The sequence below is a fragment of the Miniopterus schreibersii genome, assembly GCF_964146895.1.
Source record: "Miniopterus schreibersii genome assembly, chromosome: 2".
Lineage (NCBI taxonomy): Eukaryota > Metazoa > Chordata > Mammalia > Chiroptera > Miniopteridae > Miniopterus > Miniopterus schreibersii.
The window spans coordinates 73,573,335-73,695,230 of NC_138102.1; the positions used below are offsets into that span (position 1 = coordinate 73,573,335).

The window sequence follows — 121,896 nt, forward strand, 5'->3', positions numbered from 1 at the left end:
AACTGAAAATCTGGTTCAATCGTGCCTAATCCCTCATCATCTCAATGTCCTGCTTACATTGTATGTGTGGTAATTATGATAATGATGGTACTAAGTATTGGAAATTGACAGCATTGCTAAATTTTGGTGTTAAATGTATATTCTTCAAACTTCTCTAAAATATGTACCTTCTAGCATAGGCAGAAAGTAAAACTTCTTTTTATACTAAGGCTGAATGTTTATTGGAACAACTCATGCTAAAAGCAGGGACTAGAGTCTAAAAAAAGATACTTGTTTTTAAACCCTTTTTTCCCCCTGCATTCATGACATCGCAGTCCAAATGGTCCCATCTCTACCTTGAGTGACCCAAGACAAAGGTCTCTGGGATGACTGAGATGGGCTCATGAGATTCACTTTATATGTCTGGGGCCTCAGTTTTATCTTCAAAATGAACATAAATAACTTAGAGATTAATGTCAGCTCACTGGTAAGTAGACTCTAGGATCTACTTTCTCTCTGTCTTTGTAAATCATCGTAACTTCTGCCTCTGTATGTGGCATACCTACCATTCTCCGTAATTTCACAGAAATTCCCACTGACAAGTATAATGGTCAATGTTCAGCTATTTATTCATTGTCTGGACCGTCAATGGGGATACCATGATGGACAGGATGGCCATGGTCTCTGCCTTCAAGAAGCTAAGTCTAGTGGGGAACAGATATTGAGCAAGTAATTTCTAGAGTAAGTGTCATGCAGGAGAAATTTGGGTCCCTTTGGAAACAGCCATCTCAATGTCCAGGTCTGATCTTGGAAAACTCAACTCTTCTTGAAGGACTCATTCATCTTGAGAAATCTGAAGGTTGTTTTGTTTCATGATGCATTAAAGAAAATACAGGAGGACCTAGTTTTCCTTTCTATCCCCTGCCTGGGTTACATTATCTCCCTAAGCATGGCCTTGCCCCATCTTTCTTTAAATACACTTCTAAGGAATGTAACAAAGTGATGTGGTGTGGTGGAAAGGGCCAGAATTTGGCCTGAGATGATCTAGGCTTAAATCCCAGCTTTGCCTCTGAGAAGTCCCCACACACTCTGAGGATAATAACTGTTCCACCTCCCCCAGGATTATTGTGAGCACTCATATGATCATTTACATGAAAATGCTTTGCAAACTATGGAGCATTATTCTCACGTCAGCTGCCATTTCACAAGTCTTTGCATATTCTGGACTTCAGTTTTTCCTGACACTAATGTACAGATTCCTGCTATTCTTTTGTGACACCCTTCATTAGTGCCCCTCCTTCCATCTTTGATTTGTGTTCATTTAAAATCAGGGCTCTGTCAGCTTTCCCTCACCATCATGCAGGTTCCTCTAACTGCCTCTCTCTTTTTCTTCCTTGTGACTTGATTCAGATAGGACGGCATTTAAAGCTTTGTAAGCTTCCCAGGTCCTTTCAGAGTCGTCCTCAATTCCAAACCCCAGACAGCCCCTATTCCATTTTACCAACTTGGAAAATCAGATCCAAATTAATCTAGATCCAAATGATGTCACAGCCTAATGTCAAGTAAGGATTAATGTAACTCTTAGCTTTCTCATAAACTCTATCCCATTTGGCGGTGACCCTGGAGGAAGCCCATGGGGGTCATAATTTCCTTGAGGATCTGATATTGGTGACTCAGAGAACCTAATGGGACTCCTAGACACACCCCAAACCTTTCGTAAGCCTCCCAGACTCTCCCCACTCCCTGCAGGCCTTATCAAACCAAGAAGCTAGGTCTTTGTTCACTGGTACATGACCACAGAACATGACTTCAGCCTCCCAGGCAGTTCATGGCAGGTTGGAGGCAAGCTGGGAACCAACTCACACCTGGTGTGGGAGGCAGGCCATTTCTCCCAGGACCCTCCAGAAGCAGCTGAAGCATGAGCTGCTCTTCTTCATCCAGACAGGCCACCACTGATCCTGGTGGCAACCAGCCAGTAGTGCTATTGCCCTGGCTGCCCCTAACAACCGCAGAGGGCTTTGCAAGAGTGTCATAATCCTCCTCTCAGGAAGTTCCAGCAGTTGCCAGGTGACATCAGAGGCTGGAACTGGGGAGAACTCCTGAGGAAGGTGAGCAAGGAGAGGCTGTGGGTTAATCTGGAGTGTAAGGACACATAGGTTGAAAGCACACCCACGGAAAGGAAATTAACATCACTTTTTCCCCCACTTCAGTGAAAGAGGTCACTGGGTAACTGCAGCACAGATGCTACTTCTTCATTGGAAGTGTCTTGCTGCCAAAGACAAGGAACAGGGAAGCAAATGGGAAGGATGACAAAACCCGGGGATGTTACCATGAGAGGCAGGGGCAGCCTGGTGAAATTGACTGCACACTACTCTTTCCACACTGTGGGCACCTCAGCCAGGGTCCTCATCTTGCTTCCCTGGCCAAGGCAGTGTGATCCCTGGAAACGCATAAAGAAACATACACAAAGGGATTCCATTAAAAAGGGTTGCAGCCCTTGAACAAAGAACCAAAGCATGCAGAGGCTGAGGCTGCACCCCAGCTCTCAGCCTCTGGCCTCCCCTTTACCAGGTGGTAGTGCCTTTTTCCCGAGTAACTTACGAGGAATCCCAGGAGCATATGCCTGCATCTTCAAACAAAGACACCAGAACCCTTTGGTTACTACACAGGACCAAGTCTTTCTTCTTTCTTTTTTTAACCTCCTTAAATCAATCTACCCATCTTCCATAGTCATTACCAAATGTCACCAAATCTCCTGTGTCAGGTAGAGACAACTACTGTTTGCTTGAAACACAGGTTCGTTTATATGCTGGAATATGACACATCTTAGAAATGGCAAATCAAGAAACATTCTGAAAAATAAGCAATAGCAAAAACAAAAAGTAACTTTATATTGTCCAAAACACTCAACCGGGAAATACCATAATTTTCCCCTTCTGCAATCAGAGCCATTAATGGACCTCATCTTTCTAATTCTTAGTACTTTTTAAAAATGTGTGCCCCTTTAGGTTCTGGCAATTAAAGCCTGAAGTTTTTGTTGTTATTGTGGTGGATGATTTCAGAATTGTTTAAGGGTTTCTTGGAGTTGCTTAAGAAAGTGTGCCCTTTTTCACCCCCTCTCTTTCTTTTTTTGTTTTGTTTTGTTTTGTGGAAATATTGACCCATGAGGATTTACTTAAATCCTCCTTGGTTATAGGCCTCCAAAGACAAAGCCATATCCATGGTAACCACAGGCCGCCCAGCAGAAGAGAGAACACATCAGACACAAGGCATAATAGCTCTGTTTACTGATGACTCAGATCTGAAAGCACTACTGTACATTCCAACTCCCAGCTCAGGGCAGGAGTCCAGGCATCCCAGTCCTCCAGACCCAGCAATCTGTAATCACAGAAAGGAAGAGAAGCCCTTTCCCAGCCCTTGGGTGTTCCTCCTCCCTGGGGGGAGGGATGCAGCACTTCTTCCAAGGCTCTGGAAGATCCTGCAGAAAAGGAAATCATAGGACAACATGAAAAGGAGGCAAGAACAGAGCTCTGGCAGGCTTGGAGTTTAAATAAAAGCACTTTGGGTCAGAGCCCAAACAGAGGGATAGGGCAAGTTATGTGGGGTGGGGTGGGGTGGGATAGAGATACACCTGCTGAAGCCCTCGTGGTCACGGGGAGTTTCCACGAGGCGTCCTGCAGGAACAGGCTCATGTTGAGGCCACCTCCAGATAAAGGCACACAAAGCAAGAGCAGACCCTAACAGAGCCCAGTTCACAGCCAAGAGTTTTATGATTTACCCTGTAACCCCTGCTTGTACCAGGATGCCTCATTCTATCAGTCTTTCCCATATGCCAATAAAAATCTGGTAAGCAGCCCTGGCTGGTGTGGCTCAGTTGGTTGGAGCATTGTTCTATACACCAAAAGGTCATGGGTTCAATTCCTGGTCAGGGCACATACCTATGTTGTGGGTTCAATCCCTGGTAGAGTCAAATACAGGAGACAACCAATCGATGTTTCTCTCTCTTTCTTTCTCTCTCCCTCTCCCTTCCTCTTGCTCTAAAATCAATTTTTAAAAACCTGGTCAGCACACAAACCTGAGTAAAGGACTGTGCACACCAAGCCCCTCCCTCCCACTTTGTGATACGTGGGCGCAGAACAAGGATTCACAGAGTTCTCATCCAACTGCTGAACAGGAGCAATCAAGAGGCCTCAGGCAGCTCGCCCTACCGTCCTTCCAGAAAGTGAGCTCATCACAGCAAACACCAGAATGGAAAGAGCTCTGGCCCAAAGTGCTTTTATTTAAACCCCAAGCCCACCGAGCCCTCCATGGGAAGATTTCAGTTGCCTGGATCTGGGAGCGGACAGGGAAGCAATGGAAGGTAGGGAGCAGTTCAGGGGCCAACAATCCAATTGATGTGTGGATGGGCCTGCATACCCCAGGGTCTCCCAGAAAATGAGCAAAGCCATCCAAAAGTGCTTAAATTTCAGGAAGCTTCCATCCACCAAAAAGAAGGAGAGGGAATGGAGAGGGAGGGAAAGATAAGAATCTTGGAGTGACTATTGGGCACCTTGCACTGTAGTTCATTCAGTCGTTCTCACATTGACCTTAACACGCAGGCATTGCGTTTTCTATTGTTTTTTTAGATGAAGAACTGGGACTTAAAGACAATACAGAATTTTCCCCAAGATCGCATGTGGGCAGAATCAATGCCATGTTGTGTGTCAAAGTTGAAGCCACGCCCCAGGGTTAGATAGATTCTCCCTCAGTTTTATTTCTCTGTAAAACTAGTAGATATTTGCAAATGATTATAGATGACAAAATAAAGAAAGGTTACACAGTCTAGAATAGCTTTGCCAAGAAATTCAAAATATTGCCCAGCGGGTGTGGCTCAGCAGTTGAGCGTCGACCTAGGATCCAGGCGATCAGGGTCCGATTTCCGGTCAGGGCACATGCCCGGGTTGCGGGCTGCAGCCGATCAGTGACTCTCTCATCATTGATGTTTCTATCTCTCTCTCTCCCTCTCCTTTCCACTCTCTAAAATCAATAAAGATATATTAAAAAAAAAAAAAAAGAAATTCAAAATATTTGGGGACCCGCTAATGTCCCAACAGGCCCCAAGTTGACCAAACCTTCCAAGTCAGATTGATTCTAAATTCTACAAGCTCCATGCTGAAAAGTGGGGTTCTGTTTCTTGTCATCAGCACCCAGAGTGTTCTTTGTTTTAGATGCCAGTGCTTTGGAGAGGTTTGGGTTGCTCCAATTTTACCATCACAGAGAGAAAACTTCGTAGAATTGCTAGGAAATGGAGCCAGCACTCTATGTTTAGGGAATTTTCCACAGTGTCCTTGCCAGAAAAGGAGCATCAGCTCAGCTTATGAGGCAAAGTGAAAAGAATCTGCAAAGGGCTTCATTCAGAGCTGTGAGCTGGGCAACCACTGACTGCATGGAATCAGCTTTTGTGCTCAAAAAAGGCTTGTGAAAGTAGCCAATGTTCTCTGACCAGAACTGCTGGTGGTTTAAATTTTTCTGCTGCTTGGAAATCTCCCCAGAAGGGGTTGGGTCGAGCTTCAGCATCCAAGAATGTAACCAGTGAAGTAACACTGCCCCGTGTCCAACGCCTTCTGCTCAGTACCAGGTCATTGAGATCATTTTACTCGCCAATGGCTTGTGGCTCAAACAGAAGTTGGAGAATGAATCTGTGACATGAACCTAAAAAAGAATCTTATATTGGCTGCACACTTGATCCCTCAGAACATTCCCCGAAATTGTTGAACTTGTTTGACCCAACTCAGCACTGGGTGGAACAAGCAAGAAGTGAGTGGTAAGGAAAGGAACTGGGGATCTTTCTGGTGTCTGCAGTGGAATCCAACTGCAATGTCAGGAACATGCATTTACACCTAGTCATCCAAAACTAAACAACAAAAAAGCCCACACAACAAACTAGCACTGCCCCTATTCCCCACTCCAACTCCCCAAAAATATTCAAGGAAATACAACTGTTGCTTCTTCTGTCTGGAGGAAGAACAGTAGAACCCTACGTTTTCTCTTCTAGTCTCCCTGCATCTCTACTCAGCCCCAAGCCAATTGCCCTCCATTCGCCAACATCCAACTTTACCTTTATGCCACAATGGTGGCAAACTGCTGTAGTCAATACATTCAGTCTGCATAGTCCTTAGGTTCCTTATGTTTATCATTCTCACTTCTTTTAATTTTTGTATTTTGAAATAATTATAGACTCACTAGAAGATGCAAAACATTTAAATGCGTTCATTTACCTGAGAGAACTATAGTCTTACTTGCTATGCCCCACTCCCCATAGGTCTCTTTGAGGGATACAACTTGAGAAAAATTGAGCAGTAAACTGGAAATTTACCAACTCTTGGAGGTCTAACTTTCTGGGAAGTGGAATGATTTTCTATGACATATGTGTATGTATATAGATATGTTTATGTCATGTCCTCAGAAGATTGTGTTCAAAAGGTTAAGCACTCTACATATCTAAGCTCTTTATTTTGTTTTTATTATTACTGAGGCTAACATGGCATGAATTTTATTTTCCCTCTTATTATTTTGTCATATCTGACACTGGCCTCTTTCCAGCTTATGAAAATGCTAGTTGTTTCTGCTAACCCTCAAATAAGAACTCACATTTCTTTGATTCTCGATAAAGAAATTCATTTTGACAAATCCCAGGGCCTTTTACACCTGGCTAATGAGTAGTGAATCCAAACTCCACTTGAAAATATTTTTAAAAACCAAAAACACTAATTTTCATTTGCAAAAGAGCATTAAGGCAAGGCAGCGCTCTGACAAGAGAAAGTTAGCAGATAAGTAAGCCTAACAGGATCCACACTGTGCACTTAAGAAGTTTCTAAACACTAAAATAAAGCTCTTAGTCTTTTGGGGTCTTTTGTTCTATTTTGTTTTGTTCTGTTTTTCCTATATAGCTAAAATGGCATTTCCTGTGCAAGGCCCAAGGCGTTTAGGTTTTGTTTCCAGATAGGAAGATAGACTGCCCACACCACCCTGGGTGAGAGCAGGAAGGCTGATACAGTGGGCCTGAAGCCTTGTCTCTTCATTGCTCCCTCCTGTCCGTGGCAGTGGTCAGCCCAAAAACCTGAGTCGAAAAGGTGACAGCAGCAAATAAAGACCCACAGAAGGTTGGACAGCTCTGAAATACCTTTGTGCTGGGGGTGGGGTACTGAAAGCACACTATAAGACATTTCAGACACACTGTATTCAACATACTCAATACAGTCTTCTGAGTTAGTTATATGAATTTATTTCAGGGAAATACATTGCTGACTATGAAAGCAATTACATACTCATTTCAAAAAATTTAGAAAACTGAAATAAGTATAAGGAAAAAAATAAAGTCACTTGTCATTCTACCATCCAGATGTAGCTACTGTTAACTTCTTGGTGTATTTCCTTCCTGTTTTTATGTACGTTTGTGTTTCCTTCTATAAACAAACTAATGTATAATACAAAGTTGGACTCAAACTATACATGAAGTTTGGAATACTGCTTTTTGCTTTTTTTCAATATGTTTCTTATTGATTTCAGAGAGAGGAAGAGGGATAGAGAGAAACATCAACGATGGGATCGGCTGCCTCCTGCAATCTCCACACTGGGAATCAAGCCCACAATCCAGGCACATGCCCTGACTGGGAATCGAACCGTGACCTCCTGGTTCATAGTCCAATGTTCAACCACTGAGCAACACCAGCTGGGCATAGGATACTGCTTTTTTCTGTGTCATTAAGTAACTTTGGCTGTATATAATACTGCTGTACAATATTCCATCACACGGATGGACTGTTTGTTCATTCATTCTCCTATTGCAGGATCTTTTTTTCCATCTCAGTAATTCTTAATGATAGATGATGCTGTAAGGAAAAACATTCCTGTTCATAAATCTCACTCTTTGTCCTTCTCTGACTCTTGCCTTGATGTAGATTTCTAAAAGTGAAATTAACAGATAAAAAGGGAGGAGATCCAAGATGGCAGCGGACTGAGTGGAAGCTACACTGACACTCTTCCGGGACTAATCTGGATTTACAACTAAAACAAAGAAAAAACATCCTGAAAAACAACTGAAGATGAGCTGGAGAGCACCCTCATAACCAAAGAGGAAAAGTGGAGACTGCAAGGATACTGGTAGGAAGTACGGACGTGAGAGGGCTGGCTGGGAGCAGCTGAAGGCCCAGAGGGGTATCTCAGCTGTGGAGGTTCCCACTGGGGACTCTGGGGCCTAAACCCCAGGCTGGGCTTCCCAGCCAAGAGCACCAGAACTGAGAAAGGTGCCCACATAACATCTGGCTGTGAAAAGCAGTGGGGTTTCTGTCTGCCAGGGAGAGGCAGCTGGAACTGCAGGCACCCACTTAAAGAGCCATTGCACAACATTTCATGTGCAGCCACTCACCTTGGGCTCCGGCAGAGGGGGAGTGGAGTGGACTGGAGCTGTGTGGGGAGAGTCTGGGGAGAGTCATTCCCCCAGACTGTGGGGAACATCTTTCTTGGGAGGCGAACTTTCTGCTTTTGCCTGAGGGGGAAAGCAATTGCCCCACTCTGCTGGAGAGCCTCTTGCCCTGCCCAGAGGAGTTTCTACAGCCTGAGGCTTGTTAAGACACAGATAACAACTAGCCGCCCCACCCTGTGGAGCTTCTACAGCCTGAGGCTCAGTAAGAGGATCAGATTAACAAGTCTGCAGACTGAGGCAGACCTCAGGGAGCTTTGAGTTTTTGCCTGATCTGTTTTGGGACCCAGGCCTTAGAAAAGCAGACTTTGGTGTGCATCTCAGTGCTATCCAAACACATCCAGCCCCAGCAGTGGAGACCTCAAGCCTGGGGTTGTTGATAGCCCCAAACAGGGTACTCAGGGCCAGGCACAAACTGCGTATGACACTGGCCTGTACCAGAGACCCGCCAAAAAACACTGAGAATCCTAGCAGATCTACTTAACAGTTAGCCAAAATGGGGAGACCAAATAACAAGCCTCAAAGGAAAGAACAAGAGAAGTCTCCAGAAAAAGAGCCAAATGAAACAGAGATAAACAACCTCTCAGATATAGAGTTTAAAATACTGATTGTAAGGATGCTCAACAGCATGAAAAAAGATTTGGAAACTATGAAAAATGACCAGGCGGAAATGAAGAATGACAGAGCAGAAATAAAGACTACATTAGAAGGAATAAACGGCAGATTAGAAGAAGCTGAGGATCGGATCAGTGAATTAGAAGACAGGTAGAAAAAATCACTCAATCAGAGACCCAAAAACAAAAAACAATTAAAAAACAGGAGGGCAGTCTAAGGGAGCTGTGGGACAACATAAAACGTAACAATATTTGTATTATAGGAGTGTCAGAGGAGGTTGAAAGTAAGCAAGGGTTAGAGATGAAATAATGGCAGAAAACTTCCCTAACCTGGTCAAGGAAAAAGGCACACAGGTTCTGGAGGCACAAAAAGTCCCAAGCAAGAAGAATCCAAAGAGGCTCATGCCCAGACATATCATAATTAAAATGTCAAAAATCCAAGACAAAGAGAGAATCTTAAAGGAAGCTAGAGAAAAGCAAACCTACAAAGGAGCTCCCATAAGGCTGTCATCTGACTTCTCATTAGAAACTCTACAGGCCAGAAGGGAATGGCATGAAGTATTCAAGGTAATGCAAAAGAAGGATCTGAAACCAAGACTACTCTATCCAGCAAGATTATCAATCAAGCTGGATGGTGAAACAAAGAGCTTCCAAGACAAAAAAAAGGTTAAAAGACTTTATTACTATAAAACCAGCATTACAGGAAACGTTAAAGGGACTGCTATAATTAGGCGTAAAAATAAAGAGAATGGGAAACAGCTATGAAGAAACAAAATGTCAGTAGATAAGTATCTTTCAATAATAACCTTAAATGTAAATGGATTAAATGCCCCATTAAAGAGATATAGGGTGGCTGAATGGATAACAAAACATCACCCAACTATATGCTGTCTACACGAGACCCAACTCAGAACAAAAGACTCATACAGGATGAGAGTGAAGGGATGGAAAAAAATTTCCATGCAAATGGAAATGGAAAAAGAGCTGGGGTAGCAATACTCATATCAGACAAAATAGACTTCAAAATGAAGACCATAATGAGAGACAAGAAAGGTTATTACATAATACTAAAGGGATCAATCCAGCAAGAGGATATAAGCCTGATAAACATATATGCACCCAATATAGAAGCACCTAAATTTATTTCAAAAACTTCTAGAGGATTTTAAGGGAGAGATCAACAGCAATACAGTCATACTTGGGGACTTTAACACCCCACTGACTTTACTGGATAGGTCTTCCAGACAAAAGGTCAACAACGACCCTAAATGAAACACTAGATCAGATGGATCTAGTCAACATTTACAGAACATTCTACCCCAAAGCTGCAGAATATACATTCTTCTCAAGTGCACACAGATCATTCTCAAAGATAGACCACATGTTAGGACACAAAACAAGTCTCTATAAGTTCAAGAAGATTGAAACCATATCAAGCATCTTCTCAGATCACTATGGCATGAAACTAGAAATCAACTACAATAAAAACACTAAAAGACATTTAAACAAATGGAGACTGAAAGGTATGCTTTTAAACAATGAATGGGTTGCCAAAGAGATCAAGAAAGAAATAAAAAACTTCCTGGACACAAATGAAAATGCACACACAACAACTCCAAATCTATGGAACACAATGAAAGCAGTCCTGAGAGGGAAGTTGATAGCACTACAAGCCTACCTCAAAAAACAACAAAAACTTCTGATAGACTTTTTAACCCTACAACTCAAAAACTTAGAAAGGGAACAACAAGAAAAGCCCAGAGTAAGTAGAAGGAAAGAAATAATAAAGATTAGAGCAGAAATAAATGACATAGAGACTAAAAAAACAATATGAAATATTAATGAAACCAAGAGCTGGTTCTTTGAAAAGATCAACAAGATTGATGAACCTTTAGCCAGGCTCATCAAGAAACAAAGAGAGAGGACCCAAATAAACAAAATCAGAGACAAAAAAGGTGAAATAACAAATGACCCAACAGAAATACAGAGGATTGTAAGAAAGTACTATGAACAACTATATGCCACCAAGCTGGACAACCTGGATGAAATGGATGAATTCCTAGAAAAATACAACCTTTCAAAACTCAATCAGGAAGAGTCAGAAAGTCTAAATAGACCAATAACTGCTGATGAAGTTGAAGCAGTAATCCAAGGGCTCCCTGCACAAAAAAGCCCTGTCCCGGATGGCTTCACAGGAGGGTTTTACCAAACATTCAAAGAAGAATTAACACCTATCCTCCTCAAACTATTTCAAAAAATCCAAGAGGAAGGAACACTTCCAAATTCTTTTTGCGAGGCCAGCATTAGCCTAATTCCAAAGCCAGATAAAGATACTACAAAGAAAGAGAATTACAGGCCAATATCTCTGATGAATATAGACACTAAAATCCTCAACAAAATATTAGCAAATCAGATCCAGCAATATATTAAAAAGATCATACACCATGACCAAGTGGGATTTATTCTGGGGATGCAAGGCTGGTACAATATTCACAGATCAATAAACGTGATACATCACATAAACAAACTGAAAGATAAAAATCACATGATCTTATCAATAGATGCAGAAAAAGCATTCAATAAAATCCAACACCCATTTTTGATAAAAACTCTCAGCAAAGTGAGAATAGAGGGATCATACCCCAATATAATAAAAGCCATATATGGCAAACCTACAGCCAACATTATACTCAGTGGGCAAAAACTAAAACCATTTCCCCTAAGAACAGGAACAAGACAGGGGTGTCTGCTTTCACCACTCTTATTCAACATAGTACTGGATGTCCTTGCCACAGCAGTCAGACAAGAAGAAAACATAAAAGGCATCCAAATTGGAAAGGAGGAAACAAAATTGTCATTATTTGCAGATGACATGATATTGTACATAGAGAATCCTAAAGACTCCACCAGAAAACTACTAGATTTAATAAATGAATTCAGCAAGGTAGCAGGATATAAAATTAACACCCAGAAATTGATGGCATTTTTATACACCAATAATGAACTCTCAGAAACAGAAACTAAAAAAAAATTCCATTTACCATTGCAACTAAAAAAATAAGATACCTAGGAATAAACTTAACCAAAGATATAAAAGACTTTTACTCAGAAAACTATAGGACACTGAAAAAAGAAATAGAGGAAGTTATAAGCAAATGGAAAAATATACCATGTTCATGGATTGGAAGAATTAACATCATTGAAATGTCCATATCACCCAAAGCAATCTATAAATTCAAAGCAATCCCTATTAAAATACCAACAGCATATTTCACAGATCTAGAAAAAACACTTCAAAAATTTATCTGGAACCAAAAAAACACCCCAAATAGTCACGGCAATCTTGAGAAAGAAGAACAAAGTTGGAGGGATCACAATACAAGATATCAAGTTATACTACAAACCCACTGTAATCAAAACAGCCAATATGTCTGGCAGAAGAACAGACATATTGATCAGTAGAACAGAACAGAGAACCCAGAAATTGACCCATGTCATTATGGTAAATTAATATTTGACAAAGGAGGCAATAACATACAATGGAATAAAGACAGTCTTTTCAATAAATGGTGTTGGAAAAATTGGACAGATACATGCAAAAAAATGAAACTGGACCACCAACTTACACCATACACAAAAGTAAATTCAAAATGGATAAAAGACTTAAATGTAAGACATATAACCATAAAAATCCTAGAGGAAAATATAGGCGGTAAAATCTCAGACATCTCTCATAGCAATATGCTTGCTGATACATCTCCTAGGGCAAGAGTAACTAAGGAGAAAATAAGCAAATGGGACTGCATCAAAATAAAAAGCTTCTGCACAGCAAAGGAAACCATTAACAAAATGAAAAGGGAGCCCACTGTGTGGGAGAACATATTTGCCAATGACACATCTGATAAAGGGTTAATATCCAAAATATATAAGGAACTTATACAACTTAATAAAAGGAAGATAAACAATCCAATTAAAAAATGGGCAGTGGACCTAAATAGACACTTCTCCAAAAAGGACATGCAAATGGCTACGAGACTCTCATGCTGGTGAGAGTGTGTAGAAAAGGGAACCCTAGTACACTGCTGGAATGCAGACTGGTGCAGCCAATATGGAAAGCAGTATGGAGTTTCCTCAAAAGATTAAAAATTGACCTGCCATTTGACCCAGTGATCCCATTTCTAGGAATATATCCTAAGGAACCCGAAACACCAATCTCAAAGAACTTATGCACCCCTATGTTCATAGCAGTGCAATTCACTATAGCTAAGATTTAGAAACAACCCAAGTGCCCATCAGTAGATGAGTGGATAAAAAAGCTGTGGCACATTCACACTATGGAGTACTATGGGGCTGTGAAGAGGAAGGACCTTTTGGCCTTTGGCACAGCATGGAGGGAACTAGAGAGTATTCTGCTAAGTGAAATGAGCCAGTCTGAGAAGGACAAGTACCAAATGATCTCACTTATATGTGGAATATAATAAACAAAATAAACTGATGAACAAAGTGGATCCAGTAACATAGAAGCTTGGAACAAACTGAGGGATCTCAGAGGGAAGGCAGGGAGGGGGGTGTGGGTGGGAAGAGATTAATCAGGGAACTTGTATGTTTATGGGCATGGCCCATGGACGTGGACATTGTTGTGGGAAGGGCTTGGGGGTGGGGTGGATGTGGGGTGGAGGGGATCAGTAGGGTTAAAAGGGGGACATCTGTAATGGTCTCAACAATAAAGATAAAGTGGAAAAAAAAAAAAACAGATAAAAGGAAGGAACACGTGTATGGCTCTTGATATGCAATATACAGTAAATGGTTTCCATGAAATTTGTAGCAACTCCCTTTTTCAGTGTGTCCCAGAATCACACACAAAGCATATGCAAGAAGCTAGGTGCCAACATTAAAACACCCAATCTACAAAATAATTAGTAGCTCAGGGTCTTTGACTGATTCTTCACATAATGTAGCAAGATCAGAAGAGACTAGAAAATTTGCAGGCTTCATTAACCAAGACTTATTTTTAAAAATAGCCTAACAAGCACCCCAGAGCCTCTGCTAGCTTATATAGTACCTTTGCACAAATCAGAAAAAGTCACACCTTCCTCAAGACACTTTGCTGCCATCTACCAGAAAATTATCATAATAAATATCAAATCTACGATAACTGCAATGGGACTGGGGGCCCTTGGAGCTGTTCAGTGCATGGCTGGTGCTCTTGAGATGCCTGTCACTGCAGGTTTAGAGGTTTACATACAAAATTTTGTTCCTGCCCTAGCTGGTTTTGCTCAGTGGTTAGAGCATCAGCCTGTAGCCTGATGGGTCCTGGGTTCAATTCCGGCCAAGGGCACGTATCGCAGTTGCTCCATTTCCCATGTAGGCAACCAATTGATGTGTCTCTCTCACATTGATGTTTCTCTCTCTCCCTTCCACTCTCTCTGAAAAGCAATAAAATATATATCCTTAGGTGAGGACCTAAAAAAAAAAAAAATTTGTTTCTGTCACTGTAGGCCAGGTACACAACAGAACCTCTCTCACATGCTCATCACGCTCCTTTCTTTTCCTCATCTACTGCTTGAAACAGCCAGGCACTGTTCAGTTAGAAAACTGCTAAGCCTCCTATTTACCTGAAAATGACAACTGCCCTTGTAGGTGTCTACTTTCACAGGTGTTCCAGCCTGGATTTCCTGTGTTCTTAGGTTGTTCCATTTAGATGTCCCAACAGTGCCTCAAATTTGTCAGAAGAGACAATCTAATTCTCTCTGCCCCACTTCTCCGTCTCTCTGGGGACGCTTATCATCTTGGGGTTGTCAACAAATCATCCCTTCCCTTAACACCTCACCGCTGAGCTGTTGCCAAATTCTGATTATTCCTACTTCACTCCCCTTAGTGCACTGTTCTCTCCACCTCCTTTGAATCCATTAACCCCAATCAGGACATTAATGAGCACGGGTTATGGAAAATTACTCCAGCTTCTGATAACTGTCACTGTACTGTTCCCACCTTGACTCAGTGAACACATCTGATGCTTATAAGATCTCCTGCCTTCCTCTACATGACTCCACCACCACCACCACCAATTCCTATATTAGAGCTTAAAATAGAAAACAGCACTGGATTGAGAGGCACCCAGGGGCAAGAAATAAATGGTGGAGATTGCTGCCTTTGGCAAATGGACTTGCTAAGTTTATACACAATCAGAGAGTCAGGGTAAACGGTGATGCACCCAGACTGTGGCAGGTGTTGGGCCAATGTAACTAAAACCCACTGGGTGGGGTGGAGGTCCCTGATAAAATGGTGAACTCCCCAGATCCACTGTCAAATCCTGCAAGATCTGGACTAAATCCTGACAGGCATCCATCTTCTGCCATTCCATAACTTAGCTTTGGACCTTCCAGTGGAAATCCTAATGCAGGTGACATCCTTCAAACTAACCTGCTGTTCTGATGAGGCAGAAATCCCCAGCATCAGACATACCCCAAGGGCCTTTCATTTTTGTTTTAAGATCGGAAGGTGGTGACATGAGGCAGCCAGCCAGAGTGTGGGCCTCAGAGAGAACCTGCTGTTCCCCACAGCCACTCCTCACCCCTTTCTGGAACTTCCTCTTACAAAGTCTGGAGAATAAAAATGGCAGAGAGACCAGAGCCAGCACGAGCCTATGTTTTAGCAAACAGCTTGTGTCAATAACCAATCCTGTCTCCTCCAACTCCTTTGAGAAGAAAACTAGGAAAAAATGACCTATAGTCAAGATTATGAGCTGCTCAAAGAGAGATCTGGTTTTTGCCCTTGGATTCTGGGAATAAGCTATGTCATATCTGATGGGAGTATCTTTGTTTAGGGCAGGGGCTGGCCACACCTGACAGTTTAAGAGTGGTTGCTGGCCCAGCCAAAGACCAACCATGTGACTTAGGATGGGATCTCTGAGTCACTTGTTATCAATCAACCTAGAGTTTGAGTTGAACTACGTGGGCAATCAATCAATCATTCAATCAATCATGCCTACATAATGAAAACCCAATAAAAATTTAGATGAGCTTCTCTGGTTGGCAATGTTCCATGCATATTGTCACACGTCACTACTAGGTGGGTAATGTAATCTGACTCCACAGGGAGAAAGGACAACAGAAGCTTGGTGTTCAGAACCCTCTCAGGCTCTGCCTTATGCATCTCTTCCTCTCACTGATTTTGATCCGTATCCTCTCAGTGAGTTCCCGGGGTCCTCTTAGCACATCATCCAACCTGAAGGTGACTGGGGAACCCACACCCCAACTTGCAGTTGCTGTCAGAAGTGAGGAATGTGCTCTCAAACTTTGCAATTTGGCTCACTCTGGGCAAATGGGCTGAAAGTAAAGTATAATGTGATGTAGGTTTGTCCACAAGGAACCTTTATTTTATGACAAAGTTTCCAAATTCTGAAAATGAAGTTATGAAAGTCACCTCAAGAGATCTGTGAACATATTCTCATCTTGCTATGAAAGTGTGGGTGGTGCTCACCACAAGCAGAGGACCAGACCGGAAGCCTTTCAAAGTCTCTCCAATCCAGGGTCTCCTGGGGGTGGGCTTCTCTCTGTGCTTAAATCTCCAGAGGTTTTCTATCACAAGTAGAATGAAATTCAAACTCCTTACCTTATTTCTGTGTGTGTGTGTGTGTGTGTGTGCGTGTGTGTGCGTGTGTGATTCCCCAACTAAACTATAAATCTAGATAAGTGCTGGCACACAGTAGGCACACTATAAATTATTGTAGAATAAATGAATAACTCAGATAAAAAGAATATAAAAATGCTTATTTTGCCAGTAAGACCTTCTCTCTGGCTTAATTTTTTTCATTTCTTTATTGAGATATAATTCATATACCATAACATTTAGCCTTTTACAATTTGGGGTTTTTTTAGTATATTCACAAAGTTGTGCCACCATCATTTCATTCCTCTGGCTCAGTTTTAATCCCTGTTCCTCCCTCCTCTCCACCACATGGTTCTAATGAGGGCTGCCAATCATAACACCCTACATGCTTCAACCATAAGAGAGCACAGGGCCCAGGCGAGGCAACATTCCTCCCCAGCACTTTCCAACAGAAACTAAGAAACGCCTTTCCTCTCGGGTGGGGAGGCTGTGAGGAATAAGCCTGGAGCTGGTGGTGCCCAGATCCCCTGCCATGTGGAAGTAACTGGTGCATAATAGGGGAGAATAAATCTGACACACACACAGAGGGAACACTGGTTCTGGTTGTCCCTGAAGCCAGCCACACCACTCCACTTCCCACAGCTTAGTTATATAAGCCCAATGAGTCTCTACTGGGCCTGAACTGGTTGCAGTGGTTTTCTATAACTTGGAAGTTAAGGTGTTCCTTGGGGCAATACAATCCTTGTCTGGCTCATACATTCCCTCAACACATGTTTTTTAAGTACTTACTGTGCGCATGGCCCTGGCCCTGGAGCGTACAGTCTAGTGGGGCCACAGCAGTGTAGTAAATTCAATGAGAGGGAAACTCAGAGCGAACCACCTCACCCACTGTCAGTGGGACAGGAGAGACTTTCAGAGGAAAATAACACCTAAGCTAAGACCTGAAGTTAGAGAAGAGTTTGTATCAGGAGAGAAGTTCACAGGATGCTAAGGAGAATCAGTAGAGGTTCCCATTGGCAGGAGAGGTAAGGGAAGCTACATGAAGGATGTAACATTTGAGTTCAGCTTTAAAGCATGGGGATAAGATGCAGATACTTAGAGAAAGGGCATAAGAGCATTTCAGTGGGAGGAAAAAAACTGAGAAAGGGCCAGATACAAGACACAACGAGAAGTTAACTGGACTCTGGAGTTCATGGAGGGAAGAGGAAAGAATCTGGCTGCAAAGGTAGGTTTGAAGCGTGTGGCTGCCCAAAGTCCTGAGGGTTTAGGTGCAGGGGAGCAGCATGCTCAGCTCCAAGCTGTGAGAGGCAGCAGAATGGGACATGGAAAAGATGGGTGAGATGGAAGACAAAGAAACCAGTTTGGTTCCTATTGCAATAGTCCAAGGAACAAAACACTCTGACCCAGCACAGTGGCAGGAGAAATAGATATGAACATATATGTTGACTGAGACTTGACTTGGTGTGAACACACAATGCAATACACAGACGATGTAGTATAGAACTGTACATCTGAAACCTATGCAATTTTATGAACACCTATACAATTTTATATGTCACCCCGATAAATGCAATAAAAAAGAAAAAGAACATATGTGGGTGCCATGGAAGAGGTAGAAATGACCAGGTTTAACACCGTGATTAGAAGTCAAGGAAAAAGAGGGACTAAACATGATAATAATGATGGTGGTGGTGGTGATGGCAACCAGAGTTAATTGGCCCAAAACTGAGCCAAACACTTTATAAGCATTATCTTCTCTAATATTCACCACCCTATGAGGTATGTCCTATTATTACCCCCATTTTAGAGTTGAGGAAACTGAGGAACTGAGAGATGAAGTAATTTGTGCAAAGAGAACCTGAATACTTTAAAAAATAAGGAATCCAGGTAAAAGAGACTCAGAAGGAGGATGAGGTCATTTTTGCACAGAGTATAAGTTGCTTATCTGGGTGAAGCTGAGCCCCGAACTTCAGTTTAAATGTGTTACTGCCAGAGGGCAATAGCCTTGCCTACATTTTCTTCATGAGTACACAACAAAGTAGAAAATCTCAAGCTTTCTTAAATCAGGATAGATAATCTTGACTGCCCACCCCCCACCCACCATGTCGGTCACTCTGTGACAAAAGGAAATTAGATTCATCTGATAAGCTTTGTTTTTCACAAAGCTATGTGGGCTGATTACCCAGTACCCTGTGGTCTTCTAGATGTTTGCAAATTGATTTTTTTGATTATTTGTTCCAGTGATTTTCCAAGTATTCAGTGTTTTTCCAAGTTCTTTCAGCTTTTCAATATGAGTGGGTTAAAATTCATATTTGCCTTCCCTGTCTTGTATTAATATGAAGTTTTAAGGTTGCAATTATTTAGAATATTTTTTACATAAAGTATATATCTCTGAGGGAACATACAAGTATATACAACTATAAAAACATATGTGGATGGGTATAAGTTGATCTTCATGCAGAATCACTCAGAGTTTATGACCATATGCAGAAATGGGAACATATTGGGAACATATGGCTATTTCAAATATCCCAAATAAATTAAGATTATCACTTTCTAGAAATGTTTATATGGTGAATAAAAACAAAACAACCCTCAAAACCTCAAAAAGGAAAATTGTTCTATGTTCATGTAGCTATTCTGTGAACACTAACCAAAAACAAGACACAACTGAATTTTTAAAATTTATCTTCTCTCTTCCCAATCCCCTTCCCTGAAACCAGGATTTGGAGGGAGTGGTATCTGGCTAGGACGCCATGTAGAGATTCCAGTTTTTGGTGGATACACTCTAAAGTCCAATGCCAGGGAACCAGAGAAATAAAATTCCAGACCCAATGCTCCATGAGGGGCTCTATTAAATTACTGTGAAGGGCCTTTGCAGCTCAAATAGTCCATGCAGCTAAAGGCTGATTATGAGGATAATTAATAAAAATTATGGCAAAATGTTCTGCAAAAATGCAAGACTAAAAATACCAAATATAACTCAAGCAATCATCTCCCCACAAAGTTAAAGTTTTTATTAAGTATGTGTCTTTAGATCTACTATGCTCTGAGTCTCTTAAGTTTCATAGGCATCCAAAGTAAGCTTTAGTCAAATCCATGAAGCCAAAAATCTATTTTATGAAAATGAATCATTAATAGGATAAATAGATTTGACAGCCTTCATTTGAATGACATTCTCCTGCCATATGAAAGCAAAAGCAAGTTTTAAAACAACAAAAAACACAGCTCCTCACTAACAGCCCTCTTCATCAGCTCCCCTCTCTTTCTCCCCATTTAGGCCCAGGAGCCCTGAGGGCTGCATTAATTATCGCTGCTTCCCTAAACACTAAATAAACCCTCAATAGTCCCTTTGTTGAACTCTCTGCTAAGAACGTGTCATCAGTTTCCCTACGAGGCCAATGGTTAATACAGGCATAATAATATCACCTAATAACAAAATAAAGATGAAATTGGAAAAAAAAAAAAAATGTGTAAAGCATTTAGCCTGGTTCATAGTACATGCTCACTAAATATTACCTATTATTATTACTGGGCTTTTTATTTGCTTATCAATTCTGTCCTATTTGATTGGATAAATACAGATAACCAGCTGATGATCAATTTCTCCTCCAAGCTCTTTATTAGGAATTTTGAATGAGCATATATTAGCCTAGTATTTGTCTCATGAAGATGACATTTGTTTTTGTGTCTCTTAAAATTCCAAAGGACTAAAACATAGCAAATTTCAAACAAAGTTACATGACACCAAGTCTTTTCATTTCTCGGTGGTATTAGCAGTCTAGGAAGAAACTGAGGAACCTTCAAAGAATTCAACACCAGTGGGAAAGAAGGGTGGCTTCCAAACACCTTAAGGTTTTTCCTAATAGCAGCTGTTTGGAGGGGTAAGCAAGATGAACCATTATGGCACAGGCTGCAACAGTTTGAAACTGACTGGTCACATCAATGCTAAGATTTCTAATGCTAACTGAGTATATCATGAATTCTCGCCACTCCTCAATATTTGTAGTAACCTAATTTTCTTTTTTCTCCCCCCACCCCCTCCCCACTTAACTGGTTTAGCGAGCTCTTTGAATCGCAAACACATAGACTGCACACTGAACTACTTAATCTGCCCTTAACAATGGGGCGTTTTTGTGTGTGTGTGTTTCTGGAAACCTTACTGTCCTTCTCAAAGGAATGGCTTTAGGCAACTGAAAAAGCCCTGCAATATCCTAAAACGTGTCTTGTTCTTTCAAAGAAGCGCACTTTTTGATCATTTGCTCCATAGCCACAGCACAAGGAAAAATTAGGGCAGAAAAACCAACTGGAACATACATTTCAGCACGGGACTGGCGGTTTCCCCGTTTTTTCACCTCAGATTTGATTCCTCATTTCAAAAGCGAGCTTCACCCTGTTCAGAGTCACTGCCCTTCCGTCGGCTTTGCAGGCAGGGCGGCTCCGGAGGTAGACTGAGGCCCTGCAGCTCCCTCGCCCCGCCCCGCCCTCCCCCCGCGCGCGGGGCTCTGAAACGGGGTTTGAGCGTTTTCTAAGACCAGTCTTGGCCTTGCTAAGCCTAAATTGGTGCTTTTATAAAAAAAAAAAAAAAAAAAGTTATGGCGTTCCCACACCGGGAGTCGAACCCGGGCCGCCTGGGTGAAAACCAGGAATCCTAACCGCTAGACCATGTGGGAGACGACGAAGGTGTGCTCGGCCTTAGACAAATTGAGTCTTGTGCAACTGCTTCCGGCCGCCTCGCCGCGCCGGTCCTCGGGTTTCAGACTCGCTTCTGCGCCTGCGGGGAGCCCGCCGCGGTGCAACCTCCGCCTCTCCGCTCGCGCTCGCCGGGCCCGCGGTGCTCTTTCTGCTCCGCGCAGTCTCCGATTCTAGGCTCTAGCTCGGATGAGTGAGTAGTCGGGATTCCTCACGGAAAAGCCTTCCGAGCCAGAAGGACTGGTGTTCGCGTTTTAGACTCACTAATAAGAAACAAGAGCTGTGTGAAGTCCCGAAAGCGCCGCCGCTGAGCCCCAAATGCAGCTGCGCTCCGGCCCCGGCGGCCGGCAGCCCCGCGCGCTCAGTCCCGGGCTCCCGCCCCGCCCGCAGCCGAGCGAACCCCCGTGTGCCCCGCGCTTGGTGAAACGCCCCGGGCCGGTGCCCCTGCGCCCTGGGCCACAACCCCCACGGTGCCCGTAACGCCCGGGGCCGGGCGCAGGCCCCATCCCGCCCCCTTGAAGTTTCCCTTTCCAGACGCGGGGACGAGGCTGCGGGAAGCCTGGAGCCTTGCAGGCTCGGAGGACGCGGCGGCCACAGGCAGGGTTTGTGTCGCTGAAAGCAGGCAGCGGTGGTGTGTGAATGGAGCTTATGAAACTGGGCAGCCCCCCACTGCAAGCGGTCTTGACTCAGATGGGGGTCCTTGTGGTTTCCACACCCGTTCTCCATTTGAAGCAGCAGTTCTGTGGGAGCAGTTTATGCGGCAGTAATACACTGTTTGGTCAGGAAGGTCCTTACAAAAAGTCCGTTATTCGGGAAGCCAGCGTGGGAGAGCTGTGGGCCTGCTGTCCTCGTGGTGGCTTAAGCTACACAGAAGTTGTTTTTACTAGCGGTGGGCACTTTGGAGCCCATTTAAAAGCTGATTCTGGTCCTCGTTTCTCCCTCCTCGCTCCCCACCTGCCAAAGGCTTAGAAGGTCCTGGCTCTCTCCCCGACTGAGGCTCCCTGAGGCTGCAGTTGTGACATCTGTCAGCAAGAGGCGAGGGAAGAAGAGACCCGCGAGAGCAACTATTCTATTAATTCTATCTTGCATTTATTAACACGGATGAAACTCCCTAACAGGAAGCGAGCATGATCCACATTATTGAAACAATTAAGCTCTGAAGAAAAACTAGATCCTACAGCTTATAAACCTACTGTGTGTGTTAGACAGGTTCAAATTTGTTTGCTCATTGAATCCTCACAGTATACCTGTGAGGTCTAAGTCAGTATAACTGTCTTATCCGCATCTTTGGTGGTTCTTCCTATGCTATCTTAGCATCTTTAAACAGTTTCATTTGTTTTTAATCACTGAGACAGCTGCCTTCATTTGGGGGACATCTGTTTTGGAACACTAAGGAAAATTCTCCAAAACAAACCTCATCAACTGCAGAACACCCTACATCTGTGGTTCTCAATTTGGGGCTGAGATTTCACATGTACCTTTCAGTTTTGTATTTCCACTTGATGATATTTGTTTTTAGAAGTATCTTAACAGTTACATTTTGCCAATGTAACCTGTACATTAGACAGGCACCATCCTTAGGATATTGTTAAAATGCAACTTTACTTTTGTCTCTTATTATCCCCAAACTGAAATTTGTTCACTTTTTCTCTTGCCACTGGATGAAAACTTAACAGGAAGCCCTATGGTTACTTTAAATAATAAAGCACAGTCACAGACAATATACTCTTCAACAACTCAATTTTTATTCTGGTTCTTTTCCACCACTCCACTTTGGGCATGATTTCAGGCTAGGGGCAATGGTGAGGAGGATGGGGTTCCCATGGTTCACAGTTGTGGGCATCTCTTCCCAACTTCGTGTTCAGTGACAACACATTGGTAGCCTGAGGTAGCCATGCTGGGAGTATTTACACCACAGAAATAGGCAAATACTCCAAGACAGTGCTTTTTTACCTTGGAGAGTTGGTGTGCTGGTTTAAAAATAGTGATGTCCTGGTTAAATATTTACTAGCACAACACAGCCAGGGTCTGCTGTCCAGGAAAGAGGGTGTGTTCCACTTCTCATTTCTTTCTTCTCATTTTCTCCCTTCAAGGCTCCAAGGCCCTCCAAGGTTGGAGTATAGAGAAAAGGGAACCAACAGTTCCTAGTGGACTGGTACTATCAAAAGTCAGTTTCCTGCCCTAGCTGGGTTTGCTCAGTGGTTAGAGCATAGACCATGGATTCAATTCCACTCAAGGATACATTCCTCTGTTGTAGGCTCAATCTTGGCCTGGTTGGGACATGTGCGGGAGGCAACCAATGTGTCTTTCTTTACACATCAGTGTTTCTCTCTCTCTCTCCCCCCTCCCTTCATTCTCTCTGAAAAGCAATGGAAAAAAAATATCCTTGGGTGAGGATTTTTAAAAAAAAAGTCGGCTTCCTGCTTTCTGGGCCTGAACATATTTTAGGGCTGACTCTTTCCCAGTGGGTTCATCAGAGGCTTCCCTGCTTGGACCCCTTGAACAGTGCCTTCCAGAAGGCCAACAGTGTTCTCCCAGTGTGGGTCTCACACTAGTAGTACCAGGATCAACAATGGCTTTGTGGCTTTGTTTAACTGCAGATTCACTCAGTTTTAATTGCAGGTTCTGCAAATGAGAACTTCTGGGAACAGGCCTGGGAATCTGAATTTTAACAAGCCCTTTCCCCCCCAAAATTATTCTGATGCCATTAGAATTTGAGAAACACTGAACTACATGGCAATAAGTTCCCTTCAATCTCTAAAAGATAATGATCCCTGAAGCACCATTTCTATCATTTCCCTTTCCTGCTCAAAAACTGGAAAAAAATACCTTCTGGTCACCTGTTGAGTAAAATCTAAACTCCCTGGGCAAACCTTCCAGGCTTTCCAAATCCAGCCCTCACATTACCTGCTAATATTATCCCCTCTCAGAGCCCACATTCCAGATCACCCCACTTTCTCTGTCCCATTTGTCCCTCGTGCTTTCCTGCTCTGATCCCTTTGTTCTGCCTCTTTCGGTACTGCCTTCCCCACTCTTCTTTCCACATCTGATCCCAACCCCAGTGCCAGTTCAGCCCCATGAAGCCACCTAGGGCTCTCCTGGTCACAGGTTACTCCGTTTCCTCTGAATCCCAAAGCACAGGCCTTTTAAAAATGTGATGAGGCTTATGCCTTGCCACTCTTACTACTTAAGTTATTTAATAAGAAAGTACATGAATAAAAATCAGATTCCATAATCCCCCTGGGAACCCAGTCCTGCATTCTGCCAAGTAGTCCTTCCTTTTATCTAACGTAAATACTTCCTGCTGTAGTTCTATGAGAAAGCTGCCCCCTTTTAACCACCAGCATGAACAAAATGTTCCTAGGAGGAGGGGAAAAAAACACACAAATTGTTGAAGTTTAGCCAGACCAGTAAGTGAGCTGCGTGTCTTTAGTTCTGCACACACAAAGAAAGCCTCCTTGTTGACACAAGGAACAGCTATTCCTTTCCCATGCATCTGAGGCTGACTCTCACGGGGCAGCTCTCCCATTTCATCCACCATTTGATACTGGAGTAAAGCCCCAAACATATTGTACTTGCCTGGCATCTACATTAGCTGAAGTGGTGGGTGCGATTCAGCTCCTTGCCTGCCAGTCATTTAGGAGTTAGATGGTTTCCATTTCAGCGGGCTCAGGAATCACCCTTTACAAGGGCACCAAAAATAAGCACCAATTAAATTCCACTCTCTCAAGGAGAGCTCTGGGAGCACAGCCCCAGCCTATGGTACAAAGTTAACCTCAAAGCTCTTCTGGGTAACAGCACCTGCCCCAGTTGGGGTGAGTTAATCTTCATGGCCTAACACTAGGCTCAGTTTCTAAAATTGGATCTGAGCTCAGGAGGCCACTGGGATGACAGAGCTTCCTCAGGGCTTGTTTAGATTTTATAACTCTGTCCTTCACCTCTCCCCCAAGTCTAGCAACTCCTACTTATCCTATAACTCAGGGCAAATACCCTTGAATTCACTCACAAAACTGGGTTAGGTTTTGTGGGCCTGCTCATCAATCTTTGGGCTAGATGAATTTCCCAGCTTCCCTCCCCTGTAAACTCCTGATGGCAGAGTCTGGGTCTTATTTTGTTGTATCCCAGCATCTAGCACAGTGCTTGGCACACATAATCATTTTCTAAATGAATCAATCTCTTAAAATATCTTCATTTCTTTGAGGACTATCCTATAAAAGTTACTTCCCCCCTTAAATCAGCAACTAACAAGAAAATATTTCTCAGCCATGTAAAAATATCTCCAAAGCATGATATCTTTCCTGACACATCAGCAGTACTCAGTAAATGTTTGAGTGATTGCTTACTCAACTCATTCAGTCAGTCAGTAATCAATCATCTCAGAGGAATAGTCTTGGTTTCCACTTGGCACCTGAATGGCAACACAACTGAGTCTCACTAAGCCATAATTTTATTTTAATTCAGTTTTCTTTAAATTTATCTTTACTGTTGAAAGTATTACAAATGTCTCCCTTTTCCCCTCATTGATCCTCTCCACTCTGCACACCCCCTCCAGGCCTTCACCAAACTATTATCTGCGTCCATGGGTTATGTGTGTACGCATAGAAGTTCTTAGGTTAATCTCTCCCCCACCCCCACACTCCTGCCTTTCATGCTTCTATGTCTCTGGATCTATTTTGTTCGTTGGCTTCTTTTGTTCATTAGGTTCCACATATGAGTAGGATCATGTGATACTTGTCTTTCTCTGACTGGCTTATTTCACTTAGCATAATACTCTCCAGGTCCCTCCATGCTGTCTCAAAGGGTAAGGGATCCTTCTTTTTCACAGCTGCACAGTATTTGAAGGGGTAAATGTCTAAGAAGATGCTTAATATGATTTCAATCTTCTTGAACTTGTAGAAACTTGTTTTGTGTCCTAACATGTGGTCTGTCTTTGAGAATGTCCCACGTGCACTTGAGGAGAATGTATATTCTGCAGCTTTGGGGTGAAATGTTCTGTAAATGTCAATTAAATCCATCTGATCTAGTGTGCCATTTAGAGTCACTGTCTCCTTGTTGGTTTTTTGTCTGGAAGATTTATCCGGTAAAGTCAGTGGGGTGTTAAAGTCCAATTGGCCATAATTTTAATATCTGAGTAACTATAATACAGGATAAGAAACTACAGTGTCTCCTAATATCCTTCCACATCTCATAGACATTCTTTTTCCCTCATCCCTTCCTTTTATCTGCTCTGATCACACAGGACAGGAAGAGCTTTGGCAGATCATCCTCATATTCATCTCTCTCTGTTGGCACCTACCAGGGCTCAGCCCTGGGGCAGAGACAAGCTTTTCTCATTTTTCTAAAGGACACACTTTGGAGTTGTGTGAGTCCAGATGCTCCAAGGTCTGGCATCTAGACAACGTGCCCAGCATTATAGCTTCCTATTCCATGTGGCAGTTGTTGAAATATTAAAATTATGGCCCTCTGAGATCCTCAGTTAGTTTGCTTTGCCACTTAAGTGCTAGGTGGAAATCAAGTTAGACCTTGTATGGGAGGTTAAAACTGTTTCTGGTTCATTTCCAGACTTCCCACCAGCAGTTCTGAGTTCAGTGAGCTTTCTAAATTTATTTTCTTTTTTCCTTGTGAGATAATGTCTCATTTATCACCAATAGATTTATAGCCATCAATAGAATCACAGTCATTAGGGAATTATGTCAAATACAGTGTTGATCATGGCACCCATTATATATTTGACAGTGCTTGATATAAAAATAGTAGTCATCACATATGAGATTCACTTTGTGCCAGACAATTCTGAACACTAATATATTAATTTATTCTCACAAAGACCTAATGGAATAGGTACTAATATTATTCCTATTTTACAGAACAGAAAACTGAAACACAGGAAGGTTAAGTAATTTGCAAAAAAGTCTTACAACTTATTGATAATAGAAGCAGTATTCATACCCAGGCATTTTGTCTGGAATTCAAACTATTAATATGAAACTAGCTCTACTGTTATACATATTGCATAAAATAGGTGACTGTTTTGATGATAAAAATGATCATGCCTTTAGCAGCAATGACAACATACATCCTGAGGCACGATGGCATCTTCAGGGGAGAGTGAAGGTATTAGACTCTTCTTAAATCAATGAAAATAACATTTCATGATCTAAGACTTCATAGATGCTGACACTGGCACAGAGAAGACACCCTTGGCCCTTTTTCCTCATCATCTACCAATTTTCAAAAATATTATCTCTTTCATGATTGTCCAAAAATACATAAATGTTTTTTCCTCTCTCAACCCAGTCTAGGGTTAGAAATCTCATAACTCCACCCCCCCCCCCCCCCCCAGCCTCCACTCAGAAATGTCTTCATTATTGTTTACTGGTTGGTTGGTTGATTGAGGCAATCAACAAACCAGGCGTGAAGATTCATAAGGCATAAGACATTCCGCCTTCCAAAGCCACAACCTACTTTCCATCAGCATGTGGGTGACTAATGAATGTCTCAGACTTAACACATGTAAAACTGAGCTCTTGAGAGTCCACCACCTCACTCCCCCAAACCGGATCCTTCTGGAGTCTCCCCCATTTCCATTAATTGCAGCTCCATTCTACCAGTTGCTTCAGCTACAAATTCTGGAATCAACCACAATTCCATTCTCTCCTTCATTCGACATCCAATAATTGAGGAAATCCTACTGACTCTATCATGAAAATATACCCAGAATTTGATCACTTCTCCCTATTCCTCTTGTCCAAGTCAATATCGCCTCTTACCTGGATTACTAAACTCGTCTTACTCCTGCTTCTGCCTACAAGCCCTATTCTCAGCACTGCAGCTAGAGGGATTCTTTTAAAACAAATCGGATCTTGTCTCTTCTGTCTTCAAAACCCTCCAATGGTTTCCATCTTACTCGGAATAAAGGTCCAATCCTGACTATGATCTACAAGGCCCTACATGACAACCACCCCCTCCAATTAATTATCCCAAACCATTAGACACTCTAGAACAATAGCAATATTTTTCTTTGGAGTCACTCTCAGGATAATAAAACTTTTATAAAGAGAACTAGGATGTAATACTGAGTACAGGGTAAGTCAACCACTCATTAGTGATCCAATAGGAGCTGAATATACTCTTAGCAATATCCCCTTAAAATTAAAAAGCTATTCAGACTACATCAAAATAGCACTCTCTCATTGCCTCTTCTATTGAAACTCATGTTCTTTGCACTCTACCTAAAAGGAAACACTCAGAAGCATTTCCTAGTGACCCTCAAAAAAACAGACACCCATCAGCACTGCCGTTAATCTCTTTTTCTGATATGTCCCTGGGCAAAGTGCCGAGCAAAGAACAAATAATGCTTGTTAAAGTAGAAACAGAAATGCAAGGGGGAAGCTAGAGGAATCAGAGCTGGCAGCAGCAACATCCCGGTGGAAATAAATGAAGACCAACCAAAGGAGAAAAGCAAAAGCTATTTGTTCAGAGCTTGCTAGAGCAAGGGAGTCAGCCACTGTCACTTGTGTTTTGGCAGAGACTTAAAGGCAGGCAGTGGAGAGGGAAAGCTTTCTGGTGGAAAAGGGGAAATCTTCAGGTGTGCCCCGACTGGAGGCTCCTGGCATGGGGAAGCTGTAGGTGTGCTAACTAGAAGCTGGATGTCCTACCTGATTGGTTAAGGGTACATATTTGTTTTTCTCTGGTTGGTCCCAAGGTGGAAATTGGGACAAAATAGGGACGTTATCAGTTATGAATCACGTCCTGGCCATTTGGGGGTGATGGTTACAGAAGTTATTGTTTAGCTTCCTGCACTATCACTAGAGATAGCTGTCTGACTTCCTACAAACCTGACTCCCAGCAGGCTGGCTTGCTGGGTCGTTTAGCGCAGATCATGGTTGGGTCTCCTGGGCAGGCTGCTGCCAGCTGTGGGTCAGAGTTCTGTGCTTATGTACAGTCTGGCCATTGCCTGTTTGTATATTCAGCCTCTAGTTCCCAAGACGATTAGCAGTCTCTCAGAGTTTCAGAGCTCCCCTTCAGACCAAGACACACAATCCAGCCTCTCCTCACTCCTTCCTTCTGCTTTCAGACTGGCCCCTCACCAAAGGCCCACCGAGGTGAAGTCTTCCCTTTGTTCTTCCCAGAACATCTCTCCTACCTTGTCTACTTGAGCAAGAGCTCTCCTTTGCACTCAGAATCACTTTGAATTCACCCCTGTGCAGTCTCTAGGGACAGGCCTCCCAGATGCTCCAGGTCCCCTTCACTTTCCGCAGTGTTTTATGTCATTTATTTATTTACAGCACACATACTTATCATTTGGTATTAACATAAACAGCAGTGACTGTGTCCATTTTCAGACTGTCTGGGCCTGCAATAGTGCCACACCCAGAGAGGTGTTCAGTACATGGTTCTGACCAATGACTCCAGCTATATCTTAGCCAAGTGGAGAGCAGGTCCAGTCACCCAGTCAGAAGCCTTTCAGCTGACCTGTTTAACCTCCGGCAGTATCTTTCTCTCCTTGGGCCCTCTTTCTTTTTAAATTTAAAGTGGGTATACCCACTGTTTGGGAAAAAAAGTTTCTCAGCTTTGTTTGAGCAGCAGTAAAATTACTATATATGCATATCTTATCGATATACTGATTTAATTAAATGTTTGCTTATGATAACTATTAAACTAAAAGCTACCCAGCAATAATTAAAATAAAACAGGCCTTCCAAGTTCACAACCAGAACTACAAAACAAACTGGGTAAGTGTAGTAAAGGCTGATTTAACAGTACCCCATATGACAGCACCCCTCACCTAGATTCAGACTGATGCCTGGAACGCCTCAGACCTTATCCACCATGAAAGCCTAATGTGGCATGAACTTTTGTCCGATTCCCAATTCCAGGCTGTAAATAAATTCCATTCAATTAAACTGATTTTGGAGGGGGAAAAAGCCCATTAAAAAACTTTCAAATACTTAAATGGTCAAAGTCAGCAATAATACATGGACTAGTGCTTTCTATAGAGATACTTGTCCAATTTATCTGGGTCCAAATTCTGGCCTCCATAGGAATGGTCAGGAGGGCCATTATTTATAAACACCAGTCTTAAAAGTATGAAACTTCTCTGTTAATTTTGTAAGCTCTGAGCCTTTGATCTCTGTTCTTTCTCTCCTCTGAAGTCCTCCCTTGGGTACAGAAACTCATCACCTCCCTGGACCTCAGCCAAGGACCAGAAAGGATACAAATAATAAATAATACTTCTCATTGGCGTCATGTTTTACAGTTTACAAATCAGCTCATATACAGTGAAGTCATGTGAACCACAAATTGTGGGTGAGATATAATCAAATATCAGTGGTGTTCTATCCCTTAAAAGATATCAGTCATTATCAGTGTGTGGGACAGACACAGGAATTTTCACAAGCTCTGTGAGAAGCCCATAACAGTGTATGCAATCTAGTAAAGCTGCCAATGGGCCTATCTCCCTGGATTGTATGAACTTGTTTTTTCCTGCATCCATCCAGCATATCCCACAAAATAGGGCAGACAACTGCCCCTAATACATGATTTCCAAGTCAGCTGCCATGGCTACTCTTTTCCCTGACCCAAAGAAAGATACTAAGTTCAAGCTAATGCTGGAGACTCAGGCAATTGCCAACTGCCTCCAGGTAATGAATTGTTCCCTCCTCCCACTTTCTAACCTTTAGTAAAACAGGCTTTTCAAAATCCTAAACTGGTTATTTCTATCCTCAGCATGTTCCCTTCACCCGTTTGGCTCTGCCAATAGGGGGCACCAGAAAGACACTGGGAGGCTGTTTGCTTTCAGTTCCCAAGAGTGTCACCATGACCACACACACACTTCAAGGTAGCAGCAGCAATTGCTTCCACCACTTCCAGAAATAGACTGATCACCACCTCCTCTCCCTGCTCAGAGACACCAGCGCTAACTGGCCAGCATCTCCCCATCAGAGGTCTGCATGCCAGCTCCACAGTCTCCCCATTAAGTTCCTGAGGAACCAAGACCAGCAGAGCAGGATCTCCTCCAGCCCAGAGGTCTGAGTCCCGGCTCTGCAGGGCCCTGCTCCACGCTTCAACATTTCAAAAAATCCCAGCCTCTTACCTTTGTTCCCCCACCGTAGGGGTGATCACTGTTTCTTATAGTTCTAAGACACCTCTGTGACACCTCAGCACCCTCTTTGCCTTTTCTCTTCCCTAATTCCTGGCTAACGATCTTATATTAAGTTCCCTGTTAAAATGCATGTGTGGTTTCTGTCTCCAGATTGGACACTGACTGATAAAAGTCCAGTTTGGGAATGCCTACCCTGCCCTTCCCACTCTTTTCATAAAATGTGACCCTATTCCCTGCCATTCATTCAATTACTATGTGCCAGGCATAGTGCTTATGGCTGGAACAGGACAGAAACCACAAAATAATAAGCGTTTTTACACTGTAAATCCCAGAGCTTACAGTCTAGTGGAGAGAGACAAATTATCACACCAGTAAATATAAAACTGCAACTGTGACAATGCTGAGGAAGCAGGTACATGGGGCTGAGTGTGCAAAAAAGGAGGACCTGACTTAGGGGGGTCAGGAAAGCCTTTCCTGAGGAAGTGATGACTGATGATGATCCAAGCTTTGCCAAGTAGTCACTAACAAGACACTGGGGGAAACGGAAGAGCTTTCCAGGCACAGACAAGAGCAAGGCCTCTTGGCAGGAGGCAGCATGGCAAGGAACCATGGCTGGGGCTCCATGGCTAGAGAGTAGAAAGATTAGGCAACCTGCACAAGATCACAAAGCCAGGGTCAAAGAATGGGGCGGTCGCCTAGATCTACACACTGCTGGGCCATTCTCACATACTACCAAGCCACCCTCGCTAGCGGCTGTGGTCTTCTTTCCACTCAAAACTTTCCAGATGGGCAGAGATCCATCAATTCATGCTCACTCCAAAGGAAGAAAATCAAAGTAGAACATGAAAAAGAAGTGCAAAGGCTTGAGCCACAGAAACTAAAGACCTTGTCATGGAATTCAGTTTGTTTCTTTGTTGAGTGTGCCCAGTCTGGGTCTGTGGGGTCTTGGAGATGGTCTGTTGTCAATAGTACTCAGTGTGGACCAGCAGCAGCAGCATCTCCTAGGAATGAATTGAAAATTCTCAGGCCCGCCCAAGACCTATGAGTGAGAAAGTTGGGAGGTAGGGCCTGGTAGTCTGTATTTTAACAAGCGTAAGAGTTTCTATTGTTTATATTCTGGTCTATACCAATGGTTCCCAAACTGTCTGACCATCCTAACCACTGGTGGAAATAGTTAAAATATTCCAGTGCCACACCCAATAGCTACAAAAATCAGAATCTCAGGATAGGAACCTATATTCAGATGATCAGCCTGGTTTGGGAGCCACTGATCTATATCAGAGTAATACAGTGTCTGACACACGAGCAATTTTCAAATACCATTCTTTCCTTGCCAGGTAATTAAGAGTAATAAGTACCACAGGTTCTACAAGCCAGAATCAGTACATAATTTGATTGATAACTTCTATCTTCTCAGCTCTTCAATTTTAAAACATTGTCTTTTACAGATTTATTTTGATGTTTTTTGGTGAATGTCTCCAGCCAGAAAGATTAAGCATATCATATCCACCAAAAACCTGTATGAAATCTAGTAAGTGCTTATCAAATTCAAACCTGTTATTTTAGTTGCCTTCTAAATAACCTGCTCTTGAAAATGTCCTCAAGTTTCAAAATAGAAAAGCGCCTAGCCTTGTAATACAAATATGCATCTAATTCAGAATTTTTCTTTTTCTTGCTTTTGCAAGTAAATAAATTTTCTATCATAGTGATTCAGCATTGTTTTAAGTAGGCATACAAATAAATATGGGAGGAATTAAGACAATATTATGTCTAAAAACAAAAAACAGGAAATACTTCCAGAGCTGAAAGAATAGATATTATCTTAGGTTCATCTTCAAACAACAGCATTTTCAAGAATTTTTCCATCTTAGAATTTTCCCAAATCCTGGGATTTATGCAGCTCATATGCAAATAATATCGACTGGTCTACTGCAGGTAAAGCAAGATAAGGATGTATGACTTATGTCCCTCAAAGGTCACAGTCTCAGTGAGAAGGGTCAAAAAAATGAGTGGTTGCTGTAACATAAAAAAAAAAAGACCCCAATTATTGGTTATCTTCAGACAGTTTAGCAATTGGACCAGCAATCTTTGATTGTGTAAAAGCAGAATTAGTGAAGTGGCTGCTGCTACCACGCCAATAAAACAAGGAAGCAATTTGAGTAGTTTTAAGAAATGGAAAAGAGCATAGGGAAAGCAGGAAAAGGTAGCCTCGATTATATAACTCTGCTTCTGAAGGTATTAAAAAGAAACCACTAACTGTGGAATTGCATAATAATGGAGAAATCTTTTCTAGAGCACAAAACCTAGAAGGCATTATCAAGAAAGTAAACTGCCCTGGCCGGTGCGCTCAATGGTTAGAGCATCGGCTGTGCACCACAGGGCCCAGGGTTTGATTCCCCGTTAAGGGCACATACCTGAGCTGCCCCTTCCCTCCCGGCCCAGCTGGGGCACGTGCGGGAGGCAACCAATCAATGTGTCTCTCTCATATCAATGTTTCTCTCTCTGTGTTTCCCCTCCCTCCCTTCCACTCTCTAAAAAAAAAAAATCAATGGAAAAATATCCTCAGGTGAGGATTAACAACAAAAAAAGAAGGTAAACCATTTTACCTGAAAAAAATAAAGAAATTAGAGAAAAAGTCTAAGGTCCTTGTCTATAGTTCTACAGAATAGGGAATTTTTTTAAAAAAGGTAACAGATCCTTACACCATATGCAAAATAGATTAACACTAAAATTTGGTATCACTTAAGTATTAGAAGAAAAAATATATATACATATATATATGAATGGCACAAAGCCCTAAAACTATCAAAGAAAAAGTCATAGATACAACCTCCCCAAAAGTTAAAATATTAGCAAGAGATCAAAATATTTAACAAGCCCTAGCCAGTTTTGCCCAGTGGTTAGAGTGTCAGCCTGCAGACTGAAGGGTCCTGGGTTCGATTCTGGTCAAGGACAAGTACCTTAGTTGTAGGCTCAAACCCTGGCCCTGGTTGGGGTGCATGTGAGAGGCAATCAATCGATGTGTCTGACATCGATGTTTCTCTCTCTCTCTCTCTCTCTCTCTCTCTCTCTCTCTCTCTCTCTTCCCCTTGACTCTCTGAAAAGCAATGGAAAAAATGTCCTTAGGTGAGGATTAAAAAATAAAAATAAAATTTAACAAAAGGTTGAGATTCATAACAAGGTGTTTGTACAAATCAAAGGGAAAAAGACAAGCAAACAACAGGAAAATAAAGGATCAGAACAGACAATTCACAGAATATAATGGCAAAAAAGAAAGACCCGACACCCCCCCCACGGAAAAAAGCTTAGTACCAGGAAACTGAAGAGAAAAAAGCCATTCTTTTACCAGACCAAGAAACAAAATTACTGTATTTGCTATTATCAGATGTTCTTGTCTCTCAACAATGTCATCTAAATATAATCTGTTACGTTTGAAAGGTCCAACACTGGGGATCCCTCTACCATTGCTCTGGACCGGGGGCTGCTGACTGGCACAGCTCATGGGGCCACAGGTATTCTAAGGCAAGGCACACCTTCCTAACCACCAACGCGGTGTGGGCTATGGAAAGTGAAGCCTGGCCACCACCTAGTTCTTACCGTCTCACATCTTCCTCAGGCACTTGAATGGTAAGCCCCAACTGAATTCTGAGGAAATGTTTATTTATTTATTTTTTTACTTTAAGCCTTATACACTGACACATTTCATGCATCAGCAAAACCAGTAAAAATATTTGTAATACATTGGTAGGAGCACAGGTAAAAAGAAATGCTCATGTACCTGTCGAAGAATGATTTTCAAAAAGTTGGAAATATAACATAGTAAGCACAGGTCAAAAGATTTATTTAACTTGTTAACAAAGGACCCCAAAAGATGACAAAAGAAGATACCAAAAAAGAATGCTGAAGTAAGATTACACAGTCAGGCCTGGCTGGGTGTGGCTCAGCAGTTGAGAGTCGACCTGGGATCCAGGCGATCAGGGTTCGATTCCTGGTCAGGGCACATGCCTGGGTTGCGGGCTCGATCAATGACTCTCTCATCATTGATGTTTCTATCTCTCTATCCCTCTCCTTTCCTCTCTCTGAAATCAATAAAGATATATTAAAAATAAAAAACAAAAAGATAACACAATCAGATGCTAAAGTAGTTAATATCCTACAAGTCTAAACAACTGTAACCCTCTTTCTACTGGAAAAAAATAATGTCACTCTACCAAATAAAAATCATTTGCAGTTTATCAATGTTGTAAAAGTTAGCATCTGGCTTTACAGAGTCTGGGCCCCAATCAATTACAAACAAAAAGTGTCTGTTAACCATTAGATAGGTTTGTTAGACAATGCTCTAGTACAGTGGTTTCCCTAATATGTTGGTCTCAGGACTCCTTCATACTCTTAAAAATTAAGGATCTCCAAGAGCTTTTGTTGATATGGGTTATATCTATTCATATTTACAGTATTAGAAATTAAAATAAAATTTAAACATCAATTCACTTAAAAACAATAAACCTGTTTACATATTAACATAACATTTTTTAAAACTTCTATTTTCTAATACATAAAAAATTAGTGAGCTCAGTGGCATCATTTTAAAGTTTTGTAAATCATTAGGATTTCAAAATAATTTATTGATGATAATTAGAGAGGTTACAGAGTCTATAGCAAGGATAACCAAAGATAGCTAGTAAGAGTACAGCAAAAGTACTGAGAACAACCTGAGTTAATCTCTAAAAACTCATACATGTATATCCTCAACCTACCACCTTGGAAAATTCTAGAAAACACAATAGCCAAGCACACTTCCCATTAGCTGTTAAAGTAATGACAGCATCACACATCATGTAGCCTCTGGAAAACTCCACTGTATAGTCCTAAGAGAAAGAAAAGTAAAAAAGGCAAATAATATCTTATAAATTACAAAAATAGTTTCAATTTCACAAATTCCACAAAAGGATCTTGGACACACACAGAGGTTCCTGGACCACACTTTGAGAACCACCACTCTAAAGGGCTCACAGTAATCCACTTTCCCAATTTCAAGTCTCAATACATTTTTAAAAATATATATTTTAAATAAGAATGTAATTTGATATAGTCTTTTAAAGGCCGTTTGACCTTTGAACCTGAGGCTCTTTCCTACAGAAACATTCATAGGTGCACACAGACACACAGAGTGTGTATCACTTTAAATTCAGCAGTGTTCATTGTAGTATCATTAACATTAGAGAGAAATTGGAAACAGATTTCCCCATAGATGAATGATTTAAAAGTGTATGATAAAAGCATGCATGCATACAAATATATTTATATACATATGTACAAATATTCATGACATATTGTCAAGTGAAAAAATTTGCAAAGCAATATCTATGATTTTTCTACTTAAAAGCCAAAATTCAACCCTGGCTGGTATGGCTCAGCTGGTTGAACTTTTTTTCATGAGAGTTCGCCGGTTCGATTCCTGGTCAGAGCACATGCTCAGGTTGTGGGCTTGATCTCCAGTAGAGAGCGTGCAGGAGGCAGCAAATGGATGCTTCTCTCTCACTGATGTTTCTCTGGCACTCTCCCTTCCTCTCTTTAAAATCAATAAAAACATTTAAAAAAATAAAACAAAAACAACATTCATATAAGCATATTTACATATTTGTAAATATATATATTTTAAAAGTCTGGAAATACAAGCCAAACTATTAACAGTGGTGTATCTGGGGAATATGATGAGAAGGAAATAGAGCAGAACAGACATAAACTTTTTGTATTTTATACACTACTCGACTGTTTGAACAATGAGCATATTACTTTTGTCATTAAAAATAAAAAACGAAAAACAAGGTAACTTAGAGACATAGCAACTAAAAGCAATGTGGTATCCTAGATTAAATCATCAAAAAGGACATTTGTAAAAAACACTGGTGAAATCCAAATAAAGCCTACAGTTTAGATTTACAAATTAAATAAAAACATTTAAAAAATCAGAAAAACATGTAGACACAAAACCACACAACTTGGCCCAGGAAATGGTGGCATTATTCACTAGTAACCAGAGATGAAGGCTGCCAGGAACTGGAATGTAGAAACCTTCATACAACCTTGGAAAAGTCCTAAAGTGGAGACATTTTTACTGAGTGTGTACAACTCATTTAAGTTGCCTGGGTACAGAAGATCAATAGAAGACATTTGTCACTCTCATTATGAGAAGACCCAGAAAGTGTTCCAAACAGCCACAACTGGTGTGTAAGAGTATGTAATGCACTGCAGGGTACAATCTATGGCAAGAGCTACAAAGAACAGAATTTCAGTTTGGGGTACATTCTGACTATGTCTTATTACTCCATTCATTCACGTTTACTGATTTTCTTCTATCCCAATTTTGAGGAAGAAACAATAATTTGTTCCCAATGCCACTCTCAAGAAGCCTCCATTTATGCTAACAGGAGAACCAGTCTGGAACCAGTCTGCCCTCTAAGCTCCTGCTTCCACCAGTTGAAATGGCTCCTCTTCTCCAAGTGGCCATTCAGTCCACTTTAGCCTAGACAAAGTTACTGGACAAAGGACATGAACAGGCAACTTTCAAATGCTAATTCAGCATGTGGGCTGTGGAGGTTAGAAACCATCACAAGAAAAACTGCCCTTGCCGTGATCCATTGCCAGGGCTGTCTCCCCTCTCCCCCGACTGCGTTCTGACCACCTAGCAGCAGCAGTGAGCTTTATGGCACTTGGCACCACCATTTTCACTTTTAAATTAAAATACATTGTCCATTTCAGAACTTAAATGTCTATTTTTTAATGGGAAAAATGATAATACTAGTAAATATAATAAATGGGTTGAGCTTTTATTTATGTCCAAAATACAATTTTCCAGTATGACACTTTTGATATACAAAACAAGGCACAAATGGAATATACAGAATGATCTTATTAACTATGTTATCTTAAAAAGTTACAGAAACTTAATTTGTCTGATTGGATTGTTGATGGCCTTAAGGGAATTAATTTTTAAAGATATGGTGTTTTCTCACAAAGTCCTTATCTTCTAGAGATATGTACTGAACTATATAGGGCTAAAGCGATGACTGGGTATTTGCTTCAAAATAATCTCAGGTGGGTGGGGTAGGGTTAGGAGGAATGGGTGAGTCATACATGAAGACAAGAATGGCCACAGATGGATGAAGTATTGAAGCTGCATGATGGTTGGGAAGGGAGTGTTATTACATTACTCTCTATATTTCTGCATATGTTTGAAATTTTCCAAAATAAAGTTCTTATTTAAAAAGTCACAAAAAGGAGCAAAAAATTTAAAGATGCTTACTTAAAAAACTAAGGAATATAATGAGCGAAGAGACTGTTATGAGTCCAGATTAAAACAGTATATTACCTCTCTCCTTTGCTCCAAATTCCTTGAAATGATATATTTTACAAGAACTGAAGAATTACAACGGTGAAGGAATACAAGATTAAAGGTGATGTTAGGATACCAGTGGTTTTCACAGACTCCTCTTAAGTTCCTCAAAGTGATTCTCTGAAAGTGGTCCCTCAGATAAACATCATGAACATCACCTGGAAACCTGTTAGAAATGCAAATTCTCAAGCCACATCCCAACCTCCTTTGGGATAAGGTCATGCAATCTGGGTGGTAACAAGTACTCCATGTGATTCTAATGCACAATGAAGTCTCAGGACCACTGTAAAGCTGACGAGACGGACAAGAAACAAGAGGGGAAAGCCTTAGCCCAAACCAGCCCCAGAGACAACAATCAGAAAGGAAAAGCAATGACAAGGATACTCTAAGCTCAGGGTCAACACATGGAGGATAGTTCGCGGCCTGCCGCTGCAATAGTTGAGTCCTAACCTTGCCCACCTCTTAACCCAAGTGGTTGGTGGGAGTGGGAGATAGATAGTTCTGTCCAGGGAAGAAGATCTGCATCCTCTGAATAAAGTGCTTAGTGTTTTGGCAAAGAGATGGGAGTGAGGATGGGACAAGAGCCTAGCTCTTCTGCCCACTCCCCATCTGTGTATCCTAAAAGGCCCGTGTGAACAAGGCCCCTTTTCTCACAGTAAACGTCTTTTGGAGAAAGGAAGGCTTATACAAATGTGGGAAAAGTCCACACCAACTACCAATACATTAATCAAGTGAATCTCTCACATGTAAGAATGATCCTTTAAGAACAACAAATAGTGATACAGATAATTAGTAAAGTGAACAAACAAAAGATTGACAACCAACGGGGGGGAAAAACAACTAATAATTCAAGAGACAGAAAAGAATGTGAAAATCCTAATTGGTATCCTCAGAAATGTTAGGGTGCATCTATGGAACAAAGTAATTAGAAGAAGAAAGCAATCTTGAATATTTAAAAACAAATCACTGAACTTAAAAACTAAATAGAAAAGCTAAATAATGATGTAATGGACACATCTGAGAAGGATTAGTGATCTGGAAGATAATATTTGAAGAAATCTTTTGGAGCAGAGGATACGGACCAAGACAGAAAATAAAGGTGAACTGACAGATGATCAAGGCAGGAGGTCCCATATTCACTTAATAAGAGTTCCAGAAAAACAAAGCAGATAGAACAGAAGGAAAATAAAGAAATGATTTCCAAAACTGCCCTTAATCCAAGAATGATACAATTCTTTAGTTAAAAAACCATGGGGTAAAGTAGCTTTTATTTATTTAAAACATTTAAAAAGGATTCAATTACTATCTTCATAGGAGGAATTTTAACTAAACCTAAAACTGAGGTAACTCACAGACTGTTTCTGCTATAAGAAATTAGTTGAACCTCATCAAGTACTATACTTTACATACTTTATCATGAGGAAACTACAAAAGGTCTAATTCTGAACCACACCAAAAACAAGCACTTTTAATTGAATCTAAACATACACAGAGGCTGTATCAATATTAATATTTCAAACATTCAATAATTAAGCTACTTAAGTAGTAGCCATAGGTGAATTTCAAAATGTTCTTTGAAATAAACAGAAAATTTAAATCTCAGGACCTTCTAATTATATTAATTTAACCTGATTTTTAAGCTATTTCCTCCTCCTACAGTTAAAGAATGATGCTTCCTCTCCTGCATTAAGAACAAAATAACTATTTTTCTCTCTAACCTACAGCTTTGCTCAGCTGAATTAAACATTTTAAAGCTTTATTCTTTACTACTAAACCAGTATCTTGAATTCTTAACTGGCCCAAGAGCAGACATCCTTACAGGGCAGCAATACAATATATACAAATAAAAAGAATTCAGCCAGCAAATATTATGTTCAATAACAATACAGACAAAGTATTAAAAATCAGTGAGCATTTATTTGCATAGATTCAAAGGAAAGATTTGAAAATCCAACATAGTATCATATGAAGCCCACAATTTAATTACTAATCCAGTTTAAAAATAAGTTTTCCTCCACTAACTTGAACATGGCACTATTTCAAATGCTTCGGTTATTAGTGCTGGAACATCAGACAACTACGCATCTTCAGTTTTTGTAGAATTACTATTAAGTCCAAAAAAGTCTTTTTTGATGATGTACCGAACACACTGCAAAATCACATTTCTTTCATGTCGAATGTCTGGAGCTAAAAGCTAAAACACAATAAATACAGAGATTAGCTAGTAAATAAAATATATCCAAGAAATACAATCTAAAATATTATGTGCGCCTTCCCCATATGAAAACACAGAACAACAAAGATATATATTATATTTACTAACTATTTTGCTAAAAAATAATACAAGAATACTTCCTTTTAATTTATAGAAGACTATCTAGCTTTTTAAACAGCACAAATGTTAACATTTGGGGTCCTCTCTAGGAGTATCTAACAAGGGACAAGAAAAATAGGTTTGAAAGTCTGCAATTCTTTAATATAAAAGTCATATCAAAGAGGATCCCACCAAACCCAAATCTATAAACAGTATAGAAATTGATAAGTAGATATAGTAAAGACAGTAATAAAACTAGCAGTTAAAAATCCCAATATTCTGCCCGGCAGGGCGTGGCTCAGCGGTTGAGCGCCAACCTAGGATCCAAGCGATCAGGGTTCGATTCCCGGTCAGGGCACATGCCCGGGTTGTGGGCTGCAGCGATCAATGACTCTCTCATCGTTGATGTTTCTATCTCTCTCTCTCCCTTCCTCTCTCTGAAATCAATAAAGATATATTAAAAAAAAAAAAAAGTCCCAATATTCTGCCCTAGCTGGTTTGTCTCAGTGGTTAGAGCGTCGGCTGGCAGACTGAAGGATTCCGGGCTTGATTCCGGCCAAGGGCACATACCTCAGTTGCAGGCTTGTGGTATGTGCCGGAGGCAACCAATCAATGTGTCTCTCTCACATCCATGTTTCTCTCTCTTTCTTTCCTGCCCCCCTCCCTTTCACTCTCTCTGAAAAGCAATGGAAAAATATCCTCAGGTGAGGATTTAAAACAAAAAAAAAATCCCAATATTCCTGGACTTTTATAACTTCCCATTTTTGTGCTTATTGTAATGAAAAGAAAGCTAAAAATCCCTGTTATTTAAAATAAGTACATAACCAAGGAGTCATATGTAATTTGTCAAAAAGATAAAAGTGACCTCAACTTATTTTCTGATGTCATTAATGTAGTCTGGAAACATCACATAGGAACTCTCAGTTGAAAAATGAATTTGCCCCTATTAGGCAAACATTTTTAAAATGCAACTTACTTTATATAGCACTGAAATTTATAAAACAGAGAACACATTTCAGATCAACTGAATCAGAAGCAACTGTGTCTACATGTAACCCTCATAGAGTGTAGTCACAGAACACTTTAGCTACAGCACAAGCACTTATCTGATAAGGCAAAACCAAACAGAATTTTCGCAGAATGTTAAATTTTACAACTTCACTAAAAAATTAGGAATATTTCCACTTCTATCACTCTTATACGCGAAAGCCGTGGATCTCTGAACAGCTTCGTGTCCATTACTTAGAATCAAAAGATGCATTGCTTCCTCTTTATAATTTGAAGAAAGATAATAGATTTTTTAGCACACCACACTGAGAATAAAGCCAATAATGCACAAAACAAACACACAAAATCTTTTTCTCATTCTGGCCGGGTGGCTCAGTTGGTTGGAGAGTCATCCTGTACACCAAAAGGTTGCAAGTTTAATTCCCAGTCAGAGCACATACCTAGGTTGCAGGTTCGATCCCTGGTTAGGGCGCCTGCAGGAGGCAACCAATAGATGTTTCTCTCTCCCTCCCTCTCTCCCTCTCTCTCTCTCTCTCTTTCTCTCAAATCAGTGGAAACATATCCTTGGGTGAGGATGCAAACAACCAAAAAAAAACCCCTTTCTTCTTTCAGCCTGCCAGTGTATTTAGCTGTGCTTTCAATGAAAACTTTGTCATTATACCGCGACACACATTTCATAACCAATCAGTTAAACCTAGATTCTTTTATTTTAAGCAGTTTTGAAAACTGTAGAGGGATTAAGCAAAAAAAGGGGGGGAATAACTCACAGACATGGACAACAGTGTGGTGATTGGGGGGGTATGGGGTGGGTAGAAGTGGAAGAGGGTATAGGGGGGATAAACGGTGATGAGAAAAAAAACCTTAAAAATATAAAATAAAGAAAAAAAATGCAAATAAAAAAGAATATTGTAATTATTCCATATTTACTGAACAAATGAACATAAGCTATATGCCAAATGCAGCTTCATAATTAAGATATACAGATGAGTCTTCAAGGAGCTTACGTCTTTGGTAACCTTAAAATCACACACCCACAAACGCACAAACCCAGTGACTCTACCTTCATGATGTGAGAAGAATAAAAAGATTAGAATGGAAAGAAAAATCATTTACCATTTCCAGGAGATATGGATGATGTGTTCTTGGTTCAAATAATGAATGATAGTTGTGATAATCTTTTTTCCTCTTAGGGTTTGTCTTTTTGAAACTTTTCTTTTGGCTCTTATCCTTGGCTTCTGAGAAATTTCTAACAGTCGCTTTAACATCTTGACTTGGTCTCTTAGGAGTATCACTATGAAGAACCTGGTCTTCCGCCAGAAAGTCTGCTTCAGTCTTAATGGGAGTTTCTAAATGTGATAAAAAACAAACACAAAAATTAAAAACAAAAGAACAGGTTACCCTCCTAAAAAATAACAACAACAAAAAACATAATAATTTCTCCAAGCCATAATACTGGCTACTTATTAAAATGAGGCATTTAGAAAGTATTACAATATTTTTTTTAATTGGGAGTTATAATTGCCAAAACTTGAGATTACCATAAAGAAAGTGATCTTTATGAAAAAAATAATACCAGATGGGAACTTGGACCTATAACAAATGAAGAACGAAGAGTGCCAGAAATAGTCAATATGTATGGACAATACAAGAGATATTGTTTTCCTGTTTGAAAATTCTTTTATAGATAATGACGATATAAAGCAAAAATAATAACAATGTATGGGGGTTTCTAACATCTGTAGAAATAAAATCTATGATAACAACAGCACAAAGGAAGGGAAGAGAAAAATGTAAATATATTGCTATAAAATTCTTAAATTATATGTGAAGTGCTACAGCATCATTTGAAAGTTTACTGTGACAAGTTAAAGTTGTATACTATAAACTCTAGATGAAGTCCTATAAAATAAACGAAGAGATATAACTAATAAACCAATATTTGCATTATCCTAAAAACACAGAATGACTCCAAAGGCAAGAAAAGAAAAATAGAAAAACAGATGAGACAAAAAGAAATAAACCTATCAATAATTACAATATATGGAAATAGTTTAAACACCCTATTTAAAAGGAACTACATGTCTATAAAAAAAACTTCAAATTATAGGCAGACCTTGCTTTATACAATTTGAACTGAGATTAAATCTCAGTTACCAAGAACAGTGCAAAGAGAGGACGCCTATATAAAGTCACAGGTTAAAAGTAAAAGGATAGAAGGAGATACCAGGCATACACCAATCATAAGAAAACTAGATGGCTATATCAATATCAGACAAAGGAGAGTTCAAAACAGGGATAAAGAGAGACAGTTCATAATGATAAAGAAATAAATTTATCAAGAATACAGAACAGTACAGCTAATTACAGAGTGTCAATATACATGCAGCAAAATCTCACAAAACTGAAGGAAAAATCCATTATTAAGGTTGGAGGTTTGAACACTATGCTCTCAGAAACTGAAGAACAATTAGACAGAAAATGAACAAGGATAAAGAAAACCTGAGTACTACTAACAATCAACTCAAACTGACAGAGGATACTCAACCCAATATATGTTCTTGTCAAGTTCACACAAACATTCAGCTTGTATTGGGCTATAAATTGAAAAAACCTAAAAGCATATAGAGGATGTTCTATGACCATAACAGAGTTAAAGTAAAATCAATACCAGGAAACTATCTAGAAAACCTTCAAATATTTGGAAACTAAACCACATGCTTCTAAATAACCCACAAGAGAAATTAGAGCCTGGCCAGGCAAGGCTCAGCGGTTGAGCATTGACCTGGGATCCAGGAGATTGCAGTTCGATTCCCGGTCAGGGCACATGCTGATTGCAGGCTTGATCCCCAGTCAGGGCGTGCAGGAGGCAGCCGATCAGTGATGACTCTCTCATCACTGATGTTTCAGCTCTCTTTCTCCTTCTCTCTCCCTCTCTCTGAAATCAATAAAGATATATTTTTAAAAAAAGAGAAATTGGAAAATATTTTGAAATAAATAAGGATATAAACATAATATGTGAAATTTATGGAATGCAGCTAAAGCAAAGCATGAAAGCAAATTTATAGCTTTGAATATTCATATTAGAAATAAAAAAAAATCTAAATTCAATTATCTATGTAATGAGGTAGACAGTGAGAAGAGAAGAAATAACAGTGGCCTTACCAGCGTGGCTCAGTGGGTAGAGCACTGGCCCACGCACCAAAGGGTTGCAGGTTCGATTCCACAGCCCTGGTCAGGGTGACCAATGTGTCTCGATCACACTGATGTTTCTCCCCCCCCCTTCCCCTCCCTCCCTTCTATTCTCTCTCTTAAAAAAAAAAAAAATGGAAAAAATATCCTCAGGTGAGGATTAACAAAAAAGAAATAACAGAGTGAAAAAATCAATGAATTAGAAATACACAACAGAGAAAAATCAACAAAGCCAGAAGTTGTTTCCTTGAAAAAATTAATAAAATTAATAAGCACCTAGCAAGACTGATCAAGGAAAAAAGGAAAAAGATACCAATTAATAATATGAGGAATCAAAGAAGGGACATCACTGTGTATCCTACAGATATCACAAGAAAATATTATGAATAACTTTATGTCAATAAATCAGACAACTTAGAGGAAACAGAAGAGTTCTTTTGAAAGACACAATTCAGCAAAAATGATTCAAGAAAAAATTGAAAATCTCAATAATTTCCTAATTAAGGAAATTTAATTCGTAATTTAAAATCTTCCCCAAAAGAAAATGCCAAGTACGGCTAGATGACTTCACTACTGAAATCTACAAACAAGAAAAAATGGTAGCAATTCTACACAAACCCTTAAAAAAGAAGTAGAGGAAACAGGTCCCAACTCATACCAAATCCAGACAAAGCTATTACAAGGAAAAAACACACAGGCCAATAACCCCCATGAACATGAATATAAAAATCCACATTAAGATATAAGCAAAACAAATCCAGCAATGTATTAAAAAGGTAATACACCATGACCAAGTAGGTTTTATCCCAGAAATACAAGGTTGATTTGATATTTAAAAAGCAATCAATGTTAATAAAGAAGAAAAACCATATGATAAATTGAAAGTTTGAAAGTTTTAAGATAGGGAAAAAATTTTAAAAAATAAAAGTTTTAACATAGGAATCTCCTCCTCTCACCCCCTAAATGGTTATTCTATATTTTTGATGACCATGAATTACAGGTTGATATGATATAAAGAGTTCTATTCTAGATTCAATGACATGGAAGCATGGATCAGACTGATGAATCTCAGAGGGATGGAGGAGGGCGGGTGGGTGAAGGGGGAGAGATTGACCAAAGAATTTATACGTATATATGCACAACCCAAGGACATGGACAATGGTGTGGAGAGGGACTGAGGAGGGGAGTGGGAAGGAGTGGAATGGGTCATTGGGGAGAAAAAGGGACATCTTTAATATTTTAAACAAAAATAAACACATCAAAAAAAGTAATAATAAAATAAAATACTATGCTTTGAAAAAAAAAGAGTTCTATTCTAGAAGTTGGGAGACTGGGTTCAATTGCCTGGACAAGAGCGTGGGAATCTAATCAGCTCCCTCAAAACCTTCAATACTCAAGCATTACAAAGGAAATTACATTTGAAAGGGCATGTAGGGTAAGTGATAAAAGCAGACTGACTCTGGTCCCAAGCTGTTATGTTCAAGTTCTAATTTTAGCACTTATTATGTGATCAAGTTATTTATCTCTGCCTAAATTTCCTCATAAACAATGGCATCTACTTCAGGAGGTTATGGTAATAATTAAATGAGTAAAGCACATAAACAGGGCCTGACAAAGAATAAGCACTATAAGAGAATCTGTCATGATGATAAAGTTTTGATGTGCCTTCAAAGTGACTGAAGGAGAAAAAGGAGAAATATAACCATAAAAGAATGGAACTAAGAATTCAAAATGGTTCATAGAGTTCAAAATTATGGGAATAATAATTAAAGGCAAAAAGAAAAACCAGGGCACTACGTTCTATTACTCCCTTCCCCTTCAGATACTGATCTCCCAAACCAGGAATACAAAAGTCAAATGAATCAGAGCTTATATACTGTCAATTTGCTGCTAAGGAATGAGGAATTGGAACCATTTCTATTTTTCTCAAGATTCACATTTCCCAGTTTAGTATCAGATATTAATGTAATGTTTATCAATCCAAATAAATTTAAAATATAGCCATTGAGTTTTTTCAATTCTAAATCACTCTTTTTTGGTTCATGGCCTTTTGAATGAGTTAATTTAAAGGTCTCCAATCATATCCAAACCAATTTGAAGAAACAACAATTTGGGGGAGCTATAAAACTGCACTTAATTTCTAATATGGCAAAAACAAAACAAAAAACTAACAGATAAAAACAAATAAAAAACCCCATCCGGAACAGACATCATACTAAACCATTTGAAAATAATTCTCATTGAAATTTTCTTTCCTATATACAAGGTGAAGCATAGCCTCCTCTTTTATTTCAATCTTTCCTTGTTTAAAATTCTTTCCAGAAAAGCATTACTCATGTTTAAGATCCACTGTAATTTTTATGTTAATCCCTAAACTGAGACAGATCTTATCTATAAAGATACACAGACAATTATGCAGTGAAGGCCTAGAGTGGGGCAGGAGCAGGGTGGAGGGCGCCAATGGGGGGAAAATAAGGGGGAACATCTGTAATACTCTCAACAATAAAGATTTTAAAAAATTATATATCATTGTAAATGCTTAGGGAGTGCCTATGTTAGCCTGGGTAATCACATTCTGTGCAGTTCTTTAACTTTTTTATGAGGGTATGTATGAAGGCCTGGGGGTGGGGTTGATGTGGGGTGGAGGGGATCAATGGGAGTAAAAAAACACAATAAAATTGTCACTTTAAAATATTTTACAAAAAGTAAATTACTTAAATAAAATTTAAAAAGATACAATTGTTAACATCTGTGAGAATCAGACTGCTCCTCTCCATTTAGAATCTACTTAAGCCTAGCCAGTGTGGCTCAGTGGCTGAGTGTTGACCCATGCACCAGGAAGTCACCAGTTCTATTCCCAGTCAGGGTTGCGGGCTCAATCCCCAGTGGGAGCTGTGCAGGAGGCAGCCAATTGATGTTGATGTTTCTATCTGCCTCTCCCTTCCTCTCTCTCCAAAATCAATAAAAATAGATAAGTTTTAAAAAAGAATCCACTTAAATAAGCAGCCTTCCAAATTCTATTTCATGGCTCAGAGAAGGCCCACTTTATGTCCTTGGTTTATTTATTCCGAAGTCCCTGTGTGTCAATACCCTATCCTATAGCCCAGAATTAACACTGAAAGCTAGAAATTTGCTAGTGACCTGGATGGCTTAATAAAGCTGAATTCAAACTACATAAAATAATTCTTAAGGTTTGGGAATGTGTAACAAGGGCTTTTCCTTAAGGTAGGGCATTTTAGACAATTAGTCAAAATGAATTCACGGAAAATCAAACACATCTTTTAACAGATAGTATCCTTTGTTACCTTAAGAAAAGAAAAAGCAAAACTACGAGTAAGGTCACTAAAAAACTTATAGCATAAATAGGGATAATTTGTGACAACAAAAACATAAAAGGGAAGGGGAAAGGGTCAGAATTTTCAAAAGAGGATGGAGTCAGACACATTCAAAAGAAAATGGACTACTGCATATATGAAAGTTTCTTTTTCATATACCTAATGGTAACCACACACAAAAAAACAAACAAGCTGAGACACATAACTTTAAAAAAAGGGAAAGAAGTATGGAATATCGCCAAACAAAAACAACAGACAGAAACACAAAGAATCAATGGAGGCACAGAGCTAACAGGAAACAAAAGATAAAATGGCTATAGAAAATACTCATACATCAATAATTACTCTAAATATAAAGGGACTAAATTAACCAATAAAAAGGCACAGAGTAGCAGATTGGCTCAAAAAACAAAACCCAACCATATGCTGCCTTCAGGAGACACATTTAAGCTGCAAAGACAAAGATAGACTCAAAGTGAAAGAGTGGAAAATGATTCTCCAAGCAAATAGCATCCACAGAAAAGCAGGTGTAACCAGATATAATAAAACATATCACAAGATAACAAAGGTAACAACAGACAAAGATGGACATTTTATAATGATAAAGGGGACACTACATCAAGAAGACACAACACTTTTCAATATATATGCACCCAATTAGGGAGCACCAAAATACAAAAAGCAACTACCAACAGAACTAGAGGGAGAAACGGACAAAAACACCATCATAGTTGGAGACCTAAATACTCCATTGACAGCCCTAAACAGGTCATCCAAACATAAAATCAATAAAAAATAGGCCTTAAATGACACATTAGGCCAAATGGACATAATTGACATTTATAAAGCCTTTCATCCCAGAACATCAGATTATACATTCTTCTCCAGTGCACATGGACCATTCTCAAGGATAGACCACATGTTGGGTCACAGAACTAGCCTCAACAAATTCAAGAAGACTGAAATTATACCAAGCATATTCTCTGACCACAATGCCTTGAAATTAGAAATTGACTGGAAAAAGGAAATCCACAAATATGTGGAGATTAAACAACATACTATTTAAAAACGTATGGGTCAAAGAAGAAATAAAAGGTGAGATCAAAAGATATATATAGACAAATGAGAATGACAACACATCAAAACTTCTGGGATGCAGGAAAAGCATCCCAGACGGAAGTTTTTATCATTACAGGCCTATCTCAAGAAACAAGAGAAATCGCAAGTAAACAACCTAACATCACATCTTAAAAGAACTAGAAAAAGAACAAAAGTAACCCAAAGTCAGAAGAAAGAAAATAATAAAAATTAGAGCAGAATCTAACAGAGAACAAAAAGACTATATAAAAAATTAAGACAACAAAGAGCTGTTTATTTAAAAAGATTAATAAAATTGACAACCCCCTGGTTAAACTCACTAACGAAAAAAAAGAGGAGACTCATATAAACAAAATCAGAAATGAGAGAGGAGGCGTCACCACAGACATCAAAGAAATACAAAGGATCAGACTAGAATACCATGAAAAACTATATGCCACCAAATTCAATGACCTAGGAGAAAAGGTAAGTTCCTAGAAATATAACCTTCCCAGACTGAATCACGAAGAAGTAGAAAATCTAAATAGACTGATGGAGAGTGAAAACTGAAACAACCACTAAAAGCCTCCCAAAAAATAAGTCCAGGACCAGATGGCTTCACCAATGAATTCTACCAAACATTCAAAGATTTAATACCTATCCTTCTCAAATTCTTCCAAAAGCTGAGTTAGAGGCAACACTTCCTAAAACATTTTATGAGGCCAACATAACCCTGATACCAAAACCTGGCAAGAATAACATAAAACTAAAGACTGATATCTCTGATGAATACAGATGCAAAAACCCTAAACAAAATACTAGCAAATCGAATACAGCAGTACATCAAAAAAAAAAATAATACATCACGATCAAGTGGGATTCATTACAGGGGCACAAAAATGGTTCAACATACGAAAATTGGTAAAAGTAATGTACCACATTAACGAAACAAAGGATAAGCATCATATGATCCTATCAATAGATGCAGAAAAAGCACCTGATAAGATACAACATCCACACTAAATAAAATGGGTACAGAAAAAAATGGCCTCAACATAAAAAGGCCATTTATGACAAACCTTCAGCTAATATCATATCCAATGGTGAAAAACTGAAAGCTTTCCTCTAAAACCAGGGAAAAAAAAACAAGGATGCCCACTCTCACCACTCTTATTCAGCATAGTTCTGGAAGTCCTAGCCAGAGCAATCAGGCAAGAGAAAGAAATAAAAGGAGTCGAAACAGGGGATGAAGAAGTAAAAATATCACTTTCTGCAGATGGCATGATTCTGTATATAGAAAACCCTAAAGACTCCACAAAAAAACTATCAAAAACAATAAACAAATACAGTAAAGTTTGCATGACACAAAATCAATGTACAAAAATCCAGTTTTCCTGTATACTAACAATGAAATTTCAGAAAAAGAAAAGAAGACCCAGAATAGCCACGGCAATCTTGAGAAAGAAGAACAAATTTGGAGGGATCACAATACCAGATATCAAGTTATACTACGAAGCCATTGTAATCAAAACAGCCTGGAACTGGCACAAGAACAGACATGTAGATAAGTGGAACAGAACAGAGAACCCAGAAACTAACCCATGCCTTTACGCTCAATTAATATTTGACAAAGGAGGCAAGAGAGGACAATGGAGTAAAGACAGTCTCTTCAACAAATGATGTTGGGAAAATTGGAGAGGTGAATGCAAAAAAATGAAGCTAGACCACCTACTTACACCATACACAAGAATAAACTCAAAATGGATAAAAGACTTAAATGTAAGTCGTGAAACCATAAAAATCCTAGAAGAAACCATAGGTAGAAAAATCTCAAGCATCTCCCGTAGTAGCATGTTTGCTGATACATCTCCTAGGGCAAGGGAAACAAAGGAAAAAATAAACAAATGGGACTGCATCAAAATAAAAAGCTTCTGCACAGCAAAAGAAACCATCAACAAAATGAAAAGGGAGTCCACTGTACGGGAGAACATATTTGCCAATGATACAATTGATAAGGGGTTAATTTCAAAAATATATAAGGAACTCATACAACTTAACAAAAGGAAGACAAACAATTCAATTAAAAAATGGGCAAAGGACGTAAATAAACACTTCTCCAAAGTGGACATATGCAGTTGGCCAGGAAACATATGAAAAAGTCACTAATCATCAGAGAGGTCAGAATGGCTACCATCAGTACAACAACAAATGACAAGTGCTGATGAGGATGTGGAGAAAGGGGAACCCTAGTGCACTGCTGGTGGGAATGCAGACTGGTGCAGCCGCTATGGAAAACCGTATGGAGTTTCCTGAAAAAATTAAATATTAAACTGTCATTTGAGCCAGCGATCCCATATCTAGGAATATATCCTAAGAAATCCAAAACACCAATCAGAAAGAATATTTGCACCCCTCTGTTCATAGCAGTGCAATTTACAATAGCTAAGATCTGGAAGCAGCCCAAGTGCCCATCAGTAGATGAGTGGATAAAAAAGCTGTGGTACGTTTATACCATGGAATGCTATGCAGCTGTAAAAAGAATAATCTCTTACCCTTTAAGACAGCATGGTGGAACCTAGAGGGTATTATTTATGCTAAGCAAAATAAGTCAGTCAGAGAAAGACAAGTACCACATGATCTCACTCATATGTGGAATCTAATGAACAAAATAAATGGGTGAACAAAACAGATCCAGAGACATATTAGCATGGAACAGACTGACAAATCTCAGAGGGAAGGCAGGGTAGGGAGAGATTAACCTGGGAATTTATATGCATATATGCATACCTAACCCAGGGACACAGACAATAGTGTGATGAAAGCCTGGGTCTGGGGGGGCTCAATGCGGGGAGTGGGGAAGGGAAGGGGATATCTGTAATACTTTCAACAATAAAGATAAATAATAATAATAATACAAGAGAGAGAGAAAAAACCAACAACAAAACCAAACAATTCCTTTTAAAGGAATTGCAACAAAAAGAATAAAATACCTAGGAATAAACTTAACAAAAGGATGTGAAGGACCTAGATACTGAAAACTACAAAGCATTATTAAAAGAGATCGAAAAGGACACAATGAAATGGAAAGATACTCTGTGTTCATGGGTTGGAAGAATCAACATAGTTAAAATGGCCATATTTCATATAGCAATGGGGATTTAATGTAATCCCCATCAAAATCCCAGTGTCATTTTTTTAGAGAAATCGAACCAAAAAAATCATTAGATTTGTATGAAACCACAAGAGATCCAGAAAAACCAATATAATCCTGAGAAAAACAGAACAAAGCAGGAGGTATCACACTACCTGACTTCAAATTATACTACAGACCTACAATAATCAAAACAGCATGGTATTGGCAGAAAAACAGACACACAGACCAATGGAACAAAATTGAGAGCCCAGAAATAAAACCACATGTATATGGGCAAATAATTTTTGACAAAGGAACCAAAGCAAACAATGGAGAAAAGAAAGTCTCTTCAATAAATGGTGCTGGAAAGCCACATGCAATTAGATTACAGTCTGTACCCATGTACAATAATTAATTCAAAATAGACCCAATGACCTAAATATAAGATCTCAATCAATAAATTACATAGAAGAAAATATAGGTGCTAAATTTATGGACCTTGGTGGTAGAGAACATTTTATGAATTTGACCCCAAAGGCAATGGAAGTAGCTGCAAAAATAAATGAATGGATGGGACTATAAGAAGCTAAAAAGTTTCTACACAGCAAAACAAAAGGGCAACCAACCAATCGAATGGAAGATGATACAGTAAAACCTCGATATAATGGACTAATTCGGGCATAGGGGTGTCCGTTAAAACTAAAGTCTGTTATAAATTAAGTATGTATGAAAAGCTGAATTTCACAGAAAAGTTTTCTATATGTATTACAGTAATTTTAAATTTATACTGAATAGGTCTAGTAAACGTGTGCACTCACCAGTCACTGTGAGTAAACAAATGCAGACGGCTGGGGCATGGCTTAGCACACGGAACATTGGCAGATAAAACTGCTACAGAAAGTCATGCCACGAGACAACAGAACCAACTGCCGTGTGGTCACGCACTAATCATTCACCAAGCATTGTTTTCGAGTAGTGACTCTTGGACTTAAATATGTAGATTATAGTTGTAGATATGTAATATTTATTTATGTTGGTGAAATAACTGTTTTTCCCCAACATATGGCCTGTTTGCTGAAATTTGTTAAAAATAACAGTGAATTGATAACAAAAAAATAACATGTTAAGTTAATTATAAAGAAATCTTGGTTAAAAACATTTTAAAATTGACAGGGTATTAATTTTCACATATCACATACAGACTAGATATTTTATCAGTTAAACTGAAGTCCAAAAAATCGAGGGTTTACTGTATTTGCAAGCAACAGCTCCGACAAGGGATTAATATCCAAAATATATAAAGAGCTCAAACAGCTCAACACTAAACAAACAATCCAATTAAAAAATGGGCAGAAGACCTGAACAGACACTTCTCCCAAGAAGACATACAAATGTCAACAGATATATAAAAAGATGTTCAACTTCACTAGCTATTAGGAAAATGCAAATCAAAACTACACTCAGATACCACCTCACACCTGTTAGATGGCTATATCAACAAGACAGGTAATAGCAAGTGTTGGAGAGGCTGTGGAGAAAAAGGAACCCTCATTCACTGCTGGTGGGAATGTAAACTGGTAGAGCCACTATGGAAAACAGTATGGCTGTTCCTCAAAAAATTACAAAGAGACTCACCATATGACCCAGCAATCCCTCTTCTAGGTATCTACCCCAAAAACTCAAAAACGTTTATTCACAAAGATATATGCACCACTATGTTCATTGCAGCTTTATTCACGGTGGCCAAGGCATGGAAATAACTAAAGTGTCCTGCGATAGAGGACTGGATAAAGAAGCTGTGGTACATATATACTATGGAATCCTACTCAGCCATAAGAAAGGATGAAATACTGCCATTTGCAACAACATGGATGGACCTTGAGAATGTTATCCTAAGTGAAATAAGTCAGGCAAAAAGCTAAGAACCATACGATTTTACTCGTATGTGGTATATAAAACTGAAACTCATAGACACAGACAACAGTATGGTGGTTATCAGAGGGAAGGGGGTGGGAGTAGTAAAGGGTAAAGGGGGCCAACTATATGGTAAGAAAAGATTATTTGACTTTGGGGGGGTGGGCACACAATGCAATATACAGATCATGTATCACAGAAATGTACCCTTGAAACCCATATGATCATATTAACCAATGTCATCCCAATAAACTTAATTTTTAAAAAGCAGGCTAAAAAAAGAAAAGAAAAGGTTATGCATTACTGTGCTGGAAGACAACAAATACCACACAGAGGAAGATTATAATGGAAGGCAATATAGCTGGCTTCTTTAGACTTTTAAGTCCCTAAACCTAGGCTTTGTATCAGCTCAGCCCCATACTAGCTTTGGAAACTTATCCTCTCTAAGCTTAAGGTTCTATCAAATGAAGGGGTGGGACCTCAAAGATCCCTTCCAGTTTCTTTTCTTCCCTCTAATTAAAAAAAAAAAGGTAGCAGCCTCAAAATAAAGACATGAGTATAAAAGTATTAAATGTTTTATCTTGAAAGAGAAGAAAGCATTCACACAGCTTATATTTACTGGATTCAGTAATCTGGTAATAGCTTTCTTTGCTATCACCTGTCATAAATACAACTGATAAGCAGGAAATGTAATATGTGTTTAAAGAATAACTCCATCTTCATATCAGTGTATTGGAAACAAGAGTAAAGAAATAAATACTGCTTTTAAAAAAACAAGAGGCGGCCATCCAATAAAGTCAAAGTAGTTTATATTTCAAATTTGAAGTAGCTTTTAACCAGCTACCATAGTAAGTCAGAGCCCATTTCAAAAAGAAAGAAAATTCCTATGTTACAGAAAGATCTAAACATTATCTTTCATATTAAAACCCAACTCTTTCTTCTTTAATATCTTCCAACTACACAAACATTGATTATCTCTAACCTAGTCAACATTAAAGTGCTGCCATCCTCCCTCATCAATTACATTCAAATCTTCCCTTCATTCTACATATTCACTGTTAGACTCTATATTCTGATCTTCAGTACAGTTCCTATTGCGATTACTCATCTTGTCCTGAGATATATACACGTGGATTCTCTCATGGTTGGTAAAGCCTAAATAAAATTACCATGCAGAGTCAGATTTCCACAAGAGCAGGACACAGACTTTTCACTAAGCATATGCTGAATCACTGGTATGAACACTGGGTTAAGAATTACGAACAATACTGCAACAGATCAATGGCCTACTCACAATTCTTTTTAAAAAAATGTTTTTATTGATTCTAGAAAAAGAGGGAAAGGGAGAAGGGGAGAGAGAGAAACAGAAACATCGATGAGAGAAACAATGATCAGCTGAATCCTGCATGCCTCCCACTGGGGATCGAGCCCACGACCCTGGAATGTGCCCTGACTGGGAATTGAAGCGGTGACCTCTTGGGGCACAGGGTGACCCTCAACCAACTGAACCACACTGGCTAGGGCAACTCACAGCTCTTTTAAGTGGACCTAAAAGAGATGCTAGAGATTAAGCTGGCTCATCATCATCTTTAAGGGTAAGACATGTCTTCTGAATATTGCTAACTTCTCAGAAAGACTCTTGAAAAGATTCATTTCTTCCAACCTTTAAAACTAATGCAACCACAAGTACAGGGTTGCTGTGTCCCCCAAATGAGATAATTTATGTAAACCTGCTCTTTGAAGAGCAATGCCCTATATACATTTAAGAAAGTCTACCATCATCTCTGTCATAAAGGACCTCTATTCACCTACCAAAGGTGCTAAACATGGAGAGCAGAGCCAAAAAATTAACTTTCTTTGCTATATCTTTTAGGATTTTCTTCAAGTAGTCGATATTCTCTCTTCTATACAGCAATACATTTCCCCATTTCTTTCCTTCAATCCCATGTTAACTTTACTTCTGAATCAAATGAAACAGGAATTTCAATATCAAATAAAGAACGTGCATGACACACCTTTCCTGGGATATATACACATGAATGGACGCTACTGATGCATAGTATATATCAAAGGCAAAAGCAACAAAACAAAACAAACCCAATTGCAACAACTGAGGCCATGACTTACCTTCTGGCTCACTATCTGACCCGGAGAGACTACCATAGCTGTTCATCAGTGAGCACAGGGCTGGTGTTACTTCCTTGGGTATGACAGTACTTTGTGGTTTCTCCTCTTTATCAGACTCTGAAACAGAAAGGAAAAGCACTAAGAGTAAAACAGTATACCAAAAACATCTACCACCATAAAAAGAAAGCTGACAGCTCCCCACTCCCTCATGTGTTATTAAAAAGAAAGTAATTTCTGATCATTTCCCAAATCTTCCCAAAGAACAAAACCCAGGAGGCCTGAAAAATTTCCCCTTGGTTTAAATCTTCATGTTCAGAGAAACAATTTGCCCCAAAGAGAAGACACAGGGGCAAATGGAAGCTATACACAGCGCTGTTACTTACCATACTTCACAGGTTATGGAATTTGGGCCTTCTTTAAATTAATTTAATTATACAGTCTTTGCTATTAATTTATTTTATTTACTTTATTTATGCTATTAATATTATTAAGATAGTAGAAAGACCAGAAATTTATTTAACTTCACTTGATTAGGATCACTGACTCTGAAAATTAGATTTAGGAATAAAATATAAAAATATCCACCCGTGCTGTTTTTAAGACTGGTTTTAAGGACAGAAATAATATTTATGTCATTCTATAGATAAAGGCTTAATCAAAGAGTTTGCTGAAATTAATCTGCCCAAAGTTTTTATTATTTGGAACTTCTAAGAACTTAAGTAAACAAGCCAAGCATGAGAACTGAGCAAGTACTCAAGAGCCTGCCAAAGGTAAATTGTTTGATCAGAGCCCAACAAGCCTAGCTGTAGCCCCAGGACACCACCTATTACATTTGTTTTTGGCAGCTCTAAAAATATATTAAATCTATTCAAAACAACCAATAAAAATAAAGCCCGACCGAAGAATGAAGACAATAAGTAACTTGTCTATGTAATGAACTAACTCAACCCCAACCACTATGAAATGTTTCAAGACAGCACTTAATGTTCACTAAATCAGTGTAGGGGAAAGCAAAACATGCCAATAGGAAATGGGAGTACTTTCTGTGAATGTGGAACTACCACCTTCTAGTGGTTGAAATTGAATCCTCTCTCTTCTACCCATCCACGATATCCAGCACCACATCCTCCAAAACCTGCTTCTTGTCAATTTTAAGCTAACTAACCACCTTTTCTCCTGGGCTAATAAAGGGAAAGGAAACTATGTACTGTATTTATCTAGATAGATGATGACAGATAGATAGATAGATGATAGATGATGATAGATAGATAGATAGATAGATAGATAGATAGATAGATAGATAGATAGATAGATAGATAGATAGATGATAGATAGATAGATAGATGATAGATAGATGATAGATGACAGATGATGATAGATAGATAGATAGATAGATGATAGATAGATAGATAGATAGATAGATAGATAGATAGATAGATAGATAGATATAGATAGATGATAGATAGAATTAGTATAGAAATACATTATTAGTGGATTTTTTAAAATCTACAATATTAATAAGGAGACTGTTCATCCCATTGTTTGAATGATAGGCCAAACTGTATTATTTCCTTCTAAGATCCAAAAAGAGATATCAAAAAGTACAATCCATGTTCTTTAAGAGCATGAGCACATTTCATCCTTATGGAGTATCACTTTCAATATTAATTACAGGTGATGAAACCAAATTCAGGGAATGTGAGTAGCTCTCCCTCCAGGTAACAAAATTATACAACAGTTGGGTCAAATTTAAGTCCTGGCCATGTGACTCCAAATCCCAATTCTTAACTAGTGGGCTAGAATATCTCCTACAGATATAAAGTCCTCTTAATAAAATGAAGCCATCCTAACAAAATGTCTCACTCATCTGGGCCTGGTATTTCCTACAGCTGTCTGACCCACTTCAGAATCTAGTACAATTTGTCTTTCAGGCCCAGCACACCAGTGAAGCTTTCCCTGACAAGTTGACCTGCTTCCTCTGTGTTGCCAAACCTAGAAGTCATTTCTTGGTTCTCATCTTACTTAACTTAGTGACAACATTTGATAGTAATCATGTTTTACTTTTTTTTTTTTAAACCCTCACCCAAGGATTCCCCCCGCCATTGATTCTAGAGAGGGAGGGAGAGGGAGAGAGAAACATCCATCTGTTGCCTCCCATATGCACCCCGACCAGGAATTGAACCTGTGATCCTTCAGTGCACGGGGCAACGTTCTAACCAACTGAGCCACACCAGCCAGGGCTCATTTTTTACTTTTAAAAACATTTTCTTCATTGGGCTTCCAGACTCCCATCACTTGGCTCTCCTTTCCCAGTCTCCCTACTGAATTCTCATTCACCAACTTTCAAAATTTTCAAGCGCCCCTGGTTCCAATCTTCAACAAGTTTTTCTCTTTATGCCTCCTCCTCTTATGATTTCATTTCATCCCAAATCTTAAAATACTATCTAGATGCTGGTGAATAATAAATTTATAGCTCCAGCCTTCAATTCTCCCCTAAATTCCAGAATAATCTAACTGCGTATTCAACACCACTACCTAATATTTGGGGGAGACATTTTAATGCTATATAAATACCCTATTTTACCTTGAAGTGCTGCCACCAATTTTACCATTCATCAGTGGCTCTTGCCTGAAACAATTATTACTGTGTTCTAATGGTGACTTTCTATTTTTCCCTAACCCTTCTACAATTATTATTTGAAATTCTTGTATAAAAAAGATTTGTCCCTCCTCTCCCATATTTATTTATACTACTATGGACTCATGGACATTTACTTTATTCTTTGGGTTATAATCTATTATTATTTATTTTGTGGCTCAAAACTGTTCCAGCTTTAGCCATTGGGAGCACTTCCAGTTGGTCCCTATATCCTTGTGATATGCCCACATCCTAATGTTTTTTTAGCACTTTCTTACTGTCTGGCACTGTATTAAATGCTCTAGGCTCACCTTATATTTTCCCTGTCCCAAACTTCAATCATTTCTCCAAAAGGCTCTAGTCCAATCTCTTTAATTGGAGAATGGTAAAACCACAATCTGGGTGATTGGTGTACTCATTAGTAGGACTGTCACAAAGCTCACTATACTTGACTGCCTTCCCAAAGGTTAAGAGTTAGGAGTTCACACAAATGAACAACTCCTTCCCTACTTTATTCCCCCTCAACTGTATTTCAGAGATCCACCACACATAGTAACACTTTGAAAAAGGGCACTGTCCTTTTGACTTGATCAAAACATCCTCCACAGTGACTTTTCATCTCAAAAGAGAAAGCTGTTCCCAAAATCCCCTAGATCCACCTAGCAGCTCTAACGTGGGCATTTTTAGCAGCTATCCTGGAAAGACTATGCCGAAGGCACTGTACTAGCCGACAGAATAATACTCAACAAACTTCACTCACTTTTTAATAAAAATGGTCAAAACATTTCTCTAAACTAAAAACATCGGTATAAAAACAGTAGCAATAAAGATGATAAAATCAAACTTTAAAATGATTATGAAATACCAGCTCAAATAATTTATCTTAAAGTTAAAACACCAGTGATATTTTTCTTATGGTAAATCTCACCTCTAGTATATACATATCGTATTCCAACTAACCAAAAATATAATACAATAATCCAAAATTTATCACTAGACTATGAGTTTCTTGAAGTCAGGGAGAGACTTCTCTGAATTATAGTGCTAGGCAAGCAAAAAGTAGGACCTCAGTAAATCCCTCTTAAAATAAATATTTTTAAAAATTGCTTTCTGAATGTCTTGCCCAACTCTAAACACTAGTTGTAAAAGCTTCGCATCTGGCTTCTTTCTACAACTTACTTTTTTCTTGTCTCTCTCCCTTCCTCCTCCTACCATTTCCTATTGCCCTTATGAAACAAAACACAGCTACATGCTCAAGAACATTTACAATTTAAGTCTCGTAAAGAAAATGCTATCTATTGAAAAAAAATCACCCTTAAAAAATGAGAACTTTGCTTTATGGTTTCCAACTCTCAAAAATAGATATTTAAAATGGGCATTCGTGACAGCGGATGTGTTAGGCCTGCGTATTTTCTTACTTTAGCTTCCACCTTCAATGATGAGAATCATCGATCGGCTGCCTCCTGCATACCCCCTACTGGGGATCAAGCCTGAAACCTGGTCATGTGCCCTGACCAGAACTGAACCGTGACCTCCTGGTTCACAGGTGACCACTCAACTGCAACTGCTGAGCTATACCACTTGGGCAACATCTACCCTTTAAACAACAGAAGCCCATTTGGCTTATGCCAATGCATACTTAGACTGATGTTCTAGTTAGTGTTCTATGATAATAGCTATATTATAACAAATGACTGAAAAATTGGATCCTTTTTGTTTTGTGGATGCTGAGGTGCTTAAGTCAGTGATGCTCAAGGATACATCACTGACCGGCTCCTTTCTTCCTAGCTCAGTTAAAACTTATTAAAACCACATGCCAGGAAAGCCATAAAACATGTTGTACGTATATTTAAAGAACAGCAACAAATTAAATGTGGTCCTAAAAAATTAGATACCAAAAAGATTAAAAGAAAATCTACTGACAACAGACCATACTCAAAACTGACAAACGGGGAGACTCCAAATGACATGCTTCTCTTTGAAACAATGTCAACCCCACATTTAAAGCATCTGCGCAATCAGTGAGTGTTAACAAACTACCAAGTATCACAAAAACGAGAGCTCAGTATATGAGGTTTATAAAGGTTGAGAACTGTTGTCTTATCTAAAATGTGAATGCTGATGTCTGGATAAGATTCTGAGCCAAAAAAAAGGGCAAAAAATGTAAGAACTGCAAGATCTCCATTTTGAAAGAGAGCTTAGTGCTGAAAAGTGTTAAGTGCCATGTGAGAGCACGAACAGGGCTCCAGTATCACTATGCTGCCCTTGGACCTGCAACTTGAAGAATAAGCACATACTGGGTTTGACTGGCCCAAGGTGAAGGAAGCTGCCTCCAAACAAGTATAAGACTGATCTACAGGAGAACATTTAGGCCATGTGAAAAAAATGGTACATGTGGTTTTCTGCAGCTCTACCTGGAAAGAAAAGTTGAAGAACCAATGGTCTAAACACTGATTTGGAAAATGTAAACATCCAGAAGTAATCTGAGGTAAAGGATAACATGAATTTACATGGAATTTTTCCCACAAAATGAGGAAGCAAAGTATTTACTAGTGTTGCTCATATCTAATGTGTCTCTTAAAGACTTAACTACAGGTTTAAGTAAAAGCAAAATATATATCATCTTTTTGTTAGTATTTCACCAGATTAACACATACTGATATGAGAAAACAGCCCTTGCTCAGTGGCTCAGCTGGTTGGAGAGTCGTCCTGTACACCAAAAGGTTGCGGGTTTGGTTCCCAGTCAGGGCACATACCTAGGTTGCAGGTTCTACCCCCAGTGGGCATGCACTCTTTCCCTTTTCCGCTCTCTTTAAAAATCAATGAACATATCCTCAGGTGAAGATTTTAAAAAATTCTTTATAAAATGGGAAAACAGAATTACTCATCTACCAAAGGTAACAAAACAAAACAAAAAGAACAAAGACCACTCAATGCTACAGAGTTCTTCAAATGTTCACTTAGAGAACTGCAACAAGTGAAGAATTACATAATTTTCAAATTAGTAACTTGTTGATAATAAAAATTATAATTTTTTTAGACAAATAAGACTTCACATTTAGAGGAAGTATGGTGCGCCAGTGGAGTCAGACTCCTAAGTTCAAACTCTGGCTCTGCCGCTAACTAGCAGTAAGACAAAGGTAAATCACTTAGCCTGTGTTCCTCAATTCTAAAATGGAAGTAGCAACAGTACGTATGTAAAAGGTTTGTTATAAGGAAACAAGTTAACATATACAAAGCATTTAGAGCACAGTAAATACCTTATTCAATAAGTGTTAGTTGATGTGAAATGTTATCTTATTTTTGGCCCAACATTCTCTTATGCCAAGATTGTTTTCCATCCTAGTTCAGTCAGTGAATTAGATATCCCAATTCTTGCTGGCCATAAGTTCATTAATTTGTCATGTGAAGCCACTGTCTTCCAGGCTGAACAGAGCCTGCTAGCAAACCTACAATGTAATCTCAATCCACTCACTAATACTACTCCTTTGCAAATGAGGATACACATGCAATTAGATAAAGCCTCCCCATACTATTAGAAGGAAAGATGGTGGAAATATTACATATACATTTTCACTTTTCAGAAGAAAAAATGGAGTCTCAAGGCTGAATGAGATCTGCACAGGATAGCAGCATTTTGGTTCTTTAATTCTTCAACTTATAAGCAAGAGTAAACTTGCCCCAGAAGTTCTAGAGTGAATTCAATAAACATATAAATATATTCTATGCCCTGAGAAAGAAGAGTATTACTCAGATACAATGAATTAATATTATTTACCCAAAGAGATATGTTTATGCTCAGTAGCATAAATACTAGCTTCCATTAGGATCACTACTTGATAGGTGGGGGGGGAAAAATCATATAATTGAGCAAATTTGAATCTATAGCATCAATACTCTCAGGACAATCTTAAGAACAGTTCCAAGATTACATCATACTATGGAAATTATCCAACATATATTATCTTCCATATCCTGCCTACCTCATATGCCCACCCCCAAGGTTCAGAAAAGATGTCCTGAAATAAGGTTTTTGACAAGGAATCCCTGTTAAAAAATAAAAACAAAAGCATCATTCTACATTTTTACATATTTGCTATTAAACTCTCCACAAACAATGCTGTGAAGAATCAACTTCAGCTTCACCGCCTATACTTATAAACACAGTTTTCCTGTTTAACTTACCAGAATCAGTATTTACCAAAACACTCAGAGGGTCTGTATTTGCCTCGGGTGGACCTTCGGGCTTCGAATCACACAAGCCATTGCCTAATCCAATGGCTGCTCTCTGTCCAGCACGGTCATTTTTCCATTTGTGATGTCTGCCAGGACTTCTGATCTTTGCCATCTGTGAATGTCTGGACATTCCCTTCATCTTACTGTAATGAAAAAAAAAAATGCAATTCTTAATATAAAAGACACTGACCTTTCAAAAAATATTTGAAAAAAGTCTACTGAATGCAAAAGAAATCTAGCTGTCAATCACTTGTAGCTTAGTTCATTAAAGAGACCCGAATAAAATAAATTCAGTGGTTTCCAAAGACAGAGAACTCTATGGAAGAACTTTAAAAGAATAACACGCCACAATATACCATATTTTATCCATTCCAAGACGCACATTTCCTCTGAAATTGGGCTATGTTTTACAATCAACAGCAGGTGATTTTAACCGGCAGTTTCCTTCCTATTGTACATAAAAGTGTTTCTTAGACTTTATAAAGTGTGTTAACTTTTGTCTACTCACTGCTAAGGAGCCTTCAAGGTCTGAAGCATTTACAAACATACTGCCTTGTTTGATTTTCGTAACAACTCTTTGAAATTGATTAGACAGGCACTATTTACTTTACAGGAGGATAGAGTTATAGATTGAGCGTAATTTCACAGCACCTCAAACCAAGTGCCCTCTCAACCACTACAATTACTCCTCTTAGAAGGAAAACAAATACTTACGTGAGCATATTCTAATATAAACTACGTGTAGAAAAAAGGCCATTTTATTTATTTTTAAAAATACTTTATTGACTTTTTTAGAGAGGAAGGAAGAAGAGAAAAATATCTATGTGAGAGCAAAGCACTGCCTCCTGGGCACCCCCTCCCAGGGACTGGGAATCAATGTGCCCTGACTGGGAATCAAACCAGCGACCTCTCCGTGCACGGGATGACGCCCAACCAACTGAGCCACACTGGCCAGGGCAAAAAAGGGCCATTTTTAAAAAAGGTTTATGCCCTTGCTGGTATGGTTCAGTGGAAAGAGCATCAGCCTGAACACTGAAGGGTTGTGGGTTCAATTCCTGGTCAAGGGTTGCAGGCTCAATCCTGTTTGGGGTGTGCGTGGAGGTAACCAATTGATGTCTCTCTCTCACACAGATGTTTCTCTCTCCCTCTCCCCCCACCTCTCCTTCTCCCTCCCTCCCACTCTCTCTAAAAATCAATGGAAAAAATACCCTTGGGTGAAGATTAACAACAACAAAAAATGTTTACTATCTACATTCCCAGTAGACTATAATACAAGGTATACTTTGGTGGGGCTGAGTTTTCACAAAGATACATATATTTATCCTAGTCATTTATCAGGCAAAATTCATTTCTCCATTAATAATGGAGGCTGCAGTTAGGAGTATAGAAATTAGAAATCTGGGTTCAAATCCTAATTTTGCCACTTTCTGGTTATGTCTCTTGGACAGTATTAAGACCACCGAGTCCATTTACTCCCTCATCTGTAGAATGGGAATCATAGAGACATACAGAGAATTACTATAAAGTGCTTTGCATCTAGAACAAGGTAACACACTGGGCCCTTAATAAATGGTAATTATCATAACATTTTCTAAATGATTTGCTAAACCAACATATTCAGTTAATATCTCTGCAATACAGAAGTTCTTAATACTTTTAGACTCACCATAATCTTTACAGAGTCTCATCCAAAAAATCATATATATGCTCCAAATTTTGCAGAGAACCATGGATCAGTTTCCAGTTTCCATCCAGAAATGTTGGGCTAATACCTCAACAAAGTCATCACAGCTAGCAAACAGAGTTGCTGCCTCTGGCCCACCATCACCCTGAGGATAATGAGGAGAGGCCACTTTCCTCAGGCTCCCACTCCCAGATGCCTTCCTGTATCCACGCAGAGGTGCTGCCTGCACCTGACCACAGCTCGCTTTTGAATGATCATCTTTAAGGTAATCACTAATAAGTAATGAGTTACGATAACCCTTAACTGATGAGATCAATAAAAGGCTTAACTGAAAAAGTAGTATATTTAGTATTTGCATTACACCACTGTTTGACAATCATTTAAAGGGAAAGTTTATTTAATCAACACTTAATGTAAGTAAAAATGTAGATGCACTTGAAATGGAGAGATTAGGAATAATTATAACTAAAAAGCGAATAGAGAGGAAAATATATTAAAAATTATTCAATTAACCCAAAAGAAGAAAGGAAACAAAAAATTGGAAAAAATGTAAAAACTAATAGGACAATGGTAGGCTGAAACCCAACTATATTAGTAATTACATTAAATGTAAATAAACTAAACCCTAGCTAAAAGAGAGAGATTTTCATCCTGGACTATAAAAAAATAAGGTCAAATTATATATTCAATAAAGAAATATACTTTTAAATACACAGGCATAAAAGTTTAAAAGGAAAAGGTTAAAACACACTATCCTTGCCCTGGCCAGTGTGGCTAAGTGGTTAGAGCATCAGCCAGTGCACCAAGGGTCACTAGTTTGCCCCGGGTGGGGAGAGTGCAGGAGGCAACCAATTGATGTGTCTCTCTCACATCGACGTCTCTCTCCCCCTTCACCACTCCCTTCTACCCTAAAAAATCCTCAAGTGAGGATTAACAAAAACAAAACAAACAAAAAAAACCCACTACCCTTTTTCCACTGTATCATATTGCACCTTTGTCATAGTCAGGTGATTGTCTATCAGTAGATCTGATATTGTGGTATTAGCCAACACTACACTATCTTCATCACTCTAACTTTCTTAGCTACTTTAGAACATTTGCATTTTCATATAAATTTTAAAGTTTAGCAATACTGCCCTCCTCCACCATTCATTCTACCACACCCCTGCAAAAACAAAACAAAACAAAAAACTTGCTAGGATTTTGATTAGGACCAATTTGAGAACTGATATAAACATATTGCATCTTCCAGTCCATGAACATTATATATCCACCCATTTATTTAGCGCTTTAATGTTTCTGAGCAATGTTTTATAGTTTTCAGTATAGAGGTTTGGCAAATCTCTTGTTAGATGTAGTCCTAGATATATGATATTTTGATGCTATTGTAAGTAGTATCTTCTAAAAATGCATTTTCTAATTTTTGTTGCTAATATACAGAAATTAAACTGATTTCAAAAATATTAATCTTACATGTATTTGGCACTCTTGCTAAAGTCACTTATTAACTCTAATTGCAGATTTGTTTGGGGTTTTTACATATATAATCGTGTCAACTCTAAAAATTGACCGTTTTACTTCTTTCTTTTCAAACTTTATATGTTCTATTTTTTTCCTGCTTTATTAATTACACTGCCTAGGATCTCCAATATAATGTTGAATATAAGTGGTAGTAGTGGTTATCCTTGCCTTGTTCCCAACCTCAGGGGGAAAATGATCAGTATTTCACTATTATGATTTGGCTGTAGGTTGTTTGGAGATGTCCTTTATTAGACTCAGAAAATTATCTTTTATTCCTAGTTTTTTGAGTTTCTTCCCCCCCCCCCCCCCCAATGGAGATTTTAAAAGTTTCTTATTAAGGTAATCCTATCACTTTACTCCCTCACTCTGTTAATGTGATAACATTTGATTTTCAAACACCAAACCTAATCTTGCTCTTGGAATAAATCCCATTTGGCAATGATGTATATCCTTTTTTCATATTGCCAGATTGATTTGCTAACTGTTTTAAAGGATTTTTGTGCCTCTGCTCGAAAGATATTTGCTTGTGATTTGCCTTTATTATATCAGGTTTGGATATCAAGATTATACTGGCCTCTTTACAAGCTGTAAAGTGTTCCTTCATATTCTAGTTGCTGGGAGATTTTTGTAAGAATAGTATTTGTTTTATAAATGTTTTAAAGAATTAAACAGTAAAGCTAATGGTAACTATTTAGGCATCCCAGCCATCAGCCAGGCTAGATAAGCCATCAGCTAATCAACACCCATCTGTGACTGAGCCATGTCAAGATCAGCAGATATGTCTAACTGTACCCCAGCTATCCCCAGATGTCTGAACAACTGACTGATGTATTTTTTTTTTAAAAGACACCCATTAAGAGCGCAAAATGGCAAGACACAAACTGTGAGACTACATCTGCAATACATATACTCTACTCAAATAAGAATTGTATCTAAGTAAATAATCCCTACAAACCAAGACAAGTAATCCAATTAAAAATGGATAAAGACTTGAAATAGTGTATCACAAGAGAATATAAAAATGGCCAATAAGCACTAATGATGTCAGAAGGCGTTGGACATCATTAATCATGAGGAAATGGTAATACATGAAAAGGTTTAACAATACCAAGCATTGACCAGGATACAGAGCAATTAGATGCCGTCAGTAGGAATGTAAATTGGTACAACCATTTTGGAAAACTGTTTGGCTGTATCTATCAAAGCTATACACATGGATGCCTTATGACCCAGTATACATATACATATATGTGTGTGTGTGTGTGTGTGGGTACTGTGTCAGTACTCACACACACACACACACACACACACACACGGTATATGTATATATGCGCATATATATGTATATATATGTGTGTGTGTTTGTATACATAAAATGAGTACTTACATCAACAAAAAACATGTAAAAGAATGTTCATAGCAGCTTTATTCATAACAGCCCAAACTGAAAACAACCCAAATGTCCAACAGTGAGAAGATATTCTCATAATAGTTTTACATAGCTATAAGAATAAATGATTTATAGCTACATGCAATATAAATGAATCTCACAAAATAATTTTGAAATTACACACCAAAGAATACATAATGTATGATTCCACTTATATAACGTTCCAAGAACAGGTAAAATAAATATATGATGACAGAAATCAGATAAGAGATTAACTTTGTGAGGAGGCACTGAACTAGGGAGGGCATAAGAGAACTTTGTGAGGTGAAGACTTTCTATACATAGTCATGCACTGCGTAACACCATTTCAGTCAATGACGCCATATACGACAAGGGTCCCACGAGGTTATAATGGAGCTGAAAAATCCCTATCATTGGAGCCATCTAACGTCATAGCACAGTGCATCACTCACGTTTGTGGTGATGCTGGTATAAACAAAATTACTGTGTTGCCAGTCTTATGGAATTACATACACATACAATTATATACTGTACATAATACTTGATGATTGTAAAAAATGGTACTGGCTTTTTTTACTATACTACATATTTACTATACTCTACTTTTTATTGTTATTTTAGAACATACATTCTACTTATAAAAAAAAAATTGGCTGTAAAACAGTATACTATGTTTTGTTAGAGCCTCATACATATTATGTTTACTGCATCTGTTGATTGATCAATTTCTCTTGTGCTTTATTTAATCTCATGCTGTTTTATAAACTTTGTTTTATAAATGCTATAAATTTATAAAGTATACAGTTATTGTACAGTAATGTCCTAGGTTTTCCTTCACCCATGACTCACTCACTGACTCAAACAGAGCAATTTCCAGTCCAGCAAGCTCCATTCATAATAAGTGCTCTATACAGGTGTACTACTTTTTATCTTTTATAGTGTATTTTTCTGTACTATTTCTATGTTTAGACAAAAAAAATACTTACCATTGTGTTAACAATTGCCTACAGTATTCAGTCCAGGATTACAGCCTATCAGCAATATGTAGTAGGCAATACTATACATCCAACTTTGCATAAATACACTCTATAATGTTCGCACAACAAAAGAATTGCCTAACACACTTCTCAGAACATATCCCATAGTTAGGCAGCACATGATTGTATTATTAATCTGTATGGAAGTTACATAGGTATGCAGGTGTATACTTGTATGTGTGTATGTGTGTGCATAAATTCATCAAGTTTACATGTAAGATTTGTATATTTTACTTATATTAAAAATATATTTCTCTAAAAAATAAAATGGAAAAAATCTGAAAAAAATCTATGAAGGTGATAGTGAAAAGAGGGTGTCTCATACATTGCTGGTAGAAGAGTAAACTAGAACAGCTTCTATGATAGATATTTGGCAGTTATCAGTATTACAAATACACACATATCTTTCGACTCAGCAAATCCAATTCTAGAAATCCATCCTCAGAAATACCTGCACACATGTAAAATGTATGTATAGAGCAATAATGGCAACTTTTTATTAGTAAAAGATTGTTAAGAATTTAACTGTCAATAGTTACCAAAAAAAGGCCCTGTGGGATATCCCTAAGCTTCCATCCTTAAAGAATGAGGAGACCTGTTATGTATTAATATGGGACAATCTACAAGTATTTTATTTGGCTAAAAACCAAGGTGTAAAATAGCATCAAAAAGGGGGGGGGGGGGGAGATGATTATCTATGTGCTACATACACATGGAATATCTCTGAAGGATAAAATGGCTTGTCTTTGGGAAGGAGAGCTGTTTAGCTGGGAGACAAAGATAGAAAAGACTTAATAATTATAAATCACCTTGAAAGCCATACAAATATAGCATTAATTATTTAAAATTTTTTTAAGTAAGAGTTACAAAGCAAAGATTTTAGAATTGGGAGTGTAGAGATTTTAAGAGTTTGGTGTATGCTCTTTTTTTATTTATAAGTATACTTGTTTAAATAAGTAGTGAGAATGCAAGCAATTTTAAGGAACTTACCCATACTGTGTCGTTGTCAATACTGCCCCTCTCTTTTCCTTTTCAAGTTTTAACTTCTTCTTCCTTTCAATATTGGCCAGAGTTGGATAGTTTCTACAAAATAAAGTTAAATTTTGCTACCAGTCTGCAAGTAGGTAAGGAGCTTTACACTAGAATTTAAATCAAATATATCATACAGTGCCTCAAACTGGTCTAATTCATTTATTTGGTGTGTATGTACCTATAGAAAAAAGGTAAATCTATGCAATTACTTATGCAAATACATAGCAGGTCCATCCAAAGTTACCATGATGAGGAAGAGACTGTTCTCAAAAAAGGTAGTCTACCAGGAAGGATAAGAAAAGCACACAGGCAGCTTTAACAAAGGGCAAAATGTAGTAATTACCCCGAAGAATATATAGCTTGGAGGGTAGGAGAAAAGATTAAATCGAGCTGGAGAAAAACAGAAACAAAAAAGATACTGGTCTTAAATGGTGTTAATAGACAGAAATCAGAAAGAAAAGCTTTTGAGTGTTCTAAGCAGAGCAAACAATGCAGACAAACCAAGGCCTCAGAAAGTGAGATCCAGGGAATGACAAGTGGTTCATTTTGTATAAAACATAGTTACAGGCAATCAGATGAGAAAGGGAGGCTGAGGCCAAAATGTGCCTTAAATGGAAGACTAGAAAGTTTATATTTAATTCAGTGGAGATGGGGAGCCACTCCAAGTTATGAACAGGGAGAGATACGTACAGGCAGTGATTAAGATTTAAGTTAGACCGCAGTGTTCAAGATAAAATGCTCTGACAAAGCTTTCTTTGTTCCTTGGCATAATTGTGTAGAGATGCAGGCACCAAACTCTGGTGGTGAGGGGAGTAGATTTCAGAAGTATAAAAAGGAGGAAAACACAAACAGATCCCTACCACTCAGCCAGCCTGTTCATTAGAGTCAATTTTAAGAAACATAAACAAATCTTGTTCTGCCATTGTTTCTTTTTTTTTTTTTTTTTTTAACACAGACAATATGAAACCCATTTGTCGGCCACATTGAAAGATAAGAATTGAAATGATATTAAGTGGTGAAGTAATCAGAAAAAAGGCAATGAATTTCAATGAGGACAGTGCAAAGCAACCTATTCAGCCAAGAAAAATAAACTCCATAAATAAAAGATGATGAATACACAAGCTATAAATAAACATAAGAGGAAAAGATCAAGGTCATATGGAGATAAAAATCTGACAGCCAGTCAGTACCATAAGACTACACTTCTGGAAAGCAAACATAATCTAAAGTTATGTGAAATGGACTCTGGCACATGTTCAAGTGTGAAATCTTCCTCTCACGAAACTCAGAAGTGGTCAGAAACTCTCAGCACTGTGTCGTTTTGTACTTCTAAACTGAAAAGGAGGGTTGAGGAAAAGTAAAACTTGGAAGGGATTCAGAAGAGACTCAAAGATGATTAGCAGGATGAAAACTAAAACCTCTGAAGAAAGATGAAAAGAACTTAAGTTATTTGCAGCCTTTAAAAGAGGAAGAGACGTGACAATAAACAATCTCACAGAGAGGATGGTAGCCAGCTGTTCTCAATCTGAAGACAATATACAAAAGGCGAAATGATGAGAAAAAAGGTGATGACTTTCACAGGCCCCAGTGTCGAGGCATGCAACTCACAGCTACTCAATACCCTTTACATCTCTGAAATTCACTTATTCATACTACTTGTTTCCTCAACATTTTTCTTCTGCGTACTGCAGACCCTTAACATGTTAGGCCATATGCCAAACAATAAGATTTGGTAGTATAATGTACGATGTAGGTGCCACTTAAGTGCTTCTCAATAATGAAGAATGTACATGTTTGTTATAGCAAATGGTTTAGGTGAGATGTGAAAAGAATTCCTATACAAGACATCAAGAAAGTTGTGGAAACGCCTTTAAAAAGGCTCACTTTCTCCTCCTGGCAGATTCAAGTATCACTTTCCTAAAGGTAAGGGATCTTTCAATAACCCTTGCAAAGCTATAAGATTCTATTGTTCAGTGCTTAAATTAATAAAATCTTGGCCCAAAATTTTTACCATTTTTATTTACACAGAATCTAGAGATTAAAAACTAAGGAAAACAAGGGTAATAGAAGAAAATTATTCCAAAACAGGGATACCAGAAATACAAGACAGTTACACACACAACAATCAAGAAGACCCTCCCACAACATAAAACTGAGGTACAAAAATAAGGAAAAATCTGGAGCTTTGATAAAGGTCACAGGTCAGGTTCCTAAGTGCAACTGAAATAACCAATTCAAAGACTGTTGAAAAAAATCACAAATTGTCTTATATTGCACAATTATAAACAGATAAAACTTGGCCCAATATCTCCTGGTAGACAATGGATGTTACGAAGTTATAAAGACTGGGATAAGTGATATTTTCAATTGGTTTCTCTATTTTTATTTGCTAAAATCACTTTTCTTCCTGTACTCCCATCTTTCCCCAATACCCCAAGAGGAAATGGCCCTGAAACAAACCATAAGCCCTTTTTCTTTCTTCTTCCTGTTTCATTTCATCCCAACTCTTTACCTTCCCTTTACCTACGCTTTAAATCTCCTGTGACAATCTGTAAGCACTAAAGTCAATAAATGGGCAAAACTGTCCCAACCATGATCTTAGCACATGTCATTCTGGTTACATTATACTCTCTAACTCTCTTCCTTAACCCCAAATCACCACCCACTTAGTGCTTCTCCCCTAAGTCTGTTCTCTATAAAAACACAATCCCTCTTTACTCTCACTGACTGACCCACAACTACTTCAACACAAGCCCTACCACTATATTTTTATTTCAGAGTCTTTCTGAAATTCAAAATATGTAGCATTCTTTAGGAGCAGACCCTCTCTGTTGGAATTCTGAAGTAACTGGGGACACAATTTCAAAGGATTTCCTAACCTACAGCAACTGCTGAAATAAATGCCACAAAATTACGCCACCTAGTGGACTCCCATCTGCCATAAAACATCTCAATGTTTCTAAAATAAGAGGTTTTGAAGACAAGCCTCTACCACTCATTGTCTCTAATACCAAGTCACACAGCATTTCTACCTCATAGGTCAGTAATTAAGAATCGCTTTGTTTATTTTGGTGGAACTTTTTTTATGCAGGTTATTAGTGAAAGCCGTAAAGTTTTTAATAAAATACAGTGGGGACCTGAGTTTGGCTAATCTGAAAAAAATAAAGATGAAGGAATAAAGGCAAAAATGTACTTTCTTTAAAGGAGCAACACACTAAGCAAATCTTTAGCATTTTCTTCCAGCTCTAAAATTCTCACTCCATGAATAATCTTTTACAAGATTTTCTAACATAGCAATTACAAAGTCTTTCTTTCCTGTCAAAAAATAGTGGCTTCCTCAGAAAAAATGTAGCTCTCACAAGAACTTCAGATGAATTCAGCAAGCAGCAAAAGACAATTTCAGAACACTCTGTTAACAAGGCAATATCAGAGGTGAAAGTAAACTTCATCCAAAATTGTCATCCTCACCCAATTTCCACATTCTCCTTAAGCATTTCATAACTTCACAATCTGTAACCTCACTTACTCCACAGATGTTGCTCAGTCTTCTTCCAAGTTACTCTGTCCACTGTCATAGTGATACCCTCAACCTACATTCTAGAAACTACAACTAGACTCTCCCCTCTCTGCCCCCACCTATCCTATAGGAAAAGAATCACCAATAAGCATATTAAACACTTGCTCATCTATCCTTTATTCAGGATAGAGCTTCTTTCAAGTATCACTTAGAGTTTTAAAATTCAACAATCTTTAAACTTTCCCACCAAGCATTGAGGCAAATGTTACTACCCTGTTGTCCCCTTTCCTTAACAATTTTGTTTGGGGATATTTCATCAACTCTGTGGTCACTAACGGTGGCCAAGCAACCTATTTCAATGAGAGCTACTTGGAAGTCTCCTGGTTGGAGCTAAAAACAAAGTGATTGTTTTCCTAATAAAAAGGGGCAAACTTGGCTATGGGTGCCTTTGGCCTTTTTCTCTTCTTCCTGCCTAGAATGTGGGCTTAATATTTGGATATGCGGGAAACTTCTGGTGGACATGAAAATGAAACCACCTACTAAAGAGTAATAAGAGAAAGCCTATGCCTAATGGTGCTGCTGAGCAGCAACAGTAGCTCTGGAATTTTTCTACCTGGGAAAAATAAACCTCTTTGTGCTAAGCCACAGTAGTAAGGTTGCTGTTCCATTTACTGGAGCACAATCTTAACTGATGAAAGCACCACTGCATCCTAGCCATCCTCTTTAATCCGAATGCTTTCCCTACCCAACTAGGCATATCTTGATTTTAAAACTCGCCTCCTAAAAGCTTTGGCAGTTTCTTATAAAGTTAAACATGCTTATCATATGACCGATACCACTCCTAGGTGTTAACCCAAGTCAAATAAAAACACATGTTCTAAACAAAAACCTGTACATCAATGTTTATGAAAGCTTTATTCATAATCATCAAATACAGGAAACACTCCAAAATGTCCCACAACTGGGAAATGGATGAACAAACTGTGGCATATTCATATATGGGACATTCATATGGGACAGAATAATAGCGATAGAAAGGAATGAACTACTGCTACATGCAACAACAGAAATCAATCTCAAATGCAGTGCACTAAGTGAAAAAGACAGATTCAAAAGCTAAAGACTGTATGATTCCATTCAGATAATGCTCTGCAAAAATGCAAATATAAGAACAGAAAACAGATCAGTGGTAGCCAGGGATTGAAGGTTGGGAGAGAAGTTGACCACAAAGGGCATAAGGGAATGTTTTGGGGTGATAGAATACTATTCTATATCTTGACTGTGGTGATTACGCAACTATATACATTTGTCAGAACTATGCATTAAAGGGGTGAATTTCACTGTATGTATAACATACATTAAAATAAATAAGGAGGGGCAGACTCTAGACCTCTTACAAGAAGCCTTGCAAAACGAATTGATGGCCCTGCCTACCAAAGATTCCAAGTATCCCTTGACCAGATATTATCATCTCTACATGATTAAACTTAATGCTTCAGTTGCCTATGGTCTCATGGCCACATCACATATATTTATCCTATATCTCATGAGTGAGAATATTCAAGGCAAGAGTCTATTCCTATCTGCTTTCTGTGACCTTGGCCAGATATAGCAAAATCTTTGCCTTTTCAAATACTGAATGTTTACCTCTAATTTTCAAGATAAACTATTGTCAAGAAATTATTCAAAGATATCATAATGTAAATTAACAGAAATGCAAGGGTTGCTGAGATTTCTCACTAACATTGGAAAATCAAATTAGTCTTCTGCCAGGGACTTTATATTAACACATGCTACCTAAGCTAGTTTGCATCTTCAAATTTCTTAAGTTTCTCTAGTGACTAGTCAGTAGATTTTTTTTCCCATTAAAGCACTAGTTGCACAAATCCACCAGGGGGCATAGTTCACACACCTATGGGGAAAGCTACTTTAGAAAGTATTGCATTCAAATACAATCAGTTTGGTTTGTCTCAGTGATTGTCCAATGTAGTGAGAAATTTCATTATCAAAACCATAGCAGTTTAATTAGTATTACCTATGTTACTAATTTACAACCATAATTATTCATCCTTGGGTGAGGATTAACAAACAAAAAAATGAGTCTCACAAGATTTCTCCAACCACTTACTTGGATGTACCAAAATAGAATTACACACATAATAAAAGTATTTCCAAGCTCCATTTATATACATAAACATTTATAAGATCCCTTAGATCTATGGCAACATGGGGTATAAACGGCCACATAAAAGATGGTTCTTACCTTTGTAAAGCCTTAAGTCACTTTTTAAAAAGATACATATGCAAAGTTCATCAATAAGACCATAACAAGAGACATCTACACTAAGAGGCAGAGCAGATACCAGATACCGCATTCAAAGAAGGGCAAGATATTCCTGTAGGCAGATGAGGAAAAATATCCCCAACATGGCAGGATTTCAGCTGGGCTAAAGCAATGAGCAGAACTTTAAAGAGAGAGGAAGTACAATTTACTAGAAGCAGCAGCTTGAGCAAAGTCATTATTTTGAAGCCCTGCCATAGTAAAAGAAAGTTATTTCACTAGTTCTAAACTCTTTACTCACTTTCTTCTTTCTTCTCTCCATCTTGCAATCTCCTCTGGAGTATCTAACTTGATCTTCTTCATGCCAGGAGCATGCATCTAGGGGGAAAAAGCCTGCTGAACATCAGGAAGCTTATATATGCTTTTGACTAAATCTCAAGCATTATGGGGGATAATGGAGACTCTATACCCAAAAGTTTAAAACTAAGTATGCTGGTTTTATCCATCCTTATTATAACTTTTCCTTTAAAGAAGAATAATGTCCTGTGTATTTAGGTAAGTGCTAATGATAAGAAAAAAAAGGAGTAACATAATTTTGGCTACAAAGTAAATGTCATCCACTTTTCAACTGACATTAACTTCCTAAACTAATGACCTAACAACCAAAATTGAGGGAGGTAGCTAAAGAAATAACAAATACACAAAACAATATGAAGCAACATGGTGCAGGAAAACCACCAGAGAATTTGGAATTTTAAAAAATGCAGGAATCAGTTCTGAGGACCTGGGCAAACAACTACTTTATCTGTTAAACAGGGCCAATATTTATCTATTTTACATAGATGTTTATGAGAATAAAATAGATGTAAAATTCCCTTACAAAGTACAAAGTACTGCAGGAATGTTGAAGATAACAGATCAATGAAATGGAAAGAGCATGTATCAGAAAAAAACACACACACACAAGAACTTACATTTCTCCAATGGAACTGGACGATCTTCTCATGTGCGCTAAAAGAGCAATCTATTTCCGGACACTATAAGAGTAAACAAGAAAAGACTATTCATTGTTTTCCGTATTAAGTATATCCTATTACTACATATACAGATGTGTTCTAGTCATATTACATAGTTATCCCATCTATGTGGTGTTATCACTGCACAGTTATGTCAATAGCAAAACAAAGCTCACTCCAAAACAGAGTTGAATGTAAAAAGAAATGACGTTTTCAAAATATATAGTATAGTAATACATATTATTTACTTTTATTCCTAAAAGTGAGGGGCATTTCTATAACCTGAAAGAGAAGCTTTTTCAAACTAAGAACTTTCTCTTTAACTTCTCAAATATTCTGGTTAAAAAAATTTTTAAGTACTTAATAAGGTCCAGACCATCCTTAGAGTGTGATGGGCCATGGCAAATTACAGTGTGGTTAAATGGTCAAGGGCAGCCTTAAAAGGAAAAGAATTTACAAAGGTGCACAAAGCAACTGGAGGGGAGAACGGACCCTCTTACAAAGCAGAGGAGGCCCACACATACTGACAGCTGCCAGACCTTCCTTCTTTGCTGCCACCTAATCTCTTTCTGAAGCAGTGGGCTCCCCACCCTCAAACTGCAAATTCCAGGGTCACTGTCCCAATTTGTCAGGTTATCAAACATTTCTATGAACTATAAACTTTTAAGGAAAAGCAGCACAGAATTTTTATCAAATAATACCCATTTTGCTAAATAAATTTCAGGACAACCAAGAATACCTACCTTTGTATGCTCAGACATGTGCTTATCATACTTTTCTTGATTTTTAAAACCACGATCACAGGTATCACAAAAATAGTGAAAAACTGGTTCTTTTCTTTTCTGCAAACAAAATGAAGAGGCATTAGATTTTTGGTGAAAAATCTTTAATCAATAATAAAAATATAACTGTCCTTCTAGTAACACATACTTTGATTTTTCACATAACCTTTCACAGAAACTCCTGAAGATATTACTAATGAAGAGATAATTCTGTTTCTTTCTTTTTATTTTAAGCAAAGATATTAGGAAGAGGCAGACACAACAAAAAATTTTAAATCTGAGCAGAACTGATATAAACAGTGAACAGCTTGCAAAGTGGTATCTAATTAGACTTTTTACACTAAATATTTCTTCTTTTAGAAAAAAAACAATTATATATATTTAAACCTACAGAAGGGGAAAAAAGAATTATTTAGGTAAAGATTAGTTATTTTTTTATCCCAATTTGCTACTGTATGCTTAAACATAAAACTAGAGAGATTATTACAATGGTAAACTCTATAGGAAATATTTAATGTTGAGATGTTAATAAATATAGTAGTTTTTCACAATATTTTGTTAATATTAGCTACATATTCTCTAAACTAATAACATGATTTACACACTTTAAAAGCTGGAAGACCAGACTGTAAATACTAGAGTAAAGGAAGCCCATTTTAAGACTTGGTTTCTGAACATAACCAAGAGTTGTTCCTCCTTAAAAAAAATGCAAAAGACTTTTAATTCCACCCCCCCCACCAATCTTCTAGTAATATACATATATAATTTTTATCTATTTTTTACTTCGTTGAGTTTTAATAACATTTACATTTATCTGTAATCATAATTCTCAATAACATTTACTCCTGATACTATACTGAAATGAATTCAGTGTTCCCTTTTTCTATAACTTTTCCTTTTATTTCTCAAAAAGATTTCGCTTGAATTTTTTACTTAAGCTAACATTCTTAAAGATCCTATTATAGCAAGACTCCACTGTGTCAATAATGGATGCAAAACACTGAGAGTTATGACAGAAGCACAAAATATGAGAGTAACATAGGGACCACGTGTTACATTCAAGAACATCTTCAAAAATACCTTTTTTTTATGTTTTCTACTGGGAGGGAAGTTGAAGTCAGTAAACTTTGCATCATATTTTTGTGGAAAATAAGAATGATTAACTGAAAAACAAAAAGAGATCCATAAATGTTTGCAACTAAACAATTATTTCAAAATTTTATTTGCTATAGTATGTAACAAATACTTGAGTAAAAGAGTGGTAAACTGCCCCATCTAAGAAGAATAGTAATTTGAACAAATTATCAAAGATTAAGACTAGTCTACCAAATAAACATTTTTCAAATGGTGGTAAGATTAAGTGTCCATAGATGCTTTAGGCATCAAAGCAATGGACAAGCTAATCTGATAAAATTCCTTGTACTTATTTCAAACATTAGAAATGTAAACAGTAAAACCCCTAATACAGCTCCTTCATCATCAATTTTACACCAGAAAACAACCTTGTGAAATACATTTTTTTCTCAAATTCTTTTCCTTTCCTATTGCCATCACCCAACTCTGAAGCCCTGATCTTTCTTTCACCTAGATTACTGTGACAGTCTCCCAAATTGTTTTCCAGTTTCTAAGTCCTCTCTTCCAACAGACTGGGCACACTGACACCAAAAAAATAATCCTTCAGTCATCACAACCCTGCAAATAGCTTCCTAGAGTCCTTCAATGAGATCCTGGTTTATTTTCTCTTTCCCCATACCTTCCACATACTCTGCTTCAGTCATATAAAACGCTGCAATCTTCAGAACTCACTTTGTACTGACACCTCTTTGCCTCTACCTAAAAAGTATCTCTTCCTAAACATCTCCCAAGACATTTCTTCCAAAAGCTGTTCCCAACTCCTCAACATTCTGAAATCACCTTTTATATACCTCTATCATCAATCACACTGTACTGTGACTTACATTTACACAACCCATTTCACCTGACGCACTGCCATAAGTACATTCGTATTCCCAGCATTTGGCACAGAGTAAACACTGATTTAGATTCAATTTAATGTAAATGGAATCTTATGCAGAGTTGGAGAATAGTGAACACTATCATGGCTTTAAATATTATCTATATGCTGATGGCACCCAAATTTACAACTCCAGCTACAAATCTCCCCTGAAAGGAGTTTGGAATACTGTGTTAAGTAGAGATGTTACTAAATAGCTAACAGCCTATTCAACATCTCTACTTAACACACATATTCCAAACTCACTCCTGGTCTTCTTTCCAAATCTGCTCCATCCACACCCTTCCACTTGTTTGGCAAAAACCTTTTAAGTTATTCTTATCTCTTTACTTCACACCCTGTATCTGACCCTTCAGCAAATCATTTTGGCTTTACCCTCCCTTCAAAATATATCTAGAATCCAACTATTTCTCATCACCTCCTGAGCTCCATCCTGGTCCCAAGTCTCCAATCTCTCACCTGGAAAGCTGCAGTAACTTCCTAACTGCTGGCCTCCCTTTCATTCAATTCTCATTGGTAGTCACATTAACCCTTTAAAAAACAGATCAAATGTGACTCCCCTACAACTATCCATATCACAACAGTAAAAATCAAAGTCCCATCAACTAAAAGGCCCTCACAGGTCTGCCCTCTTCCCCAAATTTTCTACAATTTTACCCCAGGCTCAGTCCTTTTGAGCCACACTGATCTACAGTTCCAGCCTCATGGCCTTTGCAGTTGCTGTTTCTTCTGCCTGTATCCCCACTCCCCGATATATCCACGGATCTGATCCCTCACCTCCTTGAAGTCTTTGCCCAAATGTCACCTTCCTTATGACTGACACTGACATTTAAAACTGTACTATCATTCTTCTTTGCTTTATCTCCCTCCATAGCACTCACTGCCTTCTAATACACACTGCTGCATTTTGTTTATTGTCTGTTTTCCTACACCAGATGTTAAGCTCCATAAAGATAAGGATTTTCCTATGTTTTGTTCACTACTGCATTCCCAGTTCCTATAGTTGGAATTCAATACTTAACTGCTAAATTGAATGAAAGGGCAAGGAAAACATTCCCGTCCGACAAATTGTGAGACATTAACGGCCACACTCCAAGAGAGCAGGGCAAAATCAGAAGTGGAGAGGCGAGAAAAAGAAAACTGGAGAGGGAAGAGGAGTCAATTGGAGGGGGGCGGGGTACGGAGAGGAGTAACAGCCTACCCGGAGTGTTGTGGGGTTGCTGATGCTGAGGGAAACTGCCAGGAGACTGTCCCCAGTGCCATGATGTCGAAGCCTGGAAACTCCAGGAAGGCTGGCCGTTGATCTGAGGCTGAGAATCAAGGCGGGACTGGGTGTCGAAAAGGGTCTGGGCGCCGGGAAGAACCTGGGCATCGAAGCGCGGAGGCGCCTTGGGGAGCCCCTGGGTCTCCATCGAGGGCAGCGCCTCGGAGGACCGCTCTGACCCCGCTGCGGACGGCGACGACGAAGGTGGCGGCGGCGGCGGCAGCATTGCCCAGAGCATCCATTTGGGCGGCAGAGGAGCCGTGTCGCTCAGAGGCCCCAACGTGGGGATCCGCTCGGGGGCTGAAAACCACCCCGCGGGAGTCACGAAACCACCAGCCGGCTCAGCCATGCCACCAGCCAGGTGGGGAACCCAGCGTGCGAATGTGGAGCCGGCTTTACGCGTCACTTCCGTGCTCGTGAATTACGTGGATCAGCCAACCACGGGCAGAAACGTCATTGGTCAGCGCCGGAAAAACTTCCAGCGTCTGCGAAGGATCGCGGGCTGATTGGGGGTAGGGTTGACTCTGTGGGTGGCCTCGCCTGCCTGCTCAGCGTCGGCCGCCGCGCATGGCGAGGGATCTGATCGGGCCGGCGCTGCCGCCGGGCTTCAAGGCCCTCGGGACAGCGGAGGACGAGGAGCGGGACCCCAGCCCCGGTAAGCTGCGGCGCGTCCCCGCCGGCCTGGCCCTGCTCTCTGAGTGGACGGCGGAGGACTGGAGGGCGGGGAACTGGGGTGTGGGCGCGTGCGACCCAAACCAACTTTCCTTCCCAAGCCCTAGCGGTAGGAGGAGGTGGCTGTGGGGCCTCAGAAACAAGTCTCGTCCTGGTAATTATTTAATGATGTGTTCCCATTTAGCGTTAAATGGACTGGACGCTGTGCGAAACTGTCAATACACATTCAGTCAGGTAATCGTCCTAGGAACTGTGGAAGGTAGAGATTGTTCTTGCTGTCGAGGAAAGAACGTCCAAACCTATAGAAAAGTTTTGCGAGACTTTATTTAAGCCAAATTTTTGTGGACACGCCCCGAATCAAGATATCAGCGGATTTAGAAAATGCTCCGGAGAATGGCAGTGTTACAGTTCTTTTTATGTATTTAGGATCAAAGGAGAAAAGTAAGGAAGGTAGATGAAGTCCACTGGTGGTAGATTAAGGGGGAGTGGGAAGCAAAAAGGGGAAATCTCCAGGATTGGATAAAAAGCAAAGCGAAGAAACACTTTTACATTGCTGGGTACAGGATAGTTAATTAACATTTACAGTATATAAAGCTGGTATGCAAAGAACAAGATATAAATGAGTGGTTCTGTGGTCTCTGGTGGTGCTGTGCTCTGGTGCCTGCAATTGTGCCTTTGAGGAGTCTAGAAAAGAAAATTACTCTGACATTTCAAAGGTATGTTATCCTAGGTGCATAAGAACAAAGGACAGGGCTCACTTAAGGTAGACATTGACCTTGCTAAGGAAGCTGTAGGCCTGCAGTGTGACTACCCTCTATGACCTGCCCAATGGGAATATGTGATCAGACCATCCTGTGTGGTTACTTTTGGTCACTGAGGTTGTCAGACCTGCCACCTGGCCTCAGTGACTTTGTCAATGTTATTACATAGCCCCCTTTTTGTTCACATTTCCATGTTATAATTGGGGACACTTAAGACCCAGGCTGCTACCCAGATCACACAGCTAGTAAGTGGTGGAGCCCCTTTTAGAATGAAGCCAGTATTCTATGTCTTTTTGCCTTCTGATGTACAATGTCCCTGGCTCTTGGAGAAGATGCTTTGCTCTATAGCCTGACCTGTTGTCCTAGCTTCTAGTTCTGTCATTGCATCTGACACACACAGCGCAGTGCTCAAACCAGTTAAAATTTCTGGCAGTTCCTCAGTTCTCTAAGCTCCTTCTGGCTTCACTCTGCACTTAACATACCTGACAAACTCCTACCCCGCCCTTGGAAGCCCAACTTAAGTGTCACCTCAGTGAAGCCTTTCCCAAATTCTCCCAAACATTGTCACCCTTTCCTCTTTACCCACAGGTTTTCCCTACTTAATTACATCATGTATTTAATACACTGTTTTTGAATAACTGGTTGGCTTATCTGTCTTCACCATTGCAGTATGGTCTTCTGGCCTTAATACGTAGTACGTACTTGGTATTTGCCAAATAAATGCTTCTCAGACTACTCCATGCATATCTATCTTCTTTAATGGTTGTTCTAATTCGTAGGCTGGGGACTTGACACTAAAGTTGGAAAAGAATAAAGCTGAAAGAGCAACTCTTCCATTTCTCAATCTAATTTTCGTTCTTTGCCTACCTGGAGGCCATGTTTCCACCTAGAGAAGCAGTTTTCAACCTTTTTCATCTCATGACACTAATTACTAAAATTCTGCAGCACACCAAAAAATATAATTTTTGCAGATCTGAGAAAAAAATAGGTATAACTTTGATTCACTCACACCAAATGACTGTTGTCTTTTTATTATGATTTGCTTCCATTAATTTACCAACAGTTACTTCAGTTAGTCCTTTCTCTGTCCACTCTCTTCTGTTTGAGTATGTTCTGTGTGCACTCTCTCCCACCCCCGTCCCTCAGCACTTAACACTGTGTAGGTGTGTATCCACCTGTACCTTGCCCCAATCTGCCTGGCACATAAAAGATCTATGGTAATATTTGTTGAATAATTTCACCTCATCAAACACAATATTTTGTGCATAGCATTGTCATTTTTAACACATAATCCCCTTATTATAATTTTGTTCCCTTAATAACCTCCTAGATGGCTGATCCTAAAACAGCTGCCAAAAAATCTTGAGATGCCATTTTTTATCTCATTATTATTCATCTGGACTTTTTAAAAGTTTAGCAATACCAGTATCCTTGAAATTCACTATATCACAGCGTAGAAGTTCCCCTTGGGCCATCTTCCAGTCACTACCTGCCTTTTCATCCCTCTTTCAACCAACAGGTAACCACCATCCTGGCTTATGACATCATGGATAAATTTTGCATGCTTTTGTGCTTTATTTAAATAGAAAAACACAGTAGGAACTCTTGAAACTGGCTTCATATTTGACACATTATTTTGTAAGATCAGCATATTGATGAATTGTTGATGTTATAAATTTATAGGCATTGCTATCTAGTAGTCCATTGTGTGAATGTTCTGCAATTTATCCATTTACCGTTGGTGGATATTTGAGTAGTTTTGCCTTGTTCATGCTTAAAAAAGTGCAGGTATACGTTCTAGTACATGTCTTTGGTGAGTACATGTTGCTTTTTTTTTTTTTTATTGTTGGGGTCATTGGATACACATATATTCATTCAGCTTTAGTAGATACTACCAGTTTCCAAAGTCGTACCAATTTACACTCCCCCCAACATAGATGAGAATCCTCATTCCATGTTCTCACTAATACTTTTATCTGTATTTTATATCTGATGATTTGTAGCACTATCTGATGGTAGCTTTAATTTGTATTTTTCTGATGACAAGTAAAGTAGACTACCTTTTCATGGGTTTGGGTTTTTGGGATTTTTTTTTGTTATTTTGTTGTTGTTTGTTGTTTTGCCATTTGGATGTGTGTCAGGTCTTTTGCTCATTTTTTCTTTGAGTTGTCCCTTTTGTTACTGGTTTGTAGAGTTCTTTATGTAGTCCGGACACAAGTCATTTTTCAGCATGAATCAGTTTTCAGAGATATGTGTTGCAAATGTTTTCTCTAAATCTGAATGACTTTTGATCTCTTATTAGTATATTATGAACAGAAGTTCTTAGTCTTTATATATTCTGGTTTTTAATTTAATTTTTATTGAATTTATTGGGGTGATACTGGTTAACTAAATATTACAGATGTCAGGTGCACAATTCTGTGACACATCGTCTGTACACTCTATTGTGTGTTCACCACCCCACATCTCTTTCCATCACCATTTATCCTTCCTGTGCCTTCCTCCACCTTCCCCCAGCAATCATCACACTGTTGTTCCTGCCCATGAGTTTTTTTCTTTTTCTTTTTTGCTCAATCCCTCTACCCCTCCACCCAGCCCTGCAAACCACTCCCCCTTCCCCCTGCAGATGTCAGCCTGCTCTCTATCTTTGACTCTGTCACTATTTTGCTTGTTAGTTAATTTTGTTCATTAAATTCCACATATGAGTGAAATCATATGGTACCTGTCTTTCTCTGACTGTTTTATTTCACTTAGCACAGTGTTCTCCAGGTGCGTCCATGCTGTCTCAAAGGATAAGATTTCCTTTTTTTTTTTTTTTTATAAGGTATAGTATTTTTATTATTATTATTGATTTCAGAGACAGGAAGGGAGAGGGAGAGAAATAGAAACATCAGTGATGAAAGAGTCATTGATTGGCTGCCTCCTGCAAGCCCCCTACCAGGGATCGAGCCCACAACCTGAGCACGTGCTTTGACTGGGAATTGAGCCAAAATCTCCTGGATCATGGATTGATGCTCAACTGCTGAGCCACACCGATGAGGCAACATTTTTTCTTTTCTTCTCTTTTCTTTTTCTTTTTTATGGCCAAGTAGTATTCCATTGTGTAAATGTACCACACCTTTTTTATGCACTCATCTACTGATGGACACTTGCACTGCTTCCAAATCTTGACTATTGTAAATAATACTGCAGCGAACATAGGGGTACATATCTTCTTTCAAATTAGTGTTTCGGGTTTCTTCAGATAAATTACTAGAAGTAGAATCGCTGGGCCATATGGCAGTTCCATTTTTAATTTTTTGAGGTAACTCCATATTGCTTTCCACAGTGGCTGCACTAGTCTGCATTCCCACCAACAGTGCAGGAGGGTTCTCTTTTCTTCCCATCCTCACCGACACTTATTGTTTGTTAATTTATTGATGATAGCCTTTCTGACACGTCTGAGGTGGTATCTCAATGTGGTTTTAATTAGTATTTCTCTGATGATTAGTGACTTTGAGTATCTTTTCATATGTCTATTGGCCATCTCTATGTCCTCTTTGGAGAAGTGTCTATTCAGGTCCTTTTCCCATTTCTCAGTTGTAATTTTTTTTTTTTTTTTAGTGTTGAGTTTTATAAGTTCCTTATAAATTTTGGATATTAAGCCCTTATCAGATGTACCAGTGGATATGTTCTCCGTTCAGCGGGTTGTCATTTCAAGTTGTAGGTGGTTTCCTTTGCTGTGCAAAATTTTAGTTTGATGTAGTCCCATTTGTTTATTTTTTTCTCATTTTCCTTGCCCAAGGAGATATATTAGAAGAAATATTGCTACGAGAAATCCCCAAGATTTTACTGCCTATGTTTTCTTCTAGAATTTTTATGGTTTTGAGTCTTTAATCCATTTTGAGTTTATTCTTGTGTATAGTGGCAGAAAATGGTCTCGTTTCATATATTTGCACATATCTATCCAGTATTTTCAACACCATTTATTGAATAGACTATCTTTACCCCATTGTATTTTTTTGCCATCTTTGTCAAATATTAATTGACTGTAAAGGCATGGGTTTATTTCTGGGCTCTCTATTCTGTTCCATTGATCTGTATGTCTGTTTTTCCCAGTACCATGCTGTTTTGATTGCTGTGGCTTTGTAGTATAGTTTGATATCAGGTAACGTGATTCCTCCATCTTTGTTCTTTGTCAAGATTGCTCAGGTTATCTGGGGTCTTTAGTGGTTCCATATAAAGTTTTGGAATATTTGTTCTAGTTCTGTGAAATACACCATTGATATCTTGATAGGAATTGCGTTGAATCTGTAGATTGTTTTGGATAGTATGGATACCTATCCATGAACACAGTGTATGCTTCCACTTATTTGTACCTTCCGTTTCTTTCTTCAGGGTTTTATAATTTTCCAAGTACAGGTCTTCTACATCTGTGGTTAAATTTATTCCTAGGTATTTTTTTATTTTTGAAGCAATTGGGAATGGGATTGTTTTCTGAGTTTCCCTTCCTGATTGTTCATTATTGGTGTATGAAAATATAACTGATTTCTGGATATTTATTTTGTATTCTGCAACTTTACTGAACTCATTTATTCTAGTAGTTTTTTGATGGAATCTTTAAGATTCTCTATATATAGTATCATGTAATCTGCAAATGACAGTTTTACTTCTTCCTCTCCTATTTGAATGTCTTTTATTTCTTCTTCTTGTCTGATTGCTGTGGGTAGGTCTTCCAGTATTATTTTGAATAAAAGTGGTGAAGGCCGACATTCCCTTATGGAGCTGAGTTTGTCATACATGGCCTTTATTAAGTTGAGGTATGTTCCCTCTATTCCCACTTTGCTGAGAGTTTTTATTATAAATTATGCTTTTGGATTTTATCAAATGCTTTTTTCATCTATTGATATGATCATGCGATTTTTATACTTCATTTTGTTTATGTAGTATATCGTGTTTATTGAGTTCCAAATATTGTACTAACATTGCATCCCTGGAATAAATCCCACTTGAGCATGGTATGTGATCTTTTTAATGTATTGCTGGCTCCAGTTTACCTGTGAAGCCATCCAATCCAGGACTTTTGTTTGTTGGGAGTTTTCTTATTACTGCTTCAGTTTCACTAGTTGTAATCTGTTCAGATTCTCTGATTCTTCCTGATTCAGTATTAGAAGATTGTATATTTTTAGAAATTTATCCATTTTGTTTGTATTGTCCAATTTGTCGGCATATAGTTATTTGTAATGTTTTCTTGCAATCCTTTGTATTTCTGTGGTGTCAGTTGTTACTTGTCCTCTTTCATTTCTAACTTTATTTTTTGGATCCTCTCTCTCTTTTTCTTGATGAGTCTGGTTAAAAGTCTGTCGATCTTGTTTATCTTTTCAAAGAACCAGCTCTTGGTTTCATTGATCTTGTGTATTTTTTTTTTAGATTTTATTTCTTTTCTTTTTGCTCTGATCTGTATTATTTCCTTTCTTTCTCTCCCTTTGGGCTTTGTTTGTTGTTCTTTTTGAAGTTCCTTTAAGTGTAAAGTTAGATTGTTTATGTGAGGTTTTTTTTTTTGTTTCTTGATATAAGCCTATGATGCTATGACTTTTCTTCTTAGGACTGCTTTTACTGTGTTCCATAGAGCTTGGGTTGTTGTGTTCTCATTTTCATTTTTTTCAAGGTATCTTCTGATTTCTTCCTTGATCTCATTGTTAACCCATTCGTTGTTTAGTAATATATTATTTAGCCTCCATTTATTTGTGTGGTTTTCAGTGTTTTTCTTGTGGTTGATTTCTAGTTTCATTCCATTATGGTTGGAGAAGATGCTTGATATGATTTCAGTCTCCTTAAATTTATTGAGACTTGTTTTGTGTCCTAACACATGGTCTCTCCTAGAAAATGTTTAATGTGCACTTGAAAAGAATGTATATTATTCTGCTTTGGGTTGAAATGTTCTGAAGACATCAATTAAATCCATCTGCTCTAATGTGTCATTGAAGGCTGCCATTTCCTTGTTGAATTTCTGTCTGGAAGACCTATCCATTAATGACAATGGGGTGTTAAAATCCCCTACTATGACTGTATTACTCTCAGTTTCTCCCTTTATATCTATCAAGATTTGCTTTACATACTTTGGTGCTCCTGTGTTGGGTGCTTAAATGTTTACAAGGGTTATATCCTCTTGTTGGATTGCTTGCTTTCTCATTATGTAGTGTCCTCTGTCTCACTATAGCCTTTGTTTTAAAGTCTGCTTTGCCAGATATAAGTATTGCTACCCATGCTTTTTTTTTCTTTCTATTTACCTGAAATATCTTTTTCCATCCCCTTTACTTTTAGTCTGTATGTATCTTTCATTCTGAGGTGGGTCTCTCGTAGACGGCATATATATGGGTCTTGTTTTCTTATTCATTCAGCTACCCTATGTCTTTTGATTGGAGCATTTAAACCATTTACACTTAAAGTGTTAGTTGATAGGTACATATTTATTGCTATTTTATTCTTTTAACTATTTCTCTGTAGGGTTTTTTCCTTCTTCTTTTTCATCTTCTTCTTAAAGCAGGCCTTTTCATGTAAAACTGTTTTCATGGTAACAAACTCCTTTAGCTTTTTCTTGTCTGGGAACTCTTTATTTCTCCTTTGATTTTTAAATGAAATCCTTGCTGGGTAAAGTAGTCTTGGTTGTAAGTCCTTACTTTTCATCACTTTGAATATTTCATGTCAGTCCCTTCTGGCCTGAAATGTTTCTGTTGAGAAATTGGCTGGCAGTCTTATGGAATCTCCCTTGTAGGTAACTGTGTTTCTCTTACAACTTTTAAGATTCTCTCTTTGTCTTTAACCTTTGCCGTTTTAATTATGATGTATCTTGGTGTGGGCCTCTTTGGGTTCGCCTTGTTTGGGACTGTTCCTGGATTTGTGTGTCTTTCCTTCACCAGGTTAAGGAAATGTTTGGTCATTATTTCTTCAAATAGGTTCTGGATCCCTTGCTCTCTCTTCTCCTTCTTGTACCCCTGTGATGCAGATGTTGTTATGCTTCATGTTGTCCCAAAAGTTCCTTAAACTATCCTTGTTTGTTTGTTTTTAATTCTCTTTTATTTTTGCTGCTCTGATTGGGTGGGGAGGAGGGGGTTCTACTTTGCCTTTTAAATCACTGATTCAATCCTCTGCTTCATGCAACTTACTGTTATTCCTTCCAGTGTATTCTTCATTTCAGATATTGTATTCTTCATTACTCACTGGTCCTTTTTTATGGTTTCTATGTTCTCTTTCATGCTGTTGAGCATCCTTATAACCATTACAGTGGTACCTCAGTTTTCTAATGTAATCCATTCCGGAAGACTTTGAGTTCTGACACGTTCGAAAACCAAGGGATCAGCAGCTGACAGCTAGGCCTCAGGATCTTGCACTCAGCAGAAGCCATGTGGCATGTATGACTTCCAAAGCCTGTTGGAAAACCGAAGCATTTACTTCCAGGTTTACGGCGTTTTGTAAACTGAAATGTTCTTCAGCGGAGAGCCGAGCTGTTCCAAAACCGAGGTACCACTGTACTTTGAATTCTATAGCTGATAAATTGCTTGCCTCCATTTCATTCAGCTTTTTTTCTGGAGAGTCTCCTGTTCTTTCCTTTGAGGCCTGTTTCTTTGTCTCCCTATTTTGGCTGCCTCTTTCTCTTTGTGTTTGTTTCTATGTATTGGAAAGATCTGCTATGACTGCCAATGTTTGTGGGGTGGCTTTATGTAGTAGGTGTCCATGAGGTCCAGTGGTGCAGTCTCCTTGATCACCTGAGCTGAGTGCTCTAAGAATGTCCCTTGTGTGGATTAGTGGGCCCTCCTATTGTAATTGAGTCTCCCTTTTGTAAATTAAATTAAGTTTTTATTGATTTTTAGAGAGGAAGGGAAAGGGGGGGCAATATCAATGTGGGAGAGAAACATCAATTGGATGCCTCCCTCATGCATCCCGACTGGGGATCAAACCCACGACGTAGGTATGTGCCCTGACCAGGAATCAAACCTGCCACCCTTTGGTGCATGGGATGATACTCCAACCAACTGAGCCACACCAACCAGGGAGTAATTGAGTCTGGATTGCTATTAACTCATTTGTGTGTGGGATTCACCCTCAGGCTGGATGACTGTGAGGCTCAATCCTGACCATGGCATGCAAGCTGCTATGCGAGTGCTGACCACACAAAGCATAATTCACCTCACAGGGTTTGTTGCCTGCTGAGATCTCCCTTTGAATATGCTGCTTGTGAAGCTTATTGGATCCTGCTCTGATGTTGTCTGAAGTTGGCCACTGGGAGGGACTCTGGCAAACCAATTTAAGATGCTTCCTGTGACTGTTCCTTAGCAACCTGTGTGGAACTCCAAGCAATCCACACTTTGTGGCTGCCTCTGCTGGGACTGAATACATGCAGGAAGGACTAAGCTGTGCACCAAGGCCAGCTTTTACCAGGACCAGGCTTGGGGTCAGGTCAGCAAAAGTTCTAAGGCAGCCTAATGAGATCCACCTCCACCTCCCTCCTCCTGCCAGCTACCTGTTAGGCTCAGTCACTGAAAGAGCCTCTGCCTGTACTCCTCAGCAAGGTGGTAAGCTCCACAGAGTGGGAAGAAAGGGAGTTTAGAGGGTGGGACAGTTGCTTCCCCAAGGCTGATGCTGCATGGAGGCCAGTGCATGGCCCAAGAATGATGGTGCAGTATGGGAGACTGACTCAGCACAGGGATTCTGGCTGTTGTCCCTTCAGCTCCCTCCCCAAAGCCACAAACTGCAGACTCTATTCACATGACTCTAATCTGTTCTGCCCTCCGTCTGCCCTGGAGCCCAGTGTGAGGGGCTGCAAATGAAATTTTGTGCATTGGCCCTTTAAGAAGGTGCCTGTGTCTTTAGCAGACTCCTGCGTCTCACTGGCGGCCAGAAACCCCAGTGCTTTTCACAGCCAGATGTTATGTGGGCTCCTCTTCCTGGCTCTGGTGCTCTGGACTGGAGAGCCCAGCTTGGGGTTTAGATCCCATGCTTCTCATGGGGAACCCTCCATCTCACCCCCTCACAGCTTGAGATATCCCTCCAGAACTCAGCCGCTGCCCTTTAGGAGCAGGGCCAGCCCTTCCTACCAGTCTCGACGTGGCTTCTATAAATCCTTGGTTATAAGACTTCTCTTCAGCTAGTCTTCAGTTGGTTATTCAGGATGATTGTTCTATAATTTAGTTCTAATTCCAGTTTGGCCCTGGGAGGAGGTGAGTGTAGTTTCCACCTACTGTGCTGCCATCTTGGATCTTCCCTCGTTTTTGTTTTTGGTTTTGGTTTTTTATGGTTAGAGCTTTTTGTATCCTGTTTACAGATACAAACTACAGATTACAGAGCTACTCTCTTATGCTCTCTTCTAAAAGCATTGTTTCAGCTTTCACATTTATATTTACAGTCTACCTGGAATTGATTTTTGTGTATGGTATGATGTAGGGGTGAAGTTGTTTTTCTTTATTCTATAAAGGTACTCATTTGACCCAGCACTATTTATTGAACAGACCATCTCTTCCCCACTGCACTACAATGTCACTTTTCTTATAAATCAGGTGACCATATATGTGCATCTAGTTTTTTTCTTGTTCATTCTGATAAAATATATGTAACATAAAACTTACCATATTAATAATTTTAAGTGGACAATTTATCATTGAATAGGTTCACATTGTTGTGCAGCCATCACCATTTTCTATCTCCAGAGCTCTTTTTATCCTGCAAACTGAAACTTTATACTCATTAAACATTAAGTCCCCATGACCCCTGGCAACCACCATTCTGCTTTCCATCTCTGTGAATTGAACTACTTTAGGTACCCCCATTTAAGTAGAGTCGTACAATATTTGTCCTTGTGTGATGGGTATTTCATTCAGTATAATGTCTTCAAGGTTCTTCTTTGTTGTGGCATATATCAGAATTTCCTTCCTTTTTATTTATTTATTTTTTATTTATTTTTTAAGCCTTACCCGAGATATGTTTATTGGTTTTAGAGAGGAAGGGAGGGAGAAAGAGAGAGAAAGAAACATTGATGTGAGAAAGAAGCATTGATCAGTTGCCTCTTATATGTGCTCCAACTAGGGATCAAATCCACAACCTAGTTATGTGCCCCAACCAGGAATCAAACCTGCAACCTCTTGATGCAGCAGACGATGCTCCAACCAACTGAGCCACCCAGCCAGGGCAGAATTTCCTGCCTTTTTAAGGCTAAATAATATTCCATGTATGTATATACTCTGTAGACCACATTTTGTTTATCCATTCCATCTATTTGTGGGCACGAGTTATTTTCACCTTTTGGCTTTTATGAAAATGTGGCTATGAACATGGGTATACAAATATCCACTTAAGTCCCTGTTTTCAGTTCTTCTGGGTATATATCCAGAAGTGGATAAAAAGATATCTTGGCGATTCTGATATACATTCAAGCTTGGGAACTATGGAAGTAGAATTTTAGCATCACTGCACTGGATCAACTTAGACAGTTGTGTCTATGTGACATCATGACATCACGTAATGACATCATGCAACATTCGTAATTTTGCTAAGAAATGAAGTGAGAGCAAGTTGTTCTGTTGAGTGGGCCCAGAAGACATGATGATTTTTAGAAACCAGAATGGGTAGTTTTCATTTCTTATAGGTTAGAATATGGAATGGCAAATTTGTTGTTTGGTTAGCTCCGTTATGTAAATATTATCTACCATATGCTGTTTGTAAGAAAAAAAACCACGAAACTATTTTGGCAGTTGCACCAACCAAAATTGCAACCAATGCAAAAATTGCAAGATGTCAGGGAAATTGTATGCTATTATTATATTTATAAGTTTGGTTATTAAAGTTTTTGTGAATCTCACAGCTATACCGTGCAAGACATGATTTCTGCCTTCCTGGAGTTGGAAAGACAAAACCACTGTACACAAAACAGGAGCAAATAAGATTAAAGTCCATAATAAACAATAGCCAGCCAGTGCTGTGAATTCAGAAAAGAAAGTATAAAATGTCAGCTGGGGGTTCGTTGAAACAGTTGTGGCTAGTTATGACATACACAAGAAATCTTTAGTTGCAGGACCAGCTCTACCACCCAATTATAAAAGCAGTAGTTCAGAATCATCAGACAGCGATGAGGACAGTAGTTCTTTGTACGAAGAAGGAAATCAAGAATCTGAAGAAGATGACACTGGTCCACCTGCAAGGTCAGTAACTTTCCTAAACCAAGGTTCAAACCTGGTGTACATTGGCTGGAACAGATAGCTAGTAAGGGGCTTAGCACATCTGCATTTCTACAACACAGCAAGAAATCATTTCATGTGGCATTTCCTCGCGAACTATACCTTTTACAAAGACATTTATTCTAGTAGTACATAGATGTGGAGATATCTAGAATTTCAATAAAATTCTTATAGAATTTTTCCTTAAGGTATTATTAAAGTGACTAAATATTCTAAATAAACCATAGAATTTATTCTTTAAAAATTATATATGCAATGTTTGTTTTTTGTTTAAGTTAAATGAATGATTTCCCTCTTATCTAACCTTACCACAGGTCCATGTAAATAAGATGTCAAATCTTTGTTTATTATTGAGTAATAAGGGTTTTTTTAATGCATTTTAAAGATTATGCGACAGAAATAGCAACATAAAACTCTTCTTTAAATGAGATTAAAAGCCAAAGTCATAAACTTTTTGCTCAAAAACATCTAGCAAGCAGACTACTATTTGAAGCTTCATTGAGTGGAATCTTTAACACCACAGAAAATAGAGAAAATTGATATAGTACTGCTGTAAAAAAAAGTAACCAATCTCTAACTATTTTAGGCCAAAAATAAATTCCAGGAAAAGATTAGTAGACAACTTACTGTGGTGTTCGGGGTTTTTTTATTTGACAAGATTAATTTATGTTCCAATATGTATACAACTAGTTGAAGTTGAAAACTAAAATTTCTGTGGAAAAAAGTTTGATGTATGCATAAAGTTACACTACTGTGTTTTCAGAAAACAGAGGAGAAATCAAGATGACGATGATGATGATGAAGGATTTTTTGGACCAGCCCTTCCTCCTGGATTTAAAAAGCAGGATGATTCTCCTCCGAGGTGATAATGTATAATATTTCAGGCCAGTCTTTTCTAAATATTTTAGCTAGTGTCTGTTAATTCATTAAAGAGTTCTCTGTAATTGTTTTTTATTTACATATTTATATAACATAAATTCATATAATAAAAATAATTTTTAAAATAAACTTTTAAATAATCATTTAAATAAAAATTATAATAAAATTGCCTATAATAAAAATTATTATTTACATGTTTTTGACACTTTCATAGGTTATAAAACTTCCACATCGCCTATTTGATACTCACAGTAGTGTTTCGTGGTAGGCTGGGTGGAATATTATCCTTTCTTCCCCTTTTTGTAAACAGATAAGGTTCCAGACATAGTAAGTAGTAGACCTGGGGCCTAGAATCCTGGTCTTTGACTTCTAATCCAGACTTTTTCATTTCATATTTATATACATATGTAGGCGTGTGTGTATCTTATATGGTACCTGGCACAGAGTAAGCATATAATAAATATTGATTCCTATCTTCTTGGAATTGCAAAATTTTGAAATGCTAAATATGAAGTTTCACACCAAATTGTTTATAATTCACAATATTATATACCAATATAAGAACAAGTCACAAATGGCTGTTGTACGTTTTATATTCAGAGTTTATCATCACATTTGTCAGCTCCTAATTTTCAGAAATAACAGGGATAGACAATCTACTGTCTGTTTTTGTATGCCTCCCAAGCTAAGAATGATCTTTAAAGGGTCACTAAAAAAACAAACACAAATATACAACAGAAACCCAAATGTGGCCCCCAAAGCCTAAAATTTCCTTTCTGGCCCTTTATAGAAAATTTGCTGAGAACATAATATTCCTTTCAAGAAAATAAATTATTAGATGTATAGTGGTTTCTGTTTTGAGAATATTTTGGCAGTAATAAAATATATATGTGAAATAAACGGGTGGTAGCATATAATATAGGCAGAAACCTTTTATACAACCATAACATGTCATGATTATATTCCTTTACTATATTTTAAGATTTCATGTACCAGTAATTTTATCTTTACAAATTCCCTGAGGCCAGAGAATTGAACTGTAATTGCATTTGTAGATCTGTTAATAATTGTACTCAGAAGAGAACCCATGTAGTACTTCCTTGTATCTTATAGTAACTAATTTGATCTTTCTAAAAATGCCAAACTTCCCTGTTTTTTATATACAAAATTTTGGCTCAAAGAGGTTTTATGAACCGAGACAAGAGGTTATGAAATGGCTAGGATCAGAACCCAGACCTGACTTTCAGTATTGTTTTTCCTCTGCCAGGAAGCCTGTCACTAAGGCTCTAATTGAACACACTGCAATCTGGAAAATTCAGCTTAGGACTTCAGTACCATCTTGGTTGGTAATACTGGCTCAGTGACATCTCTGGAAAAAACATTGGTACAAAAGAAAGGATAAAGAAACTTAAAAGTATGAATGAGAGTAGAAAATATCTTTTCTTTTATTTTTTTCTCTATACAAAGTAAGGCTCTCTTTTTAAGACCCAGAATTTAGGCAATTCTCCCTTCTGGACTAATAACAGTTCCCTCAGAATGTGGCAATGGGGCAGCTTGAAAGAAAATGAACTTTTAATCAAGTAGACCAGGATTCAAACTCTAGCTCTGCCACTTATTCATTTGTGTTGCCCTTGAGCATTATTTTGCTCACCTAGGAAATGGAGTAACTTATACCCGGCAGGGTTACTTTTTGGAAACAGAAAGGTGCACTGGTTGAAATGTGGTTAGCATGGCGCCTTTTGCTTTTTCTTAGATGAACTGTTTCATTCTTATGCACTTCCCCGTCATCTTTGGATTATTAGTGAGGACAGGCTTAGATTTTTATACCACCTTGGCACATATAACCGTAAATTGCTGACATCTGTTGAATGCACATGCTGTATATATGTCCTTCAAACTCAGTTTATACTTAAGTAGTTCTGACTATAATTTAATGCCCCTAATGTATTTTTCAGTGGATAGTGAATATCAGAACTGAAAACTAAGGGACAAAATAGAAAAACATCTTCACAGGCTTTAGTCCATGATAACGACTTTTAAAAAAAATCATCATTTTTATTTAAAATAGTTCTTTTAGGAAGTGGGAATACGCCACTGCCATAAATATTGAGAATTACTGGCTTAACATCTAGTCATTGACTAACAAATAAAAAGTAAAAATACAAAAATTAAGAATTTTTTATATTAATTGGAAAAATACTAGGTTATAGAATAAAAATAAATTGTTAAGTAAAATACTCATCTTCAACATTTTTACATCATCTGGCTTTTTATCATTTTTGTGAATTGTATTCTGAAAACTGCTTTTTAAAGTTAAGGGAAAATTGCCCAGCTGGGCGTGGCTCAGTGGTTGAGCATCAACCTAGGATCCAGGAGATCTCGGTTTGATTCCTGGTCAAGTCACATGCCCGGGTTGTGGGCTCGATCTCCAGTCAGGGGCGTGCAGGAGACAGCCAATCAATGACGACCCTTTCATCATTGATGTTTCTATCTCTCCCCTCTTTTCCCCCTCTCTGAAATTAATAAAGATATATATATATATATATATATATATTTTTTTTTTTTTTTTTTCTTAAAAAATAAAGGGAAAATGATAAAGGTACATTTTATTTTTCAGGCCTATAATAGGTCCTGCATTACCACCTGGTTTTATTAAATCTGCACAGAAAAGTGACAAAGGCAGAGATGATCCAGGACACCAAGTATCATCATATTTCAACTCTGAGGTTTGGAAAACTTTTGTTTAAAGGATAAGCTGTAACAAACTCAAGACTTTACATCAGTCATTTGACTCAGATGTGATGTGAGACAGTCATATTTGGATTAATTGAGGATCATAGCATAGGTAGATAAAAGCTTATATTATAGACCTGAGATTCTATTAGAAAGATAACATGTAATGTTGGAAGGGTATTACCTGTGCATGCTTCTCATCCTTGAAAAGAAGCTTCACAGTGCTAGAAAATAGAACATGATGAAAAGTTTAAGGAATTGATGTGATTTGACCCAGAACAGAGGAAGCTGAGGAATTTTTAAGTAATGATCTTTACCTTGGAATTAACTCTCTCCTACCTCGCTCTGGTACCTGTATATAACAGACGCACTGGCGGATAAGTAATTTTATGAAATGATAGATCAAAAGATTTTGGAGTCAAGTGTGAAGACGTTCCCTTGTTAGAAGCCAGATCTTCAACAGTAGTTGAGATTCATACAGTGCCTTATAATTTGTAGTGCATTTTACACATATGGATGTTATTTTTATCTTCACAGCTTTATGAATTAGATATGATCACATCTTACACATGATAGAAACCAGAAAAATTGCGCAACGTACCCAAGATTGCACAGTTTATACTTATTAAAGCCCCAGTTCTTAAGCCTTTAAATCACCAGTTCACTGTTATTCTGCGTTGCTTCTTGTATGTTTATCTTTACTGAGAATTCAGTAATTACACTGAGGTTGTTATTAAAGGAATTACTATGCCATGGTTAAGATCATGAACTTCAGAAATATTTATTCATTCTTTCAGCAATATTATAGAGCTCCTACCCTGTGTCAGGCATACAATCACAGAAATGAATTTGTCAGCCAATTATTTTGTTCCTCCCTTCGAAGACATTCAGAATCCAGCCACTTCTGTTACCACCCTTGTCCAAGTCAACGTCATATTTCATCTCTTTTATTGGTTTTCATGCTTTAGTCCTTGTTCCTCAACTGCCCCTTCTCAACGCAGCAGCTGGAGTGGCCTGGGTGAAACAGATCAGGTCATGTCACACACTCAGAACATAAATTGCTCCTCCTCTGCATAAAGCCAAAGTCCTCACAGGGCCCTCTACAATCTGGCCTCCATTAGCTCCCTGACTTTCTCTCTGATTTTGATCGGACCACACTGGGCTCCTTGCCATACCTTCTCAAGTACAGCAGGTAGGCTTCTACTCCTAAGCGTTTATACCTGTAAAGTCTCTCCAGGATGGTCTTCCCTAGATATCTCTGTGTCTTGTCTCCCAGATCTTTCCCTTTTTTGCTGGACTGACCTAAAAGAGGTTATTTCTGACCTTCTAATTTAAAACTGCAAACTCCTCTTCCCTTTACTCCTATCCCCTCTCCTCCTTTAATTTTCTCCATAGCATTTATCACTGCCTGAAATAACATTTACTTTACCTCTTCTTTTTGTTTATTATTGACCTCTCCCTACCAGAATGTGAGTCCATTGAGGACAGAGATTTTTGTCTTATCTCCACTAGCCATTCAAAGTATTTGCTGAATGAATAAGTCAGACACAGTCCCTGCCCTCATCGCACTTAGTGTAGTGGGGAATGTACAGTAAACAAATACTGTCTCATGAATGAGTGATTCAAAAGGTGAGACAAAATATAGTGGAACCATGATAAGCAAATCTAATCTGAAGAAATGAGGAAGCCTCTTTCTCTGAGAAAATGTCTAAACTTAAGATTGATAAGTAGGAGCTAGCTGGGCAAAAAGGTCAGGAAAGGATTGGTTCAGAGAGTACAGATAGCTTATTTGGAGGGAGAAGTTAGGGTTTTTAAAAACCTAGTATGGGTAGAGTGGGGAGAACAAGGAAAGGGGTAAGAGAGAAAGGGAGAGAGGTAGGCAAGAGCCACTTAAGCTTTGAATCCTGGCTGAGCTTAGTTTTCTTATTAGTAGCTTGCAGGTTGTTATCTTACAGAGTTGTAAGGATAAATTAGAACAGTAGGTATTTAATTTTTAATAGTTATTATTGCTATTAGTATTAGTATTACCACCCCCAGTACTGATGCCATGAGAGTAACTTTGAAGAATTTACACTGAGTATAAGGAATCCTTTCTAACAGGGTTGTTAAATATAGGAATAAATTACCAGAGGTAGGACTTCCAGCCATGTGGAAGACTGAGCTGACAGGTTGAGGCTAGGCTTTCCCTGCCACATTACAGAGGAGTGCTGGGGGTGGAAATGAGATTGCAACAAAGTTAATACACAGCAAAGCCTAAAGAAAGGGAAATCCAAGGGTACTGGTAACACTGAGAGAATTCAAACCCAGAGCAGTAAACACACTTACAGCAGAGGGCCACAGTAGTTTTAGAGATACCAGCCATAAACCCTAGAGAATTGGGTCTGGGCAGGAGCTTAGGTTCAGACTCGCTCAGGCAGGAGAGTGAGTGAATTGAGCCCACAGCCTCAAAGCACTGCTCTGTCTGCAAAAGGGCACTAGGGAAATGTAGCCCACTGTCTAGGAAAGTTTCTTCAGTCTAGGGCCTTTTCATGCTATTTCCTACTTTCAGTGATTGACACACACACAGAAAGTGGGAGCGTGTCTGTCCATCTGTCTGCCTCAGAGAAAGAGGCAGAGGGTAGGAAAGAAAGATACATGTGGTAAAATGTTAGCAACTGATGAATTTGGGTGAGGATACATGGGTGTTGTACTTGTCTTGTCACTACATTCTTTCAAAATAAAAAATTTTAAAGATGTAGCATAATTCAACTTTATTCACACCTGGAACTTTGTCCTAGCTCACTTAGACAGCAAATGGGTAGTTTATACAATTTCCCTAGGTGGTATCTATTCCATGTTATCTAGCTTTTCTTAGCAAAAGGGGAGAGGTAAAGGTATTGTAGAGATTCCACCATAGCACACCTGTTTTAGGTACTCTTGCTTCTGAATTCTTTGCTTTGTAATTTTCCTTCTTTTTCTGTTTTCATATTTTTCTTTCTCAAAGAGAAGCTCCTCTTAGTCTCTCATTCACAACATATACCCCCAAAGTAAGGCATACATAATAATACTAATGGTTAACGTTTGTTGAGCCCTTGCCATATACCAGACACTGCAAAGCACAACATAAACTCATATTTGCATAATTTATTTAATTATATTTGCATAACTGCATAAACTTAATTTAATCCAAATAACAATCCTGGAGGCTACTGTGTCAGCTAGAATACTTTCAGCAGCAAAAAAGAGAAAATCCAATTCAAAATGGAATTTTGTCTTAACCTGTGTAGTTAGCAAATGGGTTGTTTATACAATTTCCTGGTTGGTATATAATCTATATTCTTAAAATAAGGAAAATGTGTTTCATACATAAGCGGTTTAGGGGTAGAGTCATTCCAGGGTTTGTTCATTCAACAGCTTAATGAGATCATTGTTTTTCTCCACCTTCTCTATCTACAGTTAATCCCTCTTAGGCTGCCCCTTATTATGTCAAGAAGCCTCCCAGAGTTCTAAGGTTCACATGCAGATGGCAGCGTCCAGACATAGAAGGGGAATAGTCCGTGTCCTGTGTCTCTTTTTTAGAGGGAGAAAGCCTTCCAAGGTTTCCTGTAAACCTCTTCTCACATTTCTTTGGCCAAATGATCAAGAGAAATGAGACCAAAGCGTTTGGTTTAAAATTATCAACATTTTCCCCCAGGAATAAGAGAAGGGCCCAGTTTCCTGAGAAGAGCATGGCTCCAAAGAGGATGACAAACCAGTGTTCTCTTAGCAGCAGAGTAGTTATTGGGTGAAGCTGTTATAATCCCCATTGGAAGGACAAAACCGATGCCTGGAAAGGTTAAATAACAAGCCTGAGGACACAGGGCTAGTACAGTGGAAAACCTAGGCCTTGAAACTCAGTCTAACTCCACAGCCCAAAATATAAACTAGTAGGATAAGTAAATCCTATTGTATTTCTGAATAAAATAGCTCACCTTTTTTGTTTTTTAAAAATTGACTCATCCAGGACACCTGAATGACTTAATACCTAGATTGGATTTGGGTTTATGATTCCGGCTTCTCATTTTCAGTTTAGTATGTTGGACCTGATTTTCTGTTTGCTCCTCAATACAACCATTTAGTTTATGTCCCCCAACATCCAAAGTGCTTTTTATTTCTAGAAATTTCAGGCATCATCCTACCAAGGCATGCTGAAATTTACCTTTATAAAACCATCTCTTGTTAGATGGAAGTAAAAATACCATTAGCGTATTCCATCATCTTAAACTTCAATACTATATTAATATCATGTCTTTTATAGTTTTAAAAGTTCATTATATCTTTTATATCTGTTTATCTGTGTCACCAAATATTATATTTGTAGAGCAGTTATAATCTGTTTAAGATAATGTCTTTGCCATTAAAGGGCTTACTGTTGTAGAGATAAGCTATAAACACTTAAAGTTAAATCATTAACAGTTGAAATAAAGAAAATAATAGAGGGGCTGCTGAGGCCAATATAAAATACTGGCCTTGATCTTAGAATATTTGAATCTTAGATGCTAGTTTTATAGCCTTGGACAAGGTGTTTAACCTTTTGAAATATTAACCTAGGTTTCCTCAAAAAGAAAACAAATAATAATGCGATTTCACAGTTTTGTTACGAGGTTCAAATTAGACATGGTATACACCGTCCGTAGTTACTGTGAGAGAGTGTATGATCTAGAGTGAGGCACAGACAGTATATAATTATCTAATTATTTGTACCACCAGCAATTGCTGTAAGGATTGCGAGAAGAAACCACAAATAGAAAGTTAACTTTGAGCAGTTAGTAGGGAAAATGTAAACAATACAAATGAACTCCTGATCCTGGGAGTTTGAAAAAAGTAAGAAGCAGCTGCCTATGGGAGCTGGAGGACAAACGGGTTTCGTTGTTCACCTTTATATCTCATCTTTTAGGACAAGGACTGCTCGAAACCCTATTGTATGTAGCATCTAGCCCAGTCTCACATGAAAACCCTGTATTAAAATGATTTGTTAAGAACAAATTGAATTCAATAATTACATACTGTTAATATCTTTGGGGTAAGTGTGGTACTTTGGGAGCCAAATTAATTCATTCGCATTAGCATTTGTGAAGTGCACAGCATTCCTGTTTTCGTGGAGTTTACCGAATCATAAAGGCTGATACAGCTGCCAGGCATGTCTCACTTGCGTTCATCTTACCCCAAAGAGCACTTTCTGTACCAGGAATGCCAGTGATCTCAACTTGTGTCATCTCTGACCTATCGGTAATAATTGCCTAGAACATCGTTTTGAGAATTGTGAGGCCACATCGTTGTCCATCACGAAGCCAGGTGAAATAACTTACTGAGGTCTGCCGTGGACCTCCGTAGGAGGAGAGGCGGGACAGTCCACGTGCCTTGGATCTGTCGCCCCTGTGCTGTGCACTTGAGGAAGGCACAGAAAGCATCCTTGTTGCTCAGCGATTAGCCAGCAATATATTGTTCACTTTTTTGTTTTATTGTCTCTATGTAATCATATTCGGTTAAATTTTAAGTAATTTGGGATCATCTTCTATAACTTCTTGGTTTAAAGGTAATGTCTTATTTCAAAAGGAAACAGACAGCAGTGAAGATGAGGACATTGTTGGACCAATGCCTGCAAAAGGACCAGTTAACTATAGTGTAACAACAGAGTTTGAAAAAAGGGCCCAGAGAATGAAAGAAAAACTAACTAAAGGAGATGATGTAAGTTTTAAATATACTATACTCTGAGAAATAGACTAACTAAATTAAAAATCTAAATTTTAAAAATAGACATTAAAAAATACATATACAGGATAGGGCAGAAGTAGGTTTACAGTTGTGAGTATGCAAAACATGGTTTGTTTATTTTTTTAATCCTCACCCAAGAATATGTTTACTGATTTTGAGAGAGAGAGGAAGGGAGAGAGAGAAACATCGATCAGTTGCCTCTCATACACGTCCCAACCAGGAATCAAACCCACAACCTAGGTATGTTGCCCTGACCAGGAATTGAACTTACCACCTTTCATTACACAGGACGACGCTCCAACCAACTGAGCCACCGAGCCAGGGCTGGTCTATTATATTATTATTGTTGTTGTTGTAGATAATTCTCACCTGAGGATATTTTTCCCATTGATTTTTAGAGAGAGTGGAAGGGAGGGAGAGAGCAAGAAAGAGAAACATCGATGTGAGAAAGGCACGTCTATTTGTTGCCTCCTGCAGGCACCCCAACAAGGGCTGAGGATTACACCTGCCCTTGACCGGGAGTCAAGCCTGTGACCCTTCGGTATACAGGCCAGTGCTAACAACTGAGCCACACCGGCCAGGGCTTGTATTATAATTTATTAATTATTATATTATTTTCCATATAAAAACTGTAACCCTACTTTTGCCCCACCCTGTATATGTGTAGGGGTGTGTATGTGTGTGTGTGTGTATATATATGTATGTATATATAAAGGAAATTTAGGAGCTGGGTGACCCAGAAGCTATAAAAGGAAAAGATTGGCAGATTTGCCTACTTAAACATTTTAGTATGGCAAAAGATAACAAAGTCAAAAGAACAATAAATTAGATGAAAGTATTTGTAACATATATGATAAAAACATCAGTTCTTTTTATTAAATCCTTTCTGTTAAGTCTGTTATTTAACTTTAAATCCTGAATTGGAAAGCATAGTCACTTACACAGTATTTTAAACACAGTATTTTTCTCTTTACCATATGCTTGAAATGGAGCTGATCATACATAAACTTGTGAAACCTTGCTGTGGTTTGTTAGAACATTGCTTCCACCATATGTTAAAAATACATAGCTATAATAAATAAATAAATAAATAAATAAATAAATAAATAAATAAATAAATAAAAATAAACACAGGAGCACTCTTTCCAGGCTACTGGTGGGTTGTTTGTTTGTTTTACTTTTTGTTTCTCTTAAAGGATTCAGCTAAACCAGTTACAAGGGAGTCATGGATGACTGAGCTTCCTCCAGAATTGAAAGACTTTGGTCTTGGGCCCAGAACTTTTAAGAGAAGAACCGATTCCAAATCTGGAGACCGATCAGTCTGGACAGATACTCCGGCTGACAGGGAAAGGAAAGCCAAGGTGAAAGTCGTTGTCCATGTGTTTCTGTTCATGTTGGCTCGATTTTGAAAAGACATAAGGCAAAATTATTTAAGGGTGCTATTTTGAAAATTGATTCCAAAGGGAAAATACAGATTTCCCCTTGAAGGAAAGTTGGGAGGAAGGAAAGTGACACCAGTTGCTTACTGTTTCCCAGTAAATTATATAATTTAACTCTCTAGAAAACCCTGAGACATGGGTTTGTTGACCTCATTTTATAGGAGAAACTAACCTCTATGAAATCACTTTTTCTGGAATTACAATGCTAGTCAGTGATGAACAATAATTCCATTCGAGTCCCTTCTAACTCCAGGCTCTTAGACTTAGAAACTCCCAAACTGGTCCTTATACAGCATCAGACTATTTCCATGACACGGTATCTTTTAAAATATCTTGGTGAAAAAACAAAGCCACTGATTAACCTAGATAACTGATGCATAAAGACTCATGTTGCTATCAAGATAGACAAGAAGCACTTTAATTAATAGTGCTAAATACCTGTATGATCTCACATGTAAAATCTAAAAAAAAAAACAACAAAATAAACAAAAACTGAGCTCATGGATATAAAGAACAGATTGGTGTTTGCCTGAGGTGGGAGTGGACAAATGGGTGAAAGGGGTCAAAAGGTACCAATTTCCAGTTATAGAACGAATAAGTTCTGGGGATGTAATGTACAGCATGGTTACTATAGTTAATAATACTGTACCGCATATTTGAAAGTAGCTAGGAGACTGGATCGGGAAAGCTCTCATCACAAGGGGGAAAAATTTGTAACTATGTAGAATGATGGGTATTAACTAGATTTATTGTGGTGATCATTTTGCAATATATGCAAATATCGAATCATTACATTATACACTTGAAACTAATATAATGTTATGCCAGTTACACCTCAATAAGAAAGAAGCATTTTCATCAATACGTTAAATAATTTACAAAATATATACCAAAAAAGGGATGCATAAAATACATTATTATTTTTTAATTTTCTTTTCTTGAATCTTACCTGTTTATTACAAAATACTCCATTGTAAATTAGGAGTTGAACCAATGTCCCCAGTACTACTCAAATTTAACCCATCAAGTGGTATTAATTCCCTTAAGATATCCCATTCAAATCTTTTTTTTCCCCCATTCAAATCTTAAATACTCTATTAATTCACCTTGTGATTATAGCTTTATCAGTTCTGACTTAAACAGTTGCACACAATTCATTCCGCCTGTTTATCTTGTTCATTAGTACCTAGAATATGAGGATTCCTATTTCCATTCTGAAATATGGAAATGTTGTCTGTGAATATAGTTTTCGTTTTCTTTTCCAGTCTGTACACCTTCTGTTTCTTTTTCTTAGTGTGTTATAGGCATTCTCTTGGTTGCAGATAGTAGAAAAATGAAATAGCTCCTTAAGGAGCTATTTTATTTTAGTGGAAAATTGGTTGTGAAATAGTGTTATTCTGAAAATGGATAATGTGCTGTCCCCACATTTTAGCGCCCTACCCTAAATATTTGGCAGCATCATAAGTTCTCTGTTACCCTGCAGATTAAAGGGAATCTGAGAGTTGTAAGAGAAAGGTGAGGTCCACCAGCACACATGGGGGCAGAAGAGGCAGCAAAAGATGTGGTGTAGACATGAGCCACACCTTTGAATGGTTGGTGTTGGAAGGCCCGTCCAATCTTTAACTGGTCTCTCATAAAAATAATACACTGTTAGCGTTTTTATAATTTAGTCTTTAAGATTGTCTCCAAAAATACAATTAACTCCCTTGCTTACGTGGACTTTTTATTGTGCCTACGTTTACTTAGGCACTTTGTTGTCCTTCTGTTCCTCGCTGTGGCTGAATAGATGTCTGGCCTGCAGCCAGAGATGCAGGGAGCCTTCTTCCGAGGGAGATACCGCAGGAAAATGGAACCAGTAAGAACTGGGCAGTACAATCTGAACGTAACTGGTTGTGGGCCCTGTGACTGAGTTCTTTAGATCGGGTCATTCTTTTCGAGGCTGAAGATGTATCATTCAGCGTTTACAGTGGACTCATAAAGGAATTTAATACCCCTTAAACTTTATGTGGTACTGTATCACAGCAGATAGTACCACAGACTTACACATATTTGTGGTACAAACTATATATTACCAGTTTTTCGTTTTCTGATATTTTTGATCCTGGGTAAAGTTCATGACTAATATTTTATTTTTGTAACACACCTTAGTCCTTTCCTTTTTTGAACTTTCCTTTTTAATAGGTTCTCTTCATCTCACTTTTTGGTATTTGATTCCACAGCGTACTTCTCCCATGTCACATTCACTTAGCCAGCCTCACCTTGCTCTCTAGGAAGAAATGGAAGGGCGATGCGGAAGTTAATTGACCAAGATCTCTCTCATCCTCACCTTCCAGTCTTGACTATCCTGTTAATTCTTAAATGGGCAGGTTTTTTATCTCCATCCACCATAACATTATTTTTCTCTGAATATTTACACTTAGAAGCATATGTTTTCTGGGAAGTGCTTTATGGAAAAGTAAGACTTGAACTATTTCTATGCTTCTAACATACTTTATTAAATACAATGTTGTTTTAGTCCATTATTAAGGTAAAAAATGTATAAGAGCCTCATTGGTTTTCTTAAGCAAATAGCAACAGTATAAAATTATGCTTTGAGAACAATGGCTTTCAATTGTTGTTTCTCTAACTAAAATTTGTTGGAAATTTACCCAAGTACATACTTCATTTTTGTGTGTATGCTGTGGTAAATGGTTGTTCTTTATCTTAATTTCAAATTCCAGTTGTTCATTGCTGGTATATTTGTATGTTGGTCTTGTGTCTATAGCCTTGCTGTACTTGCTTACTAGTTCCAGGAGTTTTTCTGTTGATTCCTTGGGGTTTTCTACGTAGACAGTTTGTCAATCTGTGAATATAGTTTTATTTTTATTTTCTAGTCTGTAAACCTTCTATTTCTTTTTCTTAGTTCCCTCAAGAGTGATTTTTCAAGTTTTGAAGACATAATGCAGAATTTCTTTTTGAGCCTTATTTTATCTTTTACATTTCATTTTAATTTGTCAGACTCCTGCTGAGTTCGGGAAATAGGTGATTCTTCCAGTTAGTTGATTGGATGGAGTTGGGGGGGGGGGGGTGTTGTTGCTGCTGTTTTATTGTTTTCAGGAAACTCTTAGAATACTAATGGACCGAGTATTTTAACATTTCTAGGGGGAAGAGGTTCAACAGGCCTGGCTTAGTTTAGTCTCTAGTTAATCTGAGTAAAAATAGTATTTCTTTTTTCTTTTCTCCTAACTATATGGCTCAGTAATGTGTTATCTGTGTTCATTCCTCAGGAGACAAAAGAAGCAAGGAAGTCATTCAGTAAGAAGGATGAAGAGCACGTGTTGTCAGGAAGGGAGAAGAGACTGGCCGAGCAGGTGTCCTCATACAACGTAAGTCGGAGAATAAAATATATAACCTTTAACTTTTTTCTGCCTTTTAATGCACTTTGTTTTTTCTTTTTCTTGTTTCTCTTTCTTTTACACACCTGAACTCTGTTGTGTGTATATTTATGTAAAATCCCTTTGTGTAGGGTTTTTTAATTTATCTCATGTAATAAGATAGTCTTAGTTATAGTCTTAGTTATTTACTTAAGTCGTATATCAGAAATTTAATTCCTAGAGATCAGTAGCATATGATCAGAAAGTAAGAGCCCTACTAACTCAGCGAACCTCAGTTCATATATTTTTAAATTATAAGCAGATTTTGGAATGTTTGATATAAAGATTTAAATATGGGAGAAAAATGTTTTTAAAATATGGTTCAATGTAAACTGAATAGTCAGTATTCATTTAGCGTATCATCATTTTATTATATTCTCTTACTCGAGAAAAAAAACAACTGGTATTTCAGCCCAAAGAGTAAAGGTCAGTCACTGAACTCCTTGGCCCCTGAAAGGTAAGGTGTTCAGGTGTTTGGGAAAATTACCTTCTACTCCCAAGATATTAGTTAACAGAAAGTTCCATAAGCATTAAAAATATAATGAGAATGATTTATTGGACATATATAGACAGTGAAGCACACATGAAACATTTTTGGAAACTGACCAAAAACTCAACTCCCATGGAACATTTATGAAAACTGACGAGCTCAAAAGTCACATCTCAACAAAATTAAAAGTCACAATCATTCAAGTTATCTTCTCTGACCACAAGGGATTTAAGTTAAAATTCAGATAACTTAAAAGTCCTATACAACAAGAAATTAGAAAAATTCAAAATTTAAACTTTGCATAATGAAGACATGATAGTAGAATTTAGAAAATACCTAAACCTGAATGATACAAAAATACAAGTATGTGGGATGCAATACAAAGTGATACTTGGTGGCAAAATATATAGCCATAATGAGTTATGTTAGAAAAGAAGAAATAGCTGAAAATCCACAAGCTGTGCATTTTTCCAAAGGGGCATTTTTATAAAACTAATCATACACCTACCCTATGACCCTACAACTCCATCCCTGGGCATTTATCTAAGACAAGTGAAAACATGTCCACATGAAGACTTGAACATGCTTTATTCATAGTAGCCTCAAGAAAAGACTTATGCAAGAATATTCAGAAACACTTTATTCATAATAGCTAAATTTGTGAATAGCCCAGGTACCCATCAAAAAGAAAGAAAATCCAAACTGTATACAATGAAATACTACTTGGCAATAAAAAGGAACAAGTTACAAATAAATGTGACAACATGGTTAAATCTCAAAGTCATAATACTGAGTGAAAAAAGTCTTATACAAGACTTCCTATACAAGTCCATACTCTATGATTCCATTTATATGAAGCTCTGCAACAAGCAAAATGAATCTATGGTGGAAAAATATCACAGTAGTGGTTGTTGGAGTGGGAATGTGGTGATTGAGTGGAAAGGAGCATACAGAGCTTTCTGGAGTGATGGAATTGTGCCCAGTCTTGATAGGAATTTGAATTCTAAAACATAGTAAATCTAATATTAAGATTTGTGCATTTCATTGTTTATAAGTATACCTTAAAAGAAAAACTTGTAAACAAATATTGAACTCTGGCTAATGAAATGCGTGATGAAGTATTTAGGGGTACATGTAGTGATGTGTGCAGTTGACTTTAAAATGCGTCAAAAAATTAGAGTTACTGTTCAAAATATTAATAGTCTTAAGACTAAACCACCTTATTATAATACTTAGTTTTGATAAATCGAGCACTAATTAACATTTTACCATGAAGATAAAATAAAAAACAAACTAGAATCTTTGCATGAATTTTCAAAAGTACTATAACACTATCCTATTTAACGTAAATTGCTCTGGCTTTTATAAGTTTTTATAGAACACACATTTTTATTAAACGATTAAATCAGATAAATCAGCAAATTGACTTTTAGCAAACTGATCTCGACATGAATTGGCTTTTAGTGTGGTTTTTAATGAATTGACTGCTTCAAGTTGTTTTTATTGGTTTTTTTGTGGTTCTAGCAGTAGTTTGGTCACATGTTTCCCAATGTGCAAATGATGCTGAACCAGATAGTACACCCGAAACAAATTTGATAAGACAAATTTGAGACCTTGAATTGTTTGAATTGTTTATGATAGTCCAGTGGTTTGATATCTTCCCTGTCTTTATTGATGTTTAACTGACTAAATTTACTAAAACAGATGCTCCTTGGCCTTCAATAGGATTACATCCCAATAAACCCAATTGTAAGTTGAAAATATTATTAAGTCAAAATGGGTTTAATACACCTAACCTACCAAACATCACAGCTTAGCCTAGCCTGTCTTAAATGTGCTCAGGATGCTTAAATTAGCCTACAGTTGGGCAAAGTCATCTAATACAAAGCCTGTTTTATAATAAAGTGTCAAGTATCTCACAGAATTAATTATGCATATTGCTTTTGCACCACTGTAAAGTCAAAATACCGTAAATTGAAACATCGTATGTCAGGAACTTTCTATAGAAGGGATCAGTAAATTGAAACCTGTCATCTTTACTTCCCCATTTTTGTTTAATTTTTGTTACCTTTTCTACAGTTTTGCTCATCCTGTTTCTCAGTAGGGGCTCTAGGTAAAGTAGGGCCTCCATAATTTCATTTTCTCACATCTCCCCCAAACTTTGTTCTCTGTTTTCTCCAGCTTTTTTTTTAAATATCTCAGGCCTTCCCCTTCCAACTCTTGATAGCCTGTCTAGACATCTTCATCATTGTTATCTCATTAATCAATTATTATTTTCCCATTAATGGGGAAGGAGGAAAACGTGGAAAAATGGTGCTAAAAGATCAAGTTTTTATAGTATAGTTTCTTTGCATTTGTATATTTATACATAATTATATTTATATTACATTATAGTTCCCCATCCTAAAATTAACTACTCCACTTCTTGTTCATGTTGTCATTCTCTGTTCTCTCTATTAAGACCAAAGTACCAGAAAGAATGACCTACACCAGGGATGGGGAACCTTTTTTCTGCCAAGGGCCGTTTGGATATTTATAACATCATTTGAGGGCCATACAAAATTATCAACTTAAAAATTAACTGTGAAAAAAGCTCCTAGATTTATTGAATTTCAAGTCCCGTCTGCAGTTGCCTTGGCAGGGCCAGACCAAATGATTTCAAGGCCTTGTACAGCCCTTGGGCCAGACGTTCCCCACCCCTGATCTCTACAGTAGGTTGCACATCTGGTGGGTACCCTGTATAAGAACCTGGGTGATTTTTAAAAGCACAGGTTGCGCCCAGCCCGTGTTGCACGGTGGTTGAGAGTCGATCCAGGAACCAAGAGGTCTCGGTTCGATTCCCTGTCAGGGCACATGCCCAGGTTGCCAGCTCGATCCCCATTAGGGGGCGTGCAGGAGGCAGCCAATGGATGATGTTTCTCATCAGTGTTTTTCTCTATCCCTCTCCCTTCCTCTCTCTCTAAAAATCTATTTTAAAAAATAAATAAGTGAAAGCACAGCTTGCTGTGACCCACAGTTGACAATTCTCATTCACTAAATCTACAGTGGGGCTCAGGGATCTATTTCTTTTACTTTTTTAAAAATATATTTATTGATTTTTTTTAGAGAGAGAGTGGAAGGGAGAGGGAAAGAAAGAAACATCAGTGTGAGAGCCAAACATCAGTCTGCTGCCTCCTGCACACACCCCCACTGGGGATCTAGCCTGCATCCCAGGCCTGTGCCCTGGCTGGGAATCAAACCAGCGGAGTTTCGGTGCATGGGACGCCGCCCAGCCACCTGAGCCACACCAGCCGGGGCAGGAATGTGTTTCTGTTCAACTCGTCAGCATTTAGAGACCAGTGGTCTTCACGTGTGTCTGCTTGGTACCCCCTAAAAGAAACTTTTTACTTCACATCTAAAATTTTTCACTTAAGTTTCAATAGTTACCAAACATGAATTTATAGCGTATTATATTACTCTATTAAATGTTTCAAATGGAATCTAAATACCATCACAATTCAATATCTATTGTTATGTATTAATACTTATATATGAGCAAGTTCTTCCTTAACAGTCGGAAATTTTATTTCATCCTTTTTTTTCCTTGAGCTTATAATTTTATTTCTCTTCTTCCACAGAAGGTTATCCTAACGGAATTTACTTTTATGATTATATTTGATAAGTCTTATTTAACTGCAACAAAATTATATACATAAATTGAAATTGGAAGTTATTTTTAAATTTTCTCTGTCTGTCTTTAAATGTTTACACTTTTCCTACTTCTGGAGTAAGTTTTAATTTCAATGTAAACATATTGCAAATTTTGATAAATAATCATTAAATGTGAAAAAGTAAAATGTAAATTTAATTTAATCTCATAATGAAAGATTTTTTTTCCTGTTTCTAATCTTTGGATGAAAGTTACTTGATGCTAGAATAAGACAGGTTTCAGCATCAAATGTGTTCATTTGTTGTTTTGTTTATTGGGGGACGGGGAGAGACATTGAAGTGAGAGACAAACATCAGTTGGTTGCCTCCCGCACACGCCTCAACCAGGGATCGAACCTGCAACCTGGGTATGTGCCCTGACCAGGAATCGAACCCACTATCCTTCGGTGCACAGGACGATGCTCAACCAACTAAGCCGTAGTGGCCAGGGCTGTTCATTTGTTTTTGTATTAAGAGTTTTATAGTTAAGAGTTAAGAAACCATGTTTATATAAGAAGTGGATGAGATGGAACACAATTTGTTACAGCAGTGTCATTCAATTCTTTAAACAATTTCTGAGTTATTTACTTAAATCTCATAGTGATCTATTAAAAATTATTAATGCTCTCTCTCTCGACTGTCAGCTATCAACTTCAGTCTTTTTCACTTTGATTCCATTAGTTTATTTTCTCATTCTCTCTTTCCAAATCTATATAATGGGAATAGTAATATTTAATTTACAGAGATATCGTGAGGATTACAATATAGTAAATGCTCAATAAATGTAGCATTTAACATTATTGGGAGATTCTTATGTGCCCAACACTGCACTAAATCCTTTGTATTCATTAGATCGTTTAACTCCTCCCTCACCCAAATATTTTAAAATTATTGCTATTATTACTATCCTTTTACAACTGAGAAATGGAGGGTTTAAATTACTTGCCTAAGGTCACCAGTGTTGAAAACAGCAGGGCCATCATTGCAGCCCAGATTTTCTGAATTTGGAACTTAAATTATTAGCTATTTCTTCATGCTGTACATATTGATAACTTTTTTTTTTGGTAAGCATTATTTGAATTTTTTACCTATTTTATTAAAAATAAAGAACTAGAAAGTACTTGAGTTTCAAATCAATTTGTTTCTAAAGACTTTACCAATATTTGTTTATGAAATATTTACTAATACAGCATCTTTTGTACATTCTGCTAAAAACTTACAGCTCCAGATTGGGCTCATTCATTTATAGGAAATAACTACCACATAACCTAATTGACAAAGTCAGTTTTGGTTGTCAAATCAGCCAAGCCAGACTTACTTTCTGTCAGAAAGTCTGACTTTATTTTTCCCCTCAAATAGATGTGTTCATGATCACCTCTGTAACATTTCTGAATTCTAAAGTAGGTAAATAGATGCCATGAAATAAGATGCTGCCACCTTCAACACCTCTTACCAGTGCCTTATTATTTTCCGTTCACTGGGCTGTCTTCATGTGGATCCTTGCTCTCAAGTACATTCTTTGACAGAGCAGGGCCTGGAAGAGATGGGGTATGTTAAGCAAAAATTGTTCTTTCTGCCATTGCCCCACTCTTCAGTATATCTGAACTCAGTATATTAACAAGAGCCAAAATACCCATTTTAAAAGGACATTACACTTTTAAGAGAAATATGTTTAAGACAAAAAGGAAGTTCCACTCATACTGGTATTTCAGGTTTTTTTGTTTGATGCCTAGAGACTTGCTCTCTTACACAATATTCTCTGATACGATGCTGAAAGGCCTCACTCACCTTTGTTAAGTGGGAAGAGGCTATACCGAAGGGGAGACACTCTCATAAGATGCATTATTGGGCAAATCAGTTTTGAATAAGACTGCATGAAGAAGTTGAGAATCATAGGTGGATAACCTTAAAACTATCCATGCCTTCGTACCCCTGGAATCACTCTGTGTAGCCCCAGGGACACATGCACCCCAGTTTGAAGACTGCTGGTCTGTACTACCTGTATCCACTCCTGCATCCCACTCCCTGCTTCTCTCATCCAGGGCCATTCTGTCTTTCACTTTAATCAGTATTGAAAGGTTTATAATGAATCTCTAACTTATGAAACCAGTTGCCTTTGCTCAGACCTCATCTTAGTATATATATGTTAAAATGTATGTGAACACCTGCCCCAACTAAGAAGGAAGAAAATGAGGGAGGTAAGAGAAAGAACAAAACAGAAAGGAACAAAAATTCTCTTGCATAGGGAATAGGCCTTGAATTGTGCCGCCTCTGTGCTGTTATTTTTCTGGTTTGCCCTTGGTTTGGCTTCAGCCTGGCAGCGCCCTCCCCTTCCTGGTCGCTCGTGGGCGTCACGGGCCAGCACACCCACAAAGCTTTAACCAGGCTCCAAGTGAGAAGGAGCTGCTCGCTCTTTCTTGCCCATGTTCTTGATTTGGACCCTAATTTTGATACATCACACTGATGCTTTTCTTTATGATTATTTAAACATTTGTTTCCTTTCTGCCTTGCTCTTTTTGTGTAAGGCATGTAATTAGTAGATATCTTCATTTTGATTTAATTGAATTAGCCTCCAGTACATATTTTCTTCATAGATGCTGTCTTGGATTTGGAAAAACCTGTTGGGCCCTGTAAATAGCCCTTCTTAACATTCACCATTACTACTAAACTATTTTGTTTCACTCTCATACTCTGTCAATAATTATACAAACTAAGACTTTTCTTTCTACTCTCTTACTTTCCCCAGGAATCAAAAAGATCAGAATCTCTCATGGACATTCATCAAAAAAAATTAAAGAATAAGGCTGCTGAAGATAAAAATAAGCCTCAAGAAAGAATACCATTTGACCGTGATAAGGATCTCAAGGTTCATCGGTTTGATGAAGCCCAGAAAAAAGCCCTAATCAGAAAATCTAGAGAACTAAACACGAGATTTTCACATGGCAAAGGCAGTATGTTTTTATAAGTAAGTATATTTCAGTGAGGTATATTTTTATATCAATAAGTTTGAGCTTCTCTAAAAATAAATTTGTTTATAAGTAGTTATGTGTAAAAATCTCTTTCCTTTTGTAGTAAAGTAGATTGTATACCTGCAAGTCTTTTTTTATAAGTAAACTTTGATTTTTTGATAATTCAGCCTTTGTGGGCTTATAAAAGTGGTTCATGGAAAAGTAGCCTTGTCCTCATAATAACCTAACAGGGCATTGCTATTTAAAATACTATAATAAAGTTTAGTTTATGAGAAATGAAAAGGAGGGTGTAAAGGATGAAGAAAGGAGATTAGTAGTCTTTTTATGTTAAATAAGATCACAGTGGGAAAATGTTCATTGCTTTTAAAGGTTCTCAGTAAAGTAAGGTTCAAAACCATTACATCATTCATTTACAGTCCAAACTGAAAAGGGTTCATAATGGTGATTAAAAATTACTTAAATACTAATGCTGCTTCTTAAAAACTTTTATGATTTTTTTCAATTGTATGAAGCCTACATCAGTATTAAAATTTGCTTTAAGGTAAAATACAGTTAAAGTTAGAAATATTTTCCAACTTACTGAATTTTCTTATTCTTACTTCAAGGGAATTTCCCTGTGCAGTGAAGAAAAGTTGAAGAATACTTTTCATCAGTCTGTCCACCTTTATTCGTTTTAAGTTTCTTAAGATTAGAGATTACTCTAGTCTTAAAAACCATACAAACTCATCTAGTTCTGTGTGTCCTTTAAAGTCATTTGGAAACATAAAATTGGTGTTTCTTACGTCGAATAGAATTTTATGTCTTTGACTTCTGAGAAAGTGTGGGCTTTCCCTCAAATAATTGTTCTGAGGAGTCCCCCCGCCAAGCCCTAATTTTTGTGATGTCTCACAAGTATCCTCTCAGGCCTGGTCAGGACTGGCCACTGAATCTCTACCACAGCCTGGGCCTCTTCGTCGCGTGTCGCTAACCTGCCCTGGAGCACGTGTGCCTGGTCCCCACCGTCAGCCCAGGAGTTTGAAATTGTTCAGGTATTCCCTTTCAACCGCCGCGGTGGATACACATTTACTTGAATATGGAAGATACGGAGGTTTGGCTGTTAACAGTTTACTTGTTTGGGCACTCGGGGCCTTTTATTTGTTGTTTGGGGGTTTTGGTGTGTTTTTAAGTCAGAAAGAGGAATCTCTGTGTTATCTCATGTGCTAAGGAAAAGGTATTTGATTTTTTTCAACTTTAATAAGTATTTCTAGGGGAGGCAATCTGAGGAGCAAGACATGCCATTGTCCCTGGCCAGGCGGCTCTGTTGGTTAGAGTGTCATCCCAATACGCCACGGTTGTGGGTTCGATCTTGGGTCAGGGCACATGCAAGAATCAACGAATGGCCTGGCTGGTGTGGCTCAGTGATTGAGTATTGACCCATGAAACTGGAGGTCACGGTTTCAATTGCCAGTCAGGGCACATGCCCGGGTTGCATGCTCAATGCCCAGTAGGGAGCGTGCAGGAGGCAGCCGATTGACAGTTCTCTCTCATCATTGATGTTTCTCTCTCTCTCTCCCTCTCCCTTCTTCTCTCTGAAATCAATTTTTAAAAAAAATTTTTTTAATTTTTTTAAAAAGGAATCAACCAATGAATGCATCAGTAAGTGAAACAACTAATGGATGTTTCTCTCCCTCTCTCTCTCTCCCCCCCTTCCTCTCTCTTTCTAAAATCAATAAAATAAAATAAAAGACATGCCATTAACCATGAGCAGTGTGAAGTCTAAGACTCAGCTCTTTGATCTCAACCAAAGCTTTCTAAGTCTGTAAACTGCTTTTGAGATGACCTTACTTTGCCCATTTATATTTAACATATTTTCAGCTAATTTATTGGGGACAGATCTTTTATATCAATCATAAATAGCCTTTCTTAAAAAATGAAACTATAATCATAACCACCCTAATGGAGCATTATAAGTTTGTAACTCTTTAGGTGCTAAATAGAAGAAAATTCTAAGTAGTTAAAGCTTAAATTTAAATTCTGTAAGTTATATTTTCTTACAGATTAGTCCTAACTGTTCTGCTAGTTCTGTATCCTTTTTCTGATAAAGCACAAGGTTTTAATGGGAAAAGCTTCTGATTCCTAGTTCTTGAAAATGTGTAAACTATTCAAAGAATGCTACAAATTATTCTTTTAATCATAGCAGTACAATGATATTTTCCATAACATCTGTATAAACAGTAGCCTACTCAAAGAGTTGCTATTAAAAAGATGAGTTATTCTCCTGAGCAAATTCATGAAAAGGCTTCTTTTCTAAATAGAATTGAACAGAGCTGCCTTTTGACCAAAGATACCATTTTTAGCGGGTGGTATTGTCTAAACACAAAACTTTGTGCAAGAGCATCCATTGCTTTCATTTAATTTTGTTCTAAGTTTTTTCCTCAATGAAAGGAAGAAATGTTTTCTATTTCCTCGTCCGTCTATAAATTCCTAACTTATATTTTTGGGAAATTTGGTATTTTTAAAGTAAAAATGTCATCTTTGGATACTTTTTTTCACTTTGCTTTCATTCTGAGGAGATAGGGATATTTCTGTATTACATATTTACTATTTCTTCCCTCACCCTGGGAGTGTCCATGACGTTCGCACAACGGGAAAAGCCTCTTGTTTCCATGAGTTACCATCTTACTGCCACCTCGGATCTAATGTTCCTTCAGGCCACCCTGAGTCCAGTTTTAATAAAATGCAAAGCCAGAGTCTCGTGGAGAGACTAAACCCAGTGTAACAGCCCTGGCAGTAAAAGAGCAGAGTAACTGTTTGCACAGAACGGAGAGATACTCATTTCATCTCCAAGCTGCAAACGGCTGATTAAATCAAGTCTCCTGTCCATCGGGTAGAAAATTGAGATTGTTGACATTTTCTAATAAGAACTTTTTAATGTCCTACACTTCTTGGCCAAGTTTTCTAGAACTGTGACCTCTTTTGAAACTTAAAAAGGAAGAAGAAAAAGAGTGACACTAAGTTCAAAAAGTGAGGCAGCTACTTTACATTTGTTACTGTTGAAGGTGACATTTAAGTTCATTGTACCTGAAATTATATGATTTTGTTCACTTCTCTAAATTGTCATCTGAAATAAATGTAGATGTTTCAAATAATAACCATATTACTGGTAAAAAAATGGTGGCTTTCCCAATTAGGGGAATTGGCGAGTAGGGCACGAAAGATGAGAGATGGTGGTTAAATCCATAATAAGACTGTTTTATCGGATAAATTAAATCTTTTTTACGTTGGGCAAAACATCATAAATTAAGCCATGCTTTCAAAAAAAAAAGGCCACCTCTTACTAAATGTTTTTTATCTTGTTTGGATATAGGCACCACTTGACATTTAATCACTTGAACATTTAATGGTTCTTTGAATTAATGGTTTTTTTGAGAAGTAAGGTTGAGATGTACATGGTACTGAGGCTTCCATGCTCCAGATAGATAAATGATTATATAAATTATTTGTTTTTTATATGGGGTAGATAATGTTAATATTATTGCTCAACTATGTATGCTCATGGGAGATAGTTTTTAAGACTATTTACAAGAGCCCTTATCACATCTCTTCACTTTTTTCATGATAATGTTAGGGGGGAAATGCTCTGTTGAGTTATAAACCTAAGAGACAGAATTAATATGGAGGGAAATGGTTAAAGATCGTACCCATGTAGCCTTTCAAAGCCAAATCGTCTATTTCAGAATATTATTTTACTTTGACTTTTGATGCCATCACATGATTTAAGTATGCAGTTACAAAAGGTCATGCATTTCATATTATGGGAGAGGTATATTTTTTGCAGCTTAAAAAGTTAACTGTGACTGTAGTGTGTACAAAATTAAAAGCTATATACTGCCCCTTTCAATCTTTTCATTTTGAACTTTACAATTAAAAGACTGTTTTTAGAAAAGAACCTGAGGTGTAATTTTTTATGTATAAATAAAGTTTCATCTATATCTGAGGAATTGTGGCCTTTTATTTTTGTCTTGTATAAACAAAATGTTAGCTTATTTCAAACAGGCAATATTGATAAAGAGAATATCCTGTAAAAATCAATCTGTCCAACCAGATCACTGTGGGCTATTGTGAGAAAAAGTCTCTCACCCCAACTTCCTTTCCAGGCTTTCCTTATCCCAATATAACTGCATAACTATTTATTTAGAAATGCAAGACAGATAAATGCTCTTAAGAGCATCATGGCAGGAGGGGCTGCACTGGGTTATAACCAAGTTTCCATTGTTCTACATGTCATAGGTTTGCGTAACAGTTGGTGGATTGGTTGATTATAAGCTTTTTTCTTCCTGTACTTCCAAAATTCTTTCAAAAAGCATGTATTTTTCAGTAACTTAGGAGAGATTAACACTTTTTTAAGTCCTAATTTTTTATTGTGTAGGGTCAGAGTTAGAAACTGAACCATGAGGGGGACTACTGAGGAAGAGATACTTTGCAATACAAAAGGTAAACATGAAATGACTGGAACCTGAGAACCCTGAGTGTTCAGATCACTTCCCTATAATAACCATTTCTGGAGGAAATAATGTGTTTGTTCATTCAGTAAACATTCAGTAAACAGCCAGGTGAACCAGACATCTGCAGCTCTTCTCCTTGAGAGGAGATTCTGTGCGGGTCACTACAGGGTGTGCCCAGGTAAGTCACGCAGGTCCCTGCCTCGCAGTTGTATATTCCAGTGAGAGCGCAGAAAAGGGTCTCAGTACATCATGACTAGCTAACACTGCGTATGATGCAGAGGAAAGTTGTTAAGAGAGTAAATCCTGAGTTCTTATCACAAGGAGAACATTTTTTCATTTCTTTTCCTCTTTTTATTGTACCTACTGTATATGAGAAGATGGCTTTTAGCTGAACCTGTCATGGTAATCATTTCATAGTATATGTAAATCGAACTATCATGTTCTTTGCCTTAAACTTATACAGTGATGTATATCAATTATTTCTCAAAACTGGAAAAAAATCAAGTAATTGGAAACTGTGGTAGGTGTTATAAAGAAAGCTGGCGCCAGCCGACGTGGCTCAGCGGTTGAGTGTTGACCTATGATCCAGGCGATCGGGGTTCGATTCCCAGTCAGGGCACATGCCCGGGTTGCGGGCTCGATCCCCAGCACGGGGTGTGCAGGAGGCAGCCAATCAATGACTCATCATTGATGTTTCTCTCTTCCTTCTCCCTCTCTCTGAAATCAATAAAGATATATTTTTTAAAAAAGCTGGGCAGTGAGAGTCGTAACAGGTTGTTGAGGAAGGGAATCCTATTTAAATAAGGTAATAAGGAAAGTCTCTCTGAAGAGATGTCTTTTAAGTGAAAACCTAAATGAAAAGGGAGCTTGCTAGCAGTGTGAGAAATGACTGACCACATAGGCCAAGGCCCTGAAGCATTAGTTCTGTGGTACTGACAGAACCGCACCCGTGTGGGTGGGATAGAGTGAGAAACGTGCTCAGGATTGGTCCTTGCTACTGATACTAGGAAGCCCTAACATAGAAGGACATCAAACCCAGTCCTAGAAGGTGAAAGGAGCCTCCCGGGGAGAGTACTTGTCAGCCAGGTCGTAAGGGGTTGATCATATTGGACCTACCACCAAAGGTCTAGCCTACGGGCCTTCCAGAATTTCCCAGACCTGTCTGAATTCATGCCCTACGCCCTTATTTTGAAAGCCTGTATGTAACCCCCCTTATAACAGTCATCAGTTATCAGAATACTAGTATATTGAGTGGGGTGTAGGGGAGAGATTAGCCAAAGAATTTATATGCATATATGCATAACCCATGGACACAGACAATAGTGTGGTGAAGGCCTGAGTGGGGCCCGGAGGAGGGTGGAGGGGGCCAATGGGAAAAAAGGACATCAGTAATACTTTAAACAATAAAGATCAATTTTTAAAAAAAGAATATTAGTACATTGAACTTCTGCCTACACTTTATCACCAAACCTCACTTGTTTAGGTAGAGCTGTTTAGTTTTGTTTTTTCAGAATTTGTTGTAAATTATGGTTCAGTTCCTCCTTTAGGCCTAATTATTGAGGATTATATACATGCTTTTTAAGAGTTCAGTAGCACCAGATGAATTCAGTTGATATCAATTAATCTTTAGAATTCCAGGGCACGGCAGACCTTTTCATTTGGGGACTGGAGACTAGGGTAGAGAGATTTCTTATTTTGTAATCCTTGCATCACCTTAATCAGAATCCCTGGGGAGATTCCCAGATCCACCTCTATTGAATGGGAATCTGCGGTTAGTCAGGAAATCTCCATTTTTAACTATTTTCCCAGGTCTGTCTTTGTCAACTCAAGTTAGAGAATTATTGCACTTATTATATATGTTTTTATAAACAGCCCCCTCTTGTTATATATTCCACTTTCCTTTGTTAAGTAGTCTTTTTTCCCCATGTTAAATATTGATACGCAATAATTTTCTGTTGCATAGCTACAATAACCAGTACAAATATCACTTGCTTTATGAAGCATGGATTATCATTTCTGTTGAGTTAATTGATGCCTAAAAGTT

At 38.3% G+C, this 121,896-nt stretch overlaps 2 protein-coding genes across 2 annotated transcripts; one reads left to right on the forward strand and one right to left on the reverse strand.

Moving 5' to 3' along the window:
- Window positions 1-40,752: 40,752 nt before the first annotated feature.
- On the reverse strand, window positions 40,753-81,786 carry NUFIP1 (nuclear FMR1 interacting protein 1). Its single transcript, XM_081130136.1, has 10 exons — window positions 81,323-81,786; window positions 79,188-79,270; window positions 78,069-78,167; window positions 77,284-77,346; window positions 76,611-76,687; window positions 70,470-70,562; window positions 63,776-63,969; window positions 56,953-57,069; window positions 43,291-43,523; window positions 40,753-41,049 (listed from the first exon to the last, which is right to left on the reverse strand). The coding sequence occupies exons 1-10, from the start codon at window positions 81,732-81,734 to the stop codon at window positions 40,933-40,935; spliced, it is 1,488 nt and encodes a 495-aa protein (XP_080986262.1). The 5' UTR covers window positions 81,735-81,786; the 3' UTR covers window positions 40,753-40,932.
- A 64-nt stretch (window positions 81,787-81,850) lies between these two features.
- GPALPP1 (GPALPP motifs containing 1) lies at window positions 81,851-119,344 on the forward strand. Its single transcript, XM_081130115.1, has 9 exons — window positions 81,851-82,040; window positions 93,857-93,989; window positions 94,789-94,887; window positions 97,522-97,630; window positions 103,212-103,343; window positions 104,567-104,731; window positions 108,076-108,174; window positions 115,146-115,364; window positions 115,974-119,344. Exons 1-8 carry the CDS (start codon window positions 81,953-81,955, stop codon window positions 115,362-115,364), a joined length of 1,044 nt encoding a protein of 347 aa, XP_080986241.1. The 5' UTR covers window positions 81,851-81,952; the 3' UTR covers window positions 115,974-119,344.
- The last annotated feature ends 2,552 nt before the right edge of the window (window positions 119,345-121,896 follow it).

What these genes read in the sequence shown, in the direction of transcription:
- NUFIP1 (XM_081130136.1), bottom strand. Translation starts at nt 81,734, where the DNA reads ATGGCTGAGCCGGCTGGTGGTTTCGTGACTCCCGCGGGGTGGTTTTCA. An exon ending in TTTGGTAAATACTGATTCTG is followed by an intron (nt 57,070 to 63,775) that starts GTAAGTTAAACA and finishes TTTCTGTTTCAG; the next exon opens with AGTCTGATAAAGAGGAGAAA. An exon ending in GTCAGATAGTGAGCCAGAAG is followed by an intron (nt 43,524 to 56,952) that starts GTAAGTCATGGC and finishes TATCACATTTAG; the next exon opens with AAACTCCCATTAAGACTGAA.
- GPALPP1 (XM_081130115.1), top strand. Translation starts at nt 81,953, where the DNA reads ATGGCGAGGGATCTGATCGGGCCGGCGCTGCCGCCGGGCTTCAAGGCC. An exon ending in GACACTGGTCCACCTGCAAG is followed by an intron (nt 93,990 to 94,788) that starts GTCAGTAACTTT and finishes CTGTGTTTTCAG; the next exon opens with AAAACAGAGGAGAAATCAAG. An exon ending in AACTAACTAAAGGAGATGAT is followed by an intron (nt 103,344 to 104,566) that starts GTAAGTTTTAAA and finishes TTTCTCTTAAAG; the next exon opens with GATTCAGCTAAACCAGTTAC.